The sequence below is a fragment of the Hermetia illucens genome, chromosome 2 (assembly GCF_905115235.1).
Source record: "Hermetia illucens chromosome 2, iHerIll2.2.curated.20191125, whole genome shotgun sequence".
NCBI classification, from domain to species: domain Eukaryota; kingdom Metazoa; phylum Arthropoda; class Insecta; order Diptera; family Stratiomyidae; genus Hermetia; species Hermetia illucens.
In genome coordinates this window covers 26,663,210-26,769,563 of record NC_051850.1, presented here as the reverse complement: position 1 = coordinate 26,769,563, position 106,354 = coordinate 26,663,210, and the positions used below count along the sequence as shown (strand labels likewise).

The 106,354-nt window shown below is 41.8% G+C and overlaps 6 protein-coding genes and 1 long non-coding RNA gene across 11 annotated transcripts; 4 read left to right on the top strand and 3 right to left on the bottom strand.

The window, feature by feature from the left end:
• The first annotated feature begins 4,487 nt into the window (after nt 1-4,487).
• On the top strand, nt 4,488-7,154 carry LOC119647729 (uncharacterized protein K02A2.6-like). Its single transcript, XM_038048830.1, has one exon. It carries the CDS (start codon nt 4,488-4,490, stop codon nt 7,152-7,154), a length of 2,667 nt encoding a protein of 888 aa, XP_037904758.1.
• Nucleotides 7,155-8,304: 1,150 nt separating this feature from the next.
• On the bottom strand, nt 8,305-8,927 carry LOC119649364. The gene is made up of 3 exons (XM_038051478.1): nt 8,746-8,927; nt 8,490-8,656; nt 8,305-8,428 (listed from the first exon to the last, which is right to left on the bottom strand). The coding sequence occupies exons 1-3, from the start codon at nt 8,789-8,791 to the stop codon at nt 8,372-8,374; spliced, it is 270 nt and encodes an 89-aa protein (XP_037907406.1). The 5' UTR covers nt 8,792-8,927; the 3' UTR covers nt 8,305-8,371.
• Nucleotides 8,928-9,037: 110 nt separating this feature from the next.
• LOC119649363 (DNA-directed RNA polymerase III subunit RPC7) lies at nt 9,038-9,996 on the top strand. Its single transcript, XM_038051477.1, has 4 exons — nt 9,038-9,279; nt 9,335-9,466; nt 9,533-9,775; nt 9,838-9,996. Exons 1-4 carry the CDS (start codon nt 9,130-9,132, stop codon nt 9,958-9,960), a joined length of 648 nt encoding a protein of 215 aa, XP_037907405.1. The 5' UTR covers nt 9,038-9,129; the 3' UTR covers nt 9,961-9,996.
• Nucleotides 9,997-10,150: 154 nt separating this feature from the next.
• LOC119649362 (F-box/WD repeat-containing protein 4) lies at nt 10,151-28,738 on the top strand. Of its 2 annotated transcripts, none has more exons than XM_038051476.1 (3): nt 10,151-10,520; nt 27,662-28,228; nt 28,290-28,738. In XM_038051476.1, the coding sequence occupies exons 1-3, from the start codon at nt 10,324-10,326 to the stop codon at nt 28,720-28,722; spliced, it is 1,197 nt and encodes a 398-aa protein (XP_037907404.1). In that variant the 5' UTR covers nt 10,151-10,323; the 3' UTR covers nt 28,723-28,738. The 2 variants fall into 2 exon arrangements, with proteins under 2 accessions (XP_037907404.1, XP_037907403.1); XM_038051475.1 differs by having other exon boundaries at nt 27,650-28,228.
• Nucleotides 28,739-32,124: 3,386 nt separating this feature from the next.
• Nucleotides 32,125-59,280, bottom strand: LOC119648721 (pantothenate kinase 3). Of its 3 annotated transcripts, none has more exons than XM_038050531.1 (8): nt 59,135-59,280; nt 48,311-48,489; nt 33,494-33,667; nt 33,315-33,433; nt 33,120-33,245; nt 32,870-33,046; nt 32,677-32,812; nt 32,125-32,613 (listed from the first exon to the last, which is right to left on the bottom strand). In XM_038050531.1, the coding sequence occupies exons 1-8, from the start codon at nt 59,226-59,228 to the stop codon at nt 32,398-32,400; spliced, it is 1,221 nt and encodes a 406-aa protein (XP_037906459.1). In that variant the 5' UTR covers nt 59,229-59,280; the 3' UTR covers nt 32,125-32,397. The 3 variants fall into 3 exon arrangements, with proteins under 3 accessions (XP_037906459.1, XP_037906461.1, XP_037906458.1); XM_038050533.1 differs by lacking the exon at nt 59,135-59,280 and adding an exon at nt 58,403-58,996; XM_038050530.1 differs by lacking the exon at nt 59,135-59,280 and adding an exon at nt 48,818-49,379.
• On the top strand, nt 49,675-93,073 carry LOC119648723. Its single transcript, XR_005249055.1, has 4 exons — nt 49,675-49,809; nt 49,864-50,048; nt 50,104-50,504; nt 92,969-93,073. It is a non-coding gene; the product is annotated as an uncharacterized LOC119648723 (long non-coding RNA).
• On the bottom strand, nt 69,740-102,524 carry LOC119648719 (toll-like receptor 6). 2 transcript variants are annotated; one of them, XM_038050527.1, is made up of 5 exons: nt 101,457-102,524; nt 72,235-72,489; nt 70,431-72,175; nt 70,246-70,373; nt 69,740-70,186 (listed from the first exon to the last, which is right to left on the bottom strand). In XM_038050527.1, exons 1-5 carry the CDS (start codon nt 101,869-101,871, stop codon nt 69,934-69,936), a joined length of 2,796 nt encoding a protein of 931 aa, XP_037906455.1. In that variant the 5' UTR covers nt 101,872-102,524; the 3' UTR covers nt 69,740-69,933. The 2 variants fall into 2 exon arrangements, with proteins under 2 accessions (XP_037906455.1, XP_037906456.1); XM_038050528.1 differs by having other exon boundaries at nt 72,244-72,489; nt 101,457-102,521.
• Nucleotides 102,525-106,354: the final 3,830 nt, after the last annotated feature.

Sequence of the window (106,354 nt, the reverse complement as noted above, 5' to 3'; positions counted from 1 at the left end):
AATAGAACTTACTTTGAGTTGCGTTATTCTTCTCGAAAGGTCCTTGTAGTTCGTAGATGGTCGAATGTTGTTTGAGTAAATTTCTAGCCGACTCCCAGTTTTCCGGACGATTATTTAACAAAAGTTTCTTTGCCGCTCCTGTAATTTTTATGTTATAAATTGCCTGCCAGGCTTCTTCCCGTGATTCCTCATCGATAGCACTAAGATGACTACCAACGGTTGTTAAAAACTGCGTTAGCTGCTTCCTGTCTCCCGAAAACTCTTTTATGTAGGCAATTTGTTTTATTATTGTTTCTGTTCGATTTGGCCGTTGCAGATTAGCTAAATTCTCCAAAGCTGCTATCAATCGTTGCGCTAATACGTTATCCATTTCGGCTTGAAGGATGCGTCGATGGTAAATAGCTATAATAGTTTGTCTCTACGTTGAGTTTTGAGGTGAGTCTATTTCCCTGCACTTTTATATTAGATTTTTTTTTTTTTATTATTGCTAGGATTCCAAACCAGCCTCAGAATGTGTTTTAAGACGGATTTATGCTTGTTACTCCGCTTCCTAGCTTTGTATTTATTTTAGTTTTATTTTTATTTTTTTTTTTTAATTGATTAAACGAATTGCGACGCTCGATTTTTTTAGTTAAAACAACTTTGTTTCTAAAAAATTGCACCGGTTCTTGAACGAATTTAAAGCACGTAACTTCGCGTATCACTAGATCCTGCTCGATGCATGGATCCTACCGACTGCGCCACTAAAATTAATAACACTGGAGGTTATTAATAAAAATATATTTTATTGATCTTTATGATCCTAATACTAGTACAGTTCCAGCTAGACTGATTATTTCTAATACTTAATGCTATCTTAACACCTACGATGCTCGCTCCATTGTTTACTTTTCCCATGATCTATTGTTTTGTGCATCTGTTATGCAGATGCACCTGCAATATTGTTATGCTGTTAAATTCAATAATGTTTATGATTCTATTAAAATGATTCATGTTCACAATGTTTGGCTTAATAATTCTCATGGGAATTAACTGTGAATGGAAGATAAGCTTGGCGACCCAAGCGGATATTTAACCTGTGTTCCTCGGAGACTTGGGTTCTTAACAAGAAAAATTGCGAACTCTTGACCGCGTTCGAGAGAAGAATCCTTCTACATGAGGACGGACGGTTCCGCAGTCTATATAGGGACGAAATTTATGCGCGATACCACGACCATTTGGTTTTGAATAAAATCTGGCTTAATTGAATGCGCGCCTAAGGATGATCCAGCCCGGAAAGTCTATAATGGCAATATCTATGGTAGAAAAAGAAAGATTAATAAGAAGAGCCTCCGGATCATAGCACTAATTATAACCTGGGGAAGCTAGAGATATCTGCGGACACTATCTGCAGATTCTATGAGAAGGGTGACGACATCCACACATGTTCTGATACTTTTGTGCAAAGTAGATTGAGGGAGCTGGGAGAATACTTGATACCATTCCACTTGGAAGTAGGGAACAAAATAAAGTTCCTGTCGCTTACAGGCTTAAGCGACATACTATAGTTAACAGATATACTATAGCCACCACCGTCTCCCCTTCACAGTATAATAATAATGCGATAAGGTACTTTTTGAGGTGTCAATTTTAGCGCCGTCTGTGAAAAAACTAAATAACGAGAATGTAAAAAATACTTTTTTTGTACTCTCAAAGAATAGTTTAATTGGTAAAAATTACAATACAATCAAGGAATTGAGGTAAACAAAAATTCAGAAAAGTTATCGTTTTTTGACCGCCTAATGTAGACTCGATGTCGTTTTATGCATCAGATAGGGTGTGACATCACAGTATGTAGTACACATTTTTTAGGACTTCCCGTAAACAATTTTCGATATCATAAATCTGATATATCTGAGCAGCTATTTAGAGTGAAATATGAAGGGCCATACTTAGAAAACAAAATGCAGCTGATGTACTGCGGAGCAGGACCAAGCACATACTGTTTATTTTCTATATAAATGATATATATTCTAATAACAAAACTGAAATAGGGAGATTTACAGATGGTATTGCTGTCCTTACCATGGAGGATAACGAAGCTACTAAGAGCTATTGACCACATTGTAGAATGGACAAGGGCAAGAAACATCAAATTAACTGGAACCAACAAAATAAATCCAGCCAAAGTGATGATCAATGGACAAGCCCAATGAAGCTAAATACGATGACGGTACGTAAGCTCAGCTGGAGAAGACACATTCTTAAAAAAAGGTGTTAAATGCCAGATATATAGGCTATTGGGGAGGAGTGCCCCTTGATGCATTTATAAACCATATGGTGCGGCATACAGCTTTGGGGGGAACTAACCTGAAAGTTGTACACATTTTTCAAAGAAAGTACTAAAAAAGGCAGAGGTGAGGCAGGGTCTGATGAGTTGCCTCTGCCCTGGACGAAACCGCAAGTCATAAATTTTGCAACTTAGGTGTTTGCCCAAGGATGAGGGTTCCGTTGACCATAACCGTGAAAGCAAGTTGCTTTCCAACTGATCCGGTCCGCCATTAAGTGGATGGCCGCCTTAGGAATCCCTGGATTCTTAAACAAATTTTTACTAAAAAGTTTAAATGTTTCCGAGCACATTTAAAATGAGGATCTGCCTAGGGACCTGCGAATATTGATGGCCAACAAAAAGCATGCAATTAAGATTAGTCAGCAGTTACGTTCCCATGAGAATGATTTAATATAAAAATTGAGAGATATCGCAAGTCTGATGACTGAAAATAATTAAACCGGATGACTTACTCACATAAACTGTAACAGTGTGAACTAACCATTAAATGTAATACATAGTGTGAATTAACAATTAAGTTTACTACAACTGTATTTAATATACATTCAACTGTCAAATAAACACCATTCCACAACATACTGGCGACGAGGACGGTCGTGTTTTTCGTTTTTCCGAGCGCGAGTTAAATATGGACGCCACACAGTTTGCCGAATTTTTACGTGTGCAGGCGGAGCAACAAACCGCCATCCTAAAAATTCTTGAAAATTTCGCTACCGTGACGGTTGGTAGAGAAAACATCTCTACAGAGATAAAAAAACAAAACATCATAAAAAACTTTAAATGTGAGAAATATGATGGCGTTACAACGGCTAGTGTTTTCGTAGATTATTTTGAAGCCCAGTGCCACATGTGGGGAATCGCGGATGATATAAGTTCGAAAAGAGAATTATTCGTATCATGTCTAAAGCCGGAAACCTATCGTGAACTAAAAATTGCATTTGCGGACGCAAAAAAAAAATTTGAAAACCTGACTTACACGGAAATCGCGGAAAAATTCGTGAAGCTTTTTGAACGAAAAACCACGCGCTTCAAAGCTCTAACGAACTTTTGGAATTGTGTGAGGAAAAAAGATGAGTCATTCGAATCTTACGCGAACAGGCTAAAAGGCATAAGTCGCGATTGTGGTTACGACGGCGACATGCTAGAACGTCAATTACGTGATCGGTTTGCAACGGGTCTCAACCATCCCCGACTTGAAGTGGAATTGAAACAAAGGTGGCCAGAGCTAAAAACATTCGATGATATTGAAGGCATAGAAAACGAAGTGTCGTTCGCGGAAGTTTTCAAAATAGCGCTATCAAGGGAGTTGGCGGAAAAAGACATTGTAGAAAGTGAATGCGCGGAAGTGAAAAAGATAGTAAAACGTCGTGCGAAAATCGGTAAGCGGATCCGAATTTTGTCGGAAGAACAATGTTTAAGATGTGGTGCGCGTGAAAGACATTCAAAAGACAACTGCAAGGCAGCGAATCACAATTGTGAAGCGTGTGGCAAACGTGGACATTACGGGTCGTGCTGTATAAGAAAAGGCAGAGCTAAATTGATCGCGAGAGACAAAAAGAAACAACAGCGTATTTACAACGTAAAAAATAGTGATACATCTATTTCGAGTTGTGAGCAAGTTTTTAAAGTAATGAGTGCCATTGCTAAGAAAAGAAACATTGACGTTAAGATAAACGGTGTCACGTGTACGATGGACTGGGATCCGGGCGCGTCAGTTTCCATTATAAGTACAGATTTTTGGAAACAGATCGGATCACCAACGCTTAAAGGGAAGCCAAAACTACGGGCTTATGGCAATTTCGATTTACCTTGCCAAGGGGAAGCTACAGTGACAGTGACGCTGAACAAGCGAACGCGATCTTTGGAAGTAGTCGTGGTGGACAACGCGAATCTAATGTTATTTGGCTTAGAGTGGAATGAAGCCTTCAATTTGCCACTGCCCGAACCAGTGTACAACGTAGATCGTGTCAACAACCACGTGCAGCCGACAACGAAACCACTGCATCAGAAGTTAAATGACATATTGGAAGAGAACAAGCAGCTATTCGAAGAAGGACTGGAAAAAATAAATAACTACCAAGTTAAAATTCACGTAAAGGAAACAGCAACACCAATACATATTCCAGCCAGGCCAGTCCGATTCGGAATTTAAAAAAGCATGGAATTCGAACTTGAAAGGTTACAGCAGCTTGGAATAATCTCACCTGTTGACCCCAACGAAACACCGATCGAATGGGCAACACCCACTGTCAACGTGGTTAAACGGAACGGAAATATACGTATTTGTGGTGATTTTCGTGTTACACTGAATCCAGCACTAGTAACAATACGACATCCAGTACCAACATTCGAAAACATCCGTCAGCAGCTTGCCAAGGGTGAGAAGTACACGAAATTAGATCTACGCGATGCCTATCTACAATTCGAGATTAGTCCAGAGTCAAGAAAATACCTAATCATATCCACACACAAAGGGTATTTTCAGTATAACCGTATGACTCCTGGTATATCGAGTGCACCCGGAACATTTCAAAATTATATGGAAAATCTACTTGCTGGCATACCCAACGTTGCAATCTATTTCGACGACATAGGCATTACAGGTCCAGATGAAGATAGCCATCTAAGATCATTAAGAGAAGTTTTTAAACGTCTGCGTGAAGCTGGGTTTCGTATCGAAAAGAACAAATGTAGCTTTTTTCAAGACAGTATCGACTATTTGGGCCATCAATTTAACCGAAAAGGGATCTATCCAGTGGAAGACAAGCTGATAGCAATAAAAAATGCTGCAATACCCACTAACAAGAAGGAGTTACGATCCTTTCTGGGATTGGTCAATTTTTACGAGAAATTCATACCCAACTTACATGGAGCATGTTCCGAACTACACGCATTAACTGGTACAAAGTCGCAATGGCGATGGTCAATAAAAGAACAGAAACAATTTGATAATGTTAAACATATGATAGCTAGCGCCCGTCATCTAACTCTTTACGATCTCACAAAACCGCTTTATTTGGCAACAGACGCATCCGATGTAGGCCTTGGTGCTGTTCTATATCATCAGGACGAGGCTAACAACGAGTTACCTATCGCCTACGCGTCACGAAAATTGAACGAAGCAGAACAAAAATACACTACCATTGACAAGGACGCATTAGCAATATTTTTCGCCGTGAAGAAATTTGATCCATATTTACGTGGGACAAAGTTTACATTAATTACGGATCGCAAGCCGCTTCAACACCTGTTGGGAGACAAACGAAATTTGCAAAAAATCGTAAACAACCGTCTGACGAGATGGGCACTAATGTTAGGTGCATACAATTACGATATACAGTATCGTCAAGGCAAATACAATATTCTAGCTGATTGCTTATCACGGTTACCAAACGCACATGAAGCAATTTCGGAGGAAGCGCAGAAGATTCATAAAATTTATGCGGCAATTCAAATACGGAAGCTTGATGATATTGTACTAACAGAACAGGAACTTAGGAAGCAGACGAAACATAACCTAATATTACGACGAGTAATTGAGTTAATTGAGCGTCACTGGCCAGACACGAAGTGTATCAACAACGAGCTGAAACCATACTACGACAAACGGGAGGAACTATCATACGAAAACGGTATTTTGATGTGGCAAGGACGAATTATCGTGCCCGATAATCTTCAAGAAGTAACATTGAGGCATCTTCATAGAGGGCATCCAGGCATTGGCTCTATGCGTGCGTCAGCGAGGTACTATGTATGGTGGCCGAACATCGACAAGGACGTGGAACATACAGTGAAATTATGCATGGCATGTCAACGTCAACGCCCAAAACAATCTGAACTGCCAATCTACTTTTGGTCCCTGCCAGAGCATTGTTGGCAACGACTGCATGTGGACTTTGCAGGTCCCTTCGAAGGAAAAATGTGGATTGTGCTTGTTGATATTTTATCAAAGTGGGTAGAAGCAGATGTACTTTATGCTGCCACCACAAGAACTTTGTGCGAATTCCTAGAGGAGAAGTTTATAACATTTGGTTATCCGGAAATTATCGTGTCGGATAATGGTAGTCAATTTACGTCAGAAGAGTTTCGAAATTATTGTCAAAGTCATGGAATAAAACATGTAACGTCTTCACCGTACCATCCGAAAACCAACAGACTAGCCGAACGATTCGTACGAACATTCAAGGAGCGCATGAAAGCCAGTGAATATGATGGTTTATCACAACGTCAGCGCTTGCGCACATTTCTATTTACATATCGAAACACACCACACTCCTTTACAGGGAAGGCACCATCTGAATTTTTGCTAGGTCGACGCCTGCGAACTTTATTTGACAATCTGAAGCCTAATGTACGGCGAGAGATGCATTTTAAACATGTAAAACAAAATCTTCAAGCAGAGCAGTCTAACAGAGAGTTCCAACCAGCACAACCAGTATTCGTAAAGACAGACATCGAGAAAATGTGGGAACCAGCCAACATAGTCGAAAGAACAAATCAATATTCCTACCGTGTTCGAACAAAGGACGGTGTAGAAAGAAGACGACATGCAGCTCATATCCGAGAACGGAGGGTAATACCACCATCAATCGACTTCCGGGATGTCTCAGATTTTAGGCGAAACAGTTTCCATTACCAATCTGCAAGCCCGACAGCAAATGATGAACAGGAACATCAGCAGTCTATGCAGCCCGCTATACCGTCGCATGAAAACGGAAACATGAGTGAACAAGGACAACACACCGAAGCACAACAAATTGAACATCCAGTACGGCGAAGCCAACGGCTAAGAAATCGACCCAAGAGACTAGTCGAAGAGATGTAAAATTACTGAAGGAAGGAGAAATGTAACAGTGTGAACTAACCATTAAATGTAATACATAGTGTGAATTAACAATTAAGTTTACTACAACTGTATTTAATATACATTCAACTGTCAAATAAACACCATTCCACAACATAAACTGACAAAGGGCAAGAGCTTAAGAGGAATAGTCAGTTGTATAGTGAAGCTAATCTGAGAGCTAGGGTTGGAACCGAGTCTTTCTCCTACAAACGCGAAAATGAATGACTGGGGAAATTTCCAGTCGTACCTTAGCGGGAGGAAGTTTAGCGACTAAAAATACAGGACATGCTAACTACGACGTCAGCTTTAAACACTTCCATCTTAAAAAAAAAATATTTTTCAACACAATTCTTAAACCTGGCTTAATTGCGTCTAATCCATCTTGTATTCGTTCAATCGACTGCAACCTATTTTTCGGGCTGGACATCATAAACAGATTTCATTTACCAAGAGTTTGTAAATCGCTTCATAAGTTGTCAAAGTTTCATGCAGTTACGCTCATAAATTGATAAGACATTATTGAGGCATTGTGCCAACACTAGGACGATATTTTCCTTATACATAGTATTCTCCATTAGTGGATACTCTCTCCTCGACAAAGCGTAGACGGCTTTTTCCGCAACTAGTCACTCCGTTAGATACCATGGCTTTTACCGCTGGACAGTCCGCAGTAACATTTAATTACTAAGTTTCACGGATGCGGTCAGCTGTTTCACCGTCCGCACGCCTACTTCTGACTTATTTTTGGATCTTTCTCCCTTCGGAAAATGCCGGCAGTTGACCACTTCTTTTCTGCTGCTGCATTCCCTGCTTCTGAGGAGATGTGGTGGTTTCTTCACGATGTTCTTGTTGCACCCAGTATTTTGGAGATGTGACCGTTACGGTAGCCAAATCCGTCTTTGCGTCAAATAGTAACTAATGAAATATCTAAACACAAACAACTGCGACCAGAAAGCAGGGAAAACCGCAGCAATTGGTGGATTGAGTCCCAGGGTTGGTTGTGGGAGAAGAAATTTTTTGAAGAGCAAAGTTCCGACTTTGTGCGCTACACACTGATGATATCTTTGCTTGTTGAAAAAATCCACGCAAGAAACTTCAACCACAGCTAATTCTCGAAAGCAACCAATTCGAAACACGCTTATTAGATATTTATTAGGTTCTACTTTATTTTAGTACAATTTTCGAATAACACAAATTTAATCCAGGGATTTTGGTGGACTGAAGTTAAGTTGGATGAGGCCGGTTGATTTTGCCTGAAATTCACACAAGTAAGTTTGCAAATGGTGAATAATAATTGAAATCTAAATCACTCACCAATCCAATAGCGGTGGCTAGCATGGCGATGCCAGCAACCAGCACGGCGTTGTACTTGGCTTGTTTCTTTTGGTAAGCCTCCTGCCAGTCACCTTGGGGGACGGGCAAATCGTTCATTGTGGCTACCTTGTGGTGTCCTCCGTGGTAAGCTCTTGAGAGAGCACCAGCTGGAGTCCGAGAAGAAAAATTCGATCAGACGGACGATAAGTTATGTAATTAGAGGTTAAAGCAATTTGCTATTAAACAATGTACTCACCATTCCTAGCGGCTAGAGAACGAAGGATAATTTGTCTGGCAAGCATTTTGTTCGATTTGAATATTTGTTTGCCTTTTAACTAGTCAAATGCTGACGGAAATCGCACAAAAGTCCGGAGGTAGACACCGCTTTGACAAATGAGGTAATGACACTTCGCAAGTGCTTCCACTTCGGGAGGAAAGCTTTTGAAAACCACCCTTTTGCATGCAAGTGATCGCAGCGCACTCTGGCAAGTGGACTCGAATGCTTTGTTTTCAGATGTAAGTATTCACTGGAATTTTGTAAGAACAAGAAGTCCGAGGAACAACATGTGTTGGGTTTGTTTACGTGCAGAACTCTAGAACAAAATAGTTTTTAACTAGACGCTGGAATTATCGGAGAGAAATGGCAGGACGTGGTCGAGGAAGGCTTGGTTCTTCTTTGACTCAAGAGCAGCTGCAAGTTTTAGGATGCGTAGGGAAGGATATTCCATCAGTGCCAACTGCTCCACCTCCGACATTTCCTCCTTTACTGTCGAAGCCTGTACCATTGGAGGTGAGTTACTTCCTGAGAAAGATGCTTTATGTTTATATATTTCCGTAAATTGCAGAACTCGACAGTTCAGGACTATATGACTTTGTGGAAGGAAGACTTCCTGACTCAGATGCGAGATTCGCCTTATCACCTAGAGCCAGCGGTTCACAACAATAGCAACATACAAAGATATTCAGACCAGTTTGTGGTAAGTCATTTCAATTTATCATCAATATTTACGTAAATCTGCATTCATCTCCATTTATCACAACAGAACGTCCTGGAAAACAGCAAGCAAAAATCAAAGGTAGAGATCCCATGGCACTTGATGCCCGCAGAACTAAGGCCGAACTGGAAACGTCGGAAAGTGGCCACAGCACCGACTCTGCCGAAAAAGAAGAAAGAAAACTTGATCGAGGATCGGTTGAAGGTGCTCGAGCAAAAAGAGAAAATCGACGAGAATCCAGAGAAGCAAGCAGTTCACGGAAGCGATTCAGAAGAGGAGAAGGAAGAAGAGGTTTGTGAATGTCGTCTTGGAGCTTTGTTGGCGGGTTTTGTTCAACGTTTCAATATTTTTAGGAGCCTGAAATTGACGAGGACGACGAGATGGACGAAGAGAATGACTACGGTAACAACTATTTCGACAATGGGGAAGCTTTCAATGAAGAGGACGATAATCTGGACGATGGTCCTATTTATTAGTTGTGATAGAAATAAACAATTTGGAATTGTGGCGAATGCGTTTCTTTTTAAATCCTTGATTTCAAGGAATTTTATTGGTGTCTTTCCTGCACGATTACAGCTCATTCTATTCTGCATCCCATTTCATTCGAATTTTGCGCGCTCCTCCCAGGTTTTTTCTACGAGTGTTAGGTTATGGGCGCACATTTGTCAACTTAGTTTACTGCCTGCCATCAGTCGTTTTATAAGTTCAAACAAATTGGATATGGTTTAGTTTTGCTTGCAGTGATCCTTTGATCGAGGGGGCTACATTAAGGGCTTGGCCATTAAAGGCCGTGAAGCTTGCTTTTATTGGAGGTGTCCATTCTGACAAAATATTGTACAATGTCGCCGGTCGGATTCTGTGATTTAAACGTTTATGTTGTGCTGAAGATACTCGACTACTGCGATGAGTCGGACATCGAAAATCTGTATTTTACTTGCTCGAAGCTGCAGGACATCATCGAGCACAGTATTTACTATAGGCGCAGTCTTGATTTGATAATGACCGGACATAAAGGCAATTCTGCTAATTGTAAGAGGTAATTTTAGATACTTTAAATTGAAAATTTTTCATAATTCTTGGTTTGGAAGGAATACTGTCTTCTATGTTTCATTTTTCACTTCAATACTATAAATTGCAATATTTATTAGTAGCAGACGGCTTGAAGGATCCTGTGGTTGTTGGTAAGCACGAATGCTAAAGTATGTTTCATAATGATGGAATTGGTGAAGATTAATCATTCGAGTGCATCTGCAACAGTGCTACGGATGTGACCATCAATCGCCTTACAAACTAGTTTGGGAAGAGTTGCAATGCCGTTTTGACCTTTTGCTCCACCCTTTCTTTCTTCTGCTCTCCTCTCAATCCAATGTTTAAAGCAGACAAGGACGATAATCAGATCAATCGTCAGCACAGAAATGAACGACGTATTTTTATGAATCATCATCATCAACGGCGCAACAACCGGTATCCGATCTAGGCCTGCCTTAATAAGGAACTCCAGACATCCCGGTTTTGCGTTGAGGTCCACCAATTCGATATCCCTAAAAGCTGTCTGGCGTCCTGACCTAGGCCATCGCTCCATCTTAAGCAGGGTCTGCATCGTCTTCTTTTTCTACCATAGATATTGCCCTTATAGACTTTCCGGGCTGGATCATCCTCATCATCATACGGATTAAGTGACCCGCCCATCGTAACCTATCGAGCCGGATTTTGTCCACAATCTGACGGTCATGGTATTGCTCATAGATTTCGTCATTGTGTAGGCTACGGAAAGGATTCTTCTCTCGAACGCAGCCAAGAGTTCGCCATTTTTCTTGCTAAGAACCCAAGTTTCCGAGGAATACATGAGGACTGGTAAGATCATAGTCTTGTACAGTAAGAGCTTTGACCCTATGGTGAGACGTTTCGAGCGGAACAGTCTTTGTAAGCTGAAATAGGCTCTGTTGGCTCAAAACAACCGTGCGCGGATTTCATCATCGTAGTTGTTATCGGTTGTGATTTTCGACCCTAGATAGGAGAAATTGTCAACGGTCTCAAAGTTGTATTCTCCTATCCTTATTCTTCTTCGTGTTTGACCAGTGCGGTTTGATGTTGTTGGTTGATTCGTCTTCGGTACTGACGTTGCCACCATATATTTTGTCTTGCCTTCATTGATGTGCAGCCCAAGATCTTGCGCCGCCTGCTCGGTCTGGATGAAGTTTGAACGTCTCGGGTGGTTCTTCCCATGATGTCGATATCGTCAGCATAGGCCAGTAGTTGAGTGGACTTAAGGAGGATCGTACCTCTTGCATTTACATCAGCATCACGGATCACTTTCTCGAGGGCCAGGTTAAAGAGGACGCATGATAGCGCATCTCCTTGTCGTAGACCGTTGTTGATGTCGCATGGTCTTGAGAGTGATCTTGTTGCTTTTATCTGGCCTCGCACATTGGTCAGGGTTAGCCTAGTCAGTCTTATTAATTTCGTCGGGATACCGAATTCTCTCATGGCCGTGTACAATTTTACCCTGGCTATGCTATCATAGGCGGCTTTAAAGTCGATGAACAGTGGTGCAACTGTTGTCCATATTCCAATAGTTTTTCCATCGCTTGCCGCACAGAGAAAATCTGATCTGTTGCTGATTTGCCTGGAGTGAAGCCTCTTTGATATGGGCCAATGATGTTCTGGGCGTATGGGGCTATCCGGCCTAGCAAGATAGTGGAGAATATCTTATAGATGGTACTCAGCAACGTGATACCTCTATAATTGCTGCACTGTGTGATATCTCCCTTTTTTGGTATGAGACAGATAATGCCTCGTTGCCAATCGTCAGGCATTGATTCGCTGTCCCATACCTTGAGCACAAATTGATGAACCACTTGGTGTAACTGGTCGCCTCCATATTTAACCAATTCAGCTGTAATTCCATCGGCTGCTGGCGACTTATGATTTTTTAGCCGATGAATTGCACGGACTGTTTCTCCTAAACTTGGTGGTGGCAGTATTTGTCCGTCGTCTTCAGTTGGCGGGACCTCCAACTCGTCGATGTTCTCGTTGTTCAGTAGCTCATCAAAGTACTACCCATCGCTCCAATATGCCCATTCTGTCGGAAGTCAGATTTTCCTCTTTGTCTCGGCAGGATGAGCTTCGAGGTGTATAAGGCTTCATCCTGCTGACTTGTTGGTAAAACTTCCGCGCCTGGTGCGGTTGCTCCTTGTACTTTTCTAGTTCACAAACTTGTTGGTTCTTTCAGGCTTCCTTTTTCCGTCTGTGAAGTCGCTTCTCCGCTCGACGGAGTTCGTGATAAGTCTCTGCGCGTGCCCGCGTTCTTTGAGAATGCAACATGACTCGGTATGCGGCATTCTTCCGTTCCGTTGCAGGCTTACATTCATCGTCAAACCAGCCGTTCCGACTCCTTTTGCGGCTGGGGTCAAGTATGTTTGTGGCCGTATCCATGATAACGTTCTTCAGGTAATTGTGAAGATCATTTGTTGATGCTTCATCTCCAGGTCCTCTGTTGACTGCGGTTATTGCGGCATCCATTTCCATCTTATAGGTGTCGCGGAGGGTTGTGTTGTGGATGGCTTCAGTGTTCACTCTTACCTGATTGTCAGAGGGGATTCTAGGAGGTATTGTTATTCGAGCTCGGAGCATCATACCAACGAGGTAGCGATCCGAGGCTATATTGGCCCCCCTATATGTTCTGACATTCATCAAGGCTGAGAGGTGGCGGCGTTCGATCAACACGTGGTCAATTTGGTTGAAAGTGGTCCCGTCTGGAGAGGCCCACATATGTTTGTGGACCGCTTTCCGCGCAAACCAGGTACTTCCAACAACCATTTCGTGTGACCCTGCTAATTGAATAGTCGGCAGTCCGTTATCATTTGTTTTTTCGTGTAAGCTATGGGAGCCAACGTATCGCCTGAATACTGGCTCCTTCCCTACTTGGCTGTTAAAATCCCCAAGTATGATTTTGATATCATATCTGGGACAGGCTTTGAGGGTTCGTTCTACTGCCTCGTAGAAGGTATCCTTCTCCGAATCTGCAGTCTCCTCTGTAGGGGCATGAACGTTTATGAGGCTTATATTTCTAAACTTGCCTCGCAAGCGCAGAGTGCATAGCCGTTCGCTTATGTTTTCAAAGCCGATAACAGCAGGTTTAATTTTTTGGCTGGCTAAGAAACCTACTCCGAGCACATGGTTTACTGGATGACCGCTATAATATATGGTGTAGCGGCTCTTCTCCAGGAAACCGGTCCCTGTCCATCGCATCTCTTGCAACGCTGTTATATCAGCCCTATATTGGGACAGGGTATCGGCTAGCTGCTCATCAGCTTCATCTCTGTACAGGGAGCGCACGTTCCATGAGAAAATGCGCAAATTGTTTTTCCGTTGTCGTTGCCGGGTCCGTCGTTTTGAAATCCGTCCTGTCCGAGGCTCCTGTGGTGGCTTCGTAACAAGTTGTTTTCCGTGTAGGGTTGTCAGCCCTACCCAACCCCCAACCTGGAGGACCAGTTGGTACAATTTGTCCCGTTTTTAGGCGCGGGAGACTCGCCTTCATCCTTTTCCGTCTGCAGCTTTTCATTAAGAAAGAGCTCCCAGCGGTCACCACGTGGAGGTGGAGATAGGGTTTGGTAGTAGAGCTGTTGGTGTTGGTTCAGCAGGCATTTCCCAGGTTTTATGCTCCATCGTGGGTACCAATCAATCGATGAATATCGAATCAAAGGTGAAGCAGCTAAATCGTCCTTAATTGATGTTTGTGCATTAGACACTGAGCCACATATGCTCCAAAAGTCGAATAGAAAGTGGTTACTAAGTGAACAGGTTCTCTTTCAATCCAAAGCAAAGTTATTTTCGCTTCACCCAGGCTACATGGCTCGTATTATTACGTATTAACGACAATTTATTACTCATATTCTTAGAAAGTCCTTAATAGTTTTCGAAATAGGATGTCTCTGCTGGTTACCAAACGCATTTTGGAAGCATTCACCGAAATGCCGCTTTCTGTAAAGTTGAATCATTTCAGGGCCCATTTCAGACGATGAAAAAGAAAAAATCCGGTAGAGCTATATCTGTGCTGAAGGAGGGCAGGTGACAACGCCTTACCAGCGCATTGGAAGGGCGGAGTTTTCACGAACTGGCGATGTTTTTTCGCATGCACGTACCGAACATTTCCGCATAAAATTGTGCATCCACGGTTTACTCAGTAGGTAGACCAGAAGTGTGATTTTCACCTAGGATTTTCTTATCCAGGATTTTTTCAGGCCAGGAGATTTGATTGTGTGCGTTTCCGAACCTCCGGCAATCAAAATAATTTGAATTCTCTCGAACGTTTGTTGCAAACGATTCTGTTCGTTACTTAAAATTCTTTGGACAAAGTTCGTGCCAAATTTTCAACGATGACCTCAGGGATCGTCAACGATCCTTAACGGGTCGCTTACGATGCGGGGAGTGGAGTGGCGTCCCCGAGGTGCCCGAGCAATTAGTTTTGCTCCCCTAGCTGGCATAATACCTGCGTCCTAGGTAGTAGCCTCGAGAAAGTTTCTCGGTGAAGAGCGAACTGCTAATAACCGATACACGCCGGGACACACTGGCAGTCCCCGGAGCCGTCGGCAACTCCTTGTCGACGTCGATGGGGTGATGTGAGCTTAGCTCTGCCAAGGTGGTAGTTGTGGCGTGTATCAGGAGCCAGCCCCTTCGGGAATTTGTTCGGGTAGTGTGCATTGAATCGGTATTAGTAGACCGCGTTGCCCGGAGCGAGTACTGATCCGTCCGTGAGTTTCGGGATCAGCTAATCGTAGATTAGGCCTGGGGTAGGGGCTTTGCTCCCGAGGGTATACCCGTTCCTTACTATTGCGGCCCGCTGCCTTGCACACGATGCGCTAATAAACAACTTAAATGGAGAATAAAAACAAACCAAACGAGGAGATAGTGGAAGTGGAGAGTGAGCTGGCTGCGTTTACTCGCAGCACGAAAATGCGCCGTTCGTCCCAGCGTCCAGCGAAGGACGCAAACAAAGGCTGAAATACCCGACGAGACATTGGGACGCGCAAACGGAGAGAAGGACTCGCAAAGTGATGCGGCACCCGCAACGTAGTCAGGAACCCAGACCATACCACGCAGTGCTATAATTGCGGAAAAAGGCACAGTGGAAACTGTGGAAACTAATCAAATAGTTTCGAATATAAGCCGAGAGGGAGCACTGTCGACTACTCTGGCGCAAGCTGAAGAGGAACGGCTTATTAAGAAACGCGCGGCAGTTGTGAAGCACATGCGATCAGCGCCGTTCCTCCAGTAAAACCTCGGTAAGGGGGTGAAAAACGGGCTAATGGAACTGGAGGAGCTCCTGGACAGGATTTCATATTATAGGCGGACATGGAAAGTAGGAGAAAATCCGCAGGAAGCAGAAACAACCGCGGTTCCCGATGAAAACACTACGAGTACCAAACGGATCGCTGACAGCCCATTGCAGAGCGAACTTGGGAAAAAACGAAAGGAGGAAGTAACATCTGAGGAAGACTTCACTTCTACTCTCCAGGGCTCAAAAGAAGAAGGCGAAGAGGAAGAAGAGACAACAACACGCCGCACCATCAGAAAAACCTCTGCCTAAAATTAAGGCGGATACGAAGGACGGGGCCAGCTTTACTTAGTAAGCCGACGGAAGGCAAGACTTTTGCGGAAGTCCTCAGCGAAATCCGTTACAAGATTAAACCCGAAGATAACGGAACAGAAGTGTCTTCCATTCGTAAAATAAAGGGTGGTGGAGTCCTAGTCGAACTAGGCCCGAAGACAATAAATAAAGTTACTTTCTATGAAGCAGTCAAGGGGCTTCTGGGAGAAAAAGCTTTGATTTCCAGCCTGAAACCTACGTGTTCTTTGGAAATCCGAAACCTTGACCGTCTCACAGAAAAGAACAAAGTAGAAGAGGCCATCAAATTCGAATGTCCGGAGGTAACCAATGTCCGGATTGGTATCACCTCAGCGAACTCCCGAGGCCAAAAACTCACTGTGGTGGAAGTTGCCGAACAATCCGCGAGGAAGCTTCTAAACAGCGGGAAAATTAGAATTGGTTGGGTAGTGTGTAGGATACGTATCCGGGCCGCCCCAACTAAATATTACAGATGTTTGGATTATGGGCACATATCTGCAAACTGTCGGGGACCTGGCAGAAGGACAACGTGCCGTAAATGCGGTCAGGCAAGCCATAAAGCGAACACTTGCAATGAAAATGAAAGCTGCGTCCTAAGCAGGGACTGTGGCGCGACTGATGAGAACGTTGCGCACACTGCGGGCTCGGGGCGGTGTCCAGTATTCAGAGCAGAATTGGTAAGAGCTAGGACACGATCCTACAAATCAATATGCACCGGAGTGCAACCGCTCACGAGTTGCTAGCGCAGTTCGCTGCGGAGGCTAAAGCTGATTTAGTGCTGATCAGTGAGCAGTACCAAAACAAGGGCCCAGTTTCATGGGATCCTGACATATCAGGTTTCGCTGCCATCTGGGTTCGGGACGGTACCCTCCTTAAGGATCTTAGCCAAGGCCGAGGGGACGGCTTTGTTTGGATTCGGTGTTCAGGGATAACGTTTTTTAGTGTCGAATGAGATGATGCCGGATTTTTGACGGCGGCTTGATGCTTTGAAGGACGCTATCTTAGGCACAGATGGGCGGATCCTGGTCGGGGGTGACTTCAATGCTAGGCCACTTGAATTGGGTATGCCTCACACAGAGTCCAGAGGGAAACGAATTCTGGAAATGGCGGCGAGGAGAGGACTGGAAGTTTTAAACACCGGATCCACCCCAGCGTTCCGGCGCTCGGGCTGCGAGGCAAGCATTCCAGACGTAACCTTCGCGTCGGAATCACTAGTGTCGCTGGTGGACGGGTGGGGAGATCTGGAAGACTTCTCGGCAAGCGAACCTTCGAAGTCGTGGACACAAACTCTCGGTGTGCGCAACTCCGGGGATCTTTTTGTATGGAACGTCGCGAAAGTGAACACCGCAAACAGGTGGTGCCGCGCTGGAGGGTACCCCTGGGGGCGGTGGAGCCGTAGCTGACACTGTCGTAAATTCAGTTATGAACCTGATAACGACGGTCTGCGGAGCTTCCATGCCCAGGAGGGCATCGAAACGTGGCAGACCTTCCATGTATTGGTGGACAGTGGAAATCGCAGAGCTCCGGAAGGAGTGTCACAGGCTCCGCCGCTTAACACCACGTCTAAGCGACCGAGAGGAGGCATGTACCACAATGACGGAGTACAAATCAGCCAAAACGAGACTACGCAGCGCAATAAACAAGAGCAAAGCTCGCTGCTGGCAAAATCTGGTCGACGAGGTGAATGGGGACCCGTGAGGACTCGGTTACAAACTGGTAACCCGGAAAATCGGGGCTCTACGGAAACCCTATTCACTTAAGGCCGAGCAGATGGACCGTATTGTAAGGGCACTATTCCCTGCGCACCCCGTATGAGATGATGACGTCGACAAATATCTGCGTCTATGCTAGATGAATGTTTATGTTTGTTTCAGACATCAGACAGACAATTGTCTGTATTTGCTTCAAATAAAAGAGAGACAGATGTCAATTTTTTGTCCCATTTGAAAAGAATGAAGTAAGCCGGCCTAAGAATGAAATAAGCCGGCCCTCTAAGAAAAGCTGAAGAAATTGCAAGAGAAGCCGGTGTTTTCTTTGAAAGCAAACAAAGGGAATATACCAGTGATAGTGAAAATCAAATTACAACGCAGCAATGTTGGAAAAGCTTCGGACGCACAGAAATTTATGTTTTACGATTAAAATTGAAAACGGTGCAGAACTCCCATTTTTGGATATGAAAATTATTTGTGGAGAAAAGGGGATCCTCTTTGACATTCATAGGAAAACTCGAACAATTCCAGAAAGTTCAAACCACTCCCGTCCTTATCAAATGGCATCTTATATGCAATGCTCCACAGATTTTTTCAGTGTAGAAGGACTAATAAAGGAGAAGGAATACATCATCGATGCTCGAACTAAAAACGGTTTCCAACTATCAGACATTTATCAGACATGAGGAAGAAAGCGAAACACCAAGCAGTGCTGGCGCTGTCGTCCCTCAACAACATCGCAATGAAGAGAAGAATAGAAGTCACATTCGGCGGCTCTGTCAGAAGCATATACACCAAATAAAATCAGACTAGAATCCCCCAAGACCACAAATTGAAACACGAATTTCGCGGAGTATACAAATTAACTGTAAGAAGGATCACATAGGACAAACCAGAAGATCGGTAACGGTACACTCGGGAGATCAGAGAGAAACAGAAAAAGTCAGGAAAAATAAAAGGAAGAGGACATTTCTGAAGTTGATGGTAGCACGACAGATCATAGAGGAAGGACATAGCATCACATCGGGGACCGTGTACATAGTAAAAAAATTCAAGAATAGTAGAAAGGTAGATGTGCAAGAGAGCCTGGTAATTTTACGTGAACCAGAGGGAAATAGATTAAATTATGGCATGCACAATATTCAGCCAAAGCTGCTCAGAGGGGTGGCAAATGATACAGATTTATTGTTACCATTATGTTGCTGGAGTCAAATCACTCCATCGGTAACTTTAATTTGGCGCTTATTTGCAAGAATGCGGTCGACTTCCACTAAACTCATGCGCTTTTTTCGAATCGTATTATTGTTTCATTTTAGGGCTCAGAAGGTTAAATTGATTGTTATCTAAAACCAAGCCCGCTAGCGCATATATATGTACATTATGCCATTCTTCCAAACTATTCACTATGTCAAGGTGTTTCTTCCAATTAACTTTGGATGGTAGGATAAAGGCAGTTCTCTTCACAACCTACGTGTCGTATGATTCAGGTACGTGGAAGAACATAGAAATGGCTCTTCAAACTAATCGCTAGCTTTCGACAATAAAATTATATCTTTCATTAATTTGACTGAACAGAGACACCAATATTTGAAATTATGTATACATATATTCCAACAAAAATCTTTTTACAAAGTCCATCCATTCGAGATGTAAACATTGAAAAGTAAAATGGATCGCGTGTACTGTGAGTCTATATTTTTCTTATTTAATTACTGATAGGACTTTGATTCTTTCCGGTAGTCTTTATAATTTAATTAATGCAATTTCATTGATAAGGAATGAGACAAACCCATGACCTAGTCCAGATCTCGAACTAGGAGTACGGTCTTTCATGCAGATCGATAAATCGACTCGGGATCTTTGCTTCGCCAATAATTAAACATTTTTCGCTATAAGCCATACTAATACTACTTTCCGCAAAATAGATTCTAGATCTAATTGTAATTTTAAATCATGCAAATTTCCGGAATCACAAATATACGAGCAGATAATCAGCAATTTCTGGTAAGACTTTCTACTTGAGACTGACAAGGCGCCAGATAGTTTTTAGATTCTGAATGGACGTTTGATGCTTATGTTGACGATAATCCATGTTATGAATGCATCATACAATTGATATTTGTAATTGCCTTCTTGTAGGCGGGCGGGAGAGGAATCAGAGTATTGATTAAGTGAGGCAATAGAAATCACTCAGAGGAAACGTGAATAAACAATTTTTTTTTGAAGGAAATAAAGTAAATATTTTGAATTAGAAAAACGTAAAAGCAATGGAATGATATAATATTGAACACTCGTGCGACAATGATCATATAAGTGAATAATAAACGAATGAAGACGTGAGTTTGGGGTGGTAACTTGTCTAGGATCATATGTTGTGGTCCCATACCATACCATCTGTTGATGTATTGTATTTATGTCCTATCAAAGTTCGCTTACGTGACTTGTCACGGCCTATTCGCTGGGCTTAGGATATACCCGGCTAGTGCATCTGGTCAAGTCGTTTTTCTAGATTTGTTATTCTCCAGGTAGTATACTCCCCATCGTGCAAGTGTGGGGCGGTCTAGTATGATATGAAAAGCCATCTTATTCTCCTCACTGCAAAGTTTGCGTATTGGGACTGCATTGTAGATACCTATAGCAGATGCTTCCGAAGAGAGAAGTGAGCAGTTATTGGACCTATAAATATCTTTATTTTGATTTTATTCATTTCCAAAATGTTGTCTGTTTTGGTTCCTCGTCCATTCTCTAGTATGAATTTACTTCACCTTCATTATATGGTTTTCCAGAATATGCATTTTAGCACGCGTGTGCTTCATCTTTAGGTTCTCTTAACGCTGTTCTGAGTCTTAATGAACAAATTATTCAAGGAGCATAGACACGATACCCATAACGTGAAATTAAAAAACATCGACAACAAAAATAGCAATTATAAAATCTACATACACGGTCACCATACAGAGTCAAAATTTCAGATTTCACATGCATGGAAACATGTTTTGTTTACGTTACGGTGACCGGCTAGTTGCTACATATATATGCTGTTCCGCATGCAAACCCATGTCATTAATAATGGTGGTTGGTGTTTACGATTTTAGATTTGTTATTTATGTTGTGTGTACTATGGGATAGTGCGGGTACACTACATTCGTTTCCCAGGTGACTGTCATTTCAGGCCATCCAATCTTCCGTAATTATTAAGGTCTTAACTTTGGAATCTTGGCAACATGAAATCGCTGTATCTGTTTGACATAGATACCCAAATGCCATTCGTTTGGAGTCTGAATGCGGTAAGGCTTTTCTGTAGCTTACCCGTTTCCATCCAAGGTAGAAGGTAGGCATCTGCAACGGCGTCCCCAGGGTCACGTGGGTGTACTTTTTATTTCACTCGTAATACGGGAACAGGTGAGTGTTTGTGGCCGGGATAAATCTTTGGCAACTTCCAACTGCTCTTGCTTTAGCCATTATATATTTTATAATGAGGTAGAAATCTTCAAAAGGCCTTAGCCTGAAAACGTCAGAATGGGAGATTTTAACCCACTAAACTCACTTCCGACTCCCCTTCCTGCCCCGTGGGACCTTGAAGTATTACCTCACATGGCGGCGTTAGCTCACTTTAGCTAGATCTCATTTCTTCTTATGCGCGGCGTTCGTAACCGCGCCTTCCGGACCTCTTCCGCTTTTCGCGGTTTGCCCTGGATGGCTGCGGTCATAGATCATCCTGGCATGCTAACATTCTTCGCAGACGGTGACAAATTTAAACCGGTATAAATATTGACGAGATCCTCTATGACCTGTGAGAAACTGGGTGGGATTATAATTGATCACTCCATAATTGCTCTTCAGCCATTCCCCGATGTTAGGAATCAACCTGTGTGTCCAACGGATTCCCTCGGATATATATATATTTATGCCGCTATGCCGTCCACACCCGGAGCTTAACTGTCGCCTATTCTACTGCATATCTTCAATAGTTTCTCTGCTGACCGGTGGAATTGGCGTCACATTCAGAGGTCACTTGAAGGTGGCAGTGATCTCCTGTTGATAGGGGTATGATTTTCGACGATCTTCTTCTATTGGCGATTGAACATATACTAGACATCGATGCTTCATATGCTTTGGCGATGTACTACATTATATGGAGAGCTCTATTCATGGAGGTGCTCGTCTTGTTAGACTCTCCATGAATGTTTGCTGTTCTTTCGCTTTTGCAGATCATCCTTCTTTCGATTTTGACTTTCGGCGTGTGGGTCTTCTGCCTCTGCTTCCTCCATAGTTCAAAGGTGATAGCCTGGCTGCAAATATCAGATCTATAATTGCTGCTTGCAAATGTCAGATCTATAATTGAACCAGACTCATTTACCGATATGGGTTTGACCACCAACTTCTGTGCTGCCTCCCCTGATAGTGGGGTGTGTGAAGTGGCATTGTGGCCGTTTAAGTACAGCCACACGGTTTTCTCAGAATCACGATGGAGTCTTCTTCAAATTCCTCCAACTTGAATTGGTTTTTCAAGGCAGTGCAGATTTCTTCTCTGGACGTCACCTCATCGAGATCCTTGCTGATATTTTCGCCTAGGTCTCTTAGGTCGGGATCAGCTTGAACTGTTTCAGTATCACTGCAGACAATTCGCTCCTTTGGTTTCTTCTTCCTTTTTTTATTAACGACCTTGGTCTATCCACCGTTGTTATTTCCCCTGCGTTTCGCTTCGATAGCCGAGGTTCCCACTTGGGGCATGTTTTTCCCCTTCCTAGCTGTTAGTTCCGTTTGTTTAACTGGTTTCCGTGCTTTGTCTCGCATCCTTTTATTTGGCTGTAAAGAGATGACCGAGCGATTTCGCGCAACTTGGGTCGCCTCTGACACTGTTGGGGCAGCAGGTCTCGGCTTTTCCTTATGTCTTCTTTCTTCCTACTGCGACCTATTATAAAGCTCCCTAATGGTTCTCATCATGTTCTTAATGACTTTGTGCACGTTGTGCTTGTCCTTGATGAACTCGGACAGTTTTTTTTTATTTTAGCTCTAAGTTGCATGAGGTAGTTCGTCCGGGTGAGGGCTCGGTTCTCGATAATTATCGGTCTGGAGAACCTCTTGAACAAGGAAAAACTATCCTAACCTTGTTTGTGGACGCCCCTTTTTCTAAAGGTAGTTCCACTGCTTAATAAATACGTGTCAAGTTTCGTGTAGATCTGCCAACTCATTTGTAAATTTATATCCGTTGAAATTGACCTGCAAGGCATTTTTTACTAAGTAAATATCGTGTACATCTTGAAAGATGAAGCATAAAAACAAATTCGTGAATGGTTATTAAAAGTGTATAAGGGCTCTTCGCCTTCATTTAGAACAGTAGAAAGATGGATCGGGGAATTAGTTTAATGTCGTCGTACAATTGTTGAAGAAGATCCACACAGAGAACATCTAAAAATTCAAGTCGTAGCGAAAATAGAAGATATGGGTTTAGGTCGATTTACTGGTATAGTAGAAGCCCTAGGGATTTCATTAGGCAATGTTAACAGTTTTTTGGCTGAAGATTTACCCTTCCAGAGCTTTGTGTTCAATGGGTACCTTATTTGCTAATAACGCATTCTCAGTAACATTTCGAGCGTTTAAGAAAAGGTAAAACAGATTGCATCTTTTCGTCACTATGCCCCAACAAGTCGGGAAACCGAAAGCTGGACGCTTCAGGTACGAAAGGTTTTGTGTATTTCTTAGTACGTAGCACGTAATATATCCATATATTATGTGGGAATATCCACTTTCGGATGATATTGATATTCATAGTCTTGAATTTGCAAAGAAGCGACAATTTTGACGTATTATAACTTTGTTAGTAATAGTGCGATTTCCACCAAACTTGGTAGGATCATGCTCTATATTATACCCTATATTGTTGCGAAATTTCGTGGTCCTAGCATGAATTTAAGGGGGGTTCTGCAGCGAATTACTAAAAATTATAGTAATATACTATTATTAACTTTATTTATGTAGATATCAGTGTGGAAGGTATTTCGGAGCCCAGGCACTATATAGTGGCAGCCTCTTGATTTTTTTCAGATTTTTCGGTTGAGTAGTTTCTAAGAATGGCCCCCGTAAAGGAATGGTCACTTTCAACCACCCGCACTCCCCACCTTTCCAACAAATGTGAAAACTAAGACCAGCTTCGAAAAGTACTAACCGAGACCTTTAATTTGATACCCTACATGACTATATTTGATGAAAAAAAAAATTATGGGGACCCCCCCTTAAATTCGACGTAAGAGGATGTAACTCACTGTATGTGTGAGCGTTCACAGTTCCCACCTTTTTACCAAATTTGGTGTCAATCGCTGTAACCGTTTCCGAGAAAAATGCGTGTGATGGACAGACAGACAGACAGACAGACAGACGGACAGACAGACAGACAGACAGACGGTAAACCGATTTTAATAAGGTTTTGTGTTTACACAAAACCTTAAAAATGGTTCTACCGGAATGATTCTAAGGAGTGGTGTGAGTCCCGTACTGAGTTAGGGTCCAGTTTTTCGGATTCCTAGTTCAGGGAGAGAATCCATAGATTAGGAGGAGATCAGTGGAATAAGTGTATTGAAGTTCAGAGAGAACTTAATGAATAATTCAAAAATATTTCAAGCCAAATCGTGTTTTTCTTATCGAACGACAATGCTTATTGTTATTGTGTCACCTAGTAGTTATTATAGCACGAGGTAATGAGAAAATTAATCAAGAAACTATTCAATCAATGTTTTGACATCAAGCATGTCAGAGACTTGCATGCATATTGGAAGTAAAAATTAGCATATATAACGATCTAAGTATGATACTCTTGTTAGTTTGGTTCGACGAATTGGAGTTCAAGGTGCGGAATGCATCAGAATTTAAATGAAAGTCGGACCAACGTCCTTGAACAAAAAAAGGAAGTAACCGCAAGGATCAGCCATATTGGATATTTATCGCAGATCTTTTGTATTCTTCACAAAGACCTTGGCCAGACATTGCGTCTTCCGTTGCGAAGTTAGTGCAACCCTAGACGAAGCATTTAAAAGTAGTCCACAGATCTGATAGCCTTTCCTGATGCAGATTATGCAACTTCTATATTGGATTGAAAGAAAGTCAATGGCTACCTGGTGATATTAGTCGGTTCCAATGTATTTCGGAGACTTGTGAATCAGACGTCTGTAGCTTTGAGTACAATGGAGGCAGCCTTAGTTGTGTGACTAAAAGAATTGTTGAAATCAATCAATTTTAACCAGTTGGTCCGAGGTCCAAGATTGATTTGGTGAGGTAGTCAAGTTTGCCGAACAAAAGTATCATAGAACGAAACATATCTCACTCGAGAAAATGTTATTGATGGAACCCTTCAACCGAAATACGTTAAGATGCACGAGCGTTCTGTGGATCCTCTAACGAAACCATCTGGCATTTTATTCGAGAGACATTCTGGGTAGATATTGTAAAAAAGAAAATCGTATGGTATGAGTTACTAGATGGAATGATAACTTCACTTAGAAAGGTGCGATTACTCCCACCTTTTCCATTTAGTTCAGTAGTCTCTCGTGTACCCCAGCATGATAAAGTCATGGGTCTGTTACGCTTTACCGGCTCGACCCAGTTCGTACATATTTCCATGTATCGGAGTTATTTGTTGTATTTACCGCGCTCCAATTTGCATACGATCTCAGCATCTACTCCATAGATAATGGGGTCCGATAATTACGTTTAGGGGGTGTCATTTAACCTCCTTCTTTCAACTGCGAATCTGGGACATTGGAAAATAACATGCCTTGGATCCTCGGGTGTAATGATGCATCCGGGCCAATCTGTGAACTCGTCCAATCCGAAGCGATGCAAGTACTTCCTGTATCCACTGTGTTCCGTAAACAACTGGTAATTCAATTCTCTGTGTTTTCGTTCGATCTATATCTCAATACACGAGATCAGTGTATAGGTCCAGCAGCCTCTTCTGGAAGCACTCTACCGTTGCTGCCATGTCCAGTAAAACTCCTTCCTGATGGCTTTTCGGAAGTACACAGCCACATCTGCCCTCTTTCTCCTGACAGAGAGTGTGCCTCCTTCGCTAGAAGATTTAACACACACTGCCTCACCGGCTACTGTTCTATATGTGCTTCAAATCCACCTCTGCGATAAGCAGCCGGCGACTAAATTTTGTCCCTCTGATGCATTTTCTCGCGCATAGTCCAGGTGCCCATTGAAGCTCAAGTTATCATCAATCATTACTTCCAGGTATCTAATGATCAGTTTTGAAAAGACCACGTGGATTTTAGCAGTCAATTTCAGGCCATCCTTGTCGCTAACGAGATACTGTGGTAAATGAGACCGACGATCAAGCCTAGCCTTCTTTCTCGGAAGGTAGGCGTGGAACAAACGTTGATTAGCACGATGTCCAGCTCCGCAAAGATTTCAAGAAGGATTTGTCTCCTGACGTTCGTCACTCGGTTTCTCCAGTACAACGCCCTTGCGTTGAAATCGCCGGCAATAATGTTAGGGCTGTGGTCTTTAGCGTCCAACAATACTCGTAAATTTCGTATAGATGGCATCAGTAGTATTCACTTTCAAAGTTTAGATTCAAAATGTATGGGACGTACCGAGTTTAGTAAATAAATATATCAAACAATGAAAAAGGGCATCATTTCTGCTGCTGGTTCTGCTATGAAATTAGGCCCATTAGTATTACCAGACCAACGATTGGCTCACTTTTGAACTATATAGCATAGGACACTCGAGAAGAAGTGTAGGAGGTTAGATAATCAAGTAATGAGACTGATTCCATAAAAACCGTATATTTAAAAATTGTTCTACAACTCTGCCCTCACCGTCAAAGTAGTCCTCTTGTGCAGCTATACAGCGATACCAGCGCGTTTTCCACTCTCCGTAATATTTCTGGAACGCTTCGACTGAGATGTCCGCGAGTACCTTCGTCATGGCCGGTTGGATATCCGTAATTGACTCAAAATGGGCTCCTTTAACCACCGATTTTGTTCCAAAAAATATGTCGCAGGGTGACATATTATATCGATCAAGCAGCGTGGGATCGTTTTCCTCTTGTTCCAAACAGTCTTCAGCGACGGTCATTCGATGCTGCTTTTGCTCCTCAGGAAGGTTCTTTGAAACCATCGCGCACAACTTTTGCATTCCGAAATCGTCTGTTAAAATTTGTCTGACTGTTTCACGGTTCATACCCAGTTCTGAGGCCAATATTCGAACGGCTAAACACCGATCTTCATGGATTAGGGCGCGCACATGGTGGACATTCGCGTCAGTCTGCACCTCGACTGGTCTCCCGCTTCGGGCCTCGTCTTCCACGCTTTTACGACCCTCCTTAAACTCTTCATGTCATCGAAACACCTGGGCAGGACTAAGAGCACTATCACCATGCACTTTTACAATTTTAGCGTACGTTGCCGAAGCTGCTTCGCCCAATCTGTCGCAAAATTTTATCGTGACGCGTTGCTCGTTTCTCCATTTTCGTGACGAGCACCACCAACACGTCTACTCAGCACGACACAGCAGGCGAACTAAACAAGCTAGAGCGATGGTGAATATATCAATGGAGAGGGGAAGGATGCCAGGAAGTTGCAGGTTTACCACAAGCGCGGCAATCAAATCAATCTCATTACTTAATTGTCTAACCTCGTATGTATCTTATCTATTCTTGACAGAGTTCAATAAATCGAGTCCCATCAATTTTGCTTACAATTGAATAATTCAACATCAGTTCTTTTACTCCTTTTAATTATTTATCAAAGTTGAATTTTCCTTCATCAAAGCTATTTCTTTATCTTCTTCTAATGTTCCATCTAAACCACCGCAACTATTCAGATCTTTCACCAGGTACTCTTACCGGGAACGAATCAAAATGAACGAGAACTGGATCAACGGGCGCTACAGAGAGTTAGTGCTTTTCCACCATAGAAAATGGTATCCTTCCAAAGTGCTACTTGAATCTGATCTCTTCTACATGTCGCACGCCGGTGCAATACGTGTGCACAAAAGAACTAGAAATGAAGCAGTTGACAGGAGGTATTTGTGCGAATTGAGTTCGTTGGAGGAGTCAGACATATCGCATTTCACGAAGAAAGGCAACACCATTTTTGCGGGCCGTGTTTGCGGAAGCTGTTTCATATATGAAGACAATTACCTCACCGAGCAACGATTGCACGGAATTAAGGAGTACCTGACGTGCGTTGATTTCATCGATTCAACGTTCATTACAAGCACGGATAAAACTACAAAACTCTGGTCAAAATCAATTGAGCTGGGTTTGATTAATTTTGAATTAGTTAAAGACTTCAAAGAGCCATACAAATGCCTTCGAATATCTGAAAGTGGGGATAAAATCGCGTGCGGGATGTACACTGACTTTGGAAGGAGAGCTCTGCGGGAGATCGACATTGAGACGTAAGAAGGATAATTCACATTTGAAAGAGTTTGAGGCTTATTTCTACTATCTCTCTTACAGTGGAACCAAGCGAATATTCGACTCCAACACGCTGTCGATTTATGATTTACGGTACAAGGATGAAAATACCATACTTACAGCCAATTTCGACACAACGTTTCGCATGTTTGATCGTAGGACGAACCGTGATGAAATTATATGGATGGATCCGTACGATGCGTCGTTTTATTGCCTGGAATACGACGGATTGTATGGTGTTGTGTGTGGGATGAAGCATTTCTGTCGTGTGAATCTCTACGATATTCGAGTACCGAGGAAATTCATGCAAATGTACTTTCCGGCCTTGCGAAGGAGCCAGGGCTCACCAGTGTATAGTGTTACCTGTGATAGTCGTTACTTGTTTGTTGTAACCGATCATAATTTAAGAGTATTAGACTTCAAAGCTGATTGGGCGACTGTTCGCGATTATAGGAATATTTTTGTTAATATTTGAATAAAGGCGTTTTGAAAGAGAATTGTTGAGTTTTGGGAATCATCATAATCAACGGCGCAACAACCGGTATCCGGTCTAGACCTGCCTTAATAAGGAACTCCAGACATCCCGGTTTTGCGCGGAGGTCCACCAATTCGATATCCCTAAAAGCTGTCTGGCGTCCTGACCTACGCCATCGTTCCATCTCAGGCAGGGTTTGCCTAGTCTTCTTTTGCTACCATAGATATTGCCCTTATAGACTTTCCGGGCTGGATCATCCTCACCCATACGGATTAGGTGACCTGCCCACCGCAATTTGTTGAGCCGGATTTTATCCACGACCAAACGGTCATGGTATCGCTCATAGATTTCGTCCTTGTGGACTGGCAAGATCATTGTCTTGTACAGTAAGAGCTTTGACCCTATGGTGAGACGTTTCGAGCATTTTTGTACGCTGAAATAGGTTCTGTTGGCTGACAACAATCGTGCCAGGATTTGATCATCGTAGCTGTTATCGGTTGTGATTTTCGACCCTAGATACGAGAAATTATCAACGGTCTCAAAGTTGTATTCTCCTATCCTCATTCTTGCTGTTTAACCAGTGCGGTTTGATGTTGTTGGTTGGTTGGTTTGCGGTGCTGACGTTGCCACCGTATACTTTGTCTTGCCTTCATTGATGTGCAGCCCAAGATCTCGCACCGCCTACTCGATCTGGATGAAGGCAGTTTGTACGTCTCGGGTGGTTCTTCCCATAATGTCGATATCGTCAGCATAGGCCAGTAGTTGGGTGGACTTAAAGAGGATTGTACCTCTTGCATTTACCTCAGCATCACGGATCATTTTCTGGAGGGTCAGGTTAAAGAGGACGCATGATAGGGCATCCCCTTGTCGTAGACCGTTGTTGATGTCGTATAGTCTTGAGGGTGATCCTGCTGCTTTTATCTGGCCTGCACATTGGTCAGGGTCAGCCTAGTCAATTTCGTCGGGATATCGAATTCTCCCATGGCCGTGTACAGTTTTACCCTGGCTATGCTATCATACGCGGCCTTAAAGTCGATGAATAGATGGTGCAACTGTTGTCCATATTCCAACAGTTTTTCCATCGCTTCCCGCAGAGAGAGTCTAATCTGTTGCTGATTTGTCTGGAGTGAAGCCTCTTTGGTATGGGCCAATGATGTTCTGGGCGTATGGGACTATCCGGCCTAGCAAGATAGAGGAGAATATCTTAAAGATAGTACTTAGCAACGTGATACCTTTATAATTGCTGCACTGTTTGATATCTCCCTTTTTTGGTATGATACAGAGAATGCCTTTTTGCCAGTTGTCAGGCATTGATTCACTGTCCCACACTTTGAGCACAAGTTGATAAACCAATTGGTGTAGCTGGTTACCTCCATATTTAACTTATGATTTTTAAGCCGATGAATTGCACGGAATGTTTCTCCTATACTTGGTGGTGGCAGTATTTGTCCGTCGTCTTCAGTTGACGGGACGTCCAACTCGTTGATGTTCTGGTTGTTCAGTAGCTCATCAAAGTACTGAACCCATCGCTCCAATATGCCCATTCTATCGGAAATCAGATTTCCCTCTTTGTCTCGGCAGGTTGAGCATCGAGGTGTATAAGGGTTCATCCTGCTGACTTGTTGGTAAAACTTCCGCGCCTGGTGCGGTTGCTCCCTGTACTTTTTGAGTTCACAGACTTGTTGGTTCTCCCAGGCTTCCTTTTTCCGTCTGTGAAGTCGCTTCTCCGCTCGACGGAGTTCGTGATAAGTCTCTGCGCGTGCCTGCGTTTTTTGAGAATGCAACATTACTCGGTACGCAGCATTCTTCCGTTCCGTTGCTAGCTTACATTCATTGTCAAACCAGCCATTCCGAATTTTTTGCGGCTGGGGTCAAGTATGTTTGTGGCCGTATCAATGATAAAGTTTTTCAGGTGGTTGTGGAGATCATTTGTTGATGCTTCATCTCCAGGACCTCTGTTGACTGCGATTATTGCGGCATCCATTTCCCTCTTATATGTGCCGCGGAGGGCTGTGTTATGGATGGCTTCAGTATTCACTCTCACCTGATTCTCAGAGGGGATTGTAGATGGTGTCGTAATTCGAGCTCGAAGCACCATGCCAACGAGATAGTGGTCCGAGTCTATATTGGCCCCCCCCCCCCTATATGTTCTGACATTCATCAAGGCTGAGAGGTGGCGGCGTTCAATCAGTACGTGGTCAATTTGATTGGAAGTGGTCCCGTCTGAAGAGGCCCGGGTATGTTTGTGAACCGCTTTCCCCGCAAACCAGGTACTTCGAACAACCGTTTTGTGGGACACTGCTAACTGGATAATGCGCAATCCGTTATCATTGGTATCACTATGGAAACTCTGAGAGCCGACATATCGTCTGAATACGGACTCCATCCCTACTGGACTGTTGAAATCCCCCAGTATGATTTTTATATCATACTTGGAACAGGCTTCGAGGGTCCGCTCAACTGCCTCGTAGAAGGTATCCTTCTCCGACTCTGCAGTCTCCTCTGTAGGGGCGTGAACGTTTACGAGGCTTATATTTCTAAACTTGCCTCGCAACGCAGAGTGCATAGCCTTTCGCTTATATTTTCAAAGCCGATAACAGCAGGTTTCATTTTTTGGCTGACTAAGAAACCTACTCCGAGCACATGGTTTACCGGATGGCCGCTATAATATATATGGTGTAGCGGCTCTTCTCCAGGAAACCGGTCCCTATCCATCGCATCTCTTGTAACGCTGTTGCATCAGCCTTATATTGGGGCAGGGTATCGGCTAGCTGCTCAGCAGCATTCTGTACGGGGAGCGCACGTTCCATGAGAAAATGCGCAAATCATTAATCCGTTGTTGTTGCCGGGTTCGTCGTTGTAAAATCCATCCTGTCCGAGCTTCCTTTCGTGGCTTCGTAACATCGGTTTTCCGTGTAGGATTGTCACCACGTGGAGGTGGAGATAGGGTTCGGTAGTACAGCTGTTGGTGTTGGTTCAGCAGGCGTTTCCCAGGTTTTATGCTCCATCGTGGATACCAATCCACGTATTCACGTACCAATCCACGTATAGCGTTACCTGTGATAGTCGTTACTTGTTTGTTGTAATCATAATTTAAGAGTATTAGACTGAAGCTGATTGGACGACTGTTCGCCATTATAGGAATATTTTTGTTAATATTTCAATAAAGGCGTTTTGAAAGAGAATTGTTGAGCTTTGGGAATGGATTTTATTTTAAAACAGCCGACTCAGAGGCTATATCCGCTCCGGTCGTAAATTTTTTATTGCAAATCATTCTACTGGCTGCGGTTTCGATTGTTATAGTATACGAGGGCAACAACCGCGATGAGCTAGATATTTGTGGTGGGAAATAATAACAAAACAAATACAAGATAAAACGTGCTTCCATTAATCCACTTAATATCACATAATACTTGTGCTCTCAAAGCACCAGATTTATTTAAAGAATTTCTAAACTAGTCCAAAGCTCATAGCACCAAAATAAAAAGGAAAGAGAGAGATTTTTTATAAAGTTTCATCCGTCCGCAACATTTTACTTAAAAAGATGGAATAATTTCAGTAAAAATATCAAAATATAAAAATTTATACAGAATCGTATAAAAAGATATTTGAACCATGTTCTTAAAAAGAAAAACAGATTGGAAATAACATTCAACACAGTCAACAAAAATTAGATTAAGATTCTGGCGCGGTGTTCTTTTTCGCTTCTGCTTCATTAAGTGCGGCTGACAGTTCCCCATTGAATTGTAGAAGACATCCCAAGGCACCAAAGTAGCCTTCATGCTCCAAGAAAAGTGCCTTAAGTGTACCTTTTGACCAATAGTCCATAGCGTAGGCTAGCAGTTTCATTGATATGGGATTAACACGTAAAAAGTTTCCAACAAATACAACCTGCGTTGAAAGATAGAGAAAAAATGTTGGGATCGAAATATCTTTGAAAAATTTCGTACTCACTTTGTCGATTTTCTCATTGCTGGCACACATTCTTGCTATTGAGCCGATGTTATTTGTGATTGTTACAAGTGTGGCATTAGCGAGATCTTCCTTGGTCACGCTGGTTCGTTTCTCCTTCAAATTCATTTGTCCAAAGCTTTAAACAAATTGTGTTATGATTTATCGCTTCAATATTAACGTGATAGTCAGATACCTTGCCGCAACTAAATCGCCATTCAAACCGAATCGATCATAATCTCCGCCGTAGATGTCCCTGACCAATTTATCAACTTTTGTATGATCGCCCCGTGTTGCAAGCTGGATGGCCTCCTCAAATGTATTGCAGCCAGTAAGCAAGCAACATAGTCCAAGGAATGTTCCACCACCTAAACTGCAGGGAGGACAGAAAATGTACTTGAAATCCTGTTCAGCAGCAGTGATGCGTGAGAATCTTAGCCACATACCTAGTACCTGATATCCGTCTAAAATTATCTGGGCCGTAAACTGCCAGTACTGACACCCCAGACCCAACATTAACTAATATGAAGGGGTATGGCTGGGAGAAGTCAAATGCTTTCTTCTCACTTTTACTGTAATAGATACGGAATTCAGTAGGTTACGAAATCTGCTTTGAGCATCTAAAATTAAGTGTTACGTACTTAATATCACTAGCATTCTCAAAGTAGTAGCATTCGGTTGGGTTTTGGATTTCAGCAAAAAGTATTCCCTTAATTAATGTATCTAATTCGTCAAATTTCGCTAATTTCATATTAACCTCCTGTAAATTGAAAGACAACTATTAGTAGGACTTTTCGCGAGTATCACGAGGGAGATATACCTCCTTAAAATTATTTTCAAATTTAAATGCACCTCCACCTGTTGCGCAGACTGTCGTCACAAGCTGAGCCATCCCCTTTGCTTTGGCAAGATTTAAAAAGTTTCCCATCTCCGATGTTGGAAATCGGATAAAATGTAAAGAGCCTGTCCGCCCTCGAATTTCAATATTGTCCAGCTGTAATGAGAATTGGTTGAATTAGATTTTCGCGTGATAAAATTTTGTCATGGATAAGTTTTAATCTAGGTTTGCTCTTCCTTTTTCCAATGTTATGTGGATTTGTTATAAAAAATAAAAAGCTTTGGAATATGCTCACATTTCAAAATAACTCTAAACTAACTAAAAATTCTAATAAAAACACACATCCTTAGATCCAGAGAAGGTGTTGAGTTTAATCGAATTTTACATCATCAAAAACCACCAATCGTTCACTAATTGTTCTTACCTTAAATGAAGTCAACCAATTTTTATCTAGTCAACGAAAGGACGAATTGGGAAAATTTTGGAACATTAAAGGGAAAAAATGATATAGCAGTGCCATTACAGATTGGATATCAATTGGACTTCGAAGGGGGCAATTTAACCAATGATATCTAGCAGTCGATGTGGCGCACTACTGAAAGCAAAGGACACGAAAGGAAGGAATGGTATCAATCGAAAAAGAACGCAGCTGACGGTGAAAAAAAATTCCAACCCCCACAAACTTATCAGAGAAGTGGAAGCACAAACTCTGTAGACAAATTTATGGATGTGTCCACGGTGGGACACCGGTGATGATAACGAAATTACGAATCAATTCAAGAGGAACGGCAGAATAAAGGACGCTGCCAACTAATTCCTTCACAAGACGTTCTGAAGGCACGCGTAGGTATTGGATAAATAAATCTTTTTAAGGTTTTGTGTAAAACAAAACGAGGATGCAATCACGAGGCTTTCATCCAGCATATCAAGCCACCGTTGTTTCGGCCTGCCTTTTGGTTGCATACCACTGACTTCGATGTTCAGACCAATATTGGCAAGTGAATTCTTGTTAGCGCGAATTGCGTGACCATACCATCGAAGACGCCTCTCTCGAAATTTTTCCACGATCGGTGCAACCCCATAACGATCGCGAATATCTTCATTTCGGATGTGATCAAAACGTGTCACGCCACTAGTCCAATGCAACATCTTCGTCCTCATTACGGCAAGACGACGTTCACTGTCTTTTATACAACACTCAGAACTATAGAGAGCGGCAGACGGTCACCATTGCGGTAAATTTTAGATTTGAGATGTTCACTGATACTTCCGTCGATCACAAGGAACATCAGTTGTGGAATGCCACTTCATTCAAGTTGTGTTAATGCGTGAAGCAATTTCATTAAGCAGTTCTCCATTGACTGATAGCATTGACCGCTCAGTTCAGAGCAGGTTACTGCCATTGACAGAATTGAGCGATTTAAAAATCTCGAGTCTATCAGCCAATGGAGAACTGCGTTATGCTCCTCACATAGGGAAACAGAAAACCTTTTATACCTGGAAGCGTCGAGTTGCCGGTATCCCGACTTTTTTATAACTTGTGCAAAGATCCAGAGGAAATTTTCGCTAACTTCAAGCCTCAGAGCGGGGGTTTTAAAAGCGAGGAGTGGAACGTGATTCGGGAGACGCTGTGACACAGGCTGAAAAGTGCCAAGTGTCCCAATTAACCTTCAAAAGCTTAAATAAGCAGTTGGCAAATGGTGAAATTCGGCAGAATAAAGCTTCAACGGCGACAATTTAGTGGCTTTGGGGCAACACGGATCAGGAAAACGGTAACAAATCGGAAGTAACCGACCTACTTAGTAGCAACCACCAATTTCGGTGCAAATAACCTCCGATGTAAACGTGCGACCTACGTTACAGGGCTCTGCAAAGAGATCACTGATATTACTTTTTCTACCGCTCGAATGTGCTCCCGCTTCTGCTCTACTGATAATTCGCATGGAAACCAGCAAAGCTGATAATTTTAAAAATGTATATCGTAGCCCATATAACAGAAATAGAAAACACTACCAGCGAACTTTGTCAACTGAGATTTGGACCGCGAACAGGGTGCTGAAAACCACATTCAGTATCCATGTGTCCGTAGAGAGCTGAACAGGAGAGTCACCATCTTGTATGAGAAAATCCGTAAACTGATAAATAAACGCCAACATACAAAATGTAGCTAGTGGAATCAAAAATGTGGCAGACCTACGACAGAAATTGCATCGAAGATTTAATAGGGTAAAACCGGTAGGGCGGTGGGAGGAATATAACTCAACATTTACCCAGTGTAAGAAGGAGATTTGAAAATCTAATAGAAGCAAGCGGCGGGAGTCTGTGAGATAATGGAAACCCTTCAGAGGGTATGTCTGTCCAAGGCACTCTAGTTAAAGATCTAGGTAATTTCGTTCGGAAGCTGAAAATAATCGTTGGAGCACACACAAAAATTGAAAAGAAAATTCTCCTCCAGTCGGTAGGGGGCATTATATAAATGGCACACAGCGTGGACGCAGCATAGACTTCTGCTGCTAGAGGGTAAACTGATGCAAATCAAATCTGTCTGGTAGACTGGAGCTGGAGCTGTCCACAGGGAGAGTCCCTTCACATCTACTGTGAGACCCTGTAATAGACAAACTACTAGTCTTACTGGACGAAGCTAGAAATCTTCCCTAAAAGTATATCGGTAACATTAACATACTCATATCGAAATAATTATTGCAAACGATCTTAGAGCTGGCACAATAAGAGTTTAGTAGAAGGGGGATGTGAAGGAAAGAATCATATGATAAATCACAAGATTAGAAAGCTTGATGAACTCAAACTCTAATTACTTTTTGAGGCAAAATATCTAGAATGATTCAGCTAATTTAGAACAAGCATCTCAAGTATGTAGATAAGTAGCAACGGCAACTGGTCATTGTTTACCATACGTAAGACATAAGGATTGAAACCACACATGATAGATTGGGTAAGGTAAGCCGTGGTGAAACTCGTGTTAACCAATGGGACCCTTGTCATACTAGCGTCTAGTCAAAGATGGATCAGAGGCCAGCTGTCAATAAACTGTCCTTACTCCAAAGATTCAGAGCCTCTGCATTACAAGTGCCATAAGGAGGACACTCATTTTTATGCTGGGGAAGCTGCGGTAATTTGAGCCTCCGTGTAAAGGGAGAGGCGAGGCATGATTGATTGTTATTTGACGTCATTCAAATACTGATTCGATTTCGGAGTCGAGGCCGCGATGTTTAAAAGAGAGTTGAAATCTATGGAATGATAACGATCTAAGCAATCCCATACTGTCGTACATAAAAGCATGGAAGATACTTGACGTGAATCCGAGGTTAACATTCAGCTGTTTTTCTAGCGGATGTGTATGTAGTAAACCTGTGTATTAGTGAGAATCTACGTAGATAGTATAAATTTGATAAAATCCACATTTTCTCTGGCAGTCAGGTGATATTAAAAGCCATTGCGTCATTCCAAATCAGATCTAAACTGGTATGAGAATGCAAGTCAAATCTCAAAATATTGGGTGCTAAAAATGAGATAATGCAAAAATAGAGAGCAAATCGCAAAGATATTGATTGCAATTAAAGGGCTGATAACTTGCAAGAAAAGGATTTCAAACCTTAGCTATGAAAGCCATGTGACTGGACGTTCAAGCAATTAACCCGATGATAGGGTGCACCTGTACGAAAACATCTGCACACATGAAGACCCAATATGCAGAATTTGCGATGGAGAGGACGAAAGCCACCATATTTTATAGGTATAAATCCCGAAGAAAGGCTTGATCACGTGTACTTAGTGAATTAGATATCTTTTAAGAGGAAACTTTAAGAAGAAACTTTCCATATAAATGGCTAAAGTATGGGGCCGCATAACCCAGTCCTACGTAAAGTACCTGTATCCGTCCTTTCATCAACTCATGCACTTAAGATTGTAAATGTCGGGGGCGATTGTCTGATCGTTATAAATTGCGTTGCATTGCACTCTGTCCATGCTTCAAAGTTTCTTTCATTTCAAAAGATGTAATTCCAGTAACAGTTCACAAAGATTGAAGTTGATAACGTTTTGTCGAACGTAGGGCAATTTAACAGGTAATATTGAAATAATTAGAGTTCGTACCACAAATATAGAAATATTGAGGATGGTGATAATGATCCCTGAGCTTGGATAGCGACCTCATAAAACCACATCTTATCAGCCAATACTCTGTTGCCAATTATGTCAAAAAAAAAGTTTGATAAGCTTTTACAGAGAAGATTAAAAACAATCATCGAAGAAAAACACCTTGTTCTGGATTATCAATGTGGTTTCCGAATTTAACATTCTACTATTGGTCGGGTTCATTGAATGATCAACGACATCCAAAGATCGCTTGAAGAAACGAAAGTCTACTTTATTTTGCAATCTATATATCCTTTGCCTACAAGTGCTCGTCTACATTTAGCAAAATATTGCTGTCACTTTGCATAATGGATGTTACATAAGGGCCTCTAGAGAGGCTGATAAGACCACATCCTCAAGCAGTAATCGAGAAAGCTAGAGGTATTTTGATCAGTTGAGTTGATATCCATGAAATTATACAGTGTCGAAGTTTTGCAGGTTTAAAACCGCCAATCACGAGCCAGAAACACATTTAACACCGCTAACAGGTTCAGAGTGTCTCAATATTTGTGTTATCTATAAGACATAGAAATGATAACAGCAAATTGGCGATCACAGAACATTACATGTCACGTCAGCAGCCGTCCAAGGATCCATCTTGAGTTGACCTCTGAAACTAGTTCAGTCAGGCTAAATCCTAAGCTGGCTTATTCAGCACAAATACAATATACAAAAAAAGAAGCCGACTAAGTTATCGTTGCCATCAGTAGATTAATGCCTAACGTGAGTAGCCTGACTCAATTTAAAAGAAGATTCCTTTTGGCTGCGACGAGCACCAGTATCAGAGCCGCCCGCACTCATTATTAGTGGAAACATCTCTACTGGCCCAACGGCTATAGAGCAGAGGAGACAATGAGTACCGACACACAACGGAACACGTCCCGCTGACTTAAATGTTTTCAGACACGACCCTATGCAACAATGGCGAAAGTTTATCTTATACCCTGATTGAGCAGCTGGATAAGCAGAAGTTTTGGTGAAGATAAAAGGCCTACAAATAAGTTCTGTCGGTTTTTTTTTTTTTAAATTTGAAGCTTTGTTGTGAAAAATTGGTTATACATTCATTGTTCAAAGTATTGCCCATCGCTAGCCACAACTTTCTTCTATCTTTCAGGCAATTCATAGATACCATCGCGCCAAAAATTGGCCAGCTTAGCCGCTATCCACTCATCGAGCCATTTTTTGAGTTCGTCGTAATTGGAGAAGTGCTGGTCAGCCAGGCCATGCTGCATCGACCGGAACAAATAGTAATCAGACGGAGCAATGTCTGGAGAGTACGGCGAGTTGGGTAGGACTTCCCATTTCAACTTTTCTAGATATGTTTTAACGGGCTGTGCAACATGTAGACGTGCATAACTTTATCATGCCTTTGCTGGTATTGCGGCCGTTTTTTCTTGAGTTCGCGGCTTAAACGCATCATTTGACGCCGGTAGAGTTTCCCCGTGACCGTTTCGTTCGGTTTTAGCAGCTCATAGTATACCACACCCAGTTGTTCCCACCATATACACAGCATGATCTTCTCACCATGAATATTCGCTTTGGCCGTCGATGATGAGGCATGGCCGGGGTATCCCCACGTTGCCCAACGCTTGGGATTATCGTAATGGATCCACTTTTCATCGCCAGTAACTATTCGATGCAGAAAACCCTTCCTTTCTTGTCGTTGGAGCAGTTGTTCGCACGTGAAAAAACGGCGCTCGACGTCTCTTGGCTTCAGTCCATATGGAACCCAATTTCCGACCTTTCGGATCATTCCCATTGCTTTTAAACGGTGGGAAATGGCTTTCTGAGTGACTCCAAGTGTTTTTCCAAGATCTTCTTGCGTTTGCGATGGATCTTGGTCGAGCAATGCCTCTAATTCTTCATCTTCAAAAATTGTTGGCCGTCCGGCGCACTCTTCGTCTTCTAAGTCAAAATTGCCACTTTTAAACCGTCTCAACCACCTCTGACACGTTCGCTCAGATAGAGCATGGTCACCATAAACTTCCACCAAAATGCGATGACTTTCGGTTGCTCTTTTCTTCATATTGAAATAATGAAGTAGAACTCCCCGCAAAAACACATTATTTGGTACAAAATTGGCCATTTTCGTTGATGAAAAAAATATTGTTGTTTACACTTCAATTAAATAATTTATACTGACGTTTGTGCCTATTGACAGTAGCTTTCCGATGAATGTTTGGATATGTGGATCAATGGAATAAAAAACAAGCTACGCCATCTATTGTGAAAATCGACAGAACTTATTTGTAGACCTTATAGTTTCTACTTCACATAACTTCTGTCCGAACATGGATACTTCATAAAAATGTTTATATAAGATGCGAAAAACAGGGGTATATTTACTGTAGATAGAGGATACAAAGAACATATTTTTTTACGTAGAAGCAACTCAAAACCAAACACGAAAAAGTTATGAAGACTATAATAGCGGGAGAGTGAAGCCTGACACAGGTTAAACCCCGAGTCACCCTGAAGTAAGGAGGAGGAGGTGCTTTGATTGCTAGCCGTGACTAGACTCTGATATCGAGGCTGCGACGACGGTCTAGCTATTCGTACGTAAAGTATTTCATCTGCCTCATCCGCAAAGTGGAAGTGGCATTCGCAAGGAATATTTTATTTGGCCGCGATATTTTTATGTGTTTCATAATTTGGTGGCTCCATGCTAGACCCCGCGGCTTCTTCGCTGATGATGTGATTTAGGGCAATATCGTATTGTTTTTTAAGCGACAAAAATCGTCCAACTTCCCGAACTGGCAAGCATAGTGTTCAAGACCTGGCAGATCTATACGATCATTTTTTGGCACCTTACCTCTTTTTAACACCTCGAAAGCTTGATCGACAGAGAATAGGCTGATTTTCGTTCTGGATCTTCCTGCACTAACCACATTAACAACGTTTGAATCATTGTCTGGCAGTGTGTGGAATTTAGACCCCCACTTCATCTGTTTTCATTGCTTTCGAGAAGGCAGTCGGCGGCGCCAACAGTGTTTGGATGTGGGATACCAGTCGACTCAGCTGTGAATGAATACCTGAGTCAAATCAGGGTGATAATCTCGGGCAAGCGCAATGCTGACCACATTGTCTTCAACAGTGTACTGTAGCGCACCGTTACGGTCTTGAACGAAGTGCTCTAACACACTTCAAGGCTCTAATCCAACATGGGTTGTTGCGCCAACGATTGTTATTATTATTATAAATGCGGGTCAACAAACAACACTCAACTTTTAACTATGAAAAGAGACTGGACAGTTTCACAATTATCTTCCATCCAGGCTCATCTCTCTAATGTGGACAGATCAGCAACTACCTCAGGACTGACGAAAAAGTGTAATATGCCGAATATCCTATACCAAAACAAGAGAAACTCCGCAGTGACGATATGTAAAATTTTAGTGAAAAATATGGGAACATTTGAACAGGTAAACAGAGATCTACGAGCTTGACGAAATATTTTCAATAAAGCAGGCGGTGTATGTGTTAAAATCGTTCTGTTCATCAGGTGTTCATTGTCAGGTATACGGTAATGTAGATAGAAATTTCTTATATAAAAACATGCTTGGATGTTGCAAATCGACAAAACTGGTCCGATTAACAAAAGATATCATAGATAACGCCAAGTAACAAGCCGAGGACAATGGATATAGAGTTTCTACGAAAATTAAAGCTTAAAATTGGGAGATGGCCTGCTCTCATGGTCTTGAATTCACCGCTTGAATGTCACCAGAAAGATTCATGTGCCTACCACCAGCTCGCTGTTCATTATGTTTCCATAGATGATAGCGGATGCGGATGATGTTAACATTATAACACGATATCTATTGCGAGAAAAACATTTGTTGACTTGGAGTCAACAGCAACAGCAGATCTGAGAGTGAAAGAGAATAAAACAAAAATTATGACTCAAGCATGACATAGTGCATCACTGAATCACATCCGACCAAGAAAGACCTTACTAAAAAATCCAAAAATTAAATGCGTAACATAGTTATCTTGGCGTGAAGTTGTACCATTTAAACTATGTCATTTACATAGCAAGCTGGTCCCAAGTCTAGGTAAAGGAGTAGGGTTTCAGGCAACGTACTTTGTACTATCTGGAGTTATTCGACTCTTCTAAATCCTATCTGTTACCGACAGGTCGACCAAGAAAATAAAGAATAAAATTGTTTTAATTGCAATGAGTTGGCGCCGTGAACCGTATAGATAACGTGAAAACTTACAGGAAGGAGGAGCTCAAAGGGAGCGACCATCAAAATTCTAAGATTTGATAATTGGAGGATGTGGTCGAAGATCGAGTCAGTTGGAAACGATATATGAGCAAGAACAATACAATTCGGAGGATTCAATCATGCAATAGGAATTAACGAATTGTTTGGTACGCGGTCGAGTCCTTTTTTTTTTTTTTCATTTTCATACTTTTCCTCTGAGTTGTATCAGTGTTATTGTTAAAATGGTGAGTGATTGCGTTTTCAAGTTCAGATGTGCCAGATTAAGACACGTGATATTTGTCAATGACATGTGAGGGAACGAAAGCTAGCAAAGAGGCAAGCATGTGTCTATCGTCCGGGGCTTCGCTGAAGCTACTAGCGGATCTGAACGGCCGAAATTTCCCAACTTATCAGATTGTTGTATAACAACTCTGTCCTCGGGATCGACGTTGGCCAACTTGGAGGTTGCATTTGAACACTATATGCCGTCATGTTCATTACAAATGGAAACCGTGTTTTGGAATTTTATACGTTAATTCGATAAATAGACTACTAGGTTTCAAGAAATTGGAAAATTCCATAAGTTCTTTTTTTTCTGTACGCTCTACTTGATGAAGTTTAAGGGGGTCATCCCGTGTGTCGGGTTGGAGAAATCGATTTTTTTTTGCATAAATTGTATCTATATATAGTGGAGAATATGTGGGCAAAGGGATTTTCCCATATTCCGAGTCCTTCAGAAATTACAGGGTAAAACAGGTAAGGAGTTTGCAGCCGCGGCTAGAGTACTCAATGAGAAAGAGCATCGAATCTTTTTTTACCTGAGCCTTATAAATTTGAACACAGGTATAAATATAGAAAGATGAAAAACCAATCAATTGCCTAAACTTATTTGCTGTTTGGAATAAAAAGGATAATCCAGTCTACAGTGAGCACTGAAAGGCTTTCAAGCTATACTCAGTTATATTTTGTTGTAAGTATTGTGCTGTTTGTGTGTTCAGTGATTTTTTTAAATGGATCGTACGAAGGGAAATCGCTTTAACGTTCAACGTCATGCTTGCACTAAAACACGAGTATTTCAAGGGAATCGATAGTTATCAGAGAAGAAAAAGGACTTCGCAACAACATCCTTTGCTGATGCAAGCATGAACATGGACGTTCCAATTGCGACAAGTTTTGTATATTGGATTTTGCTGGAGTTTTCTCCGGTATTTCTGCAAATAATAAAATATACGTAGTAGTAAGAAAGGAATGCGTAGGACATGTCGAGAAAAGAATGGGAACGCGGCTTAGAAATGCAAAGAAGAATCACAAAGGCATTGGTGGAAAAGGGGCTGGAAAACTTACTGATAAGGAGAGTTTCCACTACGAGAAGGCATCTTTGACTGAAGAAGTTCAAACAGTCATCAAACCAATCTACGAAGATTTGTCACGAGATGATCTCTTGAACAGATGTTTAGGAACAGAGACCCAGAATAACGATGAGTCGTTAAATGCATTGATCTGGACTTTCGCTCCTAAACACCTTCATTCTGGGGCCAAGGTCGTAGAAATAGCCACTTTTCTGGCTGTAATTATTTTCAATGAAGGATTCAATGGCATTCTCAAAATCCTAGTGACAATGGGATGTCAAGTTGGTCACATATGTCAGGTTTATGCCGACCGCCGTAATGAAGCGCGAATTTGGCGGTCCGAACGACGATCGACTGACCTCGCTAAAAGAGCCACAATTGACACCAGAGAGCAACAATCGGCCTTACAAGACATTTTTGAAGAAACGGAGGGTGCTCTCTATGGACCAAGTATAGCAGATTAGTGGTGAGCTAAAATTTGACTGTTGATAATCACATTTAAATTTTCAAATGCGTTTTTCTCGAAACTGCATCTTGAAAATCGGCTGCCACCATAGCTCAAAATCTATCCAACCAAATTCTTTGAAATTTTCACGGCTTCTTTAGTACATATTTCTACGGTCCGCAAACTAGGATAATTGCAATCGGACGGGTAGTTTTTTTTTTATTCATAAAAAAAGCCGTAAAAAAACACCAAAATCCAAAAAATTGAGTTTAAAAGCCCACCAAAAATTTACCTTTTATTATTTTCTAATTATCCTAGTTTGCGGACCGTGGAATATTGTCCACATTAAAATGCCATTTAGTTTTTTTCCCTCAGATGAGCACAGCCCTCCAGCGTGGCAGCAGAAAAATACCTTTTTTTGGAGATGGGTGCATAAATTAACACCTATTCCGAAAATTAGCTAAGAAATCAAGCTGAAAAATTTATTACATATACTAGAGATATCAATAAATATATGGTGAAAAAATCACGTTTCTATCTTCATCCAGTCCTTCAAAATAATTTTTCAAAAAAAGGCAAAAAAACGGCCTTCACACGGGATGACCCCCTTAAGATTTTCAGCGTATTCGAGGCACGCCAGCCATCGGGTGTTTTCTGTTTGCATTTGTACTCCGAACAATGTAAAGCAAACCAATGCATTGAAATAAATCACTGGCGATTGTCATAAAATATTGGGGCATTATCTGCATAGATAAAATGCATATATGGTTGCCAGAAACCCCTTTCTCCTTTTCCGAAAACTCAACTGAGAAAATTCTCCAGATTCCCAGCATTTATGAATGAGTGGAAGTAGAAATGTTTCGCAGGAAGACCGCCAAAGTCGACCGCCTTACTCCGTTTGAGTGTGTTGATAAAAAAGATAATTTCGTTTCAAGGAGCATTCAGTATCAGTATGTTGCGGTGGCTTCCCATAATATCCACAAGAGATGGAACTTTACCGGACGTTATATGATTCAGGATCGCATTGAAGTGTCCCTACCTCGCAGATTAGAAGCTTACTTTTAACGCTCCTCACAACGCCAACTTTTTACCCTGGATCGTAGCCGTCGATAAGCCTCCCAGTTTCTTACGTTTATCTATCCGTTTCCACGTTGGCGTAGTCAGCCAGGTTCTTTTAGGATGTGGCAGACAACTTCGTCTGTACCAGAGGTAAAGGTACTTTTGATGGCGGCACAATGATCAACAATATTCTCGGACGAGTTATTTAGAGCCTGTGTTAGAGGGTATTCTGTTAGATGGAGAATCGAGTACAATGGACTGCTAAGGTCTTAGTGCTCAGAGACTATGCCGCTTCCTCACCACAGAATAGCCTAGAGCCATCCAACAGACCTACTTCGCATACAAGAAAAGAGAGGTGGCTCTTTACGAGGTAATTACTACGGTGTCGTTACACTGCAAGTAACATGCCTTAGCTGCTGCCCTGTATAAAGAAGGAGGAGGGGGTGGAGGAGGAGAGAGTTATCAGTAGGGGGACCACATCTGTAGTTGACACTATCTCTCGGGTGCTCCGGTTGAAAACGATGAATTCTACGATAATTCAACAGAAATGGAGTGAATTTTGAATAAGGTGTGCCTGTGGACTGTCAGATGAGGAGTCAGCATCAATGCATCCAAAACGAAGCTACTACTTAGAACAAGCATCCCCAGTTCCCGCCCCACTCTGCGCCTAAAAGTACGAACATTGTCACTTTCCTCTAGTGTAAAGTATTTGGGTGTGATCCTGAATCCTAAGCGAATTGGGGACTAAGCATATAACTGAGGGTTTAGCAAGCATATACAGCTTTCTACGACTGCAGGAAGGATGAGAAAATTGGGGTTTTCTTTAAAGATTGTTTTTTTTGGGATGTACACAGCCGTGTTTGTAAGATGCTATTCTGTAATAATAATAATAATCGTAAGTTCTCCATTTCTCCGAGATAATGCACTTCAGCGTGCGTTAGATGCTGAGTTCAGTCCACATAGTATTCCGTTTTTTTTCGCTATAAACTGATTCTGTTCCCATACTTATTCCCGATTTTATATAGAGTGCGGGTAATTTATTTCATTTTGTCATCCATTGGCTGTAGTCACTAAACCGTATAACAATTTCGATAGTTAATTTCCCGTCGTCGTCATAATCTGTGCTATTTGCAAAGCGCCGGAATCTATTTACTGCAAATTTCTGAATTGCGATGTGTGACGACTTTCCATGCCAAATATCTATAGATTTGATCTGAATTCCTAGACATTCGAGCAGTTTTCTTTAAACGTTACCTATCGTAGTAACATTTCCTGCGATATCACGCTCTCTAACGCGATTCAACTGCTGCACTAACTCATGGCTACTTTAATGACAATTCAACCGAAGTTGGAACGGTTCCATTCAATCTCCTTCCTTTATGTCACCACACTTTCCCCCGGTGCTTCATCGGGTACCAGCTTAGTCTTGGCTTCTGAGACGCTCCTGCCTGGCTCTACCGGCGACTATGGCTAACATACCGAATCATCCCGACCAACAAATCTCCCCCAATCTGACCAATGGTGCACCAATGGTCCAAACTACGCCCAACAACCACCATCCGAGGCACACGATTCCTATTCTGCATCGGCTACACTACGCAGCTTCCCTGGTGAACTTTACCTCACTACCGAAACAACTATTCGTGTTGAGGCTAGATTATTGCACCACGTTAAACGTTATTTTGTCCTCCATCTAAAGCAAGACCAGCAAGCACTTCTCCACAGTGATATATCCCCACAATTCCGACGCCGTCACCCAATCTTCCTTTTGGTCGCAAGGAGTCTTTAGCAAGCCTTATTAAAGGAGGAAACTTTGAGAAAATTTCCACGGTGCTTTTTACCAAAATGTAAGAGGTCTAAGGACCAAGCTGTCGAGATTCAACTTATCTGTCTTAGCATCCAACACCATCATAGTTGGATGACAGGAGTTTAGATTCCAAGCTACTGGGTGACTCTCTGTCTTTCCTTGTGGCAGAGATTTGGCAAGTCAACCAGCGAGATGCCCTCATAGCTGTTAACTCCCTTTCCATGCCGAAATCATCCTTTCCTCCTCCTCTTACATCTTCGATTCTGTCGTACAATCATTCCGCGTCACTCGTAAGCCTTTATCATATCCTGTATATATATTTTCTGCTTCAGTCCTCATTTCCTCTTCGACAAACTCTCAGAACCATAGCCGTAATGTACATACCCCTTTCTTTCATCATCTTCGACAAATTTCACCTTTCTATACCACCTTTGCCTTCTACTTTCGGCCGTCTATCCCTATTCAATACTTTCTCTCAGCTTTCCTTTCCTTTCCACTTCCATGAGAAATGTGGCTCTCTCCAATTAAACGTTTCGAGAGATCATTTAAATCACATTCTTGATCTTGTCCTAGTCATCGCCAACCATAGTATGCGTTGCTTTTTCCAATTCTTATTCCGTTGTCAAGTTTCATGTTCAGATCGCCCACATTCACTCCACTGTTACGCGCAAGCCTACCAAGCTTGACTTTCGTAAGCGGCCTAAATTTTGTCTTGGCGACAACCAGCTGAGCCCTCCTCCTTCCTCTATTACTGTGGAACCAAGCCACTCGGCCTCTTCTCTACCATTTTATCAGCTCTCCTTTCTTGTCACATCCCCCTTTCCCTAGGTCGCTATGCTCTTACCCTAGACCCCAAAAAACTTTCCTAAAAAATTTATTGCTAGAAAATCGTTCTAGTCTTCTGAAAACGTGGCTGACATCTTTTTTTTTCAAAAGTCAGCGTTGAAGTGTCGCAGCAAGAAACTTTTCACCTGCTAGACTTGCTGTCCGGATCGTGGCGAGGGCCTGTATTGAATTTGCAGGCTGCCCCTTTCCCCTCTGCGATCAAGCACAGTAGTGACAAGTGAAGGTAAGTGACCATCAGATGATAGTCCCTTTCGGGGCCCATGTCAGCAGTAGTTAGTCTGTTATGTATAATCAGAGGACAACTCTTAAATCTATTGCTGAATCGGATTGGCAGTATGGTCGATCTGATTAGATGTTCGTTGCTGACCAATCGAAACTCAACTGACCTTGCGGAAGGCCCTGTGCTTGAACAGTGCCTAAAGGTTGGAGAAGCCTACAAACCTTTCACCGTTGCTACAGTCAGCAAGATCATACTTCCCCATTAGATGCCTGAACAAGCTGCAGTTATAGCCTATTTTGGCATTCAGATCGCCTACCACAATGTCACCTTTAGGAAGACTCTCCTGCAGTGCGTGTAATTGCTCATAGAAAGCATTCTATGTGCTATGCTTACAAAACACATATGCTGTAGAACGTAAACCAGAACCCTGACCCTCTTGTTGAGGACACATTGCCCCCTGCTAAATACGCTAGACATATCGAGGTTGCATGAAATAATTATTTAATAAGAATATACTGAAAAGCTACTTATTGCAACTTTGAAATTTTCTAGGTGCTTCCTAGTAGAAATGTGGTTAGCCCTCGTGGGTGGTATCTAATCTATTGCTTAATCAGAATGCGAGACACATCAACGCAGAAAAACAAGGTGTTATGTGAGATTGAAATGGAACCTGTCAAAATAATTTATACTGAGAGAACAAATATGATTACCTGTAAATGTGTATCCCTATGACCGGTTTTCCCATACGCCGAATTTTTCGTCAAATATCTTCTAATATTTCTTAGAATTCTTGCTTCTTGGTCTAGTTCATCTGTTGCGATGTCTTTGGGTTCAAAATACACTAATTTTGTCAGTGTACCACCGATATCCATGCCAAACCATGGCATAGCTGAAAAGACAATGAATGGAAAATGTAATTAGAAAACTTCTGATTGTCATTCAAATTTATACGTTATGGTGGCCATAAAGAAAGCAATTTAGTAACATACATAGCAAGGGGCCAAAAATCAACCTTTAAGGTCAAATCTTGAGTTGAAAATAACTTGCGCAAATATAACAATGAAAAGCCATTAGGAAACAAAATATTACATCTATGTATCTTTCTGAAAAAAAGTTTGCTATTGAGTACTTTCGCTCGTGAACTTCATTTACGTTAAGAGTGGGTAGAGAGTGTGTAATTATAGTGTGGCGAGGCTGATAATGTGGAAATAGCTTACACATGAATATATCGCGACTTTTGCTGCGACATTGCCGCTGGTTGAATTTACTATCCAAATTGGGAGATCTTTGCGGCGAGGAGACTTTGGGTTCTTCTTTGGAATCGATACATTTGCTGTAGGCATCAACCGGTTGCGCACCGAACGGCATTTTCATCGCACTATATTTACTTTACACAACAGAATCGGTTAACTTTGAAACTATGTTGAGGTGCACAGCACTTGTGGGTTATAAATACACGTCTATGTTACATAAAGCCACACATTTTGAGATCCAGTTTCTTCCCTTGATCGAATCGCGCTTAATTTCCTATGCCGGAATGTTCAGCGTTCGCTCCAACGTCCGATACACCATATTCAGTTCTCGATAGTAACTAATGCAAACGATTTCAGCAATTCAAAATTTTTATGGAAATTATTGCGCCGTATCAAAGGTCTTCTCTCGAAATATTCAAACACTAGCGTGAAAATGGAGTGTCGATAGTGTAGTTTTACTATGGACAGCTCAGTCCAGCTTTTCGTAACCGACTGACTTTGAGACTATCCAAAGTCAATTTCCTACTACCATTGGCGAGCCACACCAGCTATGTATAGGGTTTCACCGAGCATTTCGCATGTTAAATGCGAGTAGATTTGTAATCTATGACTGGCTCGTGGCCCGCACAGCATTCAGTGTCTGTTAATGAATTTCCATTTCTTTCTCTCGAGGTAAACACTGATAACATGCTGCTCTCCGTCACATGAAAACTTTCGATATCCCACTGATCTGCCCCATTGTTCATTCACTCCAGTTGAGCGGTTAGTTTTCAATGAGTTGCATTGTTCACCTCCAACCGAGCGCTACTCTACAAACTTTAGTTAAACTCGCAGAACATCTTAATATCTCCGAAAGTATGAGCTGAATCGGGGGTCATATTTTTTGTTGTTGAGCCCCTTTTTCGATATGGCCGACAATGCATACGACTGCGATTTCAGGCTGTGTTAAAATTACGGTCCGCTTTTTATATGCACCAGAAATATTGCAATTATATTCACTTTTTCAATAGCCATTGACGTGGAATTCCAGACCCTAACACCTTTCGTCATGTTACGTTTCTATGACTGCAAAGTGTCGATGACTTGCGCTTGGAGGTTTCATGAGTTTTGAACTTGCCTTAGCCTCCAACCGTACATATTCGCAATAAAGATGGGATTTTTCTACCTTTGCGAAATCCAAGTTACGTTATGACAGGTAAAAGTTGATTGGTCCCATTTTTTCCTCCATTAACTATGTTTTTCCCAACAAGAAATTCGAATCCAAATCTGGTCTATGGAACCTCGAACAAGATTTAGATTTGCATTCATCTCTGTCGGCATCTGGTTTTGAGGGGTCATGCACTGATAACTTAGGAACCAAATACACGGACTCTGCCTTGAAAGTCGTGAGGTTGGAGATGATAAAAAAAATCTCGGCACAAGTGCTAGAATATATGACATCAGGGAAAGTTTTTCAACGAAATGTTCTAGCACAGATCAAAGTACTGCTCATCGATTTTGAATTTGTTGGAGGCGAACAGACATTAGAGCTAGAGTTCCTAGTCAAAGCGTGCCTAACGAAAAGCTGATTAGTTGCTTCGCGTGGTTCCTCAAGTATTCACGAATTGAAACAATGTAGCGGAAAAATTTATTGACTTTACATGAGCCTCAGGTATGTGCAAACTTTATTTATTTATGGTATTTAACACGAATATGCGCTTGGTTTCCGTTGCTACGTGCAAGGGCAAAACTTAACTATAAATGGACATGAATACCATTCAGATCGTTAAAAATCAACAATCTTCAGCAGGACCCGTTTCATTCTTTCCAAATTATTAAATTATTCTTTAATACCTTGAAAGCAACCTGTGATCATGCCGCACCCATATTATCGGCAACATGGGTGCAGTTTTGCAGGATGGATCTGGGCCCTTCGTCGTACATCTCCTTCCGTGGCCACAAGGGTGTTATCTCTTATTGGAGAGTACTCTTCCATTTATAAAGGTCGATATAGAGGACATATCAAGAGCCCAAAGTACGGCATCTCATATATTAATCATGTTTAGAATAGTTGTAAGCAGATATGATCAGGAGAGAAATCTCATGATACACGCGTGAGCTATACATGCTTACATACGAGTATACCTTATCAACTAAAGACTTCGGCGGCCCTCACCTACATTTGACTCGCTTCTTTCATTACCCGAGTTCCCAGTCATATGATCATTTTGTTTATTCAATGAAAACTGAAAATCACCACGCAATATTGGTTAAATAATATAACGCTATAGATGGATTCCGATCTTTGGCCTCTTGATGGATACATCTTAACATTTTAGAATCACAGTGACTAGTACATATAACCAAGGAGAATTTTTGTAGCGATATCGTTGCATTTTTCTACTTTCTCCTCTCGCGGCAATTCTATTTTCGAAATATATAAGAAAGCCGGCAGGGAGTGAAAGGCTTTCTTCCAAAAGGCACTAATTTAGTGCCTTTTTTAAAAATTTCTATCTTTTTTTAGAAAATCCGCGACCTACTGAATTTAGTGTTATATCATCTTCTTTTTGTGGTAATAGCAAACATGTGAGTGAGAATATTGCAGTGTAAAGTTGAACTATTTATTATATTTTGACTTTCAAAGATATCGTTGTCGTTGTGTTAAAATAAAATCTTTAGATGATCTGCAAGTTGTGAGATCGTTGCGCGCGAACGCACTCTGGAGTTCAGTTGCAATCAAGTTGCGAATTCAAGAACAGTTTCGTTGGATCTGCTTTATTTTTGTCAATTGTGTTAGTGGAAACAAGAATCCTGAATTGGTGGTCCCTACGTGATCAACCCCTCTTTCGCTAAAGCATCCGAGATTTCATTTCTCTCTACGCGACAGTGACCAGGTACCCAGAGTAATTCCACCGTATTGAATCTAGAGATAGAATTCAAACGGTTTCTGCATTCCTGGACGATTTTCGAGGTGATCAAAGGACTACTCAACGCTCGTCAATCACCCAGTTTTCCGCCCTTAGGATCTCATAAGCTTCGGCTTGAAAAACCGTTGCATATTATCCCAAAGGAAAAGCCAAATTCTCTTCTGTTTTTGAGCCATCGGTGTAGAAGACTTCCGTATATCCCGCCAAGCATTCCTCTGGGACTTTTCAGTTCTCTCTACGATTCAGAGTAACTTCATATCTTCTACCAAATAGATGTATGGGGACACGAGAGTCGGAAGGCATTGTAAGAACTGGATTCAGTTCTCCCAGTAACTCTTCCAATGCTCTGTGCCCCACACATCCGTTGTTTCCCCATAGATCTAATCGAATTAGTCTATGAGCTGCTCTCATTGTAGTGCTATGAATAAATATATCCAGGGGCTGCAAATTGAGTAGCGCATTCAGAGCTGCACCGGATTTCGTGCTCATGACAGTAATATCCAGCACACAGTGTCTTTGCAGTGTGGCCAGCTTACGGTGAAAATCTTTTTGTCTCACCTTAACCCACCACACTACGAATGCATATACGAACATCGGCCTAATGATGGCAACGTATATCCACATTATCACATGAGGCCTGAGTCCCCATGTCGAGGCAAAGGTACGTCTGCACAGCCCATAAGTTGTGAGAGTTCGTTTCATCTTTACCTCTACATGTTTGTTCCAAAGAAGTTTTTTATCTAGAGTGACTCCCAGATTTTTCACTTCTTCAGAGAGTTGAAGGGTAGTACCTCTCATCTCAGGTAGGCAAATTCCATCCAGTTTTCTCCTTTTTGTGAATAATACCATTGTGGTTTTATTTGGATTAAAGGAAAGATCATGTCTGAGGCAACAATTGTCTATCAAATCAACGGCACGTTGTATATTCCTACACACCATTCCTAGATTCCGATCAGCAGCAAGCACAGCCACATCATCAGCATAAGCTTGAGCGTGTATTGGCAATTTTGCAGTTCGCATACTAGTGAGTCGATCAGCATACTCCACAGAAGTGACGAAAGCACACCTCCTTGGGCATTTCGTTGCTTCTGCAGTCAGATAGCGATCGACACCCACTTTAGCGCACAGTAATCTCTGCGTTAGCATAGCATGGATCCACTTAATTAAAGCATCATCAACACCATCCTCTCTGATGACATCACAAACTTTTTGAAAAGGCGCACAGTCAAAAGCCCTTTCAATGTCCACGAACACCCCCATCGCGTACTCACCATTCAAAGTTGCATCCTCTATCTTTGTGACTAAAGAATGAAGAGCAGACTCGCGGGACTTTCCACGCTGGTAAGCATGTTCGTTTTCATTAAGTGGGTGCGACCTAAGTGCGTTTCCACGAATGTGATGCTCCACCAGTCTCCCCAAACCTTTCAGCAAGAATGAAGTCAAGCTGACCTGTTTGAAGTTCTTTGGATTAGAATAGTCATCTTTTCCGGGTTTCCGTATGAACACTATCTTAACCTTTTGCTAAGAGGAAGGCACGTAGCCCAGAGCAAGACATCCTCAAAAAATATTTTTTATAGGTTGCTCTAAGTGCTCCTTACCCTGCTTTAGAATTGCCGGAATGTATGTTTGATTTCCTGAGTTTTTGCAATTCCCGGTTCCACAAAGGAACCGTTTTACCGCTTTGGCCTCGGGAAATAGGACAAGCCTCTTCATAGTACTATAAAAGTGTGCAGTTTAGAGTTTTCAATTCATCTTCCAGCGTCAAAGGAGTCCTTAGTCGTCTAGGGACTGTACTTTATTGCCAAGAAATTCATTGAACTTTGTCCAATCCGTTTTTGTACTGCAGAATGTTCGCCCGCAATAGTCAGATAGAATTCTAGGTATCGATGATCTGACAGTGAGACTTCGTCTAGCACTCGCCAGTGTGTAATCAATTCTAACACTTTTGAGGTACAGATTGTCAGGTCAATTACTTCCCTTCTTCTTGGTACCACGAATGTAGGGGCGCATCCTACGTTTGTAGTCATAAGACCAGCTGAAGTGATGAAATCAAATAGCTTCTCTCCTCTTGGATTGCATTTACTACTGCCCCAACAAATATGTTGAGCATTCGCATCACAACCTATTAAGAGTTTGAGACCACTTGATTCCGTATATGCCACCAGATCCCTAATCTCTTGCGTCGGTGGAGGATACAAAGAATCATAGGGTAAATAGATGGAGGCAACTATGATGTTTTGCCTCTCGGCATTTATCTGGTATTTTACGATGACCGTAGCTAAGTCCTGGGAACAGTACTGTCTCAGCATGGTTGCCTCTAACCGTCTTGACATCAGGACGCAAACTCTCGTTCTTATGGATCTTTCGTCCTAGAAGATCCTAGCCCCCTTTACTGATCTAATGCCACAGATTCTGTTAAATCGAACCCACGGCCCTTGCACCAGAAAAATGTAGGGGAAATCCTGCAGTTTTGTCATTCTCGCTGCCAACAGGTAGGAGGGAGCTTTGGCATGCTGCAGGTTAATTAGACCAATCTTTATGTTTTTCGACATAAACTTAGTTTACTGCGTTATGGAAAACAGTTAGAAGCGTATGCAGCAGTCCGCGTGTGACGGGGTTTCCCCCATACCCTACCGCCAGAGACTCGATCCCTTCGTGTTTGATTTCTATGAGAAAAGCCGCACTTGGAGGTACTGCAGTTCCCATGTCCTCATCCATGAAAAATCTCATCTTATCCTGTAGAGCATTCATCTGTTTTCCACTTAGCACCTTGATTGGTTTGCGGTGTCCGGTTTGCATAGATTTGATCACTCGAACTGGCATTAAGTCAGTTCCGTTCACGTCTCTGGCTTCCCTTTCTTCTGCCTGTTCCTTGGAAGGTATAGGAGAAGTTGCTAGCAGCAGGTAGGATTCACTTTGTAGTCCCTTCACCAGTCCCAGCCCCCATACGGGGGTTCCGCCTCTGTATGCACTATCTTCGGCGGGCAACTCCATTGTGGAAAAGCGCACCGAAGATGCTGCAATTTGCTCTATATTGTGTGTCGAAGGCTCATCATCTCTCATCATCATGAACACGCTTTTGCGAAGAGACTAACTCTCTTGAGGCAACCTCAAAGCTGAACCGAATTCTGGTTAAAAAAAACGTAGCGAGAAACTGGGTTATTTACGTTTACAGAACGGGAGGTACACAGAAGAAGTACACTTCCCCGGCAGCGTCTAAAATCTAATCTCGGGGCCATTAGGTGCATACAGCCCTCAACCGAGAGACTGGAATCTGGCATACAAACTATTATCACTGGAGCGAGTAAAATGGGCATTTAACTCGTTCCATTGATACAAATCTGCAGGTCCAGATGGCATCATTCCTGCGCTAGTAGGAGGGAATGGATGCCCTGGGCTTACATATTCGGAATATATATCGCGCATTCCTAGCACACGCTTATATTCTAATTAACTGGCGTGATGTAAAAGTGTAATTCATTCCCAAACCAGGAAAACCCACCTATATAGACGCAAAAAGCTCCCGACCGATCAGTCTAACGTCTTTTCTACTAAAAGGACTAGAAAGACTAGTAGATCGGTCCATAATGGATACACACATTCCTAAGTGGCCACTGCACCATAGGTAATCCGCCTACCAGAAAGGCAAATCCACGGAGACAGCACTCCATGAACTTACGGCAAAAATTGAAAAGGCGATATCTGAAAAAGAATACGTCTCAGGCACATTCACCGACATCGAAGGTGCCTTCAATTATGCCTCATTAGCGGCAATTTGTGATGCGGCAAGACAGCATGGAATCGAACCGATGCTAATCAGTTGGATCCTTCACATGCTAGAGAAAAATCCACATATCGGTCGGCCAGAAGTCTATTGAAGCAGGATGTCTTAGGAGCTGCCCACAGGGAGGGGTTTTCTCTCCACTGTTATGGCTCTTGGTAATGGATACCCTGCTGTGGCTCCTGGAGGACAAAAAAGTCTTCGCGCAAGCATTTGTGGATGATCTAGTCGTAATAATTACCGGCAAGTTTGCGGACACAGTATGTGACGGTTTGAATGCAACTCTGCATGAAATCCACAGTTGGTGTCTCCGCAATGGACTCACAGTGAACGCTAGGAAGACTGGACTAGTTACGTTCACTAGGAACGTCAGGTGTGGTAGCTATACGTTATCCACCTTAGCAGGGGCGGAAATCCAGCTGGCACAAACAGTCAAGTATTTAGGAGTGTGTGTGTATGGTGGGGGAGAAGCTACAGCTTCTGAGCACTCAGGCCGTGTTGACCCATTGTACTCGCAGAACAAGAGTACATTTTGACTCCAAGTTATCCAGGGACAATATCAGAAATCCTGAAGATTGCTCTGGTGTTGTAGGAATGCGGTAGATAAGAACTGGGGACTTTCACCAAAACGGATACGCTGGATGTATGCATCCATAATAAAACCCATTTTGGTGTATGCATGCATCATCTGGTGGTTGAAACTGAAACTTCCTAGCAGCAGGAAGCTGCTAACGCAGATTCAGAGGTCTGGTTGCCTAAGTATTACTGGAGCAATGAGTACTACGCCGCTACTTCACAACAGTAGAAGTAAATGGAAGTAATTACAACCATTGCAACCGCGTTAACACAGATGAACAATTTGCACTTTTGGGATTGGTTTTGAAGCATTATTTAAATATTTAAGATGATCTAATTTGGTCGATTTGGGGGTAACGCTAACGCCCACTCGAACCCACCCAGCCTATTGTATTGGCAGGAAACGCGTATTATGATAAAAAACACTATCATTAAATTATTTCTGGCTTAGGCAATTACCTCCGTTTGCCACCGACAACAGGCTGACAAATGTCTGTGCCTGTTTCAGACAAATATCTGCTTCAAATAAATATTCGTTTTAGACAAATCTCTGTGACAGACAAAGATCCGTTGTCTGTCTTAGACATCAGGCAAGCACTGAGTATATCTGTGTCAGACAAATTTTTCCATCTGAACCGTACATCACGACGATCGCTACTTAAGAAATGCACCATATATATGTACATATGTTTCGGAATTGAAAATATTGGTATTCACCATTTCAACTTGCTACGGACACGCTGGTAGATACGTATTATGCATATGCCCACAAATTGAAAGCAATCGATCTTATAACTAAATTCGGGTCATCCATATGCGTACCGTGTATACACGACCATGAGAGAATTCGGTATCCCGACGAAATTGATAAGACGGACTAGGCTGACCCTGACTAATGTGCGAGGCCAGATGAAACATGAAGCATGATCACTCTCAAGACCATTCGACATCAAAAACGGTCTACGACAAGGGGATTCCCTATCATGCGTCCTCTTTAACCTGGTCCTGGAGAAGGTGATCCGCGACGTTGAGGTAAATGCAAGGGGTACGACCCTCTTTAAGTTCACCCAACTACTGGCCTATGCTGACGATATCGACATCATGGGAAGAACGACCCGAGACGTACAAACTGCCTTCATCTAGATCGAGTAGGCGGCGATTGGCGCGAGATCTTGGGCTCCATATCAGTGAAGGCAAGACAAAATATATGGTGGCAACGTCAGCACCGAAAACCAACCGACCAACATCAAACCGCCCTGGTCAAACGGGAAGATAAAGATAGGAGACTACAACTTTGAGACCGTTGATAATTTCTCGTATCTACGGTCGAAAATCACAATCGATAACAGTTACGATGATGAAATCCGCGCATGGTTGTTGGCAGCCAACAGAGCCTATTTCAGCTTACAAAAACCGTTCCGCTCGAAACGTCTCACCATAGGGTCGAAGCTCTTACTGTACAAGTCTATGATCTTACGAGTCCCCATGTATTCCTCGGAAACTTGGGTTCTACGCAAGAAAAATTACATGAGGATGGACGATTCCGTAGCCTACATAACGACGAAATCTTTGAGCGATACCATGACTGTCAGGTTGTGGATAAAATCCGGCTCAATAGGTTACGGTGGGCGGGTCACTTAATCCGTACGGATGAGGATGATCCAGCCCGGAAAGTCTATAAGGGCAATATCTATGATAGAAAAAGAAGACGAGGCAGACCCTGCCTGAGATGGAGAGATGGCGTAGGTCAGGACGCCAGACAGCTTTTAGGGATATCGAATTGGTGGACCTCGGCGCAAAACCGGGATGTCTGGAGTTCCTTATTACGGCAGGCCTAGACCGGATACCGGTTGTTGCGCCATGGATGATGATGATGATGAAACCATAATTGAAATTTTCCTGGAAAAACTAATATAACGCCACATGCAAATTAACAGTTTTCATTCAATGTAGCCGGAACTGATGTAAACAATAAATTTCTTCGAATAGTTTGTTTTGAGTTGGTGCACTTGCTTAATTACTGCGTTCGGCAACCAGTTCTGGTGTGAATTTGCGTCAGATTTGTTTGCAAAACATTATCCAGATGGGCCTGCCATTGGTCAATAGCTGCATTGATTGGTAGCGCAATTGATATCTGTTCTTCATAGAGCTGAGTCATACGAATCTCGCCATACACTTGACCAAAGTCCCACGTGTGAAAAGTATTTGGCTAGCCACTTAGCACATATGTTAGTATTGAAGACTTCATCGAAATTGGCCTTTAATATTACGAGTTTCGTTACTTACCTTTGCGAACTTTCGTCTTAACGCTAGCTCCCTCTGCACGGTCCATCTTTGTGGTGAATTGAATAAATAAATACAAACGACAATCACAACAAAAAATACACAATTAATATAACTTCTGCGGCACACTGCGGTCAATTCATCAAGAAAAACTTATTAGAAACGAATGCGAGCCTAAGGCAAACTTTCTGGGTCACTAACTACGGAATATATCGCTCAAGTGCTTTCGTCTCACTGTCGAATGTTTATCGTAGACCTATATCGGGCGTAATAGGCAATACGAAAATTGTTTATCTAATCTGTTTCTTGCAAATATCAATGATCATCGTTTCGCTCTCGTGCAAGGTACAAATATCCACTTGCCCTCCCGCAAATTGCCAGCAATCCAAAGGTGCACTCAAACTTCTAAATCGTCTAAATCACGAATAGACATATATTGGTATAAACTGATAAATGAACATATAACTCTTAATGTGAATAGTGTTGGGCTAGGCACTTTGCGCGATCGAGACGTTAGAATGAAGTCAGGAAAACGAAATTTCCAATGGGAAAATCTGATGACCGCACTGATTTCACACTTGACAGTTCAGATTGCACCCATATTCTTGTTCTTCATGCGACCATCAGCCATTTTGACGGTTATAAAGAAAACATGTTATAGGTAGTGTAAGCAAGTAGCAACGAATGATAGTATTGAAATTTCAGACCATCGATTTAATAAAACGAACTACTTACGATGACATCTCGACTTTCTTCTAATTTCCTTTGGATTGCGATATAACTTTAATTTGAAAGCGGACAGAATCAGTTGGAACTTTTTCAAGTACATTTGTAAGTACAAACAACAAGCTTATCGAAATCGCATAATTTTATGACATTTCATTAAAAAGCTAAAGGGAGACGTGATATAAAAATGAAAGACGTTTTTGAATATGAAAAAGTTATTGGTGGTTTTAAATGTATACTAGATTACTGCTTTGTTTAAAAAAAACGTTAGCATCCAAACGTTCATAACTAAATTCCGTTGCTTTGGAGTTAATTTATTTGACTATCGGAATTTGGTTGCAATTATGAATATTTGAATAGAAAATTGGAGTTAGCTTCTTGAAACGCATATATATATTATTATTCTGTTAAGGGAAAGTCGCACGGCGTCCTTTAAGAACTATTGTGCCCCTTTTACTGGTTATAGTGTACCTATTGATCATAGTATCTCAAGCAGGCCTATAACCGTTAGGAACTTTGGTATGTTCCCTACTTCCAGATCTTTCAGCTTTGCATCTGTTATTAAGTGTTCTCCCAGATGCCTCGAACTACTTTGCGCAAGTGCCGGATACTGTCCCAGGACGTGTATAAAGGTTTCGTCCTCCTCCTCACAAAACCTGCAGGCAGTGTCCGCACATATTCCTAGCTTCCCTAGGTGATAGTTCAGCCGACAATGACCCGTGAGAATTCCCACTATGATTCGGAGGTTCTTTTTGGTGAGGTTTAAGCAATCCTTTGTGCGCATGGGTTCGTATCCCCCAATAAGCACCCTGGACTGCTCCATCACTTGTAAACCCGCCCAGTATCCACAGAAGGGTTCTGGTCCGTGTAAAGGCGTCCCTGCTCCTTTCTTGGCTAGTTCGTCCGCTGCCTCGTTGTGGAACGAGCCGAGTGCATTCAGGCTCTCAAGGCATTCCCATACCAGTTTAGAGTCCACTTGGTTGGACTTAAGTGCCTTGATCGCTGCTTGGCTATCGGTGAGAATAGCTATGTTCTGCCCCCTGTAGTTCCTTTGCATATTAAAGGAGACACATTTGTCTATAGTGTATATTTCCGCCTGGAATATGCTAGTGTATCTGCCCATTTGCTCAAAGTACATTTTCCTTGGACCAATGACACCGGCACCCGCTCCCTCTGCTGTGAGGGATCCGTCAGTGTACCAAGTAATCAGTTGCTGGTTTAAGCCATATATATATATACAGTCGAACCTGGATATAAGGAATTGCAAGGGAAACTCACTTAAATTCCTTATAAACAAGTTTTCCATTTATCCAGTTTTCCTTATACAGAGGCTTTCAGCAAAAAATTCCTTTTATCCAGGTTTTTAAAATCACCTGGTGTATTTAGTATTACAGCAACTTTGAGTTTTCATTTAAATACAAATAAATAATCCGCATGATAAATAAAATTAAAAAGAGTATATCAATATCAAAGATTCTTTATTTCATAAGTCGTCACTGTAATCAGTCGAATACATAAATGGAATGAGTGTCTATCTCATAGATATTAAGTTTTGAAAAAATCAAATATTTTTGTTTGTTTATCAGTGACCACATTTTCAACGTTTCTTTCAAGAGCGATAATATTTTCGAATATCTTTGGTTCGGTTTCACGCTGTTCAAAAAATTTTGTTAAAGTATGCAGTGCCTCTAACGCTTCCCTCTTCTTTACAAGTTTTATTTCAAGAGTATCGCCGTGATCTTCATCACTATCGTTTTCATTGGTGTCACACATTTGGAGGGTGCTCACAATGTCGTCGACTGTTTGCTCTCCTGTAACCTCGATATTTTCATCGACGTTTACATAATCTTCGAAGCTAGGTACCCTCTCACCGGCATTGGAAGTTAATTCAGACCACTCTTGGAATGAAGGCCGTAACTCCTCATGTGAAGAGTCCCATTCGGAATATTGGGGCTCTTGTAAACCATTTATCCTGAACCCTGCTTTCCTAAAACAGTTAGCTATAGTGGTCTGGGTTACAGATAACCATGCTTTTTTCACAAATCTCATTGCGATGAGAACGTTTATTTCCAAGCTACCGTTGCTTTCGAGATTTGTTAAAATATGGCGAACAACCTCCCGACGATAATTAATTTTAAAATTTTGAATCACTCCCTGATCTAGGGGCTGCAGCTTGCTGGTGGAGTTTGGAGGTAGGTAGACAACTTTTATGTGTTGTAGTTCATCTGAGCTGTAATGGGCAGTACAATTATCGATAAAAAGTAAAATTTTCCTATTTTCGAGGCGCATCTGAATATCGATTTTCTTAAGCCATTCCGAAAAAAGTGCTGCAGTCATCCATGCTTTGCTATTGTTTTTGTATTCAACAGGAAGAGTTATCACGCCTAAAACAGAAAAAAATCTATAGTATTTTAACTATCGACTCATAACCTTTATTCTGTTAATGTCATTTATACAGTAACAGCGAACGAAGAATCTTTTACTCACCTGCAAAACATCTGGGTTTCCTTGACTTGCCGATAAGAAAAACGGGTAATTTCTCAGTGCCAGTCATGTTCGCACATAAAAGAATAGTGACACGTTCCTTGCTGTACTTCCCACCATGACACGAAATTCCCTTAAAGGTAAAGGTCTTATCTGGCAAGCATTTAAAAAAGAGCCCTGTTTCGTCTGCATTGAAAATGTCGTTAGGAGAATAATCTCCCAGCAAAGCGGGAAGATCGTTTATCCACTGGCTACATGCGTTGATGTCTACAGCACCACTTTCACCAGAAATTTTTTTAAAAATAAGATCATTTCTTTTTTTAAAGCCATCCAACCAACCGTTGCTGGCGCAAAAACCTCCAATCGTCAACTTCCTAGCAAATTCTTCAGCTTTTTCTTTCAAAATCGGTCCATTTACAGGTACATTCTTGCTTTGGCACTGTTTCAACCACTCCACTAAACACTGTTCCAGATTCGGATATTCCGAATTACGATTTCTTTTTATTTTGCCATGTCCTTCAGAACACTCTTGTTTGATTTTGTCGCTTTCTTTTAAAATACGACACAATGTCGACAGCGGCACGAAATATTCCGCGGATATTGCATTCCGAGTTTTTCCGTTTTCAAACTCCTTTATCAATTTCAATTTCTCACTTAAACTTAAATTTTTTCTCTTGTTTTCGGACATGACAGCCTTTTATTATTAAAAGAAACAAAAGTTATAGCGGCAAAGGAACAGTAAAAGGTTTAATTTGCAAGTGAAAGAATCGTCACCACTATCACCGAGTTTCAAATTAAACTTTGAATAAACAAAAAATTTCAAAACGTGTCACAATAAAAAATTGCACGATTCTAAGAAAAAAAAAAGACCTTCCCTTTTTGTCGTTCAGGGGAAAATTCCATATATAGAGGTCATGACAACTGAATAACATAAAAATTTCCATTTATAGAGGCTCCGGAAAAAAAATGAATTCCTTATAAAGAGGTTTTCTATTCCATATATAGAAGTTCGAAAAATTGAAAAATGTTATTTTTTCTTTGAAAATTGAAGGCGCACGAAAAATTGTTCCATTTAAAGAAGTTTTCCTTATATCCAAGTTCCTTATATCCAGGTTCGACTGTATATATATATATATATATGGATGGCGTACCAGGTTTACCCTCACCTGAATTGCAAACGCAGAGCTGCATGCGACCAGGCGCGTGTCATGGGTTGCGGATAATGACATGACCCACCAGGTCAGCTACGAATATCGCAAGTTAATCTTGTAAATAAGTAGCCGCGGACAAGCAGAACGTTTCCCTCTGTGTTCGTCCTCCCTTACCGATTCTTCCCGTTCAGGGGGAGTAAACCTCCTTAACAAATCCGTAATCCGGGGTGAAGGGATCGGCGTGCCTATCGGATGAATTGCAGTGACGTTACACTGTATTTCAGCGGCTCCCCTCCAAATACCTTCCCTACCTTTGGAGGTAACCATGGGGCATTGCAACATTGGGGCTCTTTTGCAGGGCTGACTGGTTCCCCATTACTCGTGGGAATAAAATTGGGGACTTTGGTTTAAATTCTTTAAATGGGACCCCAGGGACACGAAGACAGTACCCAACACGGTTAAGGGTCGTTCAACAACATCAGAGCGGCTCTTCGCCCTTGGATGTTTTGGCGGTTATGCCGTCAACCACCAGGGACGGGAGACCTAGGCGTCGTATGGTTTGGACGAACCAACTCAACGAATTTATCGTCCGCGCCTATTACCGTGTCACGGATTTGGAACGGAATCCATCAGGGTACAGACATCGACTACATGACGCGTTCATAACCTGATTTTCGGAGCTAAGTCATGTTCCGGAACAGAACGTCGTCAACCAGTACCGAGTGATCGTGAATAACAACCGAGTTGCCTTACCAACTAGGCAACAAATCTTCCAAGAGGTTTCACTTGAGCTCGGGCTGGAGTCATCAAATTACCGGACTAGTCAAAGGAGTAACACAAGTACTCCACCTGTAAGGCACTCCATGAATCCAGTAGTCAGGAGAAGCTTAGTAACTGGGGATGTCGACCCAATTTATAATGAGGCTTTGACCGCATTCCAGGTCGCATTCACAGAGTATGCTGAGATTCTCCCAGACGCTAGGCCAAGGATCCCAAAACTGAAGTTTACTTCGGCAACTACTAACATCATTGCTGCCGTTGACAGAATTTTGGCTGATCGTTTGGCTAGCGAGATTACTGCTACAGAGGTTCACAGCCTGATCTACGTTGCAGCTGCCACGGTTATTCGTCTCCATAACCAACATCTTAGAGCGAATAACAGAGGTATGCGCAGAAGGACTTTGCCGTTCTGGGTGTTTCGACTCAACAAAAGAGTCGAAAAGATGAGAAAGGAGATTGGTCGTGTGACGCAAGCACTCCTTGGAAATCCATCACCAAGAGTGCACAGATGCGTTGCGAACATCATTGGAAACTACCATCTGTCCAATGATATGCCAATCGAAGAAATCCTCGAGGTGCTGAAGCAGAAACTTGCGGTATGCTCCAATCGCATCCGTAGGTATCAGAAAAGCTTTCAGCGAAGGACAGACAACACCTTGTTCTTCCAGAACCAACGAGGATTCTACAAAAATCTCATCAACTCAGGTAGGGAAAGTAACCTCAATCTGGATCAGGCAGAAGACTTCTGGAGAAGTGTTTGGAGCGAATCCAGTCGTTGCAATTTAGAAGCAGCGTGGCGCCCACACCTTATGCGTTCATGCGAGGCCCTCCCCGAAATGACCATGCCTGACGTAACTGAAGTCGACGTTGAAGCAGCCCTTGACAAGGCAGGTAACTGGAAGGCGCCAGGAGTTGACAAAATTCACAACTTCTGGCTGAAGCGGTTCAAGAGCACTCACAGGATATTGGCAAATCAATTTAATCAGATGATTGCCGATCCTGATTTAGTTCCACCATTTTTCACCAAGGGGATAACTTTCCTCATCCCCAAGGAACAGGGTGTCTCTTGCCCTTCAAAATGTCGACCAATTACTTGTCTTCCTACCATCTACAAGGTCTTCACTTCAGTTCTGTGCGCGAACATCTCAAAACATCTTGATGTTCATAAATTGATAGCTGAGGAGCAAAAGGGATGCGCAAAAGGCTCCCGAGGCTGCAAAGAACAGCTTATAATCGATACGGTAGCTGTAAAGCAGGCTGTCCATCAAAAACGAAACATCTCGACAGCCTACATCGATTATAAATCAGCCTTTGACTCCATATCACATTCGTGGTTACTACAAGTGTTACGCTTGTATAAAATCAACCCGAATGTTGTTCTTCTACTGAGAACAGTAATGAAGAATTGGAGCACGAAGCTATCGGTATCTTCGCAAACATCAGGAGAGATACCAATCAGGCGTGGCATTTTCCAAGGCGACTCTCTAAGCCCACTGTGGTTTTGTTTGGCTTTGAATCCGCTATCCCATCTTTTGCATGAAAGCAAATACGGGTTCCAAGTCAAGCATGGCATATTGTCGAAATGTACATTAAGCCATTTAATGTACATTGACGACATCAAATTGTATGCCAAAGACGAGAACCAACTTCGCTCCTTGCTGGACATCACCATCCAGTTCAGCAGGGATATCGGCATGCAGTTGGGTTTGGAGAAATGTCGCATAAAAACAATTGTTCGGGGAAAACACACCGACAACGAAGGATACAGCCAAAATAACATCCGAATTGAGGGCATGGATTCGGACGACGTCTACAAATACCTCGGCATATTGCAAGCAACAACACCTGCTGTGGCAATAATTAAATCTAAGTTGCTGGGGGAATTTGAGCGGCGTCTGGATCTTGTCCTTAAAACTGAGCTGTACGGGAAAAATAAAATCATGGCAATCAACACCTTTGCCATTCCCGTCCTTCTATACACTTTCGGTGTGATACAGTGGAGTAATACTGATTTAGAATCTGTCAATAGACGGGTAAGGGTAGTTCTTGCAAACAACAACATGCACAATAGAGCTGCCGAAAAATTGAGGATCACTATCCCACGTCATCAGGGAGGAAGGGGGGTACTTGATTTAAAAACGTTGCACTACAATCAAGTGCATTCTCTTCGTGAGTTTTTCTATAAGAAACAATCCTCTAGCCAAATACATCAGGCTACCGTCATGGCAGATAATAAATTATCTCCTTTGAACTTGAGAAGCAGAGAATGGGATCCCATGTCGAAGGTTACTTCAGTCCAACAGAAGATCGACATGTGGAAAGAAAAACCCATTCACGGAGGTCATATAAAAAATTTGTTGTTGTCAGGCATTGACATCGAAGCCTCCAACAAATGGTTGACAAATGGTGTACTTTTCTATGAGACCGAAGCATTCCTAACTTCAATTCAGGATGCTTCGCTCCCAACAAAAAATTATAAACGGTACATTCTTCACGACTCCTCAATCACCAACTCCAGTTGTAGGTTATGCAACTGTGAAGAGGAGACCATTCAGCACATAACATCTGCGTGCAGGATGTTGAGCGGTACCGAGTACACCAATCGTCATAACTCCGTCTGCAAGATTCTCCATCAAAACCTTGCGTTGAAGTATAACTTAGTGGCAACCTACCATCCTTACTATAAGTATACTCCGCAGAGAATCTTGGAAAATGATCGGGTCAAATTACTGTGGGACCACACTATTGCCACCGACCACAGTGTTAATCATAACAGACCCGATCTAGTTCTGCTTCTGAAGGAAGAACGAGCGTGCTTTATAATCGATGTAGCCGTACCGTTGGACCGGAACACTGTTGAAAAACAGCACGAAAAAATCCGGAACTACGGCCCCTTGGCAGATGATATGAAGCAGACTTGGAGACTACAAAAGATCCAAGTAGTCCCAGTAATAATTTCAGCGACGGGATTAGTCCCGCAGAACTTACATAAAGCGCTGAAAACGCTCGATCTTAGGGCTGGACTATACATGGAGATGCAAAAAGCAGTTATCCTTGCAACCTGTGCTATAGTCCGAAGAGTCCTGTCCGGTAACAATCTGACCTAATGGGTTTCAGTCTTGATCCGCACTGTCTTCAATATAAGATCCATGTCTCTGTAGTGTAGGACCTCCGCGTCATTGGCTGAAGTGTTTGCGACAATCGAGATGTAGCAATACATTTTCGCATGGTCGCACACACTTTGCGTTAAAACGCATCATCGCTGTGATGCGGGCCTTTGGATGTTGCCTTCAGCCCATCCTTAGGTTGGTCGCCCCTCGGTCCGGTTGGGCGGGAAGAGGGTCCGTGGGCTTTTTGAACTATATATTAGTACCCTTGTATTTGCCCTAACTGGCAAATAGGAGGAATAGCAATTAACCATGGTACTGTTGAGATAAAGTAAAGTTATTGCGAATTAGAATGATGCTGATTATGTTTTGGAATCAAAAGGAATTTGGCCTGTGTAGCACCTCCAGAAGATCTTCGAAGTTCTCATTTAACGACACCAGGTCGCTGTGATGGTTAGGTAGGTTGGTATCAATGGCCGCTTCGAGGAGCCCAATTAGCGCTTTGGTGCGCCGTTCTGATGCCACAAACTCCTAAGACCGTCACTTTTGTTATGGGAGCATGGAGCCAGAGTCCAGCCGGCTCGGATCTTCAGAGCCAGCCCGTAGCATTTACGAAGGAAAGCAGCTCTCCCACCCTGCAGCTAGAAATCTCTCTGAGGTCCCCAAAGAATGGTTTACCCAGTGTCCGCAGCCTGACTCTAATCAGAGCTGGACAATCGCAGAGAAAGTGCATGAGGGTTTCCCTTCCTTCTCCACAGTTTCGGCAATGCGAATTGCAGGGTATGCCGAGCCTAGCGGCATGGTCCCTATGGGCCAGTGCCCCGTGCAGACCGCCGTAATTTTGAATGCATTTGCACGCGTCTGGCACAAGAGCTCTCGTGATCGGGCTATGTTATAAGCGGGCCAAACTCTCCTTGGCTTGGCACAGCTCGTAAGCCTTCGCCATCTTAGGCCCGCGGCTGCTAGGTAGTGCGAGTATACTCGACCCCTGACAGCCGCCAGCGGAACACCGACTGAATTCGCTGAATGACTGCTAAGAGCAGAGCCTTGCCTGGCCAATCCGTCAGCCCGCTCATTCCCTTCTATGTTCCTATGCCCGGGAACCCAGAGGAGGGTGTCCTTGAACGTGCAGCCCAGACTGTTCAGCGCATCTTTGCACTGTCCCACCCGCCTGGAAGATGTCGTCGCTAAGTACATGGCCTTGATGGCCACTTGGCTGTCGGTCAGAATGGCTATCATACACTTGGGGCTCGAATTTCGCTCCAGCCATCGACAGACTTCCAATATCGCCAGTACTTCTGCCTGGAATACACTGGCGAAACCTGGGAGATCATGCGACTGGGATACATTGTGTGTATTCGAGAAAACTCCCTCGCCGACTCCACACGCCATCTTTGATCCGTCCGTAAGGTCTTGGTAAGGAGATACTTCGTCTAGGATGTCGCTGTAGACGTAGTCTGATGGCACTACACGCTGCAACGTGATTAATGTGGAGGTCTAGGAGACGAGATACAGGAGTACATTTAGAGCATCTGCCGGGCAGGACTGCAGAGTCCCCAGTCCCTATTAAGCTTCATCCTATTTTATTTTTTCTTCAAAGCCTGCCACCATACAATTGAGCAGTACGTAAGGATCGGACGCACTACGGCGGTATACATCCAGAGAACCATCCTCGGCCGGAGACCCCATTTCTTTGCAAAGGTTCTCTTGTAGGAATAGAAGGCTATACAGGCCTTCTTAACCCTCAGACCTCAGGATTACACTCCGATACTGTACATTAGAGGAAAGAACCAATCTTTGTTCACTCAGCCGTGGTAGGTGGAATTCAGATATCCTTGGCTTGGTGGTGAATAGCATCAGTTCCGTTTTGGTTGGGTTTATGCTCAGTCCGCATCTTCCGGCCCACAGGCACACCTTCCGCAACGCTCCCTCCATGATGTCGCTCATAACGGACAGAAACATCCCGGATACTAATATCACCAAGTCATCTTCACCCTGCTGCTGTCCAATGTTCGTAGACTTTTGTCCATTACTATTAACTAGAGCACCGCTGAGATGGCGCTATCCTGGAGCGTGCCTCTGCTCACAGATCTGGTCAAGTGGTTGCTTCCCAGATTCGACTGGATTATCTTCGTACTTAGCATGGATATGATCCAATGGGTGAGATACCCCTCCAATTCAATACCGTTCAACGTTTCCTTGATGGCGTTGGTACTAACGTTATTAAAAGCTCCCTCTATATCCAAAAAGGCAGCTAGGGTATACTGCTTGTACTGCAGCGATCGCTTAAATATGCCAATTACCTCGTGGAGGTCGGTTTCTGGGACTTAGAGAAAGGCTTTCTCTCCATAATCATCCTTAAGTGAATGTCCAAGAGGCGCTCTAGGATCTTTAGCACGAAAGAGGTCAGGTTGATTGGTCGAAAGTCCGTCGTTAGCTTACATGCATCGTCAAACCAGCTGTTTCGACTCTTTTTGCGGCTGAGACCAAGTGTCTTTGTGGCCGTATTTATGATAACGTTCTTCAGTTGATTATGAAGATCATTTGTTGATGCTTCGTCTCCAGGATCTCTGTTGACTGCGGCATCCATTTCCCTCTTATCGGTGTTCCAGAGGGCAGTTTTGTGGATAGCTTCAGTGTTAACTCTCACCTGGTTTTCAGAGGGGATTCTGGGTGATGTTGTTATTCGAGCTCGGAGCACCATGCCAACGAAATAGTGATCCGAGTCTACATTGGCCTCCCTATATGTTCTGTCATTCACCAAAGCTGAGAGGTGGCGGCGTTCGATTAACACATGGTCAATTTGGTTGAAAGTGGTCCTGTTTGGAGAGGCCCACGTATGTTTGTGGACTGCTTTCCGCGCAAACCAGGTACTTCCAAAAAGCTGATTATGGGATATGTATACCTCGGCGCGTATTTGGATGGAACTGGGAAGTCTCGATCGCTTCTTCTGCGAAGGAAAGACGCTAAATATCCTTCTGTGCAAGATTAGGGCAGGTCCCTCATTAAAAAAATAAATTTTATTTAATGCAGAATGTCCTTGAAGCCACCGGAGATCTTTTCGCTGATAGATGTTCCACAAAAATCATATATACTATTTATGGTCATTTATTTCAGTTCATTCAACATCCTCTATTCGCTTTCATTACATCTATGGTATCTACCTAAAATCTACATAATCCGATAAAATAATTTAATCTACAATAATAAATAAGTTGTTAATATAACACAGGTACATAGTGACATCACTAATTTCATACAGTATTAAAAGATTTGATCGCATTTCTCACACGGATGACTCTTCACCAGTATCCTGGCTTCCACGCTCAATACTCGATAATGAGCGCTTCAGTCTAACCCAGAACAATTTCCTCTCGTCACTTACAGATTTTATCACAAAAGTAGAACCTGAAGCTTCTGTGGGCCACTTAATATAAGTTTTAATTTGCATCAAGTACTGTAGTGACTTAGGGCGCTTATGTCTAGGAATATCCTCCAGCAAGATGAGGATCAGATGCTCCTTTTTGGCTTCGAAAAGTCTGAAAAAAAAGTTAAATTAGAAATTAAATGAATTGGTAGCGTTTTTGGAGGAATCTACCTATGTTGTGCTAGATACATCTCAAATTGACACCATTGGCTGGATAGAAAGCACTTTGAGATGACCAGGAGAAAGCACCGTGACTTATCCATGCACTGAATGATGTTCTCAAGGATGCTTAGGCCAACCTGAAATTCGCTACAGTTATATAATTTTTAACAATTTGCTCTGAAGGTTTACTCAACCTGAAAGTCTCGTTCGTGCAGGCAAATCGATGTTTCTTGGTTGCCTTCGATGTGTGGCAGGAGCTCATCAAGGACCCAGTCCCTGTCTCGATCACAGTAACTTACAAATATATCGTACATGTAGGAAGTAGGCTTGGAGGTCTCCTCTTTTTTGTTGTTCAGCAGTTTCAAGATGGCTGACCTCTTTAGGATGATGAAGAAATACTTGATATGCCACCACTTTAAGTATAATGGAATTATCAGTATTAAAGCTAGAGACAGAACTGCAAATCCAATGATGAAGATATGCGTCGTGTTCAGATTTTCAATCGGTGCTAAGATCGGCCTGCTATCACAAGGATCGAGTTCAGCCAGCTCATGCACAGTATTGGTACTAGCGTTGTAGCACCAATAGTTTTCCGGCTCGTAGTCTAAAAGTACGAAATTAAAGTGAAGCAGTTCTCCGTCGGGCATCACAAGCTGGCATGTCTCCTCATCTTTGAAAATGCCGGCGATTGAGTTATCGTCGTTTATTATATCGAAAGGATGCGGGTGATGGTGATGATGGTGGTGTGGTGATGAATTTGAATAGTGATGTATTGGAGGGGAACTTCTAGTAAGTGAAAATTTCTTTTTTGTCTTAATTATATTCTTGTGGCTTTGCTTAAAAAGGGGGTCGAATTTTGCCAGTATTTGTGACACGATTTTGTTTTTGATGCACTCCTGATCTAGCGTCGGCCACACCCATATAGGCAAACTATCTCTTGGTCTGTTATCTTCCTTATTTCGGTCGTCTTTACCGGTTTCGTTATCACCTCTAAGAGGTAATGTTGTCGTGTTCATCAGGTCGAGGTTGTCGACTGCAATGTCGATAAGGTCCCGCAGGGCGCAACTGCAAATGAAGTCATTATGGCCAATCGCCAGGAAAGATAAGTTTGCAAAGTCTCGATACATTTCGGAAGTGATAATATTGATGTTGTTACTTCTCAAATTCAGCAAGCGCAACTTTGTATTTTCTTCGAAAATTCGATGGTACCAGTTGCCTATGTGATTCGAGCTCAGATCAAACAACTTCAGACTTTTCAGATTCAAAAAATTTCCTCTATGTAAGACATTAATATTGTTCCCACTCAATTGCAAAATTTCCAATTTCTCCAAAGATTTCACCCAATTCAAATCATGTAATCGAGAATTCTCGAAGGACAGCACTTCCAGTGAGTCATGTAATCCTGCGAACGTTTCTTCATGCAAACTTAGAGTTGCTGCTGGGTTTCCTGATAAATCCAACACCCTTAAACTGGTTTCGGAGAATATCTTACTTGGTAGCAGTGGGAGGAATGTATAGCACAAACTCAAAAATACCAACTCAGGTCCCAGATGCGAGAAAGCTCTAACACTGTATGGCGAAATTCGTGTATGAGAAACGTCCAGCAGTAGCAGATTTTTTAAGTTATCGAAGGCAAATTCCGATATAGAAAGTCCTTCATTTATTGTGTGGTAGATATCGTCGCCAGGATCGTATAAATGACTGTTCGGGAAGTCAATTGATTCAATGTAGGATAAGTCCAATTTCGTCAAAAGTGGAGAAAATTTGAATAAATCTGAAGATATGTGAACCAAATTGTTATGCGATAGATACAGTCCTGATAAGTTCGGAAAGTTTTCAAATATTTCAGCTCCCATAAATTGAATACTACAGTTGGACAGGTCCAGTTCTTGCAGGGATGGCAGGATTGGGAATTGGGCCCAACTCCATGCTTTTGACACTATGTAAAAAGAAAAAAAAACCTTAAATATTATATATGCGGTTCAAGTAAGTGCATACCGAACTCACTATCAAAATGTCGCTCTAAGCCAAAATCTGGTGACGAAAAATCGTTCCCCCTTAGTGAGAGATAACTCAAGGTTCGATTGATAACAGATAAAGCCTTGAATGGGACAGCATGCAGACTATTTCCGGCGGCAGAGAAGGCTAGGTATTTATCAGGCGCAAAGAGTTTCGTTCGTTGAGTGGTTTCTTCGTATATCTTTTCTTCGCTATTCGACATATGTGATAGATCCAGGGCGGCAAAGTGGACATCTGAAAGAGTGATAATAAAAAGAATTGTAATTATTTTTTTATATATAAAGGATGGATACTAAGTAAGAAAAATTGATGCAAAGTCTCTGCTATTCGTTTATATATCTAAGGAATCCAATTAAGGGTGTTATCCATGATGCACTCGCTCTAAGCCTCACGAACGCCGCGTTAGATGGGATATGTTCTCCTGAAGACTTGAGAATATTGATCGACAATTACCTTCTGGTGGAGAATTTCGAATATTTGAAGGATGATAGGCTAAAAAAGTATTCCGTCGAAGTATGGGCACAAGGCTCAGCTCCACATATGTCCTCTACTGTCAAATATCTAAGATGTAACTGGTGTTCTGTACTTTTCGAATAGAGAGACCACAGCTATTGGATTCGGGCATGTCTTGGCCATGATTGTTACTGCACTCGGAACATATAGAGTTCTATGCAACGGAGTTATAAGAATGGTGAAGTTTTAAAGGGGTCATCCCGTGTGAAGGCCGTTTTTTTTTCGCTTTTTTTAAACATTTTTTGTGAAGAACTGGATAAGGATACAAATACGAATTTTTCACTATAGATTTATTAATATCTTGAGCGTGCATAGTAATTTCTCTAGCCCGATCCCATAGTTCGTTATTGAAATACAGAGAAATTTATACATCATCATCAACGGCGCAACAACCGGTATCCGGTCTCGGCCTGCTCTAATAAGGAACTCCAGACATCCCGGTTTTGCGCCGAGGTCCACCAATTCGATATCCCTAAAAGCTGTCTGGCGTCCTGACCTACGCCGCCGATCCATCTCAGGCAGGGTCTGCCTCGTCTTCTTTTTCTACAATAGATATTGCCTTTATAGACTTTCCGGGTGGGATCATCCTCATCCATACGTATTAAGTGACCCGCTCACCGTAACCTATTCAGCCGGATTTTATCCACAACCGGACGGTCATGGTATCGCTCATAAATTTCGTCATTGTGTAGGCTACGGAATCGTCCATCCTCATGTAGGTGGCCAAAAATTCTTCGGAGGATTCTTCTCTCGAACGAGCCAAGAGTTCGCAATTTTTCTTGCTAAGAACCCAAGTCTCCGAGGAATACATGAGGACTGGCAAGATCATAGTCTTGTACAGTAAGGGCTTTGACCCTATGGTGAGACATTTCGAGCGAAACAGAATTGTAAGCTGAAATAGGCTCTGTTGCCTGCCAACAACCGTGCGCAGATTTCATCATCGTAGCTGTCATCGGTTGTGATTTTCGACCCTAGATAGGAGAAATTATCAACGGTCTCAAAGTTGTATTCTCCTATCCTTATTCTTCCTGTTTGACCAGTGCGGTTTGATGTTCTTGGTTGATTCGTATTTGGTGCTGACGTTGCCATCATATATTTTGTCTTGCTTTCATTGATATGCAGCCCAAGATCTCGCGCCGCCTGCTCGATCTGGATGAAGGCAGTTTGTACGTCTCGGGTGGTTCTTCCCATGATGTCGATATCGTCAGCATAGGCCAGTAGTTGGGTGTACTTGAAGAGGATCGTTACTCTTGCATTAACCTCAACATCACGGATCACTTTCTCCAGGGCCAGGTTAAAGAGGACCCATGATAGGGCATCCCCTCGTCGTAGACGGTTGTTGATGTCGAATGATCTTGAGAGTGATCCTGCTGCTTTTATCTGGCCTCGCACATTGGTCGGGGTCAGCCTAGTCAGTCTTATTAATTTCGTCAGGATACCGAATTCTCTCATGGCCGTGTACAGTTTTACCCTGGCTATGCTATCATAGGCGGCTTTAAAGTCGATGAATAGATGGTGCAACTGTTGTCCATATTCCAACAGTTTTTCCATCGCTTGCCGCACAGAGAAAATCTAATCTGTTGCTGATTTGCCTGGTGTGAAGCCTCTTTGGTATGGGCCAATGATGTTCTGGGCGTATGAGGCTATCCGGCCTAGCAAGATAGAGGAAAATATCTTATAGATGGTACTCAGCAACGTGATACCTCTATAATTGCTGCATTGTGTGATATCTCCTTTTTTATGTATGAGACAGATAATGCCTCGTTACCAATCGTCAGGCATTAATTCGCTGTCCCATACCTTGTTGAACCACTAAGTTGATGAACCACTTGGTGTAATTGGTCGCCTCCACATTTAACCAATTCGGCTGTAATTCCATCGGCTCCTGGCGACTTATGATTTTTTAGCCGATGAATTGCACGGACTGTTTCTCCTATACTTGGTCTTGGCAGTATTTGTCTGTCGTCTTCAGTTGGCGGGACCTCCAACTCGCCGATGTTCTGGTTGTTCAGTAGCTCATCAAAGTACTCAACCCATCGCTCCAATATGCCGATTCTGTCGGCAATCAGATTTCCCTCTTTGTTTCGGCAGCAGCAGCAGTATCGACGTTCCGCGCCTGGTGCGGTTGCTGCCTGTACTTTTCGAGTTCACAGACTTGTTGGTTCTCCCAGGCTTCCTTTTTCCGTCTGTGAAGTCGCTTCTCCGCTCGACGGAGTTCATGATAAGTCTCTGCGGGTGCCAGCGTTCTTTGAGAATGCAACATTACTCGGTATGCGGCATTCTTCCGTTCCGTTGCTAGCTTACATTCATCGTCAAACCAGGCGTTCCGACTCCTTTTGCGGCTGGGGTCAAGTATGTTTGTGGCCGTATCCATGATAACGTTCTTCAGGTGATTGTGAAGATCATTTGTTGATGGTTCATCTCCAGGTCCTCTGTTGAATGTGGTTATTGCGGCATCCATTTCCCTCTTATAGGTGTTGCGGAGGACTGTGTTGTGGATGGCTTCAGTGTTCACTCTCACCTGATTGTCAGAGGGGATTCTAGGTGGTATTTTTATTATACACCCATCTCCAAACTTACTGCCACGCTAGATGGCGCTAGGATCGTCATAAAAAAAAGTAAACAGCATTTTAACGTCAAGACTTAACTACAGTCCGCAAACTAGGATTATTAAAAAATATTGAAAGCTAAATTTTGGGTGCCGTGTTAAACTGTTTTTTTTTGTGAATTTTGTACTGATGAAGGGAGTAAGTTGCTCCCGAAATATATATACTTAATAAAATAAAATTGTAGTTGGGATTAAGCTAATGGTCTATTAATTGTGAATTTTGGTGTTTTTTTACGGCTTCTTCAATGAATAAAAAAAAAAACTACTGAATGAATCGCAATTATCCTAGTTTGCGGACCGTAGAAATATGTTCTGAATAAGTTGTGAAAATTTCAAAAAATGTCGTTGGATAGATTTTGGGCTATGGAGGCAGCCGATTTTCAATATGCAGTTTCGAGAAAAACGCATTTAAAAAGTAAAATGTGATTTTTAGCCTTAAAAACTTAACTGACCATTAATCTGCTATACCCAGTCCATAAACCTTAGGTTTCTTCAAGGGACACAGTCTTGGCTTCAATTTTTGTGCTTTTGGGACCGATAAATACGCGCTTTATTACGGTGATCGACATAAATCTGGCATGTGACTTATCACGTGTTTAACACTATAATTTCCGAACCACTCCGAATATCAAAAAATCAATTTGCCCATATATTCTACACTATATCTAGATATAATTGATACCAAAAAAAAAATTCGATTCCTGGGATCCGGCACACGGGATGATCCCCTTAATATAGGTGGGTTGGTTTACTAGTTGTTATTTAAATAGACAAGGCGGAAACAGTCGATCAAGAACTAAAACAAGGGAAAAATCGTTGAATGTACAGCCAATTTGAATCTGGTATAAAATATCTGGTGGTGATAATCGTCCCCAAGTTGAGCTTCAAAGGCACCAAGACCAACAAAAAAGGACAATGGACCCTCTTTTCAGAACCAAAAATTGGAAGATGCTAATTGCTTAAGGGGGTCATCCCGTGTGTCGGGTTGGAGAAATCGATTTTTTTTTTTTGCATGAATTGTATCTATATATAGTGGAGAATATGTGGGCAAAGGGATTTTCCGATATTCCGAGTCCTTCAGAAATTACAGGGTTAAATAGGTAAGGAGTTTGCAGCCGCGGCTAGAGTACTCGATGAGAAAGAGCATCGAATCTTCTTTTATCTGTTAGTTTTTTACCTGAGCCTTATAAATTTGAACACAGGTATAAATAAAAAAAGATGGAAAACCAGTCAATTGTCTAAACTTATCTGCTGTTTGGAATAAAAAGGATAATCCAGTCTAGAGTGAGCAGTGAAAGGCGTTCAAGTTATACTCAGTTATATTTTGTTGTAAGTATTGTGCTGTTTGTGTGTTCAGTGATTTTTTTAAATGGATCGTACGAAGGGAGATCGCTTTAACGCTCAACGTCACGCTCGCACTAAAAAACGAGTATTTCATGGGAATCGATACTTATCAGAGAAGAAAAAGGACTTCGCATCAACATCAGCAAAGAAACTTTTAGCAAGCATGAACATGGATGTTCCAATTGCGACAAGTTTTGTATATTGTATATTGGATTTTGCTGGAGTTTTCTCCGGTATTTCCGCAAATAATAAAATATACGTATTAGTAAAAAAGGAATACGTAGGGCGTGTCGAGAAAAGAATGGGAACGCGGCTTAGAAATGCAAAGAAGAATCACAAAGGCATTGGTGGAAAAGGGGCTGGAAAACTTACTGATAAGGACCTCACTACATTTTCTGGGCTAGCTATTCGTTGACACGCAAATTCGATAAAAGGAATGAAGCAAGAAATTTGGGAAACTTTCTTCCATAAATGTTCTACAGACGAAAATGCTCAGCATCAAAATTGTCCAGCAGGCGAGGACAGTTGGTGCAAATGGCGCAAAGCGGAAGCTAAAGATAGTTTTCACCACGAGAAGGCACTTTTGACTGAAGAAGTTCAAACAGTCATCAAACCAATCTTCGAAGATTTGTCACGAGATAATCTCTTGAACAGATGTTTAGGAGCAGAAACCCAGAATAACAATGAGTCGTTAAATGCATTGATCTGGACTTTCGCTCCTAAACACCTTCATTCTGGGGCCAAGGTCGTAGAAATAGCCACTTTTCTGGCTGTAATTATTTTCAATGAAGGACTCAGTGGCATTCTCAAAATCCTAGAGACAATGGGATGTCAAGTTGGTCACATACGTCAGGTTTATGCCGACCGCCGTAATGAAGCGCGAATTTGGCGGTCCGAACCACGACCGACTGACTTCGCTAAAAGAGCCACAATTGACACCAGAGAGCAACAATCGGCCTTACAAGACTTTTTTGAAGAAACGGAGGGTGCTCTCTATAGACCAGGTGTAGCAGATTAATGGTGAGTTAAAATTTTACTGTTGATAATCACATTTAAATTTTCAAATGCGTTTTTCTCGAAACAGCATCTTGAAAATCGGCTGCCACCATAGCTCAAAATCTATCCAACCAAATTCTTTGAAATTTTCACGGCTTCTTTAGTACATATTTCTACGGTCCGCAAACTAGGATAATTGTAATCGGATGGGTAATTTTTTTTTTATTCATAAAAAAAGCTGTAAAAAAACACCAAAATCCAAAAAAATAAGTTTAAAAGCCCACCAAACATTTACCTTTTAATATTTTCCAATTATCCTAGTTTGCGGACCGTGGAATATTGTCCACATTAAAATGCCGTTTAGTTTTTTTCCCTCAGATGAACACAGCGCCCTCCAGCGTGGCAGCAGAAAAACACCTTTTTTTGGAGATGGGTGCATAAATTAACACGTATTCCAAAAATTAGCTACGAAATCAAGCTGAAAAATTTACCACATATACTAGAGATATCAATAAACATATGGTGAAAAAATCACGTTTCTATCTTTATCCAGTCCTTCAAAATAATTTTTCAAAAAAAGGCAAAAAAAACGGCCTTCACACGGGATGACCCCCTTAATACTAGTTATGAGTCGTTACTAGGAACTGGAATATTTTTATTTACTACAAAAGTTGCCATTTCAGCAAGGCTTCTCAGCTTCCTTTCTGGTGGTCCCGGAATGGAGACTTTAACTAAATTAGACAGATATTTTGGCAATATAGAGGAAGTCCTATTCTCTTTCGACTTTTTCTAGGGTCCTATTCACAAATGAATACTTCGTGAAAGCATGCAAAAAGGGGGACAGGCAAAGGGTTTTAATCATGTGGATAAAGGACATATTGCCAATGAATTCAAGCCCTCCTCAAAGGAAGGAGGAAGGTTTATATGATAACCACCTTGTTCCTACTGCCAAAGATCAAAAACTGAGATATATGGTAACCGCAACGAGAAAATAAAATTTATTCAGTCTTACTTTTGGAGAAATAGCTCAGAATTTACATTTGCCAAAGTGAATAATCGAGAATATGTGGAATAATGACGGATTACGCTGATGGAACCCCGGTTCGAGGGCTAAACCACTTGGGAACTCCATTGAGCATCATCTGCAGAAAATTAAACACCTGGGGGAATAGTGAACTTTCTAGCGGCCACTTAGGTCGACATTGAGTCGAATAACTGTCTAGGGCATAGGGAAAACTGGATAACAAGGAAAAAACCAACCCATAAAGAAGATTAAGGAAATACTAATTTACTTGCTTACATTATGTAAAGAGCTCTTAGGCTTAGCGGCACTCATTTAACCATCATCATCGATTATCGTCTCAGAAAGGAAGGGATTGTGATTTTCCTAAGAGACTTGGTTGATAATAATAGTACCCACAGTAATAAGATTGAGTCTACTGAAAATTTCAGTTGGATGTGGCTAAGCCAAACGTTAGGCCCGGGAGACAAACCTAACAAATGGTTCAAGTTCGCAGTAAAGACATGCCCGGGCACTTTTTATGCATTGCAGAGGAAATCATCCCAGGTAGCTAGTAAACTATCAGAAGAGCCATCCTTTTATTGACCCATGAGGAGATACTGAAGCAGATAACTGCTCTGAATAGCTGATGACCTGTAAACGTTTTGCGAATGACAGTCTGATTACCATTAGGTCATTTCACTAGTGAAACCATAAAATAGGTTATAGATTTCATGAAATCGTTTGCATGTCAAAATGCGTCAAATTTGGTCAATTGCAACTAAACTCGGAAGTCCCAAGCAACAACTGATATTTCTAGTTAACTTGTTACTTTCGCTGGCAGATATCAGGAGGAAAAACGCGTCTGAAACGATACTGATAATAGAGTTAAGGAGCGTATTATCCCCATCCCCCCGGGTATTCCACATTATTGTGAAGCATCTTCAAGGTAATAGCGGATAATGTCAAAAACAGCATTGGTTGCAGTAGCAAAACATCTTGAGGATTTTATCCTGACATCGCGAAGCAGAAATCGTAGATAATATCGATAAGTCGGCTCGTTTGGATCCAATGCACCATTTTTTCTCAATCATATTCTTGGCCCGGCCGAAGCTTCTGGCGCTTGTGTTGATTCCACCCAACAGTTGACTCAATTTTCAGAGCTCGGTTGAGAAATGCTCTTATCGTTATCCTCTATTTTTCCCAGTTTCGCCCCACTGCTTTGGCAAACTACTCTTCGAAAGTTTCTCTTATACTAGCTGTGGTAATCTAGGCTGCTTTCTCAACTTAGCACGGCGTTACGATGAAAGACCGGCATTGCATCACCTTGGCACCAACACGGTCATCAATCTATCTTAACAGGTTTCCCAGCCATGATCACCGACTGCACCAGATAATATGTGGAACCGGACGGCACGTGCTGGAGCTAACCCGAATGCCAGCAGTTCGGTGAGATGAGGGTCGGTGGTGTTGGTTAGGGCACAGAGATTTTACTCACGTGCCTAGACTCAATACTTGAGAACTGAACGCACCCCTACTCTAATAGAGACGTGTAATCTCGAGGCGGGTTGATACTATTGACCATTTTTTTCAACAACAGAACTAAACTGACTAACGGCCTAATAAGGGAGGGGAGAAAATTACAAAACACTAACGCGCGATAGATTGACGAGGAAGGTCTCCAACTTCGGCTAGTCCGGTCGAAAGGCTACGATCCAAACAAGACACTCACAAGGCGTTAAACCGCGATTATGAAATTTACTATTTACTTCGCTGGACAAGGTCCATTCTACTTCGTTCTAAATCCTCCACTCAGGCACCTTGGCAATAATTTCTTTCGGCTGTGCAGAGGAATCCGCTGAAGAATCTTGTTTTAGCTTCATGCTTAAACCTACAAGGGGATGCTCTGCTGGTGAACCAAATCCTCCTAAGTTCGTTTAGGCATCAGAGTATTCGCAAGCAAAGGCAGCTCTAATCCTGATACTATCAAGTCCGGTGCATGGAAACCTCAAAACGATCCATACTATTATGCGGAGCACTCTTGTGGGCAGAGCCGTTGACAAACAGAATTTCCAACGGTTGTAGAATTCTGTTAGATAAGGCAAGATTAGTTTTAGGAAGCATGAACCAAATAGTCATACTCGCTTGAGAAAGGCATCTAATCTTTCGGAAAAAGTAGATCAGTTCGATTAATCGACAATTAGTATGGTACATAGGCATGCAGCAAGGCCATAATCGCATTATCACTGACAGCGCAGATAGGCTAAGTCCATGGTTCAAGAAATTGCGCGTTAGCTATTTTGGTATCAGAGATGCTCCTCGATTAGGAAGATCCATTGAGGTGGATGATGACAAAATAGTGGCACTGATAACGTTCTACAACGCGAGAGAGCGCATTGCGCTCGCCTGAGATTGTTATCCTGATTTGACTCAGGTACTCATTCACAGCTGAGTGGATCGGTATGCGACGTCAAATCCCGATACAAATCCCACTGCCACCGGCGAGATTTGAACCGGGACCTTCCGTACAACAGCCTTGTGCTCTAACCATTCAGCTATCCGGGCACAATATTATTTTTACTGAACAAAATAAGTTCGATACTTGAATTCCTCATTAACTCAAAAAAGTTTATTTGATGACATGTATAACCATCTACGCAGGCTTGTCGAGAAAGGGGAAAGGGGGTGGATAGGAGGGATTTGCCATGAAGTTTTCTAGAGAGAAGAATAGAAACTTCAATGAAAAAAGGGATAATAAGGGCTCCAACAATTTCTACCCAGCCTTTTCGTATAATTTTCACTCCGACCTCGGTTTTTTTCTGTGAATGGGGAATGTGAAAAATGACCTTTTCTGAAAAAAAAAATGAAAAAATTGCTTATACAATAAGAAACCCAAACATGATTCTTTTCAAATAATTTCAAAAACAGAATTTCATCAAGCAAAGATTGTGCTCACAATGTCATGATGTTTGAAGGGTGTAATGTTTTTGAGCTCCTACCAAGGAACGAAACAATCAGTTCAGAAAAGTACTATCTGCATTGGGGCAAGCTGAACGAATCTGTCATCTAGAACCGTCCGGAACTCGTCAGTCATAAAGGATTTGTGTTCCATCACGTCAACGAGAGACTATAAAATTCTTTGGCGTCAAAAATGATTGGAACTTGGATGGGATATGTTGCCCTATCCAGCATACTCCATTGACCTAGCGTCCTCAAATTTCCACTTGGTTTGCTCTCTTCAAAACTCAGGTGAAGCGGTAAATCAGGACTTTGTTCAGTTATTCACCAATAAAGGTACGTTCTTCTACAGACGGACAATTATAAAACTCACTGAAAGATGGGAAAAGATCTTCGGACAAAATGGAAAGTATTCGTACATTTACTTATACTTATCAATCCGGAGAGAAGAGAAGACACTAGATCATTGTCGAAGCTTCAGACACCAACAAAAGTAGCGTTTTCGAAAGTACTTCCTTTAAATCAATTGCCAGAAAACACGGTATAAAAGAGTTCTATAATCATAACTGAAAAGCAGGCCTGTATGGTGAGGCCCTGTACGCCGTCATATGCAGGAAAAAGGGGGGAGGGGGCGGGGAGGAGACCAGTCCTTACATCTTTACTGTAGGAATTTGTAGTGAACGAGCTACCAGTCTTGCTAGACGGAAATACCCTGCTATATTCATATCTGGAAAAAATCTTATAGTTTTTACAACAAATTATCAAGGAGAGAACCATCGAATATGATGAATTCCAACAAAGGTTGCGTTTTCAAAAAGAGAAAGCTAGATGAACTCAAATTCTCATCCCTTTTTGGTGACTACCATATTATATGAGACAAAATAATTGGATACGAATCTAAATTGGAATAAACATCTTTAGTATGTAAATAACGAGAGTAAGCGGGCACTTTTCACCACGAAAAACGTCGTGGGTAGGACATAGAGATTGGAACCACATATCATATACTGAATACATCAAGTTATGATTAAGCTCGTGGACATTTATGAAGAACTAATACCGTGGCTGAAGTAAATCTGAGGCAAGTTGTCACGAAACTGTCCTGAATGCAAAGATTACTTGCCTATACATTTCAAGTACCGCTGCTGTAAGGGTGGCACCCTTGAACCTCATGGTAACTCATGGTAAAAGGAAAGGCGAGGTTTACAGTTTACAGGCTAGAATTGAACAGCATGTAGACTCTGTGGTATAAGGGCATAGAAGAACCACCAACCCTGGAAATCGGTACTGATTTTGCATCAAATATTACACCGATTACAAAGTTGAAGCCACCATAATTAGGGTGGACTGAACACATGGGAACGGTAGTCTTCTGATTAATCACATACTGGTTTATGCAAATGGGCATAGGACAGAAGATGAGACTGGTGTTGCGATGAAGTGAGCCAGAGCCACGATATGTCACAACCCCTAGGTGTTTTTTAGGCGGATGAGTATGCAATAAACTTGTATGCCAGAGAGAATCTACGGAGAAAGTATGGAAATTTGAAAATCTATATTTTCTGCGACATTTAGGCAGCAACAAGCCAGATTAAAATTCATATAGGAACGCCCGCTACACTTCAAAACCATACCTGCCAAAAATGAGGTATGAAACATTGAAAAGATAGCGAGGCATAAATATATTGATGACAACCAGATACTAAAATACCATTTGTTGGATTGGAGATTACACTTGGAATCTGCAAAGCTAGAGCATCCACTGGAGGCTTCTTGGGAAGACCTCGAGGGAGCTGAATCATATTTTGGCAAAGTGATGGCGTGTAGGTGAAGCTAACGCGCCATACTCCACTTAATGTGAAAAACGATGTCTTTTCACTTTCTGCCTTTTTGGGATGAAAAGATCAGATATACAGATAGATAGTACAGCTTGGAAAAGATCTGGGATTCACACTCATTTATTTACACAAACCGATTCTTTATGCCGCGATTTAAATTGCTTTTATCTAAAAAGAACAGATTGAATTAAAATTTTGTTAGTCGTGGTACAAAGGGTTATCGGCTTGCATTAAATATCATACTAGCATTGTTACTCATTGATACGTGAGAAGTTGCCACAGGGAAACTATGCACATACTGTAGATTCCTAACTTGCGAAATAGGTTGACCGTAGATCACCCTGATCGTAGTGGATAAACTGCCTTATCTGCAATTTTAAAATACAGTGCGGCAGTTAATCTGTTAAATATTTTTGCAGTCAAAGTCAGGTTAGAATGCTGACCCTGGTAACCTTTATGCCAGACTCTCAAAATGCAGCGATTAAGTAGAGATGAAATTGCAACCTTCTGGTTGTGGATCAACTCCGGTTCAATAGGCTGCGGTGGACGGGTTACTTAATCCATATGAATGTGGATGACCCACCCCGGAAAATCTATAAAAGCAATGAAAGGCGTAAAACCCGGTAAACCCTGCCTCAGATGAAGCGATAGCGTAGGTTAGCACGAGTTACGGCATCACCTACACCACACGTGCCCTCAACCGGGTCACCATCATAAATTATATCATTTCATTGAACTTTGCAATATAATGCTAACAGAATTAAAATCCATTGTATTTGCACCTTGCACATTCCATTGCGCAACATAATACTTGCACACGCTAAAAGTTAATTGAACCAATAAACCTTTGTAAGCAATTTATTAACTTATAAATTGTAGACGCACATTGCAATAGCTGAGTTGTAATTTGGAAGGCAGAAACTCTGCCAGAATAAAGGTCTAATTTAAAATTTTAAATCCAATCTTTTATTTTTTTTGGACATAGATCCCCTAGGATCTATAACTGGCGCAGTCTGCAAAGTAAGGGCGGAGGAGATTTTGCGAGTTTTGTGAGTTCGTGCGAAAAGTTTTTCTAAAATCGTCTAATTCCGACGGGTTATCGGTTGGCGAAAGGAAATCGCCCACGGTTACGGATACTTTTCGAAGTGTTAGTGCAAGTGACGAAGGAATATCGTGGCGGAAGCAGGCTCAGCGAGAGAACATCGCTACAGGAGCAAAACACACAGAACGAGCTTAGCAACAAGGATGTTCAAGGTTGCTGTATTTTTCACGTAAGTCAACTTTGGATTAATGCCTCTGTACTCCCAATCCAAAAAATCTCCTTCATTTCGGCCCTATTCCACGCTCCATAAATCTCTTAGAAATAGGCTTAATAACCGTAGTTTAAGTTGTGAAAATTTACCTAGTGAAACTGAAAACTGCACAACAAAAGTGATAAATTCATTCAGTACATCAATTGTATTTCGCGATAATAATATTGATAATAATTCTGTGGTTAAGGAAATGTCGAACCCAAGCGCAAGTGCTAACCAGAATACTGTGTCCTCCGTAGACGTGGTCAATTCATTAAGAGTTCCAGATGCAATCAAGGACCTCCCAAAATTTGATGGGAACCCTAGATTGTTATTTGATTTCCTCGACAATGTCGATGAAATCCTATCTCTCATTCAAGTAACGAGTGGGACACCTTATGGGCAATTACTATTAAGAGCCATAAGAAATAAGATAGTTGGAGATGCTAACGAAATCCTCAACATGTACGGGACCTCACTAAATTGGGATCAAATCAAAGAGAACCTCATTTTGCACTATGCCGATAAGAGAAATGAGACATCTCTTATAAGAGACCTTCATAATCTAAAGCAAAATAATGATTCAATTCAGAAGTTCTATAGTGAAATAGTCGAATTACTTTCAAGTATGAATAATCATGTGAATATTCATGAGAATGATAACAATGTGATAACCGCTAAAAAGGCGCTCTTCGCGGAAATGTGCCTTAACACGTTTCTTTCTGGGCTAAGAGAACCCTTAGGTTCAACCATACGGGCCATGAAACCAGAGACGTTAGCTACCGCTTATGCATATTGCATAAAAGAGCAAAATATATTCTACACGAAATCGGAGTCTAATAAACATAACTTAAATTTGATGTCTATGCCTAACTCTAAACCAAAACAGTTGCTACCGACTAAACAAAATTTGAAGTCTCCACAAATTATCTCGCCGAGTTTCCCAGTTCAACCATTCAGGCCCAATCATTCATACTACCCTCCACAGCCGAGACCAGGTTTTCACCAAACAAACTTTCAACCCTCACAATGGGGCAATCAGTTTCCGCAAAGGCCATATCTTACCCAGGGAGGCAACCTAAATTTTCAACAAAGACCAAATCCGTTCCAAAGTGTTCAACCTAAGTTCCAATCAGGTCAAAACGTATCCACGAGACCAGGTAATGCACACCTTGCTAAACCCGAGCCGATGGACATTAGCTCTGGTAGTTTCAGAGCGAACCAACCTCAACCTAGACAACCTCAAAATAATTTTTTCAGAGCATCGAGACCTCCAAACTTTATCTCAGAGGAGTTATTTAATGTCGCAATACCAGGCTATACCCCTGATGCACCAGACACTGATCCAAATTTTGCACAAACAAATAATCCGGTTAACCAACCTTATTACACGGATCAGTTTTACGGACAAAATTTCCAAGATGAGGTTTCACTTCCAGAATTCAATCCACCTGAGGACCCACAGCTCCTCAATGAGAATAACAACAATGCGCAGGTATACAACGTTGAAATCGATGATGGAAATTTTCCATTCAGTGCCTCCAACGACCAATTGGATACCTAGACATCAACAAACATGGAAACACACTTCCATATATTAATATATCATCCCCTTACGGACAACCATTAAAATTTTTAATAGACACCGGCGCATCATCTTCATTCATCAATCCGGAATTAATAAACCCACGTGACATTAAACTAATAAGTCCAATTTCTATCACTACTGTCCTTGCTAAACACAAAATAAACAAAGAAATTACACTTCCATATTTTCTCGAATTTAATCAGCCAGGATCCGCAAGATTTTTAATCTTCAAATTTCACGGATACTTCGACGGTTTAATCGGAGTAGACATTCTAAGTGAGATCGGTGGGAAAATTGATTTGAGTAATAATTTACTTATAACCAAAAACGCATCAATCCCTCTGAATTTTAAACCTAATTTTACATCTCAAAGATATATTGTACCACCCCGATCAAAACAAATCGTCAAACTTCCAGTTGATGTAGAGACTGGTGACATTTACATTAAATCCATTAAAGTAACCCCTGAACTTATAATCTCTGAGGGACTATACGCTGCTCTCGATTGGCATGCTATGATCGAAATAGCAAACACATCGAATTTAGAACAATCTCTTTTCCTTGAACACCCCTTAAGGGCAGAGTGTCTTTCCCGCAATTACGAGCAAATAAACAACCTAAACGTAAATTATGAAGCCGAAAATTGGAACTCTTCCATGTCAAAGGATATCATCGAACTACTTCGGACCTCTCATCTAAATCCGGAAGAGAAGAAAGAACTTTTTAAGGTCTGCCGAGAATACGATGATATCTTCCATCGTGAAGACCAAAATTTAAGTTTCACTAACCAGGTGAAACATCGAATAAGGGTAGTTGACGATACCCCCATATATACGAAATCGTATAGATATCCATTTGTCCATAAACAGGAGGTCCGCAAGCAAATATCGAGCATGCTTGAACAAGGCATAATACGGCCTAGTTATTCACCATGGAGTTCCCCTGTTTGGATTGTGCCGAAAAAATCGGACGCAAGTGGAAAAAAAAAGTGGCGGCTTGTGATAGATTACCGCAAATTAAACGATAAAACAATTAGCGATAGGTATCCTCTTCCCAACATCAATGATATATTGGACAAACTAGGAAAATCTATGTACTTCTCCACCCTAGATCTTGCTAGTGGATTCCACCAAATAGAGATGGATCCACAAGATATACCAAAAACAGCTTTCACTGTTGAAGGGGGGCACTATGAGTATGTACGAATGCCCTTTGGCCTCAAAAATGCCCCTTCAACGTTTCAGAGAGTGATGGATAACGTTTTGAAGGAGTTACAGGGAACTATTTGTCTTGTCTATTTGGATGACATAATTATTTTCTCCACCTCGTTGCAAGAACACATAGAAAATCTCAAAAAAGTGTTCCACAAGTTACGAACAGCTAACCTCAAGGTACAGCTGGATAAATCAGAATTTTTAAAAAAGGAAATCGCTTTTCTCGGACATCTCGTCACGACAAATGGAATCAGGCCCAACCCTGATAAGGTTCAAGCTATAATGAACTTCCCAATTCCAAGAACAACAAAGGAAATAAAATCTTTTCTTGGGTTATTGGGATATTACCGCAAGTTCATTAAGGACTTCGCGAAACTAACCAAACCCTTAACAGAATGCTTGAAAAAGGGGCGGATTATAGAACTGAATAACCGTTATTTAGCGGCATTCAAGTGCTGCAAAGATATTCTGATGAATGATCCACTTTTGCAACATCCTGATTTCAGCAAACCCTTCGTCTTAACAACGGATGCTAGCAACTATGCAATTGGCGCCATTTTATCCCAAGGACCTATCGGTAGCGATAAGCCAATTTGCTATGCTAGCAGAACACTGACCGATTCGGAGATTAACTATTCTACCATCGAAAAAGAATTTTTGGCCATAGTATGGGCCACAAAATACTTTCGGCCATATTTGTTCGGCCGGAAATTTAAAATTGTAACCGACCACAAACCGCTCACATGGATGATGAGTTTGAAGGACCCGAATTCGAGGCTAATACGTTGGCGATTAAAACTAGAAGAGTACGACTATGAAGTAGTCTATAAAAAGGGCACTCAAAATAGCAACGCCGACGCTTTGAGTCGAATTAAACTCCCACAAAATAAGGTCGAAATTAACATCAACGAAAACATCGATAACGCAAACGAGTCATTGCGAGGTACTAGGGGGACAACTGTACATTCTGCAGAGGAGAACTTGGACACTGGTATTCCCATTTCCGAACAACCTCTCAACGAATTTTCGCTCCAACTTGTACTTGAAACTTCAAATAGAAGGTCACAAACAACATTAAAAATGCCTTTCAGAAATAAGCAACGGCGAACAATTCGTATGCAGGAATTCACGGAACCGACGATTATCGAAATTTTTAAAAAATTTATTCCTCCCAATCGACTAACAGCAATTTTAAGCTCAGATGAAACCTTTAGAATCATTCAGGAGGTATACTCAAAACACTTCTCACATTCTTGTAATTTCAAACTTGTTCGATGTATGGAATTACTAGACGAAATAGCAGAAAGCGACGAACAAGACGCCCTCATTCGTAACTATCATACAAAAAATAACCATCGCGGGATAAACGAAACACTTGCCCACCTAAAAAGGGAATGCTACTTCCCTTACATGAAAAGCAAGATCACCCAAGTAATCAACAACTGCGAACAATGTCAAACCTTAAAGTATGATAGGAATCTTCAAAAACCGAAATTTCAATTTTCAGAAGCTCCCAAGAAACCCCTTGAAACATTGCACGTAGATATTTATACAATCGACAAAAAATATGTTCTTACATTAATTGACAAATTCTCCAAATTTGCTGCAGCTTATATGCTGGTTGCTCGAAATAGCCTGGCGATCATTAAATCACTGAGACATTTTATTAGCCTTCACGGCGTACCTGAAAACATTATAACCTTTGTCACCGATCAAGGAACGGAATTTACCTCCTCAATATTTACGGAATTCTGTAAACAATATGATATTAATCACCATATCACCTCGTTTCAACAAACAAGTAGCAATGCCCCTGTTGAGAGACTTAATTCAACCATAACTGAAACATACAGAATAATATACCATAACCACCGGGACAAAGATCCCGAAGATATCCTGAATGAAGTCATAACAACATATAACAATGCGATACATTCATCCACTAAGTATACCCCTTTCGAATTATTTTACGGAAGGACGTATAAATTCAATAAAAATATAAAACATAACAACGGGCATGAGTACTTAGAAAGGCTTAGGGAATTTCGAGATAAACTCTATCCAGAGATCAAAACAAAACTAGAAGAAGTATCAAGGAAAAAACTAGAGAAATTAAATATGAATAGAAATGACCCCGAAACTGTTAATGAGGGATCCATAATCTATCGCAGGGAATGTAGGAGAAATAAACTAACTCGTAGGTTTTCACGTCAGAAAGTAAAAAAGGACAATCACATTACTATTTTGACTAATAACAATAAAAAAACCCATAAAGCAAAAATTAAAAAAAGACGGAAATTTCAGGCAACTTCTTGCAACACTCGGACAGAAAATAGACTTGCAGGACCTGACCAATAGGAACGGACTTTTACCAATAAAACTTGGCGACGCACGTTTGATTACATCATACAGTGACCTAATACACATAATACGGCTAGACGAGTACAAAGAAAACATTGATAGAATAACTGACTCACTTAGGACTTTCGACAATATTACTGAACTATCGGAATCATTGAAAATTACGGGAAGCAAACTCAAGGAAGTTAATAACAAACTCTTATCCATAATACCTCGCAAACGGACAAAAAGAGGGTTGATAAATGGACTGGGTACCATCATTAAAGGAATCACTGGCAACTTAGATGCTAGCGACGCCGAGAGAATTAATAGGCAAATTGATATTATATTAGGCAATGAAAATAGTTTGAAATCGGAATTTAGTCAACAAACAAAATTGAATACACAAATGATTGAACGATTTGGAAACATAACAAAACATATTAATCAACAACAAGAAGTAATCACTAGGTACCTCAAATATTTGAACGACAATTCCCAGAACCAAATCAGAAATGATTATAAAATTTTCAAATATTCGCAATATTTGAATCAAATTAATTATAACATCGATTTACTGAATGAACATATCACAGGCATCGCTGAAGCAATTGTCCTAGCGAAACTCAATATAATCCCGAAAATGATACTAAACCCTCACGAATTAGCAGAGATAAATCATACATTTGAAAATCAGAATATCAACATTACGACAATAGAACATATTTACGAGTTATTAAGTCTACAAGCCTACTCAAATGGAACGAATATCATTTTTAACATTAGAATCCCCTTTACCCTGAGAAAATCCTACACACTCTTCCATGTTATTCCTCTACCTATCCAAGGAACAAAAATAATCCGAATGAAACCCTACCTAATCCTTAATACCGAGCATACCCAAAGTTTTGATGAAAAATGCAACCACATCGAGGGAACATTCTACTGCTACCAAACGCCAAATTGGAAGAAAGTTAGTCAGTCAAAATGTATTGCGAAAATCATCAACAACGAACCAGCCCAGTGCGAACTCCACGATCGAGATAAGGAAGTAGAAATCTTCGAAGCGGAACCCAATCACCTTATCTTCATCAATATGCCCGAAACCGTGATAAATACCACCTGCGGTCCAAACAACATCAAGATAAGAGGAACTGTTTTAATACGATTCACAAATTGCCAAATTACTGTAAACGGAATCACCTATATATCAAAATCAACAACTTTCTGGGACCAAATAAATATATATCCGACATCATTCAATCAAATAAATTTTACATCTCCCCACATAAACAAGCTACAACTGGAACAACTCGGAACCTACCAATTTACAAAAAACCCACCTGCCAATGCCCTGGTTACCTATGTAAAGCAAAAAGACTTCCTCACCATAACTACAGCATCAATCTGTGTGATAATTGTCGTCATAATATCTCTTCAAATGGTACTTCATCGAAAATCCAGCATCATACTCACAACCCAGAGCGACCCACTTCCTGCTGCATCTTCACCTTGCGAACCGACTAGGATACAATTCCTTTGGCCATTGCATCCTACTAAGGGGGGAGGAGTTACGGCATCACCTACACCACACGTGCCCTCAACCGGGTCACCATCATAAATTATATCATTTCATTGAACTTTGCAATATAATGCTAACAGAATTAAAATCCATTGTATTTGCACCTTGCACATTCCATTGCGCAACATAATACTTGCACACGCTAAAAGTTAATTGAACCAATAAACCTTTGTAAGCAATTTATTAACTTATAAATTGTAGACGCACATTGCAATAGCTGAGTTGTAATTTGGAAGGCAGAAACTCTGCCAGAATAAAGGTCTAATTTAAAATTTTAAATCCAATCTTTTATTTTTTTTGGACATAGATCCCCTAGGATCTATAACTCACGCAAAACCGTTATGTATGGAGTTCCTTACTAAGGCAAGCCTAGACCTGATACCGGTTGTTGCGCCGTTGATGATGATGATTATTTCTTTTAGGTAGCTGGAAAGTATTCTTCACTGGGCGTAATTAAGTGACTTGTTTCGGAAAGGAAAGCTACGAATTTATAGGCACTAAAAAAGCAAGACATATATATATTCCTGATCCACAGTCCTTTGGAAACTGCGATTGAAGGTCTTTCGTGCAATTTTAAAACAAACACAACAATTACGAAGTATTTGGAAACCTTACGGCGTTTTTTCTTTAAGATGATCACAGCGCTCTTTAGCGTGGCAGCAGAAAAACACTTTTTGGGGATGGATGCATAAGCTGCGCTGTATTTCAATAATGAACTATGCTATTGAGCTGGAAAAATTATTATGCATGCTCAAGATATTAATAAGTACATGGTAAAAAATTTGTTTATTTATTTATTTATATATATATATATTATTATTATTATATATTTATAACTTCCTCACAAAAAATTTCTAAAAATAGCAAAAAAAAAGGTCTTCACACGGGATGATCCTCTTAAGTTAATCATGGGCTTGAGGGCCAAGGACCAAGGGCCCTTTCTCCTAGGTCATCTCCTTGTTCTAGCTTAGAGGTTTACAATTTGCTTTTCAAACCAAAAACTACATTATATTATTATGGTTTTATAAAAAACTTTTTCAATAATGGATTCCACGGAAATAATATTTCACCATATTCGTGACATATCATGATGAATGATTAGAAAAAATAAAAGCATGACGTAATGGAAAAAAAAATCATCACAAAACATAAAATTCCCAAAATGAAAATTACATTTTCGCTAGGCCTGACAATTTTTCATGATCGATGCATGTACGAGTGTTATTACAAACAAAGGTGAAATAGCAATTTCCGTATGAGGTTGGTATGGGCGGTATTTTTAGAGTTTTGTTTAGATGAATTTGTCGTTCCAAAGTTTAAAATATTTTTTTTCTATTAGTTTTAGACACTTGGAGCAATTAGTGATATTTAAAAATTTAATTAATTTATGAAAGTTTTGATTGCATAAACGCATGTCAAGCGCTGTGTATCTCTTGTTAGGTTTGTCGTCATCAATGGTGCATTTACCTCTGATGCAGTCAGAGTATGTGGCCCTGTTCCAGCAAGTTGCCAGGAGTATCGATAATAGCAGAGACGTAAAAACCGATCCATGAACGAAAAGATCAAACGATTGAATTGCGAGTGGATTCCAGCATTATTCAATTTTGCTGCCCTAATGGCTTATTTCTTAGAGCACGGAAGCACGCGGATCAAGTCTCCCTGACGACAGATGGTTGGATGTCAAATATGACGAATAAGTAGCTCAAATCAGGACAATCATCCAGGCGAGGGCAATTATTATTATTATGTTAAGGGAAAGTCGCACCGCGTCCTTGAAGAACTATTGTGCCCCTTTTACTGGTTATAGTGTACCTATTGATGATAGATCTTTCAGCTTTGCATCTGGTATTAAGTGTTCTCCCAGATGCCTCGACCTACTTTGCACAAGTGCCAGACACTGTCCCAGGACGTGTATGTATAGGCGAGAGCAATGCTGACTACATTACCTCTTGGGGTACATTTCGTCAGCAATTGTTCACATCAATCGATATTTGTTCGTTTTTGAGTTATTGTCAAACGGTGTGGGATCGGTGCGAATAAATCGTTTTCACGCTTACAAGTTCATGTAGGGTATGCTTGTCATAATAATGCCCGGAGACAAAAGATTTTGTGTGTTCTGTATGTTTTTCGTAAAGAATATCAAGTTTAATTTCCGATTTACCACATGTCAGCTGGTGCTGGATTTTACCTAATACTAGCGTTAAGTGCCAACCATTTAGGCTCGGACGATCGACGAGCTACTTAAAATATAAAGGGGTGCTGCTGGTGGTGGCTGGTGGTAGGGTAATGGAAGAATCCGTCGAAAATTCCCCGCAAAATTGAGCACGTAAACAGAATGGTATAATTCTGCATGGTTTGAATCAGACTGTGTGAGAGTCCCAGGACATCAAGGGAAGCCGTGACGGATTTAGGTACAATACCTGTAGCTGACAATATTATGGGAACTACAACTACCCGCTCGAGGCGCCAAATTTCTTTGATTTACCGAGCTAGTGGCTCATAGTTCACCTTCTTCTCCACGTGTTTTATATTTAATAATAATAATCGTTGGCGCAACCATCCATATTGGATCAGGGCTTCCAAATGTGTTAGAGCACTTCATTCAAGACCGTAACGGTACGCCCTTGTAGCTGTACAACGTGAACATGAATTCACCTAGACCTTTCTTCAAAAAGGACCTTCCACGAGTTGACTATCCGTCACGGTTCCGTACCCTTAATCTCCCTTCCCTGCAGCAACGCCGCGTCTTCCTTGATATTTGTACACTTTTCAAACTCCATAAGTAAGTCATCCGTTACAATCGTTAAAATGAAAATGATGAAAATTGAAAATTTTATATTTGAATGATGGCTGTTCAAGCGATTTCACCGGATTTTCTCCAGCAGCCGCATCTTTGGAGCTAGCCCCATGAAACCCAGTCTGCCTGCGCATTTAACCTCTTCCGTCGTTACATCACATGCTATGCAAATGGCCTGTTTGGACATCACGAGATTCTTTTCCGCCTTTGCATCAGCATATTACATACCAAATGGTATATTTGGCCTCGACATGACTTTCTTCCGTGTCAGCAATTCGCAGCGCAACAGCAGGTGTCGATTTGTCGCCGACAATCAAATTTATAATAATAAACAAGTGTTATTGTGTTGTGTACAAGAACACTTTCAAAGCAATGTGTAAACACGGAAGGGTCAAACATAGGTGATTTTAAGAATAACGTTACTTTTAATTTTGAGTTGTTAACAAGCCTCTGAACAGAGCTAAAGGGTTCTATCCGAGAACACTTTATTACGCGCGGGAATTACTTTAAATCGCTTTTGAGGTTTGTTGAAGTGGAGTCGCGAGTATTTTCTTTTACTTAAGCCAAGCCAATCAAGTAAGTATTATTCCTAACCCCTTTAGTGTTTTCTGTTTCAGTGGTGTTTGATTACCCCATCGTTCCGAAGTTAAGTTTCGGCAACCCGGAACGACCACAACCACGGTCCTCTAGTTACACATCCAGGAGCTAATGCGCGAGCTTGGCCAACGCCTAAGCAGGGTAGTTCACTGGAAGAGGCCGTTTAGGAGAACGCTGAAACAATGGCGGTGCATAGATACTCTGTCTGGAAGACAATCTGGGGATTGCAATTCTGCAATTAATAATCATAATGTTGGCGTAACAATCCACTCCATTGAAAACCGTAATTGTACACTACAGTATACTGTAGGACGCAAGGTGGTCAATATAACGGTTGGTAAAGTGCGCGAAGTCCCTTTGATAGTTTTTGGGTACCTATTAAGTATAATATGTCAATGAATCCTATAACCGATAGAAATTTCAGAATATTACCCTCTTGTTTCAACCTAGGATTTGGAATTAAGTATTTTCTCTCGCTCCGAGGAGTCTAATTAGCGCTGCGGTGTGCCATTTTGATGCCACAAACTGCTGAGACGCTGTGGGATTATCAAAAAGAGGCTGACTCAGTTCTTTAAAGGCAGCTTATAGCATCCACGAATGATACCAACTCCCCGATCTGCAAATAGAGATCTCCTTGAAGTCCTCAAAGGACTTTTTACATAGTGTCCGTAATGTGGTTTTAGCTAAACCTGGACAATCGCAAAGAAAGGGCCTAAAAATTATGTCAAATGTGATGGCATATTCCCCCATATAGCTCCTGTACAGATCGCCTGTATGCATTTGCACGCGTCTGGCCCAAAAGCTCTCCCGATTGGATTTTGTTATAGGCGTGCCAGATACTCCTTGATTTGCTGTAAATAGTGAGCTCTCATCACCTGAACTGCCATATAGTAAGCAATAGAAATAATGGACGACCCCTGGACTATTGGACCTCAATTATTGCTCTGTAGAACGTAATACGATATGAATAGTAACATTATACGTTACAACCTAGAAAACGTTGATAACTTTATATTCTTAGTTGTGACAATCACAAAAGATAATAGGAGAAGGATAAGATAAAAAAATGAAGTATGCTTATATCAATGAGCTTAGAATGATAGGGGCATCAACCAAAAGAGAATGATTTTTTTCAAAGACTGCATTAAGACAAGGAATGGTGAGAAAGGTAAGGCAGAGAGTTAGGCAATTCGTATCGGGAACTGACAATTAGAAAAGTTGCTAAAACGAGGTATACCGCCCGTTGATATTCCCATAATAAGCAGATGGGAACGGAGTTCGTGATCACCAAATTTTAATTGAAAAATGACTGAAATTTAACTTTCAACGATTCAACTTTCAGCGAGGAAGCAACCCTGAGCTCAACAATGGAGATTATGAATTATGACTCAAGGGCTTAAAAGGCTAAGACTAAATTTTGCCGATGGCAGCACATATGAGTGGTTAAAGCAATATCGACCTTTCCTCAACGTCATGTGGGAGTCTGTGCGACTATCCCTGAAAAGGGTTAGTGTCATTGTTCAATAAATGCTCCATTCGGCTTCTAGATGAAGAGCCAGTTGGCGTTTAAGTTTTGGATCGAATTGGGGAATAATTTCACAACCTGGATGCTGTTAGTCGGCAGACTAGGAAGGCAGCTCCTACATATTTTGCAGATCGGGATATAGGCAAATTGACCAGATGTTGGTTTCCAGTCCTTATGGCAGATCATGGGCGTCGTTGTTCTTAAGGTCACCAAGACCATGTCTCCTCATCTCACGCAGGGTGTGATCTGTGATCAGAGTCTAACTTGGCATTCAATGTTAACTTTAGGAAGTATCTTCAGAATTGCGTATAATTTCTACACTATATCGGAAATATCCGTTGGTATATAGCATGCCACAATTGTGATGCTTCTCAACCTGGACTGGACTCTTGCACTCAAGCTCCTGTTAGAAACCGACTCTCAACTAATGAGCACCCCTTGCAGTAGCCGTATGTAACAGTGCAACGTAGAATTCACGTCGGCTACCACTTGGCTTTCCAGAGAACAGAAGCACAGTGTCGCAAGAGGAAAAGGACAACTCTCTAGAGTACCACCACTCACTTTAGTTACGCCGCTAAAAGCGGAAATGTAACACGTTGGTAACTATGAACAAACAGGAATATGACAGGTGAGTATTCGAGAAACTAAAATCTGGAGGATATTTCGGAATGGAAAAGGCACTAAAAGAGTTCAAATCGATCATACCAAACATGGCACAGTTTAAAATGCCTAACCCGGCCCTTCTGAAGATTAGATGCCAACCAAAAATACGCAAAGAAGGGGAAGAAATGAGGAAGATAATAGCAGATACTCTCTCAGAACTCTCCAGCATACAACATAGCCAAATGGGTGATATGTGAAATGCAGAAAATTGGTAATATTTGCAACACCACAACGGTAAGAAACATAGCAGAAGTGGTGGAGAGATTGAAGGAATGTCGTATACAGGACGACGAAATCTTGTTTCATACGATATAAAGGCACTATTTCCTAACATCCTGGTGAAAGAAGCCATACGAAAGCTGGAAGAATGGATCGAATAGCACAATAATACTCCAGAGAGTAAAAGAAAGGGTCAAAGGGTAGTATAGGTCTCAGGGCGAAACGTGGATTGGTACCCACGATAGAGCATAAAACCTTGGAAACGCCTGCTGAACCAACACCAACAGCTCAACTACCAAACCCTATCTCCACCTCCACGTGGTGACCGCTGGGAGCTCTTTCTTAACGAAAAGCTGCAGACGGAGAAAGATGAAGGCGAGTCTCCCGCGCCTAAAAACGGGACAAATTGTACAAACTGGTTCTCCAGGTTGGGGGTTGAGTAGGGCTGACTGCCCTACACGGAAAACAACTTGTTACGAAGCCACAACAAGAGCCTCGGATTGGACAAATTACACAACGACGAACCCGGCAACGACAAAGGAATAACGATTTGCGCTTTTTTTCATGGCACGTGCGCTCCCTGTACAGAAATGAAGCTGCTGAGCAGCTATCCGATACCCTGTCCCAATATAGGGTTGATATAACAGCGTTACAGGAGATGCGTTGGACAGGGACCGGTTTCTGGAGAAGAGTCACTACACCATATATTATAGCGGCCATTCAGTAAACCATGTGCTCGGAATAGGTTTCTTAGTCAGCCAAAAATTGAAACCTATTGTTATCGGCTTTGAAAATATAAGCGAAAGGCTATGCACTCTGCGCTTGTGAGGCAAATTTAGAAATATAAGCCTCATTAACGTTCACGCTCCTACAGAGGAGACTGCAGAGTCGGAGAAGGATACCTTCTACGGGGCAGTAGAACGAACCCTCGAAGCCTGTCCCAGATATGATATTAAAATCATACTTGGGGATTTTAACAGCCAAGTAGGGAAGGATCCCGTAATCAGGCGATACGTTGGCTCCAATAGCTTATACCAAAATACAAATGATAACGGAGTGCGGATCATTCAATTAGCAGTGTCCCACGAAATGGTTGTTAGAAGTACCTGGTTTGCGGGGAATGTGGTTCACAAACATACGTGGGCCTCTCCAGACGGGACCACTTTCAACCAAATTGACCACGTGTTGATCGAGCGACGCCACATTTCAGCCTTGATGAATGTCAGAACATATAGAGGGGCAATATGGACTCGAATTACTATCTCGTTGGCATGGTGCTCCGAGCTCGAATAACAACACCACCCAGAATCCCCTCTGACAACCAGGTGAGAGTTAATACTGAAGCCATCCATAACACAGCCCTCCGCAACACCTATAAGAGGGAAATGGATGCCGCAATAACCGCAGTCAATAGAGATTCTGGAGACGAAGCATCAACATATGATCTTCACAATCACCTGAAGAACATTATCATAAATACGGCCACAAACGCAAAAAGAGTCAGAATGGCTGGTTTGACGATGAATGTAAGCTAGCAACGGAACGGAAGAATGCTGCATACCGAATAATGCTGCATTCTCAAAGAACGCGACACACGCAGAAGCTTATCGCGAACTCCGACGAGTGGAGAAGCGACTTCACAGACGGAAAAAGAACGCCTGGGAGAACCAACAAGTCTGTGAACTCGAAAGTACAGGGAGCAACCGCACCAGGCGCGGAAGTTTTACCAACAAGTCAGCAGGATGATGCCTTACACACCTCGATGTTCATCCTGCCGAGACAAAGAAGAAAATCTGATTTCCGATAGACTGGGCATGTTGGAGCGAGTATTTTGATGAACTACTGAACAACCAGAACATCGGCAAGTTGGAGGTCCCGCCGACTGAAGATGACGGGCAAATACTGCCACCACCAAGTATAGAAGAAACAGTTCGTGCAATTCATCGGCTTAAAAATCATAAGTCGCCAGGAGCCGATGGAATTACAGCCGAATTAGTTAAATATGGAGGCGAACAGTTACAACAAGTGGTTCATCAACTTGTGCTCAGAGTGTGGGACAGCGGATTAATGCCTGACGATTGGCGAAGAGGCATTATCTGTCTCATACATAAAAAGGGAGATATCACACAGTGCAGCAATTATAGAGGTACCATCTATAAGATATTCTCCGCTATCTTGCTAGGCTAGATGATAGCATAGCCAAGGTAAAACTGTACACGGCCATGAGTGAATTCGGTATCCCAACGAAATTGATAAGACTGACTAGGCTGACCCTGACCAATGTGAAAGGTCAGCTAAAAGCAGCATGATCACTCGCAAGACCATTCAACATCAACCACGATCTACGACAAGGAGATGCCGTATCATACGTCCTCTTTAACCTGGCCCTCGAGAAAGTGATCCATGTTGTTGAGGAAAATGCGAGGGGTACGATCCTCTTTAAGTCCACCCAACTACTGGCCTATGTTGACGATATCGGCATCATGGGAAGAACGACCCGAGACGTACAAACTACCTTCATCCAGATCGAGGAAGCGGCGCGAGATCTTGGGATGCACATCAATAAAGGCAAGACAAAGTATATGGTGGCAACGTCAGCACCAAAAACCAATCAATTAACAACATCAAACCGCACTGGTCAAACGGGAAGAATAAAGATAGGAGACTACAACTTTGAGACTGTTGATAATTTCTCCTATCTAGAGTCGAAAATCACAACCGATAACAGCTACGATGATGAAATCCGCGCACGGTTGTTGTCAGCCAACAGAACCTATTTCAGCTTACAACAACTGTCAAACAAGGTCACCTAATCCGTATGGGTGGGGATGATCCAGCCCGGAAAGTCTATAAGGGCAATATCTATGGTAGAAAAAGAAAACGAGGCAGACTCTGCCTGAGATGAAGAGATGGCGTAGGTCAGGACGCCAGACAGCTTTTAGGGATACCGAATTGGTGGGCGTCAGCGCAAATCCTGGATGCCTGGAGTTTCTTATTAAGGCAGGCCTAGACCCGATACCGGTTGTTGCGCCGTTGATGATGATGGTTAAATGAAATTTTCATGGTAGGCTTAAAAAAGAAAATGCAACGACAGATGGCCAAACCTAAAGTTTGGTTAAGCATCGACATCAAAATACTAAAGAAGAATAACAGCTTCGAATTCGACATATATAGGAAGCCGTCTAGTACAAAATGTACCATCATCAGGACGTCTAACCACTCCCACCAGCATAAAGTGGCCGCCTACGGATCCATGGTGCACAGACTTCTGTCTATACCTCTTACCACAGAAAGGTTTGAAAAAGAAAAGTCATAAATTGTGGATACAGCTACTCAAAAATGGATTGCGGTCAACTCTAATCCATAGTTTAATTAGGAAGATTAGCAAGATACGAAAGAAACGAAATCGCCTAACAACTTTGTTCGAACAAGAGAGGATGAAGATGGACATACAACCACCCAGCATAACATACTCAACGAAAATGTTCCCAGCTTGGCGACGAATTTTGTCCAAAGAAGGCATCGAAGCAGTAGGATCAAGCAGCATTCAAAACAACTATATGCACATATGTCTAGATATCTTCCGGTCGTACTAATTCCTCGTAGAAAGAAAACAAAACTCTATACAATATCACTAATCGATTTATGGTATAGCGTCAATAAATCATTGAGATTAATTGATTTCGTATGTTGGCCAATAACAACATTTTCGGTGTTGAGTTTTATTTCGAGAAAAATCTTTCAAAAACGCGTAATAATCAGCAGCAAATATTTATCTGAGCCTTAGCCATAACAAGTCTTTAATTGTGAGGTGAAATCAGTTTGAAATTTCAAACAGTTGTTGCACTTTGGTGTGAAAACATTTCCGCGAAAAGCTACTAAAATTATCTTCCTAATTAAAGATACGCTTTCGGGCAATGTAGATTATCTTCATTCTCGGTTGATGTTTTGATTTAAAATTAGTAAATTTGTTTAGATCTGGTGTGATCTTCTAAGCTGAGTGGGAAGGAGGCTAGTGATCGTGAGTTTCATCGCTGCTGACCTGAGGTCCTCAATTGATAATACTAAATGAACTCATTCTAACTACCCTTCGAAGCCATGCCTCTAACTACCCTTTAAAGCCATACCTCTGAAGAGCTTATCCACTAAAGTTCCATTGGGATGAATCCACCACGACATCAGCATAGAAGTAACGTCGAGTAAGCAAGGTTCGAGGCTCTCATCAATGGCATCTTCTTCACTGTTACTATCCGGGAGGAAATCTGGAGGAAGTTTAGACACTGGCCAATCATTTTTGAGTGCATTCCTGTTGGGACCGTTGTACACTTGCAATTGATAGTCCTGCGTATTTGAGGGGGCACTTGTAACACTTGAAATTAAATTGATTTTGATGCGATCACTTCGCTTGGTATTATCTTTCTTCGTGGTTTCACCCGACTGTGACACTGTATTTTCGCTGGGATTATATGCACCCACGACATTCAGGCAAAGCAAAAAAATCACAATTCCGCGGAAACCAATCCGAAGTACGTCTGAACTCATGATATTCCGAACGAGGACACTTTTCCCACATCGAATTTATGCCTGATCACAATTAAATAGAAACATTTTCCTCGATTTAGGCAATTTGCAGTTGAAGTCGCTCCCGGAGAAATGTGCTCGTCACGTCTGCATCTTATCAACTATTTCTGTTTTATCAAATTACGTCTATCAAACGGCTAAGTTTTTAAGTTCAAACTCCTACACACGTACTTATAAACATCTCATAATAAATAGTATAAAACATGAACACCAGTTAATATTATCGCATATATTGACATATTTATTACACGTTTATCGTAATCGAGTTCAGGAGATAATGGCGCAAACAACATACTAGAAAGTCGATTCGCTTCTTTGGGAGACTCTGCAACCAACATGAGAAACGGCAGAAGTAGGTGGAATTTGAATAGCAGCTCGGTGCAGTCCTTCCACTCCCTCAGTCACTTAAGAATTCCGGACTTCTTCAGGACACCTTCTCCACAGCAACGGTTTCTATGGGGTTAAGTTCATTAAAATCTCTTCACCCGCATCCATTGTTCCAAACGACTTTGATAAATATCGAAATTGATCGAGCGGCCTCACATGGTGTCGCCAGCAATAAGTGAGTGAACTTACACAGAAACAAAGCGAATGGGGAATATCTTAGACTTGGGACGGTTTGGCAAAGTTGGAGCGTACCTTCGCGCGTTCTTATCAGAGCCAAGTTAGCTAAATCCTATGATAATGAACAGGTGACGAAGCGAGCGCGATAGACGATACTTTATCTTCGCAACAGTGGCCATATATCAATGCTAAATGTAGATCGAACACAATATACGAGTGTGTTTTCTTAAGTGATCGAACGCTCATATAACTGTCGTCGAAGGAGTGTTTGATCCAAAGACAAATATTGGAGTATGGCTCACATAGAGACTAGGGAGGGCAGAAAAGAAATGTGAAAGTAACTGGAATCCGCTTTATGAATGAGTGTTCATTTACGACTGTTACTCTAAACGAACTCAATATTGGAGAGATAGGGATGATTCACCCCTCAAGCACTCCGATACGTTGGCTGCTTCCAATTGGTTATTATGGGAAACCCGTACGATAACAAACTTTCTAAATACTACGGGAGCTCGCTCGGGAGTAGCAGGTGGAGAATACCACCTAATTTGACTATGTACAAATCTGAATACCATCGAACACAAATTAGATGGATGTTAGCAGGTACAATGCGAAGGATACGGTAAAGGGATAGTCCACCCAGAACCATTAGGAGTCGTTAAGCCCTGGTGGGAGAAGAAAAGGAACTACAAACCAAGGGTGTACCAAGGAAAAAGAGGAGTGACATGGAGAAAATAAGCCTCGAGGTGTGTATCACAAAGTAGGAAAGTTAAGTCCAGAGGTTGGAAAGACGATTAGCTATATTGGGCTCTTTATAGGAGAATTCCACGAAAGAACCAAAGAACCAAAACGGAATGAAATTAACATGGTTACAGCGCTCCAAACATACTCATCATCATCATCATCATCAATGGCGCCGAATCGCCAACCGGTATCCGGTCTAGCTCCAAGTTTCGCTAGAAGATTCCGTCCAAGAGCCTTCCTCGCGGATTCACTGGTGCTTTCGATGTTCTGACAATAGTCCAACCAAGAGAGCCTCTTGGCGGCCCTGAAGGCCGACTTGTACTTCTTCAGGCAGTCCTTGTATCATTATCATCATCAACGGCGCAACAACCGGTATTCGGTCAAGGCCTGCCTTAATAAGAAACTCCAGACATCCCAGTTTTGCGCCGAGGTCTACGAATTCGATATCCCTAAAAGCTTTCTGACGTCCTGACTTACGCCATCACTCCATCTCACGCAGGGACTGCTTTGTCTTCTTTTTCTACCATATGCCTTTATAGACTTTCCGGGCTGGATTATCCTCATCCATATGGATTAAGTGACCCGCCCACCGTAACCTATTGAGCCGGATTTTATCCACAACCTGACGATCATGGTATCGCTCATAGATTTCGTCGTTATGTAGGCTATGGAATCGTCCATCTTCATGTAAGGGGTTAAAAATTCTTCGGAGGATTCTTCTCTCGAACGCGGCCAAGAGTTCGCAATTCTTTTTGCTAAGAACCCAAGTTTCCGAGGAATACATGAGGACTGGCAAGATCATTGTCCTGTACAATAAGAGATTTGACCCTATGGTGAGATGTTTCGAGCGGAACAGTTTTTGTAAGTTGAAATACGCTCTGTTGGCTGACAACAACCGTGCGCGGGTTTCATCATCGTAGAAAGAAAGAAATTATCAGCGGTCTCAAAGTTGTAGTCTTCTATCTTTATTCTTTCCGTTTGACCAGTGCGGTTTGATCTTGTTGGTTGTTTGGTTTCTAGTGCTGACGTTGCCACCATATACTTTGTCTTGCCTTCATTGATATGCAGCCCAAGATCTCGCACCGATTGTTGCCTGCTCGATCTGGATGAAGGCAGTTTGTACGTCTCGGGTCGTTCTTCCCATGATTTCGATATCGTCAACATAGGCCAGTAGTTGGGTGGACTTAAAGAGGATCGTACCTCTTGCATTTATATCAGTATCACGGATCACTTTCTCGAGGGCCAGGTTAAAGAGGACGCATGATAGGGCATCCCCTTGTCTTAGGCCGTTGTTGATGTCGAATGGTCTTGAGAGTGATTGGTCAGGGTCAACCTAGTCAGTCTTATCAATTTCATCGGGATACCGATTTCTCTCATGGCCGTGTACAGTTTTACCCTGGCTTTAAAGTCGATGAATAGATGGTGCAACTGATGTCCATATTCAAACAGTTTTTCCACCGCTTGCCGCAGAGAGAAAATTTGATCTGTTGGTGATTTGTCTCAATGATGTTCTGGGCGTATGGGGCTATCCGGCCTAGCAAGATAGCGGAGAATATCTATAATTGCTGCACTGTGTGATATCTCCCTTTTTATGTATGAGACAGATGATGCCTCTTTGCCAGTCGTCAGGCATGGATTCGCTGTCCCACACCTTGAGCACAAGTTGATGAACCACTTGGTATAATTGGTTGCCTCCATATTTAACCAATTCGGCAGTAATTCCATCGGCTCCTGGGACTTATGGTTTTTAAGCCGATGAATTGCACAGACTGTTTCTTCTATGCTCTTGGTGGTAGCATTTGTCCGTCATTTTCAGTTGGTGGGACCTCCAACTCGCCGATATTTTGGTTGTTGAGAAGTTCATCAAAATACTCAACCCATCGCTTCAATATCCCCATTCTGTCGGAAATCAAATTTCTCTCTTTGTCTCGGCAGTGTTGGTAAAACTTGCGCGCCTGGTGCGGTTGCTCCCTGTACTTTTCGAGTTCGTAGACCTGTTGGTTCTCCCGGGCTTCCTTTTTCTGTTTGTGAAGTCGCTTGTCCGCTCGATGGAGTTCGTGATAAATCTCTGCCCGTGCCCGCGTTCTTTGAGAATGCAACATTACTCGGTATGCAGCATTCTTCCGTTCCGTACCCAGCTTAAATTCATCGTCAAACCAGCCGTCCCGACTTTTTTTGCGGCTGGGGCCAAGTATCACTCGCCTTTATCCTTCTCCGTCTGCAGTTTTTCATAAAGAAAGAATTCCCAGCGAACACCACGTGGAGGTGGAGATAGAGTTTGGTAGTAGAGCTGTTGGTGTTCGGTCAGCAGGCATTTCCCAAGTTTTATGCTCCATCGTGATTACCAATCCACGTTTCGCACAGGGACCTATACTACCCTTTCACCACTCATACTCAGTGTTCCTAAAGAGTTCCTGCGAATTTGCATAATAACGAGAATATCTGCATATAAAATTTTCTAAAAGATTACTCCTTTCTTCGCCAATTTCCCAGCTATTTCGACCTCATAATATATAAATGTACCACTCTGCAGCATTTTCCTTCACTCAACTGATGTTAACGAAATTCACTCATCCTTCGCGAATTCTGCAAAACTGCAGAGATATTGATGTTTATTTTTTTCAAAAGCTCGTTAATTTTGATTCTTCATCATGCCAGGTTTCGAAGACGTGCTTGATTTGCTGTACCATCTGTAAAGGTGCGAACTCCGTCAAAAACGATTCCAAGAAATGACGAAGGACCACATTTTCTGCGTAATTTTTACCTCGGGACCGAATTTTCTGTCTGCGGCTTTTAATTTATTGCACATTTATCCCACCGGGATATCGGCTAGCCTCTGAGATGGCGATTAAGAATTCACTCCCTGCTTGTCATAAAAAGGGACTAAAAGGAATAAAACTTTGCAGGCTAGCAACCTGCAGATTTTGAAACTTTCAAATTAATGAAACGTTATGCATGCCTCGGATAAATATCAACTACTAACTTTGCCTATCATTCTATGAATACAAACTGGCTTTTGAAAAGTGAGTACGTTCCTCGAAAATTATATCAGGGATCCCTGGAGTACTCGCTTTCTCTAACTGAAGCGAGAGTTCTGGCGCTCCAAGCTGGTCATTTTGGAGTTATGCGAAATTTG

Coding starts and splice junctions, on each gene's coding strand:
- LOC119649364 (XM_038051478.1), bottom strand. CDS start 8,791: ATGCTTGCCAGACAAATTATCCTTCGTTCTCTAGCCGCTAGGAATG. Junction 8,657..8,745: donor TTCTCTAGCCGCTAGGAATG/GTGAGTACATTG, acceptor CTCGGACTCCAG/CTGGTGCTCTCTCAAGAGCT. Junction 8,429..8,489: donor TAGCCACCGCTATTGGATTG/GTGAGTGATTTA, acceptor TGTGAATTTCAG/GCAAAATCAACCGGCCTCAT.
- LOC119649363 (XM_038051477.1), top strand. CDS start 9,130: ATGGCAGGACGTGGTCGAGGAAGGCTTGGTTCTTCTTTGACTCAAGAG. Junction 9,280..9,334: donor CGAAGCCTGTACCATTGGAG/GTGAGTTACTTC, acceptor CGTAAATTGCAG/AACTCGACAGTTCAGGACTA. Junction 9,467..9,532: donor GATATTCAGACCAGTTTGTG/GTAAGTCATTTC, acceptor TTATCACAACAG/AACGTCCTGGAAAACAGCAA.
- LOC119648721 (XM_038050530.1), bottom strand. CDS start 48,974: ATGAAAATGCCGTTCGGTGCGCAACCGGTTGATGCCTACAGCAAATGT. Junction 48,490..48,817: donor AAGTCGCGATATATTCATGT/GTAAGCTATTTC, acceptor TTGTCTTTTCAG/CTATGCCATGGTTTGGCATG. Junction 32,614..32,676: donor GCAATGAGAAAATCGACAAA/GTGAGTACGAAA, acceptor CTTTCAACGCAG/GTTGTATTTGTTGGAAACTT.
- LOC119647729 (XM_038048830.1), top strand. CDS start 4,488: ATGGAATTCGAACTTGAAAGGTTACAGCAGCTTGGAATAATCTCACCT.
- LOC119648719 (XM_038050527.1), bottom strand. CDS start 101,871: ATGAGTTCAGACGTACTTCGGATTGGTTTCCGCGGAATTGTGATTTTT. Junction 72,490..101,456: donor AGTGGATAAGCTCTTCAGAG/GTATGGCTTTAA, acceptor TCACTCTTTCAG/ATGTCCACTTTGCCGCCCTG. Junction 72,176..72,234: donor ACATTTTGATAGTGAGTTCG/GTATGCACTTAC, acceptor CTTTTTACATAG/TGTCAAAAGCATGGAGTTGG.
- LOC119649362 (XM_038051475.1), top strand. CDS start 10,324: ATGTCGCCGGTCGGATTCTGTGATTTAAACGTTTATGTTGTGCTGAAG. Junction 10,521..27,649: donor AATTCTGCTAATTGTAAGAG/GTAATTTTAGAT, acceptor GCAACTATTCAG/ATCTTTCACCAGGTACTCTT. Junction 28,229..28,289: donor CGGGAGATCGACATTGAGAC/GTAAGAAGGATA, acceptor TCTCTCTTACAG/TGGAACCAAGCGAATATTCG.